Genomic DNA, 143,581 nt, shown 5'->3' with positions numbered 1-143,581 from the left:
TGGAATTCTTGATCAGAATGCTAGTTTTCCTGGTAATTTTGCAAGTTGGATCTCGTTTTAGTTTTTTGTATGTGGCAGGGTCCAGAAGTTCATCCCTGGTTTGTACTTGGATAGGAGACCCCCAAGGAAGCCCAGGGTCACAACACATGAACACATGAAGCTGCCTTATACTGAATCACACCCTTGGTCCATCAAAGTCAGTATTGTCTACTCAGACTGGCAGAGGTTCTCCAGGGTCTCAGACAGAGGTCTTTCACGTCACCTACTTGCCTAGTCCCTTTAACTGGAGATGCCGGGGATTGAACCTGGGACCCTTCTGCATGCCATGCAGATGCTCTACAAACTGAGCCACAGCCCTTTCCTTAAGAAGGGGCGCAGAGGCAGGCAATGGCAAACCACCTCTGTTAGTCTCTTGCCTTGAAAACTCTATGGGGTCATCATAAGTCATCTGCGACTTGACAGCACACAGTTATTATGCCCTGACCTGGATAGCCCAAGCTAGCCTGAACTCATCAGATCTCAGAACCTAAGCAGGGTCGGCCTTGGTTTGTACTTGGATGGGAGACCACCAAGGAAGTCCAGGGTCACAACGCAGAGGCAGGCAATGGCAAACCACCCCCGTTCATCTCTTGCCTTGAAAACTCTAAAGCAGGGGTGTCAAGCATAAGGCCCAAGGGCCTGATCCGGCCCTTGAGAGCTCTTATCCAGCCCACGAGCCAGCCACACACACCCCACTCTCGATCTGGGCTGGTGAGGCCTGGCCTGGCCCGACCAAGGGGGTTACCGCATCATGTATTCCCAGCAATGTATTAAGAGTTTTGAAAATGTTATAAAAAACATCGGGGGTTACCATACTTCGTATTCCCAGAGATGTATTCAGAGTTTGAAAACGTTATAAAAAATACTGTTCGCACTTTGTTTGGCCCCTTTAGATGTGAAGACGTCTTCCAACCATTTTTTAGCTGTGGTATCCAAAAACCCTTTTAAAGCGATGTTTTTTGTAACATTTTAAAACTCTTAATACATCGCTGGGAATACATAATGCGGTAACCCCCAGGGTTTTTGGATGCCACGGCTAAAAAATGGTTGGAAGACGTTGTCACAGCTAAAGGGGCCAGACAAAGTGCGAAAAGTATTTTTTATAACGTTTTCGAACTCTTAATACATCGGTGGGAATAGAAAGTACGAACAGTATTTTTTATAACATTTTCAAACTCTTAATACATCGCTAGGAATACATAATGCGGTAACCCCCCAAGTGATATTCATATCATATGCAGCCCTTGTAACAATTGAGTTCCCCACCCCTGCCTAAGGTTGCCAACCTCCAGGTACTAGCTGGAGATCTCCTGCTATTACTCCTGATCTCCAGCTGATAGAGATCAGTTCCCCTGGGAAAAAAAGGCCGCTTTGGCAACTGGACTCTATGGCATTGGTATCCCTCCCCAAATCCCGCAACCCTACCCCTTGCCATAAGTCAACTGTAATTTGATGGCAAAAGAGGTGGTGGTGGGGTTTGTTCTTAAACTGAAAATGTTTTCAACTCTTACTGTAAGCCGCCTTGAACTTCAAGGAAAGGGGGTATAAATGTTCAAATGTGGGGGATAAATGTTCAAGTAATGACAGTAATATAAATAAACGAGAGGGAAAAGGTAACCGTTTTCTGCAGAGGTGAAGGTCAAGAGAAACCCATGGAGAGTTGATCTAACTAGGGGGGTTGGGGTGGACGAAGGCCTGCCCAGGAATATCCCATAAGGCCAAGGCAAGGCTTCTATTAGCAGTTAATGAGGCACGACCAGCAACAGATAACCACTTTCCATGCACAAAAGCTTTCAGATTCCTCTGTTTACTTTAAACCATTTGGGTTCATTCGAGCCTTCGGTCCTCCGTCCCGAGATAAATCGCCTCCAGTCCCACAGTAGTATCGTTTACTGACTTTTGCGCTTAACATGTTTGAAGATCTGTGACAATGGAATAAAACCCTTTTCTTGGGTTGGGAGGGCCGGGGAGGGGGAAAGGGCCCAGAAAGATGTGGATGTAGCACACCACTGGAAGTTTAAAAAATATATATAACACCAAGGGGGGGGGAGCCCTGAGCCCGAGTGTCGAAAGATAAATGGGGGAGAGCGAAAGGGAGAAAGAGAGAGGGGAGAAATAACAGGAAAGGCTGCATTTTTGGGAGAGATTTAAAGTTATTTGTTCCTGATTAGGCGGTCCTTTTTTTATCCGCCGCTATTATTTTTTATTTTTTATTATTTTTTCGTTTTATCCGCCCGATGCCCAGAGAACTCTCTTTTGTGCGAATGTTCTCAGAAACGGATAAAACTAATTTGCTGGAATGTGAAATAATCCAGAGAGTGAGCTGGGCAGAGCCCAATTTTCACAGACGGAGAAGAGCAAATTAAGCGGCCGCATTTTCCAGTCCCTCGGGCCCGGGGCAGGAATTTAAAGCTTCCGAAGAAAAGCCCTGGAGTTAATGGATTTGCATGAAGTTTGGCATGCTAATGGAGATTGTCTCTTGTAATGAGCTTTTAATTAGGTCTCCTTGGTGCTTGACCTCCTGGTCAGAGGCAAGCCACTCTTCGGCATTCTCCCAGCCGGCCTCCCCACTTGGCTCCCCTTTTCCCTTATTCTTTTCCTCCCGCCCCCTCCCCGGTCATTTTTAATAACAGCCTGCCAGATTGTTTTTCCCACTGCCCAGGGCCACCCAAAAGACATTGCGGCAACCTGGGAGACTCACCCTGCCGATAGGGTTCCCAACCTCCAGGTAGTGGCTGGGGATCTCCTGCTGTTACCACTAGGGTTGCCAGCCTCCAGGGATTGAGCAAAATAATGCGTGCTGCTGAACGGACTGTCGTATGTTTCCAGTCTACGGCCAAGTTTAACATCTGCAGAATGGTCTACGCGACGGCTCCTATTTTGGTAGCTATATGGACTATTGGGGTTTATTCTTTATTGCAACTGTTCCTTCCCACTGTGCTCCTTTATTGTCTGTTTTGATATATTCTGTATCACATATGTATGTAGTTGTAATTATTTAGTTCCAAATATAGGAGACTGAATAGAGAAATTGTGGTCAGCAGTGCTGTTATATTGGTTTCTTTTGCTCAACTTCCAGGTATTAGCTGGAGGCCTCCTGCTAATGCAACTGATCTCCAGCCGATAGAGATCAGTTCACCTGGACAAAATGGCCGCTTTGGCCATTGGACTCTATGGCATTGAAGTCCCTCCCCTCCCCAAACCCCGCCCTCCTCAGGCTCCACCCCAAAAATCTCCTGCCGGTGGCGAAGAGGGACCTGGCAAACCTAATTACCACTGATCTCCAGCTGATAGAGATCAGTTCACCTGGAAAAAATGTCCTCTTTGGCAATTGGACTCTATGGCATTGAAGTCTCTCCCCTCCCCAAACTCCGCCCTCCTCAGGCTCTGCCCCAAAAACCTCCCGCCGGTGGCAAAGAGGGACCTGGAAACTCTAGTGTTGGTTCACCAGGAGTGCCGATGGAGCGACAGGAGACAGCAAGATGTCCATTTTCAAAAAGAGAGCTAGTCAGGGGGTGGAGAGCCTGTGTGGCGTAGTTGTTAGGGTGTTGGACTAGGATCTGGGAGATTCAGGTTCGAATCCCCACTCTGACAAGGAAGCTCTCTGGGTAGGGTTGCCAGCTCAGGCTTGGGAAATACCTGGAGATTTAGGGGGTGGAACCTGGGGAGGGCAGGGTTTGGGGAGAGGAGACCTCAGCGGGGTATAATGCCACAGAGTCCTCCATCCAAAGCTGCCATATTCTTCAGGGGAACACCCCCTTGAGGTTGACAATAGGGTTGCCAGTTCCCATTTGGGAAATACCTAGGGTTGCCAGGTCCCTCTTTGCCACCGGCGGGAGGTTTTTGGGGCAGAGCCTGAGGAGAGCGGGGTTTGGGGAGGGGAGGGACTTCAATGCCATAGAGTCCAATTGCCAAAGCGGCCATTTTCTCCAGGGGAACTGATCTCTATTGGTTGGAGATCAGTTGTGATAGCAGGAGATCTCCAGCTAGTACCTGGAAGTTGGGAACCCTAGAAATACCTGTAGATTTTGGGGTAGACCCTGGAGAGAGTGGGGCTTAAGAAGAGGATGGATCTTAGCGGGTATAATGCCTAAGGTTGTCAGCCTCAAGGAGGTGGCTGGAGATCTCCTGCTATTACAGCTGATCACGCGACAGAGATAAATTCACCTAGAGAAAATGGCTGCTTTGGCCATTGGACACTATGGCATTGGAGTCCTTCCCCCCTCCAAACTCTGCCCTCCTCAGGATACACCCTCAAAATCTCTAGGTATTTCCCAACCCAGAGCTGACAACCCTAATAATGCCACAGAATCTACCCTCCAAAGCAGCCATTTTCTCTAGGGGAAGTGATGTCTTTTTTCTGGAGCTCCATTGTTATTCTGGAAGATCCCCAGGTTGCCAACCGCCAGGTGGGGACTGGAGATCTCCTGCTAGTACAACTGATCTCCAGGCGTCAGAGATCTGTTCACCTTAGGGTTGCCAGGTCCCTCTTTGCAACCAGTGGGAGGTTTTGGGGGCAGAGCCTGAGGAGGGCGAGGTTTGGGGAGGGGAGGGATTTCAATGCCATAGAGTCCAATGGCCAAAGCAGTCATTTTCTCCCGGTGAACTGATCTCTATCGGCTGGAGATCAGTTGTAATAGCAGGAGATCTCCAGCTAGTACCTGGAGGTTGGCAACCCCAGTTCACCTGGAGAAAACGGCTGCTCTGGAAGGCGGCCTCTATGGCATTATACTCCATTGAAGTCCCTCCTCTCTGCAACCCCCACCCTCCTCAGGCTCCAACCCAAAAATCTCCAGGTATTTCCCAACCTGGAGGTTGGCAACCTTAACCCCTTCTTGCATCTCTAGACCTCTATTTCCAGCAATGGTGAACCAGGCTGTTATGTATGTATGGATGGATGGATGTGAATCAGTGTGGGTAAGCAGGGGAAACCTGGCTGAGCTTGGGGAGTTTCGCGTGCGCACCCAGGGCGCGGAAGGTATCCGCCGAGATAATGGAGAGAGCCGACCCAGAGTCGACCTCCATCACGCACAGGGCGCCCTCGATCAGGACGGTGATGGAGACTTTCCGGACGCCGTGGACCTTGTGAAGTTCCACACTCCGGACACTGTGGCGGCAGGGCAGCGCGGCGTCCTCGTCGGACAACTCGTGGACAGGCTGAACGGCACCATCTTTCTTCCCAGGGCAAGATCCTTTCTTGGATGTGCGGCAAGCCTTGGCGATGTGGCCCACCCGGCCGCAGGCCCTGCATTCAGCATTCGGGAAATGGCACGTGCGGTGGTCGTGTAGATCTCCACAGCTGGCGCACGGCCTGCCCGTCGGGCCCCGTGACCTGGGCACCTGGGAGGCCATCTTGTGGGACTTGTCCTCGACGTCCCCGTCGCTGGCGTCCTCGTAGTGGATGGGGGTGTGGCGTCCTCGTAGTGGATGGGGGTGTGGCCTCGTAGTGGATGGGAGCCCCAGTCCCCCAGGCGATCCGCCCTTGCCGACAACTCGGCTGCCGTGGCCTCCTTGACGGCTGCAGCCAGTGAGACGTCCTTCTTAGCGACAAGGTGGCGGCACACCTTGTCATTCCTCAGGCCGAAAATGAGCCGGTCCCATAGCGTGCCGTCAAGGTCCGGGAAGGAGCAGAACCTGGCGGTTTGGCAGAGCACTGCGAGGTAAGCGGTGACGGACTCCTCAGGTTCCTGGTCCCGCAAGTGGAAGTCCAGTTGGTGGGCGAGCTGCATGGGCTGGGGGGTGAAGTGGTTCCCCAGCGCCACCATGTTTGCATCGAACTGCGTCGCGCTCAGCTTCGCGGGGGGCAGCAGGGATTGCGCGAGCTGGAAGGTCCGAGGGCCACAAACGCCGAAGAACAGGGAGCGTTTCTTGCCCAGCGTCCGTGGCATCGTTCGCATCCAGGAAGAACGCGAGGCGGTCGGCGTAGCTTTCCCAGTCGCTGGGGCGGGCAGCATCGAACGCTTCCATTGAGCCTTTGGTGGCCATTTCGTGGCGCGTTGTGTCTCCCAAGTGTGCCGAAGTGAAATCAGCAAGGCAAACCGGGCTGCCTACCGGGCAGAGTGAGATCAGGCAAGAGTGAGATCAGCAGGACAGCCGGTCAGCCTACCAGCCTTTGTCGCCATTGTTAAGTCCGCGTGGGGGACGACACACGAGGTCAGAGACGGAGTTCCAACCACACCAGCTTTATTGAGAACGAGAACAGAACTGGAACTACAGTGGGCAGACCCTGCTTATATGCCCCCCTGGCCACCTGCGGCCACTCCCCCCCAGACCATGATGGGGGGGGGGAACAACCCCCAGTAACCAATGGGTACACATAGGTTTAGGAGCCTTGGAGAATCCCAAGCTCAGCCGGGTTTCCCCTGCTTGCCCACACTGATTCACATCCATACATCCATCCATACATAACACAGCCCTTGAAGAACCTCATGCGCTTTAAAGGCGAACCCTGGCAACAAGGGTTTCCCAGAGGCTGTGGGATTGCTCTGCCCTACTTTATGCCCTGTAAAAGGTTTTGAAAGTTTATACTTTTGTGTTATCTTTGCCGGGGCTCTGTTATCTTTCACCTTAATGGCCTACTTAAGCCTAATTAAGTCGGAATTTACTAGACAAGTTGTACGCTGTGAGTGTCGAGTTACAACTTTGAATCCCCCCACCAGCCCCCCCAAAAATTACTGCTTCCCTCGCATGTGCCTGCCTCCCTACACACGTTTACTCTGGAGTAAAGTCCAAATGGACTCAGCAGGGCTTGCTTCTGAGTTAAACATCCATAGAAACTGACTTCACATGCTGTGCTTTTTCTGTAGGGAATTCATGTTATATACCGTGCTATTCGCTTTCCCTGCTTTTCAGAATAGGGTTGCCAGCTCCAGGTTGAGAAATACTTGGAGATTTTTGGGGCGAAGCCTGAGGAGGGCAGGGTTTGGGGAGGGGAGGGGCTTCAATGCCATAGAGTCCAATGGCCAAAGCATCCATTTTCTCCAGGGGAACTGATCTCTATTGGCTGGAGATCAGTTGTAATAGCAGGAGATCTCCAGCTAGTACCTGGAAGTTGGCAACCCTACCTCAGAATGAGGTTTCCCAACCTCCAGGTGGGGCCTGGAGATCTTCCGGAATTATATCAAATCTTGGGTATCCCCTGAAATTACATTGGATCTCCAAACTACAGAGATCAGTTTCCCCTGGATAATATGGCTGCTTTGGAGGGCGGACTCTATGGCATTATACCCTGCTGAGGCCCCTTTCTGCACCAAATCCCACCCTCTCTAGGCTGTACCCCCCAAATATTCAGGAATTTCTCAACCCAGACTTGGCAACCCTAGCTCTAGTGCACAAAAGCTTATGCGGGAATAAAATGTCATTTGTCTCTTAAGGGGCCACAAGGCTTAGTTTTGCTGCTGCAGACTAAAACCTTCCCCATCCAGGTCCCTCTTTGCCACCAGTGGGAGGTTTTTGGGGCGGAGCCTGAGGAGGGCAGGGTTTGGGGAGGGGAGGGACGTCAGTGCCATAGAGTCCAATGGCCAAAGCATCCATTTTCTCCAGGTGAACTGATCTTTATCGGCTGGAGATGAGTTGTAATAGCAGGAGAACTCCAGCTATTACCTGGAGGTTGGCAACCCTACCCATCCCCCAACCCTGGAATTGTCAAAATGAATGATACTCTCTATATTATAGGGTTTCCAACTTCCTAGTAGAGCCTGGAGATCTCCTACTATTACGACTGAACACCAGATGACAGAGATCAGTTCCCCAGGAGCAAATGCCTCCTTTTGAGGGTGGACTCTATGGCATTATATCCCGCTGAGGTCTCTCCCATCCCCAAACCCCAACCTCTCCATGCTAAATCCCCAGATCTCGAGGAATTTCCCAATCCAGATTTGGCAACCCTAACTGATAACATAAATCACAATTAAAACCTACAGCATCTAAGGACAGCCAACATACTGTTAGGAAATTGTTAAACAATATGAGCTTCCAAACTAGGGTTGCCACTGGCGGGAGGCTTTTGGGGCAGAGCCTGAGGAGGGCGGGGTTTGGGGAGGGGAGGGACTTCAATGCCATAGAGCCCAATTGCCAAAGCAGCCATTTTCTCCAGGGGAACTGATCTCTATCAGCTGGAAATCAGTTGTAATAGTAGGAGATCTCCAGCTAGTACCTGGAGTTTACTCCAAATCTAACAGAGAACCATACAAAGTATAGCTAAACAACAGACTGTATTATACAATAACATTGACAAGCACATACAAAAAGTCTGATTTCTTAAGCATAAAGACACAAAGTCACAATATTCCAAGGTTTCCAAAATTCACTATCCTAAAGACAGACAAAAAGTCCAACAGGTACCAGTTCAAGGTTTTTCCTTCTTTCAGGTGTGGATTCCAGGTAAGTAACACTCAGTCCCAAAGCAGGGGATCAAAAGTGAAGATGGCAGTTTTAGTTCTTCATCAGTTCCACTTCACCAACCTTATATATCCCGTCTCTTATTTCATATTAAAGAATCCATTTCCAAGAATCCTTCATAAGGTTCCTTCCCAGGATACCAACAATTTTATTTCTTAACAGTCTTCCAATGGGTTCCTTCTCAGGATACCATTAAAACTGACGAAGAACTGAAAGGCCCGTCCTCCTCTTCACTTTTGACCCCCTGCTTTGGGACTGAGTGTTACTTACCTGGAATCCACACCTGAAAGAAGAAAAAACCCTTGAATTGGTACCTGTTGGACTTTTTGTCTGTCTTTAGAATAGTGAATTTTGGAAACCTTGGAATATTGTGACTTTGGGCCTTTAAACTTAATAGGACTTTTTGTATGTGCTTGTCAATGTTATTGTATAATACAGTCTGTTGTTTAGCTATACTTTGTATGGTTAATCTTTGTTAGATTTGGAGTAACTACATTTATACACAGAGGTGTCTATTTTGGCTTAGTACCTTAAGGTTGGCAACCCTATTCCTATGTCTTTTAAGCGACACGTTGAGATTCTCCTGGGATTCTGCGCCCGCTTCTGCATTCTGCATCCCCCCCTGCACTTCCTGCCAGCAAAGAACAAGCAACCCAGCTGGACAGTCTGCCAATCCAGCAACTTTTTATAAACCAGTGCATTCAATGCTCTGGCCCAGGGTAGCACAGTGAGCGTTGGCAGTTTAACCTTTATGGCAGAAACACGGACAGCTGCGTGGGAGAAAACAGCCAAGTTTCCCGTCCGGCTGCGATTTCCCGCTCGGCCTGTTGACCGCTTGCTCCGGAACGGGCATTTCCCAAGTTCTCATTCTCTCCTCTTTCCAACAAAGAAAAGGCAGCTGCGTCCCCATTCCACTGTTTACCGGAGGCCTGTAAAATGGAAAATGTATTAAACCAACCGTATCTGGACATTCAATCCAGGAGCAGAATCAACAAAATGGATCCATCTTTTTTTCCCCCACACCTGCAGTCAGGTGCAGACAGAACAAATGTGACTAAGTAGAAGGAGGCCTTATGTAGGATTGGCAGCCCCCAGGTACTAGCTGGAGATCTCCTGCTATTACAGCTGAACCCCGGCTGATAGAGATCAGTTCACCTGGGGAAAAATGGCAGCTTTGGCAATTGGACTGTATGGTATTGAAGTCCCTCCCCTCCCCAAACCCCGCCCTCCCCAGGCTCCACCCCAAACCCCTCCACCAGTGGCGAAGAGGGATCTGGCAATCCTAGCCGGGCCATGCCTTGCCAGCCCAGATTGGGCCTGGGGGGGGGGGGGTGCTACCTTGGCTGGCTTGAAGGCCAGATAAGAACTCTCATATGTTTGACATAGGGTTGCCAGGTCCCTCTTGGCCACCGGTGGAAGATTTTTAGGGCATAGCCTGAGGAGGGCAGGGTTTGGGGAGGGGAAGGACTTCAATGCCAACTGGCAAGTCCAATGGCCAAAGCGGCCATTTTCTCCAGGTGAACAGATCTCTATCGGCTGGAGATCAGTTGTAATAGCAGGAGATCTCCAGCTGTAACCTGGAGACCTTTGCAATTTTGTATCCACAAGGCAAGAGGTCTGTAAACTGCTATGACTGCATGATTTGTAAACATTACGCTGGAGAGTTTCCTTATGAGGAACTGAGGAAGAATATTGTATATTCAAAATGAGATTTCTCGAGAAAAGGCATCGTCTTCTTTGGTGACTGGCATACTCTCCTGTCAGGAAGAAAGGAACATCATCTATAAGGAAGAAAGAAATGTCATTTATACTGAGTACCTATTTGGACTCTTGGATGTGATTTTGAATGTACTGCATGTTTAGTTTTGCACACTCAGACCAGTGGTTGTTAAGTTGAATTTGTGTTTATTGTATTTATTTCATCTGCTGCATTGTGCCACTCTGTGTGTTATTGTATTGCATAACCTGGAGAACTGCAACCCTAGTTTGATACCCCTGCTCTGTAGTTTAACCAGTGCATTCCTGGTGTCTCAATCTGTGGGTCTAGACCCAAAAACCCATGCATGTATTTGCTTTTATTTATTTATGGGCAGGGGCTGTGGCTCAGTGGTAGAGCACCTGCTTGGCATGCAGAAGGTCCCAAGTACAATCCCCAGCACCTCCCATTAAAGGAACCAGGCAAGGAGGTGATGTGAAAGACCCCTGCCTGAGTTCCTGGAGAGCCGCTGCCGGTCAGATTAGACAATACTGACTTTGATGGACCAAGGGTCTGATTCAGTATAAGGCAGCTTCATGTATGTTCATGTGTATGTCCCACTGTTTTCCCTAGTCAGACTCAGAGCGAGGTCTCGAAAGTGCGTTGTCAAGCCTGTGAAAGTGGATCCAGTCTTTCAAAAAATTGTTTTCATCTGTTTGTTTGTTTATTTATTTATTTGCATATGTCACTACACCAAATAATTTGGGATTGGTGGGTCACAATCCCAAAAAGTTTGGGAAGCACGTGTTTACCTTAGACAGTCTGTTGAGTGCATTGGATTTTAAAAAATATTTTGTAATCCGTCTTGAGCCTCAGCAAGAAAAGCAGCTCTAGATAAGGTGAGTAAATAAAGATTACTGAGAAAGTGTACAGTAAAGGCCGTAACGCTAACATACATTTGAAGTGTTCTTCGTTACACAATACTCCAGAAGGAAACCATCTTTGCTAGCTGATTTCTGATCCTTTGGAAAGTTTCCTTCCTTGTGCCCCCCCCCTTTTGAACTTCCTACACAATGAAATTCATGGTAAACCCCCATGATTATAGTTCCCAAAGAGATTCGTTTACAACGACCAGGACAGGGAAAGGCTTTTATGGTCTCTCCAGATCCGTCTCATCCTCTGTTAATTCACAGCGCAATTGAGGCCGAATCTCCAGCTATACGTGCGTAATTATCTGCTCGGATACCTGAGACTCAATGCAACAATCCTCGACCCGCCAGTAATCCAAACTATCCCAAAGGCCTGGGGAAACACACCGATCGGCTAGGAGAGGGTGTGGAAGGGGACCGGCGGCGGGGTGTGTGTGTGTGTGTGATCTCTTTTGCCTCTGGCAACCAGTGGGTTGGGGCAAGAGTCATTACCTCGCCAGTGTGAGGAAATTTTTATACATTTATAGACGAGGCCAGGGGAGTATCCCCGCACATATACCATCTTAACATCCTAATACATTATACCAGTGGTCCCCAAACCTTTGGGGCCACTGCCCCCTTGGTTCCACAAACTCAACTCCAGCGCCCCCTACCCTACCCTATAAAATGCATTATTCAAAATAGGGGTTTGCGTGACGCACTAAAGAAGATAATAGCAATAAAATTTCAAAACAGTAATAATTAATGGCGCATCTATTCAAAATAAAATTAGGAATTTTTCGTTGAAATTGATTCAGCAAAACTGATGAACTTGATCCAGTGCTACCAGCTCTTCAAAGTCTGGAAAAAAAATTCTGATAGTTTCCACCAAATTTGCCAGCATGGTGCCATAGCTCGATCTATTGTAAATTAGTGAGCAACCCAGTTGAAGGGGCCCACCTCTAGCGCCCCCTGCTGCCCCCTTGCCTCTTAGTGACCCCCTAAGTAATCCCACTGCCCCCCCAGGGGATGGTAATGCCCACTTTGGGAACCACTGCATTATACCCTCCTCTGCAGAATCTCTAGGATTTAGGTCTGGATTTGGTAAGGAAAGCAATATCCTCATTTGCTCGGAAGCATTCGGCAGTGTGGTTCCAATTTAAGCTCGTTTTGAAGCTGGAGGGACCGATATGTCCCCCCCCCCCCAGTGCTGCACTTGGGCGTCAGAGGTCGAAATGTAATTTGTGGAGGGCGGCCCATTTCCCCCCCTCCGTCGTGCCCGCTCCTAAGCACTCCAGATACTGGACTGTCAGAAAGAAGGAGGTATATATCTTGTCTTTTGCCGAAAGGCTCTCCCGAGATCTTTTGATCTGGAGGACTTGAGGAGGAAATGGCATCACATTCGCCAGGCCTGAGAGATAAGAAAAGCAGCAGGACGGAGCTGGGTTTCATCATTCTTTCCTCCTCTGGGTCTTCTCCAGAAGAAGAGAGATGTCAGCTATCAAGGGGAGACTGTCCATCTCCGGCAACTCCAGGCGAATGGAATCTGATGCATCTCCTGTAGCCCTTGGTACATTGAAACCACACTGGATAATTGTACTCTTCCAACCATTTGCCTGCTGCATTTTCTGACAGGACACCCCAACAAGTGAATGCTTAGAATAGCAGGATGCCCAACCACGTGTCAATCCCTTGTGGAGGCTGCACGGAGAAGAAGAGTTGGTTTTTATATGCTGACTTTCTCTGCCACTCATGGGACGCTCAGACCGGCTTGCAATCCCTTTCCCTTCCCTTCCCCTCCCCACAACGGACACCCTGTGAGGTAGGTGGGGCGGAGAGAGCTGTGCCTAGGCCAAGGTCACCAGGCTGGCTTCGTGGGTAGGAGTGGGGAAGCACATCCAGTTCACCAGATTAGAGAATCCTCATGTGAAGGAGTGAGGAATCAAACCTGGTTCTCCAGATCAGAGTCCACCGCTTCAAGCCACTGCTCTTAACCACTACGCCACGCTGGGGATTGTAAGCATGTTGGTAGTGGTAGAAAAGGTCGGCATATAAAAACCAACTCTTCTCCTTCTCCTCCTCCTCCTCCTCCTCCTCCTCCTCCTCCTTCTTCTTCTTCTTCTTCTTCTTCTTCTTCTTCTTCTTCTTCTGCAACAGGCTGGCTCTATTTAGCGAGGCTCGTTCGAGGAGACCTGCCTGCCCTCCCCATCCCCTTTCCCCCCTCGCACCCCCCGCACAGCCCCCCAGCCGAACGCGGGTAATGAGCAAAGCCCTGCGGCTCCTCGGCCTTTATCTCGCGGGGCTCCGGGGCCCCTTTTGAACTGCCATCTGCGGATCCCCTTGATGCACTAACTTGTTAACTGGGCCGTACTGTGAAGGAAGTAGCGTGATTTAGATCAAGTGGTGGGGATGCCTGTTCATGAGAAACACTTGAGCTAAGCTGTTGCTGTTCAGGATGCGCCCTGGGGAGACGGGTCGCCTGGCAGGTCATGCTCGTGCCTTGTGCGAGGGCAGGCCCGAAGCAGGGGCTGGGGGGGAGCCGGGGGGAGCCAGGGGGCGGGGAAGGCCGAGAGCAACGTTATGAAACCGTAGAAGCGAATCTGCCAAATTAACTTCTCACCCTTTCAATCACACTCTGGAGGATTAAAACAGAAGAAGAAGAAGAAGGCCAAGCATTTTCTGCCTTAGAGGCCCGGTCGCTTCGCAGCGATCCACCTATTTCCTTCGTGGTGTAACGGTTAAGATAAGTGGTTTGGAGCGGTGGACTTTGATCTGGAGAAAAGGGTTCTGTTCCCCATCCCTCCACATGAGCGGCGGAGGCTAAGCTGGTGAACCGGGTTGGTTTCCCCACTCCTACACACGAAGCCAGCTGGGTGACCTTGGGCTAGTCACAGCTCTCTCAGCCCCACCTGTCTCACAGAATGTCTGTTGTGGGGAGGGGAAGGGAAGGTGATTGTAAGCCAGTTTGATTCTTCCTTAAGTGGTAGAGAAAGTCAGCATATAAAAACCAACTCCTCCTGCTCCTCCTCCTCCTCCTCCTCCTCTTCTTCTTCTTCTTCTTCTTCTTCTTCTTCTCCTTCTCCTCTTCCTCCTCCTCCTCTGAGCAACCCTCGACCCAAAACACCTAGAGGTGTGAAACCTAAAAACAGCACTTTGAATTGGCCCGGAAATATATAGGAAGCCAATGGTGTTGTCACAGTGTTGGTGCAATATGATCTTGTGTGATGATGCCAGTCCAGAAGACCAGCATTTTGTTCCCACTGAAGCTTCCAAATTATGTTCAAATTTTGACTGCAAGAGTTCCCGGCTTGTAGGGTTGCCAATTCTGGACTGGGAAATTCCTAAAGATTTGAAGCTGGAGCCTGGGGACGGTGGAGTTTGGAGAGAGGCGTGAGGTCAAGCAGTCATTTCCCTCCAGGAGAACTGATCTCTGTCAACTGGAGATAAGTCATAATTCCAGGAGTTTTCCAGGCACCACCTGGAGGCTGGCAACCCAAATGGCTCAAGAACTCCAGTGATTTACAGAATTACAGTTACTGGGCGGGGAGAGGCTCTTCTTCAGTTGTAATCGCAGGAGATCTCCAGCCACCACCTGGAGGTTGGCAACCCGATCTCCAGGCACACCTGGAGGCTGGCAACCCCAGAAGCTACTCTTGTGCATAATGCATGTGTGAACAGGAGACGGAAGCAAGGCACACCCTGGCCTGGACGTTCCCGCTAGAAAGCGCCAGTGCTGTTCTCCTTTGTCCGTGAGAACAAAGGCCAGGCCTGGTATTTAGTCTCTTATCCCGTTGCCAGAGTGAAATTTTGCTCGATAGGGGTCAGCGATCAGAGGGACACAGATCCAAATCGCCTCCCGGTAAATGGGATTCTCTCCCCTGATCCCGATAGGCTCGAATCCAGCCCGCCTCCTCCGCTGTTTACTTTAGCTGGCTTACATTACATTGGAAAATTCAATCCAGAAGTCCCCCTACCTATTCTTGGGGTGAAGAAACCTACCCGACCGATTCCAAAAGCGCTCCTCCTCTGTGCCTGGCGCACTTTCCCCTTAGAAAACAGTTAGAACCGTGCAAATTAATCCTGTCTCTTAAAAGAGATTGATTCTGAACCCCTCCAGAAGAAGAAGAAGAAGAAGAAGAAGAAGAAGAAGAAGAAGAAGAAGAAGAAGAAGAGGAGGAGGAGGAGGAGGAGGAGGAGGAGGAGGAGGAGGAGGAGGAGGAGGAGGAGGAGGAGTTTATTTTTATATGCCAACTTTCTCTGCCACTTAAGGAAGAATCAAACCAGTTTACAATCACCTCCTCGTAAAAGACACCCTGTGAGGTAGGTGGGGCTGAGAGAGTTTGGAGAGAACTGTGACTAGCCTAGGGTTGCCAACTGCCAGGCAGTAGCAGGAGATCTCCTGCTAATTCAATTGATGTCCAGCCGATAGAGATCAGTTCACCTGGAGAAAAATGGCCGCTTTGGCAATCGGACTCTATGGCATTGAAGCCCCTCCCCTCCCCAAACCCCGCCCTTCTCAGGCTCCACCCCAAAAATCTCCCGCCGGTGGCGAAGAGGGACCTGGCAACCCTAGACTAGCCCAAGGTCACCCAGCTGGCTTGATGTGCAGGAGAGGGGACTGAACCCCAGTTCTCCAGATTAGAGTCCATCACTGCAAACCACCACTCTTAACCCTCCACCTTCAGCAGATGACCCCACGTTCTGGTATTACGAGAGAGGGAGAAAAGCTTCCCCCTGTCCACTCTCTCCACACCATGCACAATTTTATAGACCTCTACCATGTCTCCCCTTTACCGCCTTCTTTCCAAGCTAAATAGCCCTAATAGTGCAGGGGTATGTCGGTTACTCCAGAAAAGAAATGATTAGGAATGACCAAAGAAGACCTTGAACCTTCCCTTTCCCAAATGCTTCTTTTATTTTCTAACTGTATGGAACAGGAAAATATTTTTTTTTTTAAAGGTCCGTCTCATCGGGCTCTTTAGTAACGTATTTGTGCATTTATCTTTTCATCGGCTGACAGGTGGAAGGTAGCGGACCGGCCTCCCTTTTTTAATTATAAGGGATTCCAGATGTAGAGAGGGGCATAAATTAAAAGCAGACTGACCCCTTGCGACTTTTCAAAGTAAGCCAAACTTCAAGGTATCTGCTTCTCATTTCGAAATGTTATTAAAGCTATTACCGAGGAACCCGGAGTCCCAGCGCAGCCCTGGTAATCGACACCTCGAAAGCGACCAGGCAGATTTACAGAGTGCTGAGAAGTAAATTTGTCTGCAAGGATGACCTTGATAGTTCCTTTTATTGGAAAAAAAAAAGCAAAAGAGGCAGAATCGGGGCCCGGAAAGACCGAGCAGACGGACTGTGTCTCGTAGGCCGTCTCTTCCTTTTGGGCACCGTGCTGGCATGGACCAATTTGACATTCTCATCCTCGGCATATGGCAATGCAGGATTTGAGGCCAGCAGGGTTGCTGTGCAGAGGAAGGCACTGGCAAACCACCTCTGTTAGTCTCTTGCCATGAAAACCCCAAAAGGGGTCGTCATAAGTCGGCTGCGACTTGACGGCACTTTGCACACACACACAGCACCTTAGATGCGCCTTCATTTAGATCACTGGTTCCCAACCAGGGTCCGTGGACCCCCAGGGGTCCGTGAGAACTAAATTAAGGTCCGCGAAACAAAGTTATAAACCCATAATAAATTAATATTTTCAATTAAAAGTTCTCTATTATAAAAATATATATTCAAATATTATTCTAAGCTTAAAGTTTAACTAACAGTTATGATTAAAGTTTATTTTCAAATTCTCTGAATTTATATTTTGAACCTTGGGGTCCCTGCACCGAACAAAAAAGTCCTAGTGGTCCCTGGTCAAAAAAAGGTTGGGAACCACTGATTTAGATGAAGGTGGAGTGAAAATTGGAGGGAGGAACATTAACAATTTGAGATATGCCGATGATGCTACATTACTGGCAGAAAATAGCGAAGACTTGAAACGACGACCACTGAATGTTAAAAGAGAAAATACCATAGCAGGACTACAGCTGAAATTCAAGGAGACAAAGGTAACGACTACAGGAGAATTACACAATCTTAAGGTTGACAATGAGGAAATTGAAATTGTTGAAGACTTTCTATTCCTTGGCTCCATCGTCAACCGCCGGTGGAGCTACAGGGCCTGGCAAGCCTATAGGTGGGGCTGAGAGAGCTCTAAGAGAACTGCGACTTGCCCAAGGTCACCCAGCTGGCTTCGTGTGTAGGAGCGGGGAAGCAAATCCAGTTCACCAGATTAGCCTCCAGCGCTCATGTGGAGGAGCGGGGAATCGAACCCGGTTCTCCAGATCCGACTCCACCGTTCCAAACCACTCCCTCTTAACCACTGCACCACGCTGGCCACCTCCCAAAAGCATGAAATTAAATCATGCGCACCCCCCCGAGACCTGCTCTCTGGGACGCCCCGTCAAAAGTCCCTTTTGAAATGTGCATCGGGGTCTTCCCGGCCGCCCTTTCAGCCCCACACCCAGGGCCTGCCCTTCTGATTCATAAATGATGTGTGTTAGTTTAATCTGTTTTGCACAGAGGGTGCCTGAGAGCAGGAAAATTAGAACCAGGTAGAGGGGACTATTATTACTGTCTCGTAGGGTGCTTCGGTTACATGAGGACCACATTAAGGTAACATCTGGTCCGTATTTCTCGAACTATTTTCCCTTTTATCACGAGAAAGGATCGGCAACCCATCCCGCGACTGCTCTTAATTTAGACCCAAATATTACTGATGAAACGTTGTACAACATGCTGTTATCTATTAAAACAATTTCCCCGAAGGAAAACTTGATACTTTTATATTTTCCAGCAGAGCCAATCGCGGGCCGCTCAGCGGAGCGGACGAAACGGCATTCCCTCGTAAACCCACGCCCGTGCAAAACGCTGCGGGGATGTGGCAGAAAGGACAGGGCGGACGTTTCCCCCCCCCCCCAGCAGCCATTTTCTCCTGGAGAACTGATCCCTGTCATCTGGAGATCAGTCGTAAATCCGGGAGATCTCTAAGCCCCACTCGGACGTTGGCAACCCTACCAGTCCTACACCTGGCCTCGATTGCCAAAATAGGTGGCGACTCCAGTGGGGCTCTTTTCAAACGGGGCACTCGATGGCCGTAGGGATGCCAGCCTCCAGGTGGGACCTGGGGCTCCCCCAGAATTAGCCCATCTCCGAACTACAGAGATCAGTTCCCCTGGAGAAAATGGATGCGCTGGAGGATGGATTCTATGGCATTGTACCCCACTGAAGTCCCTGGAGATACACAACCCCTGGGGAGGGGCCGTGGCTCAGTGGTAGAGCATCTGCTTGGCACGCAGAAGGTCCCAGGTTCAATCCCCGGCATCTCCAGTTAAAGGGACTAGGCAATTAGGTGATGTGAAAGACCCCTGCCTGAGACCCTGGCGAGCCGCTGCCGGTCTGAGTAGACAATCCTGACTTTGATGGACCAAAGGTCTGATTCAGTATAAAGCAGCTTCATGTGTTCATGTGTTCTGTCCTCTCCAGGCGCCACCCCCAAATCTCCATTGGGTTGCTAACCTCCAGGTGGTGGCTGGAGATCTCCTGCTATTACAAGTGATCTGCAACCAACAGAAGTCAGTTCACCTGGAGAAAATGGCCACTTTGGCAATTGGATTCTATGGCATTGAAGTCCCTCTCTTCCCCAAATCCTGTCCCCCTCAGGCTCCACCCCAAAAACTTCACGCCAGTGGCGAAGAGGGACCTGGCAACCCTACAAAGCAGGAAATCAAACCCGGCTCTCCAGATTAGAGTCTGCCACTCATGCAAAAAATTGAGGAATCAAACCCGGTTCGCCTGATTAGAGTCCACCAGTCCTAATCCCTACACCATGCTGACTGTCCAACGTAAGCTTGTGGTATTCATAGGGTTGCCAACCTCCAGGTAATAGAAGAAGATCTCCTGCTATTACAACTCCAGCCGATAGAGATCAGTTCACCTGGAGAAAATGGCCGCTTTGGCAACTGGACTCTATGGGACTGAAGTCCCTCCCCTCCCCAAACCCCACCCTCCTTAGCTCCGCCCCAAAAACCTCCCACCAATGGTGAAGAGGGACCTGGCTACCCTAGGTATTCAGCCCCAAATTACAGGACAAAGTCGCTTTGTGTGGACTGACTGATTGTTTGATTGACTGAATTTGCAAACGTATACTCCACCTTTCCAGAGATCTCTTTAAGACCTCACCACTAAGGCAGTATGGCCAAATCGTAAAACCACAGTGTGAAAACAGTTGCAAAGCTTTCCGGTGAACCCCTCTTGCAACCCTGAGGTTTTCACAGCGCATCAGTTTTTCCACTCCAGGTTTAGCATTCAGTTGGCGTGGCGTGGAATCACATAAGCATCTGGTCAAGCGAGCAAGAGTCCATTGTAACATTTGGGAAGATCATTTGCTTGTAGAGGAGGAAGGAACATAAAGTCATTTTTCACCTTGTAAAATGTGAACTCATCCAGCGACCACGGAAGGCAATGGTGCCTGTCCGACTTTATTGTTGTGGCGCTTCATATTATTCGTAACATTTATTGGATTCCTTTCCCAAAAGATCACGATGAGGCACAACAGTTCAATAGAACAATTCTGTTAAAGGCAACAGGTGGCGGGAATGGAAGGACCCTCCTGAACCCTTGGGGGATTCTTTTGGAAGAAGAAGAAGAAGAAGAAGAAGAAGAAGAAGAAGAAGAAGAAGAAGAAGAAGAAGAAGAAGAAGAAGAAGAAGAAGAAGAAGAAGAAGAAGAAGAAGAAGAAGTGGAGAAAGTTGGCATATAAAAACCAACATTATATTTATGACATTTATGACATTGTATTTATATATTTAAAACATTTATTAACTCCTGTGGAACTCAAGGTAGTTTATACAAATAAATATAAATAAAACAATTATTTAAAAGAAACAATATAAACAATACAAATAAAACAACAATTATAAAAAATACATACAAAGTCACAACATAAAAGCTCCAATTAGAAGAAGAGTTGGTTTTTATATGCCAACTTTCTCTACCATTTAAGGAAGAATCAAACCGGCTGACAATCACCTTCCCTTCCCCTCCCCACAACAGACACCCTGTGAGGTAGTTGGGGTGGAGAGAGTGTGACTTGCCCAAGGTCACCCCGCTGGCTTCATGTGTAGGAGTGGGGAAACCAATCCGATTCACCAGATTAGAGCCCGCCACTCAAGTGGAAGAGTGGGGAATCAAACCCAGTTCTCCAGATCAGGCTCCAAACCACCACTCTTAACCACTACACCACGCTGGCTCTGACAAGGAATAAAATACTAAATCAGTCAAATCCAGTCTTAAATGAAACTGTCTCCAGCCGCCTCCTGAAATTCGACAACGAGGGGGCCAGGCACATCTCCATGGGGATGTTGCCCCACAATTGTGGGGCTGCCACTGAAAAGGCCATCTCTCATGTTCCCACCAGACGAGCTTCTTTGATTGGTGGTTCAGAAGAACGGTTGGTTTTTATATTCCAGCTTTCTCTGCCACTTAAGGGAGACTCAAACCGGTTTACAATCACCTTCCCTTCCCCTCCCCACAACGGACACCCTGTGAGGTAGGTGGGGCTGAGAGAGCTCTAACAGAGCTGTAACTTGCCCAAGGTCACCCAGCTGGCTTCATGTGTAGGAGTGGGGAAACCAACCTGGTCCACCAGATTAGCCTCCGCTGCTCATGTGGAGGAGTGGGGAATCAAACCCAGTTATCCAGATCAGACTCTACCGCTCCAAACCACCGGTCTTAACCACTACACCATGCTGGCTCCTGACTTGTTCTGTCAAGAGGGCCTCTTCCTGCAGTCTTAATTCCCGTGCAGGAACGTATGGGAGAAGACGGTCCTTTAGATATCCCGGTCCCAAGCCATGTAGGGCTTTAAAGGACAAAAATCAACACCTTGAATTGAGCTTGGGAGCAGATCAGTAGCCAGTGAAATCGCTGTGGTATCGGGTCATATTCTCCTGGGAGCTGGCCCCGATCAGCAATCTAGCTGCAGCATTCTGTACTAGCAGCAGCTTCCAAACACTCTTCAAGGGAAGCCCCAAGTAGAGCGCATTGCCATGGTCCAGTCTAGATGTAACGAGGGCAAGGATCACCATGCCTAGATCTGACTGACCCAGGAATTTATTCAGACTTGATGACATCTTTATGACTGGGATACCTTGGTCAGTGAGCCATAGTAGGCAAGAAATCCAACATCTCCCCATTCAAGAGGGTTTTATAAAACAAAATAAATTTTCAGATTTATTGAAGCCTAAAATTGAAAAGGAAAACCTGACTGGTGTTCATACAAATAGAGTTTATATTTTATAAACACCACTTTTACTCAGTCATAAAGACTGTAACACTGACATATATTTGTATATTTGTATAATAGTATAATCGCATCCTGGATTTTAATGGATTTAGACTACTGAAGAAGGCCACATGGCCGAAATGCGTTTGGTCTTACTTTTGGTCTAATTGTCTGGCTGGATTGTTGCGTCTAATTGTGTTTCATGTTCATATTGATAATAGAACTATGGAAACTATCGTAGGGCTGTATACAAGTTGTCGATTTTTGTCTGTAACAAATTCATTATATATAATTACAGAAGGTCATTTGCACTTAGTTTTGGCCCTCAGGTCGGTTTGTTCTTGACCGTAGGGTACTTAATTCTGGAGTTTCTAGGGTTACCTTCCCCCCCTTTTGTTGTTGGCCGATTTTGGGGGTGGAACCTGTGGAGGAGTCTCTGTAGGGCATAAAGTCATAGAGTCCACTCTCCAATTAGCCGTGTTCTGCAGGAAAACCGTTCTCTGTCATCTGGAGAACCATTGGGATTCCAGGAGATCTCTGGGCCCCACCTGGAGGCTGGCAACCCTGTTCTCAGGTGACTGGTGTGTCGAGCATCACTCCCAAACTTCAGAGTTGGCTTTTCAAGGGGAGTCTAACCCCATCTGTCGCAGCAGCAATGATCTCATCCCTATAGGGTTGCCAATCTCCAGGTAGTATCTGGAGAGCTCCTGCTATTCCGACTGACCTCCAACCGATAGAGATCAGTTCACCTGGAGAAAATGGCTGCTTTGGCAATTGGACTCTATGGCACTGAAGTCCCTCCCCAAACCCCGCCCTCCTCAGGCTTCGCCCCCCAAAACACCACATTTCAAAGGAATCTACTTTCTTTCTACACTCTGTGCAGGCTCAGTTATTTCGGTTCTATATTGTACACTGTCTTGCTTAATAAAAAGAATCTCTTCCCTTTTCAATAAAAGATAGAAAGATTCAAACAGGTGTCTGATCAATTGCTGGTTACTTGGATAAGGAAAAGAAAGGATTCACGATCCTAGAGATTACACTATATTATCAAAAGTTGGAAGAGGTGATAAGCCTTTTCTGGCATGGTAAAGCAAAGAGTCACGTCATGAGACGACAAGAGTCACGGGAAAAGACAGTCATGCTAGGAAAAGCTGAGGGCAGCAGGAAAAGAGGAAGACCCAGCAAGAGATGGATGGACTCAATAAAGGAAGCCACAGCCTTCAATTTGCAAGACCTGAGCAAGGCTGTTAAAGATAGGACATGTTGGAGGACTTTCATTCATAGGGTCACCATGAGTCGGAAGCGACTTGACGGCACTTAACACACACAAAGCAAAGAGAGATATGAAGCTGTGGATTACATCCAAAGCTGAGATCTGGGGAATTTTCAGTTCATAATCTCTCTAAGGGTTGCCATCGGAAAAGCCGAACTCTACACATCCAAGATAGGAGTGAACTTCCATCCCTGCTCTGCTTTTCTACTAACCCAGAGAACATCTGTACCCTGCTGAGGTCCCACTCCAAACCTTATTCTCTCCAGGTTCCACCCCCAAATCTCCAGGAACTCCCCAGCCTGGAGTTGGCAACCCTGGAACGGTGGGCTTTTCTGGCTACGATTGATACTTTATTTTCCAGCTGTGGCTGCTGGGAAATCTTGGGAATGAGCACAAGCTTGCGTTGCCAGAAGCTTTCTCTCTGGTTACTCGGCCAAAGACTCGAGGAATCTATGGAATCGCAGATATTTGGAGCTCCAGAGGGGTGGAAAAGAAATAAAACATCTGCCGGAGCCTCCAGGAAGCTAAAGAGCAAGGAAGATCAGTGGGCCGACCTGCGGAATCAATCAGACCGTGTGAGCAGGTCCCTGCGATATGATCTCTTCCCCGCAACGCTCAACTCCAAATGGCTTTTGCTGAGGAGGGGAGAGGAAGAATAGAGGGTGTCCCCCCCGCCACTTCACTGGTTCTTTGCAGCTAATTTCTTCGGCAGAATGTGAGAGAAATCGAACCTGCTGATGTCCGAATGGGTAAAGCGCAGAGAGCTTCTTGGGCTCTCTTAAATCACCGCGGGATTTGGGTGGCCCGTGGCTTGCCTTCCGAACCTTCCCCGGCCCTTGTGTTTCCGATTAAAAATGTGGAATGTCGGCACATCGCTCCACATCTATACGCCTCGGGCCAAGCGAGATGGGTCCAGCATATATGAGAATATGAGTCCAGATGCCAAAAACATCTCTCTCTCTCTCCTCTCCTCCAGGTGGTGGGCTGAATCCTGTTTTGCGCTGGTTCCAGAAAAGGATGCCAAGCGCCGCTCGCTGAGTGTGGGAAAGTCGAGCGGGTGATTTCGCAAAGCACGTTCAGGGTTCCCCGCGCATCACGTAGGTTATAGCAGGGGTCCTCCCAACGGCCTTTGTGAGGTAGGCCAAAAGCATTATCCTTGAGTAGGGTTGCCAACCTCCAGGTGGTGGCTGAAGATCTCCTGCTATTACAACCGGTCTCCAGGCAATAGAAATCAGTTCCCCTGGAGAAAATGGCTGCTTTGGCAACTGGACTCTATGGCATTGAAGTCCCTCCCCGCCCTCCTCAGGCTCCACCCCCAAAATCTCCAGGTATTTCCCAATCTGGAGCTGGCAACCCTATCCTTGAGATTAGTGAAGAACGGGACCCACTTAGGTGGCTCTGACCCCCCCCCCATTTCTTCCCTGTTTTCTTTCCCCTGGTGACATGTTTCCATGGAGAAATCTGTTCCTTGACTTGAAAGTCAGCTGGATTCAAGTGAGCATTTACCATTCCTTGACCTGTGTCCAAGCTAGACTTGCCAGGTCCTTCTTTGCCACCGGCAGGATGTTTTTGGGGCGGAGCCTGAGGGTGGGGTTTGGGGAGGGGAGGGACTTCAATGCCATAGAGTCCAATCGCCAAAGTGGCTGTTTTCTCCAGGTGAACTGATCTCTATTGTCTGGAGATCAGTTGTAATAGCAGGAGATCTCCAGCTAGTACCTGGATGTTGGCTTCCCTAGGTAGGACCTCAGCAGGGTTTAAGGTCATAGAGACCACCCACCAAATCAGCCATTTCCCCTAGGGAAACTTATCTCTCTAGTTTGGAGATTAGTTGTAATTCCAGATCTCCAGGCCCCATCTGGAGGTTGGCAACCCTACCTGTAGCTTACTTTTTAGCAACATGTTGCATATGGGAAAGATTGTATATTTCATAGGAAATGACTTACAGGGAAGATTGTCTGCAACTGCTTTAAATTAATAAATGAACACATGAAGCTGCCTTCTATTGAATCAGTCCCTAGAATCATAGAATCATAGAGTTGGAAGGGACCACCAGGGTCATCAAGTCCAACCCCCTGCACAATGCAGAAAATTCACAACTACCTCCCCCCTCCACACCCCCAGTGACCAGAAGATGGCCAAGATGCCCTCCCTCTTATCACCTGCCCATGGCCGTAGAATCAGCATTGCTGACAGGTGGCCATCTAACCTCTTCTTAAAAACCTCCAGGGAAGGAGAGCTTATTACCTCCCGAGGAAGCCTGTTCCACTGAGGAACCACTATAACTGTTAGTAAATTCTTCCTAATGTCTAGACGGAAGCTCTTTTGATTTAATTTCAACCCGTTGGTTCTGGTCCAATCTTCTTGGGCAACAGAAAACAACTCGGCACCATCTTCTATATGACAGCCCCTCAAGTACTTGAAGATGGTTATCATATCCCCTCTCAGTCTTCTCTTCTTCAGGCTCAACATACCCAGCTCCTTCAACCTTTCCTCATAGGACTTGATTTCCAGACCCCTCACCATCTTTGTTGCTCTCCTCTGGACACGTTCCAGCTTGACTACATCTTTTTTAAATTGTGGTGCCCAAAACTGAACACAGTACTCTAGTTGAGGTCTAACCAGAGCGGAGTAAAGCGATACCATCACTTCGCGTGATCTGGACAATATACTTCTGTTGATGCAACCCAAGACTGCATTTGCCTTTTTAGCTATCACATCACACTGCTGACTCATGTTCAGTGTTCGGTCTACTAAGACCCCAAGATCCTTTTCACACACACTACTGTTCAAACAAGTCTCCCCCATCCTATTATTATGCATTTGATTTTTCCTACCTAAATGCAGAACTTTACATTTGTCTTTGTTGAAGTGCATTTTATTAGTTTTAGCCCACTTCTCCAGCCTGTCAAGATCATCCTGCATCTTGGCTCTGTCTTCTACCGTACTTGCTACCCCTCCCAATTTAGTATCATCTGCAAATTTAATAAGCATCCCCTCTATTCCTTCATCCAGATCATTTATAAAGATGTTGAACAACACAGGGCCCAGCACAGATCCCTGAGGAACTCCACTAGTCACTTCTCTCCAACTGGATGAGGAACCATTTACTAGCACTCTTTGGGTATGATCTGTCAACCAGTTGCAGATCCACCTAACAATAATAGGATCTAAACCACATTTTCCCAATTTGTCAACCAGAATACTATGTGGAACCTTATCAAAAGCCTTACTGAAATCTAGATAAACTATGTCTACAGCATTCCCCTGATCCAGCAAGGTAGTAACTTTCTCAAAAAAGGAGATAAGATTAGTCTGACATGACTTATTCTTGAGAAACCCGTGCTGGCTCTTTTAGTGATCAGATCCATCCTTTCTAAATGGTCAAGGACTGACTGTTTGATGATTTGTTAGAACACTTTTCCTGGTATAGAAGTCAAGCTGATGGGTCGGTAGTTACCCAGATCCTCCTTTTTCCCCTTCTTGAAGATGGGGACAACATTTGCCCGCCTCCAATCTTCTGGCACCTCACCTGTTTGCCAAGACTTTTCAAAAATAATGGACAGAGGTTCCAAAATTACGTCTGCAAGTTCTTTGAGTACCCTTGGGTGCAATTCATCGGGCCCAGAGGATTTTGTTTCATTTAAAGAAACCAGGTGTTTGTGCACTACCCCAATGCCAACTCTAGGCCTCAAATCCCTTATCATGTGTGCGGTTTATGCCATGTTGAGCACCACTTCCCTCATGAGAAAAGACTGAGGAAAAGTAGGAATTGAGGAGTTCTGCCCTCTCTTCATCTCCTGTTACAATTTCACTTTCCGGCCCACGCAATGGGCTTATCTTGTCCTTGTTCTTACTCTTACTCTGTACATAGGAAAAGAACCTTTTTTTGTTGTGTTTAGCATCTCTCGCTAGCCTAAGTTCATACTGAGCTTTAGCTTTCCTAACACTATCCCTACAAGCACTAGTTATTTGTTTATATTCCTCTTTGGTTATAAGGCCCTCCTTCCACTTCCTAAATGAGTCTTTTTTATTTCTCAACTCTTTAAAAAGCTGTTTATGGAGCCACCCTAGCCTCTTTAGGGTCCTCCCATTTTTCCTTCTCATAGGAATGGTTTGGGATTGTGCCTTCAGTATTTCATTTTTAAGAAATGCCCACCCTTCTTGAACTCCCTTCTCCTGTGTCCTTCCAAGTCAGTATTGTCTACTCAGACCAGCAGCGGCTCTCCAGGGTCTCAGGCAGGTGTCTTTCACATCACCTACTTGCCCAGTCCCTTTAACTGGAGATGCCGGGGATTGAACCTGGGACCTTCTGCATGCCAAGCAGAGGCTCTGCCACTGAGCCACGGCCCCTCCTCCTGCATGTCTTCTTAAGAGTACTGGAGAGCTGATCGTCTCATTCAGCTCTGTCTTCAGCCGTGACGCAAACTTCCTTCTGCTTTGAATGAAGCCCTCAATAAAGCTGGGCTGTTTCTCAGCATTTGCATTAGGATGGACCATTTGGGAAGAGTTGTTTGTCCCTAAATTCAGGAATGGCAGAAGAAATGTTAAAAAAAAAAAAATTCAGAAGGTGGCGAGACCTTGAAAACTAATTCATCTGGACAGAAGTTTTCATGGGCCAGTGCCCATTTTGTCAAAGGCATGAATTGGTCACCAGAGTGAGGAGGTGTATATATGTATGCATGGGTATAGTGCAGGGAGCGTGACCCGCAAAGGATGCTCTTATTCACACATGATTAAGCATGATAGCCAGCATGGTGTAGTGGTTAAGAACAGTGGTTTGGAGTGGTGGACTCTGATTTGGAGAACTGGGTTTGATTCCCCCCACTCCTACACATGAGCTGCGGAGGCTGATCTGGTGAACTGGATTTGTTTCCCCACTCCTACACATGAAGCCAGCTGGCTGACCTTGGGCTAGTCACAGCTCTCTCAGCCTCACCTACCTCATAGGGTGTCTGTTGGGGAGGGGGAGGGGGAGGTGATTGTAAGCCGGTTTGATCCTTAAGTGGCAGGAAAAGTTGGCATATAAAAACCAACTCTCCTCCTCCTCCTCCTCTTATGGTATTCACTGTCATAAAATTTGGTAGCCACTGTTTAAAAAAAAAAAGCTTCGACAAAATTCATAGTGGATGTGTCCATCATGGTCAATATGCCATGATAGCTAAATGAAGCTTCCATGTACAGAGGCTGTCTGCCTCACACTGGCAGATGATGTTGAAAAACTTTTGTTGTGCTTTTGGCCTTCCTAGAAATATCACACTGGCTGCTCTTAGAAAGGTTAGACGTTGGTCAGATCCAGCAAGCAATTTACATGATCTGATGAGTCACTGCTCTGACCTGGATGGCCCAGGCTAACCTGATGTCGGATCTTGAGAACTAAGCAGGGCCAGCCCTGGTTAGGACTTGGATGGGAGAACACCAAGGAAGTCCAGAGTTGCTCTGCAGAGGTAGACAATGGCAAATCACATCTGTTCATTGCCCTGACCTGGATGGCCTAGGCTAGCCCAATCTCATCAGATCTCAGAAACTAAGCAGGGTCATCCCTGGTTAGTATTTGGATGGGAGAACACCTAGGAAGAGTAGGGTTGCTATGCAGAGGAAGGCAATGGCAAAATCACCTCTATTCAGCTCTTGCCTTGACCAGGATGGCTCAGCCGAGGCTGATCCAATCAGATCTCCGAAGCTAAGCGGGGTCATCCCTGGTTAGTACTTGGATGGGAGACCACCAAGGAAGTCCAGGGTTGTCTTGAAAACCCTACTGGGTCACCATAAATTGGCTCTGTCTTGATGGCACTTCCTACTTCTTAAGGTTGGCTCCAGTTTCCTCACACCTGCTGAATTTCGAAATAGGGTTGCCAGGTCCTGCTTCGCCACCGGCGGGAGGTTTTTGGGGCGGAGCCTGAGGAGGGCGGGATTTGTGGAAGGGAGGGACTTCAGTGCCATAGAGTCCAATGACCCAAGCAGCCATTTTCTCCAGATGAACTGATCTCTATCGGCTGGAGATCAGTTGTAATAGCAGGAGATCTCCAGCTAGTACCTGGAATTTGGCAACCTTATTTCGAAATGATACTGGATTAGACTAAAACTTTACCGTTCATTCCCCTAGTGGATTGGTTGCCAACTCCAGGTTGGGAAAAATCCTAAAGGTTTGGCAATGAAATCTAGGGAGGGCAGGGTTTGGGGAGGGGAAGGGCCTCACCTGTCCACATTTAGTCTACAGTCCAAAGAAGCCATTTTCTCCATGGGAACTGATCTTTCTAGTCTGTAGATTATTTATAATTCTGGGAGAACCCCAGATGTTATCCCTCCCCAAAACCTGCCCTCCTAGGGTTGCCAAACTCCAGGGTATTAGCTGGAGATCTCCTGCTATTACAACTGATCTCCAGCTGATACAGATCAGTCCCCCTGGAGAAAATGGCCACTTTGGCAATTGGACGGCATTGATGTCCCTCCCCAAACCCCGCCCTCCTCAGGCTCTGCCCCCAAGAGGGACCTGGCAACCCTATGGCCTCTCCAGGCCCTTTATTATTTTATTTCGATTAAAAAGTTTAGAATTTAAGGCCCAGAGAGCAAAAGGTCAGAGAGCACGGAGTCAAGTGGCTCCCATAGTACCAACTGCAAGTCGGGTTGCCAGCCTCCAGGCGGTGGCTGGAGATCTCCTGCCATTACAACTGACCTTCAGGCAACAGAGATCAGTTCGCCTGGAGAAAATGGACACTTAGGCAATTGGACTCTACGACATTATCATAGAGTACACCTGCTTAGGATTTCCTGGTTGATCCCGTTTCTTTACTTCGCCTTCGTCTGGGCCATTCAGAGTTCCAGCTCGGAGTCAAAGGAAGTTCCCAGCACCGGCCCGACCTTCTCCTCTGGCCCCTATTAGCTCTCTGGGCATCAGCAGCGGGGGAGAATGGCGAATTATCACGGCTGGACAATTACGAAGGAATCTCCTGTCGTTAAGATAAGCTAGAAGGGGGGAGAGGAAAATCTTTAATTAGCAGAGCCCCGTTGCTGTTGCCTCCTCCTGCCTCCGGAAGCTCCTTGGCCCAGGAACGAGGTCGTGCTACCAAAGGCGAGCTCACACGGGGAGAAACGTTGTCAGTCTTCAAGGTGCCACTACCTTGCTTGTGTTTGATTAAACTCTTGAAGACACCTGGAGGTCAGAAGATCTCTCTGGCAGCAGCAGCCATTCATCTGGGACAGCCTGATAGGTTGCCAACCTCCAGGTGGGGCCGGATATCTCCCGGAATAACAGCTGATCTTCAGGTAGGGTTGCCAGGACCTTCTTCGCCACCGGCGGGAGGTTTTTGGGGTGGAGCCTGAGGAGGGCGGGGTTTGGGGAGGGGAGGGACTTCAACGCCATAGAGTCCAATGGCCAAAGCAGCCATTTTCTCCAGGGGAACTGATCTCTATCGGCTGGAGATCAGTTGTAATAGCGGGAGATCTCCAGCTAGTACCTGGAGGTTGATAATGTGTAATGACAATAGTATATTGAATGTAACAATGTGCTACCAAGCCAATTGCATGTATACAACAAAGTATTTCTCAGTCCTGGGTATATAACAAAGTGCTAACAAACCGATTGCATATATATAACAAAGTATTTCACAGTCCTGGTACAGAAACAATCAATCCAAGGTTGATGTCTTCAAGTGAAGAAGGGTAGAAAGGGATACGATCATTCCAATTCTTCCTCAGCCCCGTTTATATATTGGTGTCAAAATGTACTCATTTCAATATAAGCTTCTGTAGCTTCCAAAAAATTTTCTTTAGACTTTTAAGCACCACCCTTTTAGGGATAAAATTGCAACCATGTGTATTTTTTAGCTTATCTATTCCAGCATCAGGATATCCATTGAAACAAGGTTGCAGACAAATTTACAGTTTCCACGTCCCCAAATGGGATACCTGGAGTACTGTGTGCAGTTCTGGAGGCCCCACTTCAAAAAGGATGTAGACCTTTCGGGCTTTGGAATGTGTGGTTGGAGAAAGAGAGGTGGTCACCTATGACATCTACCCCCTAGGGTTGCCATGTCCCTCTACAAAGGATGTAGACCTTCAAGGATTGCCTCAAGTCGGATGTGACTTGACAGCAAAAAAAAAAAAAAGTCATCGAGTAAGGTTAGGAAGAATGAGGGGTCAGTTCATACAACCTACTAGGAAGGCAAGAAGATACGCATACAGAGAAAGCAATCTAAACCCAACCCATCATCAAGACACATAATTATGGTTGCCAGCTCCAGGTTGGAAAGGTCCTGGAGATTTGGGGAGAGTGGAGTGTGGGGAGGGCAGAGTCTGGGGAGAGGAGTAACCTTGTGGGGCGCAGTGCCCTAGAGTCCACCCTCCAAAGCTGCCATTTTCTCCAGGGGAACTGACCTTTGTAGTCTGGAGATGAAGAAGAAGAAGAAGAAGAAGAAGAGTTGGTCTTTTTTCGCCAACTTTCTCCACCACTTAAGGAAGAATCAAACCGGCTTACAATCGCCTTCCCTTCCCCTCCCCACAACAGACACCCTGTGAGGTAGGTGCGGCGGAGAGAGTTTGGAGAGAGCTATGACTAGCCCAACATCACACAGCTGGCTTCATTTGTAGGAGCGGGAAAACAAATCCAGTTCACCAGGTTAGCCTCCGCCGCTCCTGTGGAGGAGTGGGGAATCAATCCCACTTCTCCAGATCAGAGTCCACCGCTCCAAACCACCGCTCTCAACCACTACCTCCCCCCACCCCAGTGACCCCTACTCCATGCCAAGAAGGCCAAGATGCCATTCCTCTCATGATCTGCCTAAGGTCATAGAAGCAGCATTGCTGACCGATGGTCATCTAGCCTCTGCTTAAAAACCTCCAGGGAAGGAGAGCCCACCACCTCCCAAGGAAGCCTGTTCCACTGAGGAACCGCTCTAACTGTTAGAAGGAAACTCTTTTGATTTAATTTCAACCCGTTGGGTCTGGTCCGACCTTCTGGGGCAACAGAAAACAACTCTGCACCCTCCTCTATATGACAGCCCTTCAAGTACTTGAAGATGATTATCATGTCACCCCTCAGTCTTCTCTCCAGGCTAAACATACCCAGCTCCTTCAGCCTTTCCTCATAGGGCTTGGTCTCCAGACCCCTCACCAAATTTGTTATTATTCAGAAAATGGTTCCTCCCCCTCCTTTCCAAGGGTGCCCCCCTCCAAAGGGCAGGGGGATCAAGTGAACACCACCCCTCACTTCCGAGCAAAGGGTCACTCTCGGAAGAAATGCGCTAAGGACCTGGCCGCAAAAGGGCTGGCGGCTTTGGGGAGCAATTAGCTCTTCCCAAATCCCAAGACAAGCTGTCTACCAGGGGACCAAAAGGTCTCCCAAACAAGGACGGCCCCCCATGGCCCCGCAGACCTCTGTCATGCCCACGAATGTCACCAGCCATCGCCAAGGGAGTGTTGGCCTTTTGATGGCGGGGCACCTCGGGCTTCCACTCCCGGCAAGGAACGTCATCCCAGTTCGGGGCAAACCCGTCAGATCCCGCTGGGAGAGTCCCCCGCCCATCAACAAATATAGGGCCAGAGAGCAAAAGGGCTAGCCGGCCCTTCATTACCATCAGCTCCTGGGATTCTCTCCCCCCCCCCTTTCCTTTTGTTATGTGCATCGGGGATACTTGTCGGAATTAACATTCCTGGGATTTTATCGGGACATCCCTTTGTGAAGGGGATGGGGCTCCCAGGAGGTTTGTGTCTCCAACAGCAGATTAATTGTGGACGTTTGTTTACCGATCAGTAGTCAGTCGACAGGCTGCGGCGGCTAATCTGGGGATTAGCACATTGTCTCGTTTGCATTCGGTTCTCCCAGCGACGGAGACAAGATAAGGTTGTAACCATGTGCACAAACAAACAAACAAGCAAAAACCTTCATTTTTATCTGTATTTTCCTTCTATGTGAGTTTCTCTCTGGGTGACCACGTACACTGTGGGTTGGATCCTGCCACTTCTGCTCAGCGGATGGCAGCCCCTTGCTCCGGTTGACAAAGTCATCCCGGTTAGCTGAGGAGAGTGGGATGCTATCCTCTCTTCAGCACCACCCACGATGTCCAGAGCGGGGGTCCCCAGCGTGATGCCCGTGGGCGCCGTGATGCTCGCCAACTCTTTTCATGGCACCCACCAAGTATTTTTGGAAAGTGGGCAAGGATCTTGTCCAGCAGCAGCAGAAGAAGACGAGCTGGTTTTTATATCCTGCTTTTCTCTACCTTTAAGGACACTCAAACTGATTTACCATTGTCTTCCCTTCCTCTCCCCACAACAGGCACCTTGAGAGGTAGGTAGGACAGAGAGAGGTTGGAGAGATCTGGGGCTGGCCCAAGGTCACCCAGCAGGCTTCATGTGGAGGAGTGGGGAATCGAACTTGGTTCTCCAGATTAGAATCCGCTGCTCATGTGGAGGAATTAGGGTTGCCAACCTCCAGGTACTATCTGGAGATCTCCAGCTATTACAACTGATCTCCAGCCAATAGAGATCAGTTCTCCGGGAGTCCCTTTCCTCCTCAAACCCTGCTCTCCTCAGGTTCCGTCACCAAAACCTCCCACCGGTGGTGAATAGGGACCTGGCAACCCTAATTGTCAGTTATATCTCCAATGGCCAATTGGAAGGCCAGTGTGGTGTAGTGGATAAGAGCAGTGGTCTCTAATCTGGAGAACCGGGTTTGAGTCTCCACTCCTCCTAGGGTTGCCATCTCCAGGTTGGGAAATACCTGGAGATTTGGGGTGGAGTCTAAGGAGGGTGGGGCTTGGAGAGGGGAGGGTCTTCCATGCCATAGAGTCCAATTGCCCAAGCGGCCATTTTTCTCCAGGTGAACTGATCAGCTGGAGATCAGTTGTAATAGCGGGAGATCTCCAGCTGCCACCTGGAGGTTGGCAACCCAAACCTGGGGGTTAGCAACCCTATGAGATGATGAGTTCCATAAATGAATCATGCATTGTGTGAAGAAACTGGCTTTCTTTTGTCTGTCCTGAATCTATAAAAGGTGCTTTTCTGTTCCTAAAACATATCGCCTCCCACCCGATCAGTAGACAACCGTCTCGATGTGGAAGAGAATTGTGCCTGACTTAATGGAAGTCATCAGCCAGTTTCCCGCCAACCTGAAGCAACAGGCTCATGGCAGAAGAGATGTAATTCGCAAATATTAATAAAAGAGCCCTCTCCCCCCCCCACGAGGGCAATGCTATGCTGATCACATCAGCCCAGATGTTTGCAAAATGAAAAACAGGCCCATTCCGTGGCCTCTTTAAGATGTGATGGGGGTCATTACTGAAACGTCATGGAGAAAGATTTCGGCCCAGTGTGGGGGAAACAGGGCTTTGTTAACTCTTTCAAACGGAGCTGTCAAGTCCAGCCAGAACAATTCAGAGAGGAAACTTCCATTTCAAGGAAGCAGTACTGATAGTTGGGGCAGGTAAATATATGCAGACTCGGCAATGTAATTTGCATCATAATTTTCACTGCCGCTGAAGGAGGTTTTAAAAATGGATTTAATCCGCTTTGGTAAACCGCTTTGAGGATCATTTGATTGAAAGGTGGAGGATAAAGCCTTAAAATAAGTAAAGAAGGGGACAGTTGTTCATTTCAGGTTACACTAGGGTGGCCAGGTACCCCCTGGCTAGGGTTGCCAACCTCCAGGTACCAGCAGGAGATCTCCTGCTGTTACAACTGATCTCCAGCCAGTAGAGATCAGTTGACCTGGAGAAAATGGCCGCTTCGGCAATTGGACTCTATGGCATTGAAGTCCCTCCCCTCCCCAAATCCCACCCTCCTCAGGCTCTGCCCCCGAAACCTCATGCTAGTGGTCAAGAGGGACCTGGCAACCCTACCCCCTGGCAGATGGTGGGAAGGGACTTACCGGCAGCAAACCTAGGCCTCTGTCACTGGCATTGTGTCGATGTCACTTATGTAATGCCTGAAATCATTATATGCTATGGGAAATGTATTGGAAATGTATGCTTTTATGCTCAGTCCGCATACTCGCACTTATAAGGATGCTAAGCCCAGAATATAAGGGTTAGCATCTAGCACAATACCTTCTTCTGCACCCATACATAATGGCAATACCCCATGTATAAGGGGTCAAGTATTATTCTTTGGTTGTCACTTATGTAATGCCTGAAATCATTATATGCTATGGGAAATATATTGGAAATATATGCTTTTATGCTCAGTCCGCATACTCGCACTTATAAGGATGCTAAGCCCAGAATATAAGGGTTAGCATCTAGCACAATACCTTCTTCTGCACCCATACATAATGGCAATACCCCATGTATAAGGGGTCAAGTATTATTCTTTGGTTCAGATCCACTAGTGAGTGACCACTGGGTTAGCATAAGCTAGCAGCCATTGTGAATCAGGTGCCAGTGAGATCATCCTTGCAGGCCTGGTACCGCCAGCTGCCTTCACAAGGCCGAAAGCTTTGATTTAAGACACCAGGAGTGTCAGATAGTTAAGTTTCGTTTCTCCGTTGCAGATCATGTAGCCACCTAAATCCACGCCTCAAAACCACACTGATAGGCCTAGGCTAATCCAAACGTGTCCATTATCGGGTCTTTGTGTCTCCACACACTATATGACGTAATTGTGACACCCCTGACCAGAAGTTATAAACGTCGTTGCAAGCCTTTGTTCGTGTGTGTGAATTGTCCTGCGCATTTGGGGCAATTCTCACCCGGTGTGTCTGTTGGGCCTAATAAACAACTGCTTGAACTATCAACCTCCTACTGTGTTATTGTCGTTGGAATTTAATACAATAATGCAGACCATTTCACTTCCAGCATGCGCCAGAAGTGACATCATCACATCACCAGTGTCACAAGGACACTCTGGTATTTTGGCAAAAATTCTATGGTAGAAGCCATTTTTACCATAGAGTTTTTGCCCAAATACTAGAGCGTCCACGTGTCACTGGCGACGAAATGATGTCACTTCCGGTTAGGGTTGCCAGGTCTCTCTTTGCCACCGGCGGGAGGTTTTTGGGGCAGAGCCTGAGGAGGGCGGAGTTTGGGGAGGGGAGGGACTTCAATGCCATAGAGTCCAGTTGGCAAAGCGGCCATTTTTTCCAAGTGAACTGATTTCTATCAGCCGAAAAGGTGTATTTTGGGGACTGATTAAAGATTGGAATGAAAAAAGAATGGGGATCCAGGTAGGGTTATCAACCTCCTAGTGGGACCTGGAGTTCTGGAATTACAACTGACGTCCAGTCTACAGATATCAGTTGCCTTGGAGGAAAGAGAGAAGAAGAAGAAGAAGAAGAAGAAGAAGAAGAGTTGGTTTTTATATGCTGACTTTCTCAACCACTTAAGGAAGATTCAAACTGGCTTACAATCACCTTCCCTTCCCCTCCCCACAACAGACACCCTGTGAGGTCGGTGGGGCCGAGAGAGCTCCAAGATACCTGTGTCTAGCCCAAGGTCACCCAGCTGGCTTCACGTGGAGGAGTGGGGAAACCAACCCGGTTCACCAGATTAGCGTCCACCATGTGGAGGAGTGGGGAATCAGTTCTCCAGATTAGAGTCCACCGCTCCAAACCACCGCTCTTAACCACTACCCCACGCTGGCTCTCCACTAGGGTTGCCAACTGCCAGGTACTAGCTGGAGATCTGCTAATTCAACTGATCTCCAGCCGATAGAGATCGGATCACCTGGAGAAAAATGGCCGCTTTGGCAATTGAACTCTATGGCATTGAAGCCCCTCCCCTCCCCAAACCCCGCCCTCTTCAGGCTCCGCCCCCCAAAATCTCCCGCCGGTGGCAAAGAGGGACCTGCCAAACCTACTCTCAAGCCAGAGGGCAATGTCTATGGTATACCATTGAGTCTAGGAGAAACAGAAGCCCTAGAGTGGCATCATGTCCCTGCTGAGCTCCCTCCCTTCCCAAAACCTCCCCTTTCCCACGCACTGCCCCCAAATCTCCAGGAATTTCCAAAGCCAGAGCTTGGTTTGAGGCCCTTTTTGTACACTGGGTCAATTTCTTCACAGGCATATATACGGCATCAGGGTCTGCTTTCTATTTGCTTGTCAAATACCAACACCATTAAAAAAAAGTTTGAAAGCAGCAACGGTCCTAAATCCACAATTTTAACCTTACATCTCCTCACAATTACTGCTGAAATAAGTCAGCAATTCCGAGTTATACAGGCACAAAGGAGAACATCTGTAACCAATCTCTGTTTTTTTCTTCTCCCCCCTCCCCTCACCCTCCTTTTGGCCATTTTACATCATGAAGTGTTCTGCGCAGGTTTCGCAACCCTTTAAATATAATAATAATAATAATAAAGTTTTTTAAAAAATTGATTCAAGGCTGGGAAATCCTAGAGAAGTTTAGTTTGGATTCGAGCATGTTTACAGCTGATTTATAACCCCATGCAAAAGAGGGATTTCTAACGGAGATGTCAATAAACCCAAGAACTAGAACCACAGTTTGCTTGGAGGAATAAAATAGTTGCCAGCTCTAGATTGGGAAATACCTGAAAATTTTGGGAGTTGGAGCCTGAGGAGGGCGGGTTTTGGGGAGGGGAGGGGCTTCAATGCCATAGAGTCCAATTGCCAAATCAGCCATTTTCTGCAGGTGAACTGATCTCTATCGGCTGGAGATGAGTTGTAATAGTGGGAGATCTCCAGCCACCACCTGGAGGTGGGCAACCCTAATGTTCATGTGTCTTTGAAAGCTTTAAAAGCATCCTGGGGACATTCGCAGAGGCAATTTTGCCAGTGTGGGAGGAGTTAAGCAACTCTCCCCCACCCTCGGTGTTTCCCCTGCCTACTTGGTAGGGTTGCCAGGTTCCCCTTCGCCACCAGTGGGAGGTTTTGGGGAGGAGCCTGAGGAGGGCGGGGTTTGGGGAGGGGAAGGACTTCAATGCCATAGAGTCCAATAGCCAAAGCAGCCATTTTCTCCAGGGGAACTGATCTCTATCAGCTGGAGACCAGTTGTAATAGCGGGATATCTCCTGCCATGACCTGGAGGTTGTGCAAAAACAATAACAGCACAGTGGCCAAACCAAATTCTAGATAATATATAAATCCTCTATAGTACTAACATGAAGACTCTTAAGGACTCAAATATTAAACATAATGTAATTAAACACATATACATAGATACAGTCGCTCATAAGGTGTAACCAGATCTCAAAGGCATGAAATAACATAATACAATGAAGGCTACCAACATCTGGTGAATGATACACACAATAAACCAGTGAGTAAGTCAGTAATGATCAATTCTAGCACTTGTTGAAATTGGGAAAAGGGGAATCCGGTATCTGTCCCTTTTCAAAAAGGCTTTCTTCAGTCGCATGTCAGTCCGTGCTTTAATGAAATGGACCAATTTTGGTGACTCCGTCGGTATTCTAATCGAAGTTTGGCACTTAATGACCACCTGGAGGTTGGCAACTCTACTATCTGCCCCCACTTCCACCTCGGGGTGAGAAGGAAAATCTAGGCTTGGGAACCATATAGCTCCTCACTGGCTTTGGGTGGGGGGTTGACTTCCTGCTTCATGCAACTGCAGCAGCCAGCAGACAAGTGGGTGGCTTTGGAAGCTTCCGTAGGAGACGAATGGCGACAATGGTTTTCGCAGGCCCTGCAAATCGGGCAGAACAGAGTTGCGAATGCAAAAAGCAGGCAGCAGAGAAGGACTTGAGTATCTCAGGCGCCTGCTAAAAAGTCCAAGCCTACCAGAAGCAAGGATCAACTTCAGAACAAGAATTCAGTTGCTTCCCCCCACCCCCACCCCCACCCCGCCCAGGGTGAATGGCTTGGGTCATCCAAAATTAGATTCCCTGAGAACTAGGTTTGCCCGCTGTGGGTCGGGAAATACCTGGAGATTTGGGGGGGGGGGGCTGAGGAGGGCAGGGTTTGAGGAGGGGAGGGACTTCAATAGGGTATAACGTTTTACAGTTAGGGTTGCTAGGTACCTCTTCGCCACTGGTGGGAGGTTTTTGGAGCGGAGCCCGAAGAGGGTGGGGTTTGGCGAGGGGAGGGACTTCAATGCCATAGAGTCCAATACCCAAAGCGGCCATTTTCCCCAGGTGAACTGATCTATATCAGCTGGAGATCAGTTGTAATAGCAGGAGATCTCCAGCTAATCCCTGGTGTTTATTTTTGCCAATTTTGGCTTGCATAATTGAGCCCTCGTGCTGCCAATTTCTTAAAATCCCTGGAGGTTGGCAACCCTACACAGTCCATCTACAATAGTGGCTATTTTCTCCAGGGGAACTGATCTCTGTCACCTGGAGGCCAGTTGTAATTCCAGTTGTAATTCTCCAGCCACCACCTGGAGGTTGGCAACCCTACTGAGAATCCACCATTCATTCATGCATTCATTTATATCCCACCTTTCCCCCCAATGAGGACTCAATGGGGCTTTCATCCTTCTCCTCTCCTCTGTCTTATCTTCACAGCAACCCTGTGAGGTAGGTTTGGCTGTGACTGTGTGACTGGCCCAAGGTCACCAGCAATTTCATGGTAGAAATGTGGGCTCGAACCTGGCTCTCCCAGATCATAGCCCAACACTTTAACCACTACACCACACTGGCTGTCTTTGTTTATTTGGAACAGTGTTGTGTTGAGCATGGGACTAGGTCCCTGCAAGACTTAGGTTTGAATTCCCACGTCTACCATGGAAACCTGCTGGGTGACCTTGGAGCCTGTCACAAACTCTCAGCCTGGCCTACCTCACAGGACTGGTGTTGTGAGAATGAGAACATGAAGCCTTACACTGAATCAGACCCTCAGTCTATCAGAGTCAGTATTGCCTACTCAGACCGGCAGGGGCTCTCCAGGGTCTCAGGCAGAGGTCTTTCACATCACTTACTTGCCTAGTTTCTTTAACTGGAGATGCCGGGGGGGAGATTGAACCTGGGACCTTCTGCACGCCAATCAGATGCTCTACCACTGAGCCACAGCCCTCGAGGAGGAAGTGATGTCGGCACATTGCGCAGGTCACACGCATGTTGATCTCACCCTCCTGCGGGCCCTCTTCTGCTCGCCAGCCAGCTGAGGGTCGGCAGGCAGACTGGTGGATTGGTGGGCTTTTCCCCTTCCCTACCGGGCAGTTGGCAACCCACCCATCTGAAGATTGGGAACCCAAGGCACTGCATGGATCAAGCAGATGGTGTGCTTTTTTCTCCCATCAGAGTTGCGCTTGGAGCATTATGCGCTGCACTCCTGAGAGGTGATACGATAGCCATTTTCAAGTATTTGAAGGGCTGTTGTAGAGAGGACGGTGCTGAGTTATTTTATGTTGCCCCAGAAGGTAGGACCAGAACCAACAGGTTGAAATTAAATCAAAAGAGTTTCCATCTAGACATTAGGAAGAATTTCCTAACCAAGCGGTTCCTCAGTGGAACAGGCTTCCTCGGGAGGTGGTGAGCTCTCCTTCCCTGGAGGTTTTTAAGCAGAGGCTAGATGGCCATCTGTCAGCAATGCTGATTCTGTGACCTTAGGCAGATTGTGAGAGGGAGGGCATCTTGGCCATCTTCTGGGCATGGAGTAGGGGGTCACTGGGTGTGTCTGTGTGGGGAGGAAGTAGTTGTGAATTTCCTGCATTGTGCTGGAGGTGGATCACCCTGGTGGTCTTTTCCAACTCTACGATTCTATGATTCTAGATAGATAGATTGTTTATTTACGGCCCTTGGCCAGATAATACAAAATACATGGACTAAAATAGACAAAGGTTTACAGTCCAAGTCTTAAATCACTTTAAAAAAATAAAATAAATAACATCCAAGTTACATCTGCCATTTGGACTAAGAGACTACTCTACGGCAACGAATTTTCATTGCCGCCGCACAAAATTTTGCTACCTGAGAGGCGACTGAAGGAGCTTTTCGGTCTTTTCTCTTTCCCTGTCGGGTCCCATTCTCAGTATGAGGGGCTCAATAAAGTTAGAAGGAGGTATTGTGTAAAAGTTACAGATCATGAGAACATGTTCAGTGGTTTCTAAATCCCCGGATTTACAGGGGCATAGTCTCTCTGCCCTGGGTTATCTTCTTAAATTTCCCCTCTAACATAGCAGAGGGTAAGGCTGCACACCTAGCCTAGGTAAAAGCCCTCCTATATTTGTGGATCTCTTAGTAACGGAGACAGGCTGCTGGTGCAAGGACAAATTTGGAGTGGGGGGGAAATGCTATGATTCTATTTTTCGCCATCACCAAGCCAGTCACTCTTCCCGTAATTGTTCTATCGTTGGCTCCCTCTCTCTCTCTACTTTTCATGTGATCTGGAAAGAGAATAGGCCACGCTAGAAGATTACTTTCCTATCTTAATTTCTCCCACGGGGAAGAATTTTGTATGTTCAAAATGTGCCAGAGAATTAGCCGGGCCATAAATTATTTTCCGCACCTGGCGGTTCCCGCGTTTGTACAGCCCTCGGGACTGCCCGTTCTCCGCCTGCAGGCCCCGGGGAAGATTCACCACGCGCCCCCAGGTGTTTGGAGATGGGCGTCTCCCTCTCACACTGAACGCGCGCACCGCCGCAAACATATTTGCCGCTTGGAAGTGAGAACTGGCCTGCCGCAGCCTGGGAAAGGGAGTCGAATCACTTGGCCTGGGGTTTTAATTGCTGTGAGATTTTTGCATGCGACTTTGCGCAGGGGGAGGGAGACGCCCTCCCGAAACCGAGGCCTTTTTATAAAAGTTTGTAGCAAGTCAAAAGGTAAATAGGTTAGCTCCGTGCAGCCATAAATCACTGGAAATCTTTTTCCCCCTCTCTTTACAAGCTCTCCAGATGCTTATGCCAAAAAAATGTAACAGGAACGCACCAGGCCAGTTGCTAAGTCCCCGCACATTATTTTCGCTGAAATGAAACCTTTCCCATAACATGTTCTGTAATTGCCTTGCTTGTTGTGAAGAGGCAGTGTGGTATAGTGGTTAGGAGCGGCCGACTCCAATCTGGAGAACCCGGTTTGATTCCCCACTCCTCCACATGAAGCCAGCTGGGTGACCTTGGGCTAATCACAGCTCTCTCAGAACTCTATCAGACTCATCTATCTCACAAGGTGTCTGTTTTGGGGAGAGGAAGGGTAGGAGATTCTAAGAGGTTTGATTCTCCTTAAAAGGTAGTTTATTCAATTTTACGGTCCATAGACCAAACATAAAATGTTTGCAGGTGCATTGCCTTACCCAAACGGGCAGTATAAAATAATATCTTTTGGTTAAAACACTATACAAAATATTACTTTCTTTAAAAACTGGTCAGCAATATAAAATCAAACAGTCAATCCACTCTACAACTTTTAATTTCTATTTAGATTTCCTAATATTAAATACTAGTCTACAAAAATTGGCCACTAACTTTGTTACCTGAGAAAATTCATCCTTAAGAAGGATGTTAACTCTAACGAATTCAGAATAACTGGTGCTCTTTCTTAAAAGAGGGCCAAGAATCTTCTCCCTGTCCTGCTTTAAAAGGTAGAGAAAGTCAGCATATAAAAAACAACTCTTCTTCTTTTTCTTCTAGCTTACCCAGGAAAGGCAAATTTGACACTGGGCGGTAATTTGCTAGCTCAAATTGAAACATATAGCATTCATCTTTACAGTGGTGCATGATTCAGTGAGCCAGTTCCTCAGACGCACAAATTATTTATTTTCTTAATAAATGGGGGCCCAAAGAGACTTACGTCATTCTCCTCTCCTCCATTTTTTCTTCACAACAACCCCTGCGAGGTAGGTTAGGCTGAGTGTGACTGGCCCAAGGCCACCCAGCGAGTTTCCATGGCATGAGTGAGGATTCGACCTTGAGTCTCCCAGATGCCAGCCTGATGCTCTTAACCACTATGCCGCACTGGGGTGGTGTGGTAATTTCAGCAGACCAAAACAAGGGCAATTTCATTCATTAGAAGGAACAGACTCTGGCTCATGAACGTGGACGCCAAGACATAAACATGTTGGTATTTGAAGTGCCACATGTAAGGCCCTGCTGGATCAGGCCAAGACCCATCAAGTCCAGCAGTCTGTTCACACAGTGGTCAACCAGGTGCCTCCAAGAAGTCCACAAGCAAGATGACTGCAGCAGCATTTATCCTGCCTGTGTTCCACAGCACCTCATATAATAGGTCTGCTCCTCTGATCCTGGAGAGAATAGGTATGCATCATGACTAGTATCTATTTTGATTACAAGCCATGGATAGCCCTCTCCCCCATGAACATGTCCACTCCCCTCTTCAAGCCTTCCAAGTTGGCAGCTGTCACCACATCCTGGGGTGGGGAGTTCCACAATTTAACTGTGCATTGTGTGAAGAAACACTTCCTTTTATCTGTTTTGAATCACCCTCCAGCTTCAGCAGATGAACTAGCCGGCACAACTAGCATCAGGGAATCATTTTGTCCAGTCCTCCAGACTCTCAAGCCGTGGCAAAATGGTATATAAACTCAACTTAATGCCGCACTGGCGCGGTGTGCAGATCCAGGTGTTGTGAAGATCAGGAGCAGCCGTGGAAAAAGCAAGAGGTGTGAATGGGGCAGCGGGGCGTCGGGAAGATTCCTGGGCTGATTTCACGCCATCCGTTTCCACGGCGTTTACTGATGTTCCATCCTCACCTGGACAGCTGCGACGTGGAAGCAGATCTTAATTCACGGGTGAGCCGTTTCACCTGCCGACTGCAGTTCTCTGAGTCTGCACGGTTTATACTTCGGGGGATCATCGTCCCTCGGGTCGTAAAGCTGCGAACAGGTGTTGGGCAGCTGTTTGGAGCGTGCCCCGCTGAAGTCAGACACTGTGGTGTTGTTCGAGCTGCAGGTGTTCTTCGAAGGCTGAGTGGAAGGGAGGCTGCTTTCGGGGAGGGCGGTTTTCTTGGGGGCCGGTTTGCTTTTCCACTGAGTCGGCTGGGAGAAGCTGCGGTCAGACCTGCCAAGACTGGGAGGCTGTCTGTTTTCAACACATAAGCACACATGAAGCTGGCTTATACTGAATCAGACCCTCGGTCCATCAAAGTCAGAATTGTCTACTCAGACCGGCAGTGGCTCTCCAGGGTCTCAGGCAGAGGGTCTTTCACATCGCCTACTTGCCTAGTCCCTTTAAGTGGAGATGTTGGGAATTGAACCTGGGACCTTCTGCATGCTAAGCAGATGCTCTACCACTGAGCCATGGCCCCTTCCACTTGCTCTTTCGGGAAAAGAGCAAAAAGGTGAAAAGATTTTGCTCTAAAATAATCATCATCAACCTTTATTGCTCATTGACAGAGTCTTAAGCATTTGCATTGTACAAGGGAAACAGTTTTACGAAAACAGCCTGATCCCATTTAAGCTTAGCACAGAATAGAATGTAAGACTTGGGATTCACTCCGCTGGGGCATCTCCTTCGATAAAAACGTCTCCCAAGCTCAACATCTAATTATTACAAAACACAGAACTTGTCAATGGTGACATTCTCCCAGAGCATTGACAATGTTCTGGCTCGAATACCTCTTGGAAGGGGCATCACAAAGAAAGGCAAATGTCTTTCCCTCCAGTGTGATGATCCACACATCATGTTGGAACTGGACTGGGGAGGGGCCGTGGCTCAATGGTAGAGCCTATCCTTGGCATGCAGAAGGTCCCAGGTTCAATTCCCGGCATCTCCAGTTTAAGGGATTAGGTAAGTAGGTGATGTGAAAGACCTCAGCCTGAGACCCTGGAGAGCCGCTGCCGGTCGGAGTAGACAATCCTGACTTTGAAAGTCCCTCCCTTCCTGAAACCCCACCTTCCCCAGGTCCCACCCGAAAATCTCCAGGAATTTCTGAACTTCCTGTGCCTCCTATGAAAAACCATCTTCATCTTTTCCCGTCCTGGTCCAACAAAGGTACCCAGTACATTCCAACATCCCATCACTTTGCAGGTCTGTAAATCTTTTTGCCAGGGACCTCAATAAATATCCCCAAGATGTCCGCCTTCTTGCATGGCAAAACATTTCTCTTTTCATAACTGGACAAGCAGGGCAGACTCCCCCCCCCCCCATTACATCACCATTATCAAAGAGGAAAGGAAATTAATTTTGTTTTCCAAAGGCTTGGCCATGAGTCGGCTCTACACACGGGCCCGACATCTGCTGTTTTCCTAAGCGGGCCGTTCCGCGGAGCTTTTCCTTCTGACTTTCTTCTCGTAACAGTTTATCATCCTTTTGCTCTTTGCCAGCGAAATAAAAAACGTGCAGGGGAGATTTCTCCCCGGCCCTGTAAAAGAGCGTAAAGCTAACCCTAAAGCCAATCGCCGTCCTGTATATTTCACTTTCCAAATAGCTCGCTGCTTTCCAAAAGGAGAAGAAGAAAAAACAACCACCCCCAAAAAACGTCTCACCCAAAGACTGTCAGGCAAAAGAAAAATAATAAAATAGCCTCTCTCGGTCTTGGCCTGAAATTTATTACCCTCTCTGTAGCACTTTGTTTTAACAGATGGGGCTTTATCAGCAGGTTTTGTGGGCAGCCGACCAGCTTCTCTTAGGAAAGGGGGCCAGCCTCTATTTACTTGGCCTCTTATCTCCGCACTTAAAAGCTCTATTCGGACCACAACATTCTGGCGGCTTAATTTTCACTTATCGATACCAAAGATACAGCACAGAGAATCCTGTGTTCTGCGAAATTCACACAAGGCTACCTGTCATTAGCCTTCTGCGTGTATCACGGACAAAGAAAGGACGGCCGTCAGATATTTCACATCCGCCAAGGGTTTTTTCTCCCCCCCACCCCGGTCCAGTGCTCTTAGGAACACAGTTTCCTGCTTGCCAGGCTTTTCTGCTGCAGCGGCCACTGCTGCCCAGCCAGTTGGTATTCCACAAATAGTTTGTCGGGGTTTTCTCCAATCTCACAATGTCATTTTAGTGAGGAAGAAGGAGAAGGAGAGGAAGAGGAAGAGGAAGAATTGGTTTTTATGTGCTGGCTTTCTCTACCACTTAAGGAAGAGCCAAACTGGCTTACAATCACCTTCCCTTCCCCTCCCCACAACAGACATCCTGTGAGGTCGGTGGGGCTGAGATAGGGTTGCCAGGAGGTCCCTCTTCACCTTCGGCGGGAGCTTTTTGGGGCAGAGCCTGAGGAGGGCAGGGTTTGGGGATGGGAAGGACTTCAATGTCATAGAATCCAATTGCCAAAGTGGCCATTTTCTCCTGATCTATCGGCTGGAGATCAGTTGTAATATCAGGAGATCTCCTGCCGCCACCTGGCGGTTGGCAATCCTAGGCTGAGAGAGCTCTAAGAGAGCCGTGACTAGCCCAAGGTCACCCAGCTGGCGTTGTGTGTAGGAGTGGGGAAACAAATCCAGTTCACCAGATTAGCCTCCGCCGCTCATGTGGAAAAGTGGGGAATCAAACCCGGTTCTCTAGATTAGAGTCCACCAGTCCAAACCACCACTCTTAACCACTACACCACGCTGTCTCCAAACAGGAGAGTGAAGGAAATCTGGGGCCATTTACGCATGGCAGTTTCCTCATGGTCACCCCACCGACCACTTCAGGGCTTTGCTTTGATTATGCCTGCATTTTCTGCTCTCCCTGTATGTTTCCGTGCTTTTTTCCCGTGTTTTCTGGATGCTGGCTAAACACAAATCCAAAAAATGCGCAGAAACTCACGGGGAGAGCGAGGCGATTTCTGATGGCTGGAAAATGCAAGCATAATCAAAGCAAAGCCCTGAAGTAGTCAGCGGGGTGACTGAGAGAAGAAGAAGAAGAGGAAGAGGAGTTGGTTTTTATATGCCGACTTTCTCTACCACTTAAGGCAGAATCAAACCAGCTTACCATCACCTTCCCTTCCCCTCCCACACAACAGACACCCTGTGAGGTAGGTGGGGCTGAGAGAGCTGTGACTAGCCCAAGGTCACCCTGCTGGCTTCATGTGTAGGAGCGAGGAAACAAATCCAGTTCACCAGATAAGCCTCCGCTGTTCATGTGGAGGAGTGGGGAATCAAACCTGGTTCTCCAGATCAGAGGCCACCGCTCCAATGGCCCAACTGTGGCAACCGGCATGTAACAACTGTTCCTAAGCTGGGTTTTAAATCATAGCTAAAGCATATCCGCCATTTTGGGGGTGTCACCCAGCTGTGGAAAATTCTTCCTGCCAAGGCCCCTTGGAGGGGTCCCCAACCCTCTTTGTGTTACACTCCGCTAAGGACCACGTGCCCTTCTGAAGCGCGGCCATGCTTCAATTACTTCATCGGCGTATAAATTTTCATCGTGATTCGAAACACATGCAAAAGGCAGATACCAACGTACTCTAAAATTGATTAAATATCTGCCTCATTAAAGAATAAAACCTGCAGCGTAAGAGGCCCCGCCGGAGTCTTCGCTTTGCATTAGGGCTGCGAACCTTTGCCAACAAAATACTACTCTTGTTTGGCTCGCGCCGAAGGGTGCCACATCTGTACTGTAGCAGCTGGCCCGAGTCCATGAGCTGGAAAGCAGTTGCTGCGATCCCCTTTGAGAAGAGGAATGGGTCCTCCGAGGCCTCTTCTGACGCGAGGCAGGGTGGATTCAGAGAGGATCGGCTGACGTTGTGAAGCCGCGACAGACTTGCGTTTTGGCACGGCGACCCATTTCTGCCAATGCGCTGACGCAGCAGAAAAGGAAAAACGGTGAGGTCACAGCACATTGGTCTCCAAGACCAAAGGGCATGATTCAGACATGGCCAGAGAAACGAGAGCTCTGCTTTCCGGTAGTTTTGAACATAAGAACATAAGAAAAGCCATGCTGGATCAGCCCTCAATTTGCAAGATCTGAGCAAGGCTGTCAAAGACAGGACATTTTGGAAGACTTTGATTCATAGGGTCACCAAGGGTCGGAAGCGACTTGACGGCACTTAACACGCACAAAATATATCATAAAGAATCGTCGAGTAAGACACAAATAAACATAGCACAACCCTAAAATTTCCGCATCGTAATCGCAGCCTACTAAATGTAACTAAACAACTACAGCGTCCACACTGAGACTGTCATTTCCCACGGCGACTTCTCGTGGCGCCAGGCAGCAAGTGGAGTAAGTTGCTGGCTTGTAAGAGCATCCAGCAAAAATCAGGCAGCACATGGGACAAGTTGGCAATAGACTTGAAATTCTGCTGCGGTTCGTGAATCAAGTAACATGGCTAGTTGGAACGCCAGTAAGTTAAAGCCACGATGCGTGGAGTTGGCAGAAGCGACCACCAGAGAAATCAGAGCTGCCAAACAACAATAATGGAGCAACGAAAATGAGGCTGAGAGAGCTCTAAGGGAGCTGTGACTAGCCCAAGGTCACCTGGCTGGCTTCATGTGTAGGAGTGGGGAAACCAACCCGGTTCACCAGTTTAGCCTCTGCCGCTCATGGGGAGGAGTGGGGAGGGGCTGTGGCTCAGTGGTAGAGCATCTGCTTGGCATGCAGAAGGTCCCAGGTTCAATCCCCGGCAGCTCCAGTTAAAGGGACTAGGCAAGTAGGTGATGTGAAAGACCTCTGCCTGAGACCCTGGAGAGCTGCTGCCAGTCTGAGTAGACAATACTGACTTTGATGGACTGAAGGTCTGATTCAGCATGAGGCAGCTTCATGTGTTCATGTGTGTTCAATCAAACCCGGTTCTCCAGATTAGAGTCCACCGCTCCAAACCACCGCTCTTAACCACTACATCCCAGTGGCTCTCCTGCATCTAGACTAGGGCCAAGCAGGGTGTAGTGGTTAAGAGCGGTAGTTTTGAGCTAGGGTTGCCAGGTCTTCTCCACTGGTGGGAGGTTTTTAGGGTGGAGCCTGAGGAGGACGGGGTTTGGGAAGGGGAGGGACTTCAATGTAGGGTTGCCAGGTCCCCCCTCTCCTCTGGTGGGAGATTTTGGGGGCTGAGGTGAAGGAAAGATCGTGCACGTGTTTTTGGGGCTGAGATGAGGGAAAGATGGTGGCAGTTTGAGTGGTAAACAGACCCTTGCAGTGCTGCGCTTCCGGGTGTAAACCGGAAGTGACGTGGCTCGGTGGGCAGGTGCGTGTGCACGCATTGACCGCTGACCCTCAGCTGGTCAGCAAGCAGCCAGGTGGACTGGCGGGGGTTTGTCCGCCACCACCTGGCACTTGGCAACCCTACTTCAATGCCAAAGAGTCCAATTGCCAAGGCAGCCATTTTCTCCAGGTGAACTGATTGCCTGTTATTACAACTGATCTCCAGGTGATAGACACCTTGGAGATCAGTTGTAATAGCAGGAGATCTCCAACTAGTACCTGGAAGTTTATGCAAAAAGATAAACAGAGTTGCTTAAGGGAAAAGCTTATTTAGAAATTGCAACTACTAAGAAATGATATCACTTTGTATGCATAATATTGCAGATTAGTTTTACAACATATAACAAGCTGAAGAAGGAAGAAACAAGATCTTTTAATGGGGACTTGTCCCACCCTTTTGTGTCCTGGTTCATGCCTACCACGGGTTTTTTTTATATGTTGTAAAACAGATTTGTAACAAGATGCTCATTTATTTGCCCTATTGGCCCTCTGGTAAGAAGCATTACATTGGCCATACTCCTATATTTATCTGTAAAACTAATTGTATGAGTTTAATACAAATGAAATAGTTTGTTGTCAGAGTTTTATTAACAGTATTATAATTTGATATATTTTGCACCAATAGATCTAATCTGCAATAGTATGCATACAAAGTGTTATCATTTCTTATTTTGAGCCATAGTAGTTGCAGTACCTGGAAGTTGGCAACCCTACTCCTGGGGAGGGCAGGGTTTGAGAAGGCATAGGACCTGATCAGGGTATAATGCAAAAGAGATCACCTCCCAGAGCAGTTAACTGATCTCTGTAGTCTGGAGTTCATCTGGAATTCCAGGAGCTCTTCAGGTCCCACCTGGAAATCCACAACTATATGTCTGACTGACTGGTGACTTCTGAACTCCAATGTCTGCCTCCAAACCCATCTCAAATCTCCAGCTCAAGTTATTTGACTTCTTTGGGACTACCAGCTCCAGTCTGGGAAATTCCTGGAGATTTGGTGGTAGAGCCAGGGGGGCGTGGAATTTGGGGGAGAGGAGAGACCTCAGTGGGGTAAAATGCCAGAGGTCTATAAAATTATGCATGGTATGAAGAGAGTGGACAGGGTCCTCTCTCATGATACTAGAACACGGGGTCATCTGCTGAAGCTGGAGGGTGACAGATTCAAAACAGATAAAAGGAAGTATTTCTTCACACAACGCGTAGTTAAATGGTGGAACTCCCTGCCCCAGGATGTGGTGATGGCTGCCAACGTGGAAGGCTTGAAGAGGGGAGTGGACATGTTCATAGAGGAGAGGGCTATCCATGGCTACTAGTAAAAAGGGATACTAGTCATGATGCATACCTATTCTCTCCAGGATCAGAAGAGCATGCCCATTCTGTTAGGTGCTGTGGGACACAGGCAGGACAATGCTGCTGCAGTCGTCTTGCTTGTGGGCTTCCTAGAGGCACCTGGTTGGCCACTGTGTGAACAGACTGCTGGACTCGATGGGCTTCGTCTGATCCAGCATGGCCTTTCTCATGTTCTTATGTTCTTATGCCATAGAATCCACCTTCCAAAGTAGCCATGCTCTCTAGGGGAACTGATCTCTGCAGTCTGAAGATCAGTTGCCATCACAGGAGATGTCCAGGCCCCACCTGGAGGTTGGAAATCCTAGCTCCTACAGCAGATAACAGCACCTGGTAATTCCAGCCCACAGCTCCTACCGATCCCCAACATAAATTTGTTGATGTGATGGTTCATTGATGGGCATATTTATGGGGAAGGAACCCATCTTTTCCTTCCATGGTTCTTTTCACTAAAGAAGAAGAAGAGTTGGTTTTCATATGCTGACTTTCTCTACCACTTAAGGGAGACTCAACTCGGCTTACTATCACCTTCCCTTCCCCTCCCCACCACAGACACCCTGTGAGGGAGGTGGGGCTGAGAGAGCTCTATCAGAGCTGTGACTAGCCCAAGGTCACCCAGCTGGCTTCATGTGTAGGAGCTGGGCAAGCCAACCCGGTTCACCAGATTAGCCTCCACCGCTCATGTGGAGGAGTGGAGAATCAAACCCGGTTCTTCAGAACCACCAGTCCAAACCACCGCTTTTAACCACTACACCATGCTGGCTCTCAATCAGTGGTATTGGGACCGGTGCGAAATTTAGAGATGTCAGAATGGATGGAAACCATTTGAGATGCAAGACCCCAAAGGGCATTTTGAAAATGCAACCAACATTTACAAGTCCTTTTTAGCCCTGCCCCATACACAAGCAAGCAAATGTAAACTCTGGAAAACTTGAAATGAGTTCTAAATTAATTCCCTCCCCCCCCCCCATCAAATGCCAATTTTCCTGGAGCCTGACTCCCCCCCACCCATAAAGCAAAGCAAATCAAATAAGCCAGGAAGTAGGGATGGAAACTACTTGGAAGAAGGGGGGGGGCACAATTAAATGGCTATTTCTTTTTTGCATGTGAAATTCGGTATAAAATACTTCCCTATAAAGAGGGGTCCATAAACACAGCTCCAGCGAATGTATTTTGGTAAACGCCGGGTCAAAGGCCTGAAATGTTTATAGCCTTGTAAACTCAAAGGCAAGTAAATTTATGGCTCAGACGAGTTTTCTGAGTATTGGCCACCGTAAAAACCTTCTGTTCCAGGTACAAGGGCCCCCCCTCCACTCCACCGCAATTGGGGCCTCTGAGCCCCGGCATTTATTTCGTAATTCAAGCAGGTACCCAGTATGTCCTTTTGCCATGTTGAATCCATCTCGAAACAGATTAGTAGTTGACCTCATCTGTCATTACGGCTAGGACTGACTTCCTGGCTCACTCCCGGCTCGATCTAAGCATGGTGCCGGCGAGGGAAAAGAGCTTCCCAGAGAGACTTAGCACGGACTCAGCGCCATGCTTAAACTGTGCCTCGGCTTGTGCAAAGGAACTACACTTGTGTTGTTAGCACAACAGCGCACAGGGTTGCCAACCTCCAGGTGGGGCCCAGAGGCTTCCCAGAATCACAACTAATCTCCAGGCGACAGAGATCGGGTTCCCTGGAGGAAATGGCAGCTTCTGGCAGCAGAATCTATGGACATTTATGCATGGGAGGGTTTGCCTTGGGTTTGCCGCTCTCTAGATGCACCTTTCCCCCATCCAAATTCTCAAAACTCTGCATGGGGGCTTGCTTTTGAGTTTTGAGAATTCAGATGGGGAAAAGGTGCGTCTAGAGAGTGGCAAATCCAAGGCAAAACCTCCCATGCATAAATGGCCTCTGGCTTCCCCTATGGCACTATACCCCGCTAAGCTCCTACCCCAGGCGACATGCCCTGGAATCTCCAGGAATTTCCCGACCCTGAGCAGGCCACCCTAGCTGCCAGCTAGGGTGGGTCACTAGGGTGCCAACTGCGGTCCCCCCTCTGCTGGCCTTCTTCTGCCTGGTGACCAACTGAGGGTCAGCAGGCAGCCTGGTTGATTAGCGGGCTTTATCCCACCTAGGGTTGCCAACTTCCAGGTAATCAATCAAAATTAACACCTCTGTACCATTACCTGGGGTTAGATAATAAGTACAGAAACAAGCTAATGACTATGCATAATAACAATAATGTATTGAATGTAACAAAGTGCTACACAGCCAAACAATTGTACATAGAGAATTATATAGTTCTGGTACAGTAACACAGTAATACTACAGCTTGCACTCCGCCCGGGAACGTGGTAACTATGAACCTGTCTGTGCAACCGTGAGACACGGATATCCTACTGTGGGAATTATTAATATAAAGAAATACGTGGTTGCTGCTTTGATGCCTCAAGGGGAGTGATTAAGAATTCTATGAAAGATTATTGAAGCTACAGAAGCTTATACTAGAAGAGTACTTATTTTGACACCAATAATTAAATGGGACTGAGGAAGACTTGAAACGATCGTATCCCTTTTTATCCTTTTCAACTGAAGACATCGACCTTGGATTGATTGTTACTGTACCAGAACTATATAATTCTCTATGTTCAATTGTTTGGCTGTGTAGCACTTTGTTATATTCAATACATTATTGTTATCATGCATAGTCATTAGCTTGTTTCTGTACTTATTTTCTAACTTCCAGGTAATTGCGGGAGTTCTCCCGCTATTACAACTGATATCCTGCCGTTAGAGATCAGTTCCCCTGGAGAAAATGGCAGCTTTGGCAATTGGACTCTATGGCATTGAAGTCCCTCCCCTCCCCAAACCCCGCCTCCTTAGGCTCCGCCCCAAAAACCTCCAGGTATTTCCCAAGCCGGAGCTGGCAAACCAACTCTTCTTCTTCTTCATTGTATGGCTGCACCCACCATGGTATGTCAAAACACCAAACGTGCCCGTAGGGTTGCCAACCTCTAGGTACTAGCTGGAGATCTCACTCATTTTGGGGTAGACCCCACTCTCTCCAGGGTCTACCCCAAAATCTACAGGTATTTCTAGGGTTCCCAACTTCCAGGTACTAGCTGGAGATCTCCTGCTATCACAACTGATCTCCAGCCAATAGAGATCAGTTCCCCTGGAGGAAATGGCATCTATGGCATCGAAGTCCCTCCCCTCCCCCAACCCCGCCCTCCCCAGGCTCCGCCCCCAAAACCTCCCGCCGGTGGCGAAGAGGGACCTGGCAACCCTAGATGCCCGCAGGCTCAGAACGGTCGGGGACCCCTGATTTACGCCACTTTTAGATTGCCTCATTAGGTTTTGAGTTGGTTCACCCACTCGGCAGGTACAATCCACCCTCCCTAGGAAACGCAAGCAGAAGCAATAAACATATTTGTTTCATTACCACGTCTTTAAAAATGTAAAAATTCTTCTTCTTTTTTTTTTTAAAAGGCCCAACCAACTGTAAACTGACCTCCGGCCAAAGTACACATTAATTACCCCGCTTCAGTCAGGCGGATGCTCGAGGAGAAGGGAGATACTGTTACCCCCAGCTGGATACTTTGTAGTTAGCACAAATGTAATATAAAGCGTACCAGCGTTTGTCAAGTGTCTGTCTGGATTTTCAGTTTTCATTAGTGCTCTAATTAAAACCACATTTCTCGACTCTGTTGCCTATAACAAGAAAGGAATGAGGAATGGGCCTGTCAGGGTCAGCCGCTCCCTGCTCTTTCGGCTGAGGGTCTGCAGGCCGCGAGAGCCGGGCTTGGGCGTAACGCAGAGCGGCCGGGGTGGAATGCCGCCGCCACAACTAGACCTTTGTGGTCGGAGAGCGAGAGCGAGAGAAAAGGGCTCATGAAGTCACTTCCTTTTAATCACCAACAGAACATGTTTACTGGAACGGCCCGACGCAAGGCAGAGAGGCGGACAGGCAATGACAGGCGGAAATGACCGGCTTCCTGAACCCTTGCCTGTCGGCTCAACCCTTTAAGGCCAGGGGGCTCTCAAGCTGCCAGGTTGTGAACCCTAGACCACGCCAGCCACGGCACCCAGCACGTTATTTAGGGGTATGCCCGTGTTTTTTATGCATGCACAAAAGAATGCATGCACAATGGGCTCGCATTGACTAGGGTTGCCAGGTGCCCGGTGGTGGCGGGCAAACCCCCGCCAATCCAACCCCCTGCCCGCCGACCAGTTGAGGGACAAAAGTCACTGGGAAAGACCATAATGCTAGGAAAAGCTAAAGGCAGCAGGAAAAGAGGAAGACCCAACGAGATGGATTGACTCCAACAAGGAAGTCATGGCCCTCAGTTTGCGAGACCTGAGCAAGGATGTTAACAAGAAGACGTTTTGGAGGACATTAATTCATAGGGTCGCCATAAGTCGGAAACAACTTGACAGCACTCAACACATCCACACACAAAAATGAAAATAAAAACTGGTCTTTAGTGATATGGGATTCTTACATCTTATATTGGGTAAGATTGATTTCCCTTTCAAGCAGGCCCTGAAAAGGGGAGTGACTTCAGAAGCGGATCCCACTTCCTAGTTTGAGATCTGCTGCCTTAGGCTCTAGAATGAGGGACATTTCGGATAGGTCTCCAGAGAGGTTTGTTCTAGATTTTCAGCAACACATCAGCCTCACTCTGTAAAAAAATGCAATTGTTCTGGGTGCATGCTCATTGTCTTCTTCTCTGTTTTATCCTCACAACAACCCTGTGGGGTAGTTTAGGCTGAGCGTGGGTAACTTGCTCACAAACACCAGGCAAGCCTTCATGGCAACGTGGGAATTCGAACCTGGGCCCCCCGGATCCCAGTCCAGCCCTCAAACCACTACACCACACTAGCTAAGGGTTTCTTTTTTTAATTAATCTTATTTTTTAAGCATACCCAAGCCTTTGGAATAGAGCATGCAAATAAATGCCACAAAGAAATGAAAAGAGTGTTTTCCCCCGTCCATTGCAAACTGAATCTGTAGACTTCATTTTTTCCTGAAAGGCAAAGATAACTGGGAATATATAAATCTGGATTAGTAATATCTAGTTTCATGTCTCACCTTAATGATTCAAAGCCATTTGGTCCCAGGAAAGGTAAATAAGCTTATTCCTGCAGATGACTTTCTCTGATAAGCATCTTTGTGAATTCATCTGGCCCTCCGAGGGGCATTTTCTTCTCTCCCAGCCCCATGGTACTTCCCTATTGTTAAAGAAAAGCCATGTAATACCGTTTATTAAGAGCAGTAAAAGTAATGCGCCACAGTGGGCAACCTTCCGAGTTCTCCAGCACTCCACACCGGTCTGGTTTTTTTTTGTGTGTGTGTGTTTTTTTTAAGGAGAAGGAGGGTGGGGAAGCTCTCTCAGGAAATAATCTCAAGGCAATTCCAGCATCCTATGTGTAGAATGCTTTGCTGATTTTAGTAGCCACAGGGTTTGGTTTGTGTCACGGCGCACCCTTGACATGCTGGGGACAAGAAAGGGAAAACTATTTTCAACTGGATGGCTTCTGTTCCATTCATTCCCCTCTTGTTCCTAGTTATGCCAGTTATGCAATGTAATGAGGATTGCCAGGTCCCTCTTCGCAACCGGCGGGAGGTTTTTGGGGAGGAGCCAGAGGAGGGTGGGGTTTAGGGAGGAGAGGGACTTCAATGCCATAGAGTCCAACGGGGCCATTTTCTCTAGGGGAACTGATCTGGTGGTGTAGTGGTTAAGAGCGGTGGTTTGGAGCGGTGGGTTCTGATCTGGAGAACCAGGTTTGATTCCCTAAGAAGTCTAAGGAGGAGGGGGTTGGGGGAGGGGAGGGACTTCAGTGGGGTGTAGGTAGGGTTGCCAGCTCAAGATTGGGAAATACCTGAAGATTTTGCAAGTGGAGCCTAAGGACGGCAGGGTTTGGGGAGGGGAGGGGCTTCATTGGGGTATAGGTAGGGTTGCTAGCTCTGAATTGGGAAATACCTGGAGATTTTTGGGGTGGAGTAGAGTTGCCAGGTCCCCCCTTAGGGTTGCCAGGTCCCTCTCCACCACCGTCAGGAGGTTTTTGGGGTGGAGCCTAAGGAGGGCAGGGTTTGGGGAGGGGAGGGACTTCAATGCCATAGAGTCCAATGGCCAAAGCGGCCATTTTCTCCAGGTGAACTGATCTCTATCGGCTGGAGATCAGTTGTAATAGCAGGAGATCTCCAGCTAGTACCTGGAGATTGGCAACCCTATCCCCCCTGGCTACCGGCAGGGGACCAGAGAAGGTTGTGGGAATGAGAGATCACAACCCATGCACGAAAGATGCCTTTGTCAAGAAGGCCCAGAGAGGAGCTGCCAGTTCCCGCCTCTCCTGCCATAAATCAAAATCTTGTTCCCTCTGAGGTCAGCTTTGATTCTCAGGCCTCAAGTTCCATTATACAGGAGGCCGATTCTCAGGTTGGTGAGTTTGTGTCTTCATTCCCCCCAGGCTGGCTCAGCCCGTCTTTCTGTCACCACCGCCCCATTCTTATCTCAAACTTTTTTACTGCCTTTGATCGCTTCTTCCCCGGAGCCATACAATAGGGCAGGATAGTAGGTGGCCGCTACGGATTTCCCACAGCAAAATCCAGAAACAAATGCCATGGAGTATTTTTTATTGTGTGTTAAGTGCCATCAAGTCGCTTCCGACTCATGGCGACCCTATGAATCAATGTCCTCCAAAATGTCCTATCTTTGACAGCCTTGCTCAGATCTTGCAAACTGAAGGCTGTGGCTTCCTTTATTGAGTCAATCCATCTCTTGTTGGGTCTTCCTCTTTTCCTGCTGCCCTCAACTTTTCCTAGCATGACTGTCTTTTCCAGTGACTCTTGTCGTCTCATGACGTGACTTTCTATTAGAACCAACCAAAACAACGCAATACGGTACACAGGCTTTCATGTTCTCCAGGACTCTGCATTGGGTTGCTCATTAAAAAAGGAAGAACAAGAGAGGAAGAAAAAATAATCTCCTAGGCCAAGATCTTAAGGTGTGTTTGTGAGTATCTTGGCTACTATTTAGGGTTGCCAACCACCAGCTAGTGGATGGAGATCTCCTGGGATTACAACTGATCTGCAGGCAACAGAGATCAGTTCACTTGGAGAAAATGGCCACTTTGGAAGGTGGACTCTGTGGCATTAAATCCCATTGAAGTCCCTCCCCTCCCCAAACCCCACCCTCCTCAGGCTCCACCCCCAGGTATTACCCAACCTAGAGCTGGCAACCCTACTAAACCCTTCCCTCCTCAGGATCCACCCCCAACATCTCCAGGTATATACTAATACAGAACTGGTAACCCTACCTGGAGATCTCCAGGAATTCCAATTGATCTTCAGTCTACAGAGATTAGTTCCCTTGGACAATATGGCTGCATAGGAGGGTGAACTGTATGGCAATATACCCTGCCGAGCTCCCTCCCCAAACCTTGTGTGTGTGTGTGTAAAGTGTCTTCAAGTCGCAGCTGACTTATGGCGACCCCTTTTTGGGTTTTCATGGCAAGAGACTAACAGAGGTGGTTTGCCAGTGCCTTCCTCTTCACAGCAACCCTGGTCTTCCTTGGTGGTCTCCCATCCAAATACTAACCAGGGCCGACCCTGCTTAGCTTCTGAGATCTGATGAGATCAGGCTAGCCTTGCCCTCCCCAATCTCCACCCCCAAATCTCCAGGAATTTCCCAACCCGGAGTTGGCAACCCTAGCTTTTAGTGGCTTGTATGGACAGACCCTAAGAACCATTCCTGTGTTGTTATCAAGAGTGCATTGAGGAGGTGCATGGAAAGGTCAGAGCTCCCCCTACTGACCGATTTGAAATATGGCTAAGGTTTACAGTAGAAACGCTTGCAGGTCTCCAAAGGATTTATTTGGCACTCTTGAGTTCTTCCCCACCTAGGGTTGCCAAAATCCAGGTACTAGCTGGAGATCTCCTGCTATTACAACTGATCTCCAGCTGACAGAGATCAGTTCACCTGGAGAAAATGGCGGCTTTGGCCAATTGGACTTTATGTAGGGTTGCCAACCTCCATATAGTAGCTGGAGATCTCCTGCTATTACCATGGATCTCCAGCCAACAGAGATCAGTTCACCTGGAGAAAATGGTTGCTTTGGCCATTAGACTCTAGGGCATTGAAGTCCCTCCCCTCCCCAAACCCTGCCCTCCTCAGGCTCTGCCCACAAAACCTCCCAGCGGTGGAGAAGAGGGACCTGGCAACCCTATCCGCACCCTGTGCTGAATCAGGCTGCTTTCCTTAGGGTTGCTAACGTAGGCTGGAGACCCTCCGGAACTACAACTGGTCTCCAGGTGACAGGGATCAGTTCCCCTGGAGAGAAAAGGGCTGTTTTGGAGGGCGGGCTCTGTGGCTTTCGATTCCTCCCCTCCCAAACCCTGCCCTCCCCAAGCTCCATCCCCAAATCTTCAGGAATTTCCCAGCCCAGAGATGGCAACCCTAAGAGTCAGGGTGTTGGTTCATCTCAAGGACTTGGGAGTAAGCGCAGGTCCAATCTGGAAAGAGGCGAGCACCCGTGTATTTCTCTGCACATTGTACGTTTTATTTGTTTGATTGTTTGATTCATTTATACCGTGCCTTTCTCCCCAATAGGATCACATACTTTAAAATACAGGGGAGGCTTTGGTGGATAACGTGACAAGAAGGGAGACACAATGAGAGAGACTGCTAATAAAATGACCTCAAGTACTGTAACAAGACTTATAATTGACAAGCAAATACTTAGCTTAAATAGATTTTAAGTTTACTAATGTATTTATTTTTATAGAAGACAACATTATGAAGTCTATAAGGTATCTATAAAGTCTGTAAGATAAAACTTTATCTGATATGTATTTGATAAGGTAAAATAACCTCCAACTAATGTCCTTCTTTATAATAATTTTTTTACAATGTATATTAAGAATTCACTTAATGCATACATTTCTATTAGGATAAAAGAACATTAACTGAAGAAGCCATTTCATGAAACAAGCATATACCAGGGAACTTGTCTTATTATCTGTAGAACTGACAACCTGAACATGCTTATATAAGATTGAACACTACCGGTGGAATTTACAACCTGAATTTATTTTGAACGTTTATCTGTAGAACTGACATCCTGAATGTGCTGATATACGATTTGTTGAATTTGTTGATTTTTTTTCTAAGCATATGTTTTTCTGGAACTTGGCCTGGTGATTTTACAACCTGTACTATGCTGGTTTACTTTAAAGAGATTGATGATAGAAATCCACATTTGTATTTAATGGTATACGGTTGGCATAAGTCAGCAGTTACTTGATGGCAAAAAAAGAGAAGTAAGTAAATAAATAAAAGTCTCTTAAGAACATAAGAAAGGCCCTGCTGGATCAGACCCAGGCCCATCAAGTCCAGCAGTCCGTTCACACAGTGGCCAACCAGGTGCCTCTAGGAAGCCCCCAAACATGACGACTGCAGCAGAATTGTCCTGCCTGTGTTCCTTCCACAGCACCTAAGATAACAGGCATGCTCCTCTGATCCTGGAGAGAATAGGTATGCATCATGACTAGTATCCCTTTGGACTAGTAGCCATGGATAGCCCTCTCCTCCATGAACATGTCCACTCTAGGAGAGCCAATGTGGTGTAGTGGGTTAAGAGCTGGGGTTTGGAGTAGTGGACTCTGATCTGGACAACTGGAATTGATTCCCCACTCCTCCACATGAGCAGCGAAGGCTAATCTGGTGAACTGGATTTGTTTCCCCACTCCTCCACATGAAGCCAGCTGGGTGGCCTTGGGCTAGTCACACACTCTCAGCCCCACCTACCTCACAGGGTGTCTGTTGTGGGGAAGGGAAGGGAAGGTGATTGTAAGCTGGTTTGATTCTCCCTTAAGTGGTAGAGAAAGTCTGCATATAAAAACCAACTCTTCTTCTTCTTCTCCCCTCTTAAAGCCTTCCTAGTTGGCAGCCATCACCACATCCTGGGGTAGGGAGTTCCACAATTTCACTATGCGTGGTGTGAAGAAATACTTCCTTTTATCAGTTCCCAAATCTCTCACCCTCCAGCTTCAGCAGATGACCCCACGTTCTAGCATTATAAGAGAGGGAGAAAATTTTCTCCCTGTCCACTCTCTTCATACCATGCATAATTTTATAGACCTCTATCATTTAACCCCTTAACTGCCTCCTTTCCAAGCTAAACAGCTCTAAGCGTTTTAACCATTCCTCATAGGGCAAATGGGGTTGCTGTGCAGAGGAAGGCACTGGCAAACCACCTCTGTTAGTCTCTTGCCATGAAAACCCCCAAAGGGGTCGCTATAAGTCGGCTGCGACTTGAAGGCACTTTACACACATACATAGGGCAAAAACTCTTCCACTAGCTGAGTGGAGGGGCAGGATATAGCCCGAGGCTTTTCCACTTGAACCTACTGAGCAAATCTCGCCACAAAGCCCTTTTCTTTCAGCCACAGGGCTTCTTTCCCACATCCTCTCTCCTTGAGCACATGAGAAGGGAAGTAATGTACGGCCACAGTCTGCTTTTCTCCAGCGTCTAAGCCCCAAATGTTAAACCCTCACATCTGGAGAGCAGGTGTGCTGCGGGTTGCGGAAGATCCACATCAAAGAATCTCTCGGATGACAGTGCAAATGCTACCTCTCGGGGACCCTGGCCTTACACCTCGTGTGCCGGGGGATTCGTGATTTAAATGGAAGATGACACAGCCTTCGTCTGTCCGTGAGGTTGATGAGAGGGGCCTTTGGAGAGTATTAACGCAGAATTAACACCCGGAGTCAAAGACGAAGGGAAGGATTTGTCCCGACTATCGCAGGAGGCCCTTGAAATATCAGTGTGGGAAGTTGCAATCTGAGCAGGGCCGGGCTTCCAACTCTCTGAGCCTCTCTGAGCCCGACCTTCGGGTTGGGGAGGGTGGAGTAAAAATGCAATAAAAAACATAAAATATTTGGACGCAGAAAAGAATAGCAATGTTGACTCTAGTTTTCACGCAGAGTGGCCTGTGTGAATGTCTTCTGTTTTGTCACAGAGCCATCTAGAATCATAGAGTTGGAAGGGACCACCAGGGTCATCTAGTCCAACCCCCTGCACAATTCTGGAAATTCACAGCTACCTCCCCCCCACACACACACACACCCAGTGACTCCTACTCCATGCCCAAAAGATGGCCAAGATGCCCTCCCTCTCATCATCTGCCTAAGGTCATAGAATCAGCATTAGCTGACAGATGGCCACCTAGCCTCTGCTTAAAAACCTCCAGGGAAGAGAGCTCACCACCTCCCGAGGAAGCCTGTTCCACTGAGGAACCACTCTGTTAGAAAATTATTCCTAATGTCTAGACGCAAACTCTTTTGGTTTAATTTCAACCTGTTGAGTCTGGTCCGACCTTCTTGGGCAATAGAAAACAACTCGGCACCATCCTCTATATGACGACCCTTCAACTACTTGAAGATGGTTACCATATCACCATATTTCTAGGGTTGCCAGTCCCCAGGTGGGGCCTGGAGAGCTCCTAGATTTACAACTGATCTCCAGACGACAGAGATCAGTTCCCCTGGAGAAAACGGCTGATTTGAAGGGTGGACTCTACGGCATTATAAGCCGGTGTGGCCCCTACCCTACACAAACTACACCCTCCGCAAGCTCCAGGAATTTCTCAACCTGGAGTTGGCAACCCCTTGTTCTGTTTCAAAATATAGATCCACATCTCTTTGCAAATGTCGCTGCTAGTCATGCAGGAAGGGACACGTTCTCCTGCACACCACGACAGGTACAACATTCCAGCATCATCAGAAATGAAATAAAGATGACCAGAGTCACAGCGTATAAAATAGCAAACTGAAATCTCAAACAGCATTTCAAATATGGGCTATTAGATTTTAGATGATAAACTATTCAGCACTGCCAGTTGTCAAGCACTGTGTGTTAAAAGTGCCGTCAAGTCGCAGCCAACTTATGGCAACCCCAGCAAGGGGCTTTCAAGGCAAGTGGGAAGCAGAGGTGGTTGGCCATTGCCTTCCTCTGCAGAGCCTTCCTTGGTGGTCTCCCTTCCAAGAACAGACCCTGCTTAGCTTCCAACTTACGGTGACCCCAGCAAGGGGCTTTCAAGGCAAGTGATTGAGTAGAGGTGGTTTGCTATAGCATTCCTCTGCAGAGTCTTCCTTGGAGGTCTCCCTTCTAAGTACCAACCCTCCTTAGCTTCTGAGATCGAGCTATACCATGCTGCCTTCCCTCCCTGTCAAGCACTACAAATTGCAAAACCAGATATCCAAATATAAAATAGTGTCAAATATCGTCAAATATTTTGACAAGTAATTAACATCCAGATTTTCTATGGAAGCTATGGCTTCCACCTGATCGTCTGTGTTCCTACTGCCACGCTATGCAGCAGTGGGAGAAAGTGGTAGGGGCAAAACTTGGCTCTGGCAATGCTGTGATGTCACTTCCGGTTCCAACCATAGAGTTTTGGGAAATTCCTAGAGCGTCACAAACTATTTGGTGCCATCAGTTCCCTGGCTTGCTGCTCTCCCCTTCTTCCTGAATTGATCATTTGGATGATCCTGCAGTAGCAGGGATCTTGTAGAGAATAAGACAATGTTTTCTGACATGGCGGCATCTGTAGATATTGGCAAACAATACCTTATGGATCAACAATACCCATCTTATATGTGACTCCATCACCGAAGGCAAGTGAGGGCAAGTGCAAGAACATAAGAAGGGCCATGCTGGATCAGACCAAGGTCCATCAAGTCCAGCAGTCTGCTCACACAGTGGCCAACCAGATGCCTCTAGGAAGCCCACAAACAAGGCGACTGCCGCAGCACCATCCTGCCTGTGCTCCACAGCACCTAATATAATGGGCATGCTCCTCTGATCCTGGAGAGAATAGGTATGCACCATGACTAGTATCCATTTTAACTAGTAGCCATGGATAGCCCTATCCTCCATGAATGTGTCCAGTCCACTCCCCTCTTAAAGCCTTAACATATGAAACATAAGAAAGGCCCTGCTGGATCAGACCAAGGTCCTTGAAGTCCAGCAGTCTGTTCACACAGTGGCCAACCAGGTGTCTCTAGGAAGCCCCCAAACAAGACAACTGCAGCAGCACCATCCTGCCTGTGTTCCAAAGCGCCCAACATAAAAGGCATGCTCCTCTGATCCTGGAGAGAATAGGTATGCATCATGACTAGTATCTATTTTGACTAGTAGCCATGCATAGCCTTCTCCGCCATGAACATGTCCACTCCCCTCTTCAAGCCTTCCAAGTTGGCAACCATCGCCACATCCTGGGGCAGGGAGTTCCACAATTTAACTATGTGTTGTGTGAAGAAATACTTCCTTTTAACTGTTTTGAATCTCTCACTCTCCAGCTTCAGCAGATGACCATTTCAACCAGGAGCATAAATGTCACCAAAAGAGGACTTTCCCGCCCCCTGCTCTGCCAAACACGCTCACAAAAAAAGCACCAGTTTAGTTTCAGCTCACTCCTGGTATCAAATGCCTAATCAAACACATGCGTCCATTTTAAAAAAACAACCATGCCAAGGTGGCCTCGGTGTTTTATTTGCCTCGTCCCATCTGCTTTCTTTCTCTTTGTGTGGGAGCACACGTGTGCGAGCTCCCCAACCGTGCTCTCCGAAACGTGGCACCGAGCCAACGTCTTCCTTTTCGGATCTTGCTTCCAATTTCCATCCTATTAAAGAAACGTCCCGGCTTTAATGTGTGTAACATAAACAGTCTTGCAAACAGGAAGAATTAAAGCAACATGGGGCCGAGTGTAGCTGCGGAAAACGGAGGGGAGGGGACTGGGGGCGGGATTTCACCACGTTCTTGGGAGCCGGGGAGGGTTGATGATCGAGCCGAAGAGAAACCACACGGATCTTTCCCGAAGCCCTTTTGGGACCTCCGGCCGGAGCGGGTTGGGGGATTTGCCCTTTTGCTTTTTTCTCGCTGGATATTACATCCACCCCATAACCCGCCGTATCGAGCCTGTCTTTTCCGCCGAAAGAGAAAGTTGGAGCGGGCTCGCCGCGGACATCTGGAGAAGGTTCGTTGGCTTGAAACCGCGAGCCTGTCTCTCCTTAATGTACCCCTGAGAAAGGGCTGACGGACCGCATACTTCTGCAAACTGTTCCCAGAAAGAACCAATTTCCTGACTTCCATGTGGTGTCAATAAGGGGGCCCTGCGATGGAGGAGTACTTATGAAATATTAAATCTCCTCGCAGGACCTGGGTCTACACAAATGCTGACCACCTGTGAGCAAGTGCCTTGCTGTGGGTATTCATACTTTGGGAAACTCATGGCATATGTGGCTGATAAGTTCCAACCTACATCTTTCGGCTTGTTTGGCGCAAAAAAGTTCCTGACGGTAGTAGTGTGGACGTTGGGGGGAAGGGAGCGGGGGGGGGGGATTTGAGCAGATTGCTTTGTTTTTGAAGATTCATGTGGTATCAAATCACGGGCCTTATTGAATTTACCGTCCTTGGCTGCTAAAAGGTCTTCTTATTTATTCTTCAAGGAGGGGAGCAAATATGGCCGAAATTTCGTGGCGGGATTAGATCATGGCTGCTCCTGCCAATAAAAACAGCAACCCGATGTTTTAATGTCATGATTTAATTCTTCCACTGATATGGGGAGGCAGGCTCAGAGACACCCTCCGCTGTTTAAAAATTCTTCAGCCCAAAGGGGTAGGCCTTTAAATCTTTTCGCTGCCATGACCTCCTGTCAGGCTGCAGGCATGACGGGACGGCGACCTTCCAAACAGCGATTCTACATTATCAAATGCTGCTGGACTTTTATACATTTTTTAATTTTAATTTTGAGCATCTGCCTAAGTAAACTGCGGAAAACAATATCTGGGCTCTCTTCTGCTGGTGAACGTCGACCTCACAGCCGATTTGCGAACATTTAGATGTGTGAGAAGGGCAGATGGTTTGGAGAGGGTGGACAGGGAGAAGCTTTTCTCCCTCTCTCATAATACTAAAACGCGGGGTCATCTGCTGAAGCTGGAGGGTGAGAGATTCAAAACTGATAAAAGGAAGTACTTCTTCACACAACGCATAGTTAAATTGTGGAACTGCCTGCCCCAGGATGTGGTGATGGCTGCCAACTTGGAAAGCTTTAGGAGGAGAGTGGACATGTTCATGGAGGAGAGGGCTATCCATGGCTACTAGTAAAAATGGATGCTAGTCATGATGCCTACCTATTCTCTCCAGGATCAGAGGAGCATGCCTATTGCATTAGGTGCTGTGGAACACAGGCAGGATGGTGCTGCTGCGGTCGTCTTGCTTGTGGGCTTCCTGGAGGCCCCTGGTTGGCCGCTGTGTGAAGAGACTGCTGGACTTGATGGGCCTGGGTCTGATCCAGCAGGGCTTTTCTTACGTTCTTATGTTCAGATCCTAGAAGATGGGAGGACGGATACAACACACAGTGTGGCCCAGCAGAACATAAGAAATGTTAAGCTTGAACATGGCTTGGCTGTGACATATCAAGGGATGTAAATTCTGCAATGTAAGAAGTACCTTCCTTGGCCAGATGGTGGTCCATCTACTCCAGCACTATGACAGTGGTCAGACAGATGTTCCTTGGAACGCCACATGCTGGGTTCGTTCACACAGACACATAAAGCTGCCTCATACTGAATCAGACCCTCAGCCCATCAAGGTCAACAATGTCTACTCTTCTCAGACTGGCAGCGGCTCTCCAGGGTCTCAGGCTGAGGTCTTTCACATCACCTACTGCCTGGTCCACTTTAACTGGAGATGACAGGGATTGAACCTGGGACCTTCTGCACGCCAAGTTGAGCCGCAACCCCTCAGAGCCTCACAAGCAGTTCTAGGGCCCCACCACCCGCTGGCATTTCCAGCCGCCACTCAGAATGGCATCGGGACAAAACTAAAAATTTTAAAATGGCCGTATGCTGACAGCATGATGTCACTACCAGGTTTTCTTGGAAGTGATATCAGGTCTCTCTAAGAATCGGCCGAACTCTATGATAAAATGGTAGAGTTCTAGGAATTGCCTAAATTTTGGGCAGTTTTAAGAGAGGTGTGATGTCACTCCTGGGTTTTCTGGGGTTTTCTAGAAGTGGCATCATGCTGTTGGACGACAGCCCCAGTGCTGCAGCAATCTGTCTCCCACTGATTGCCAGGCTGGGTCTGGCTACACCAGCCCCAGGCAGCAGAGGGTATCTGCAGCAAGTCCCCTGTAGCAGGGGTTTCAGAGCAGGGGCTGCTGGCTGAAGTGTGATGGGGGTTCCTGGCACGCCCCCCCCCCACTGCATGGGATCCAGCGCAGCTGCCCCGAAAGCCCCACAGCTGAGACCATCCCTTATTTCCCCTTCAGATGCAGCAACACCAAAGGCGGCTTGCACCATATATAAAACACCATAGCTGAAAACAAAGGGAATCTCTGCACCATCAGTCTCCAAGCTCAAATCAAGTCCCCGCCCCTTGAAATGCTGCTTTGTAATTGGCTTACTTTGTAGTGCTTACCGTGAGAGAAAAGCCCCTCCACACAGAAAAAAACCCCTATTGCTGCATAAAAAAGCATTTTAAGAAGAAAAAAATGATCTGAAAGGAGTGGGGGAGAAATCCAAACCACATTTTTAAAAAGCCTTTCTTCTGCTCAGAAAGAGCTTCCAGGAAACAGGAAGCATTTGAATCCCAGCCTCTTTACACTTGGCTGCATGCTTTCTGTTATAGAAACCAAGCTTGGGTGTCCCACACTTTGCCTTATGCAAGGGAATTTCACCCGGGCTGAGCTCAGGGGAGAGGGAAGAATCGGGTTAACAGAGGAATAGGAGGTCCCAGGATTTGTGAGGGCTGGCAGCGAGGTCATCTCTAATGGACAGAAAACTCATGCATAACTCCAAGGAAGAACTGAGATAGAACAGGGCCAACCAAAGACTAAAGCAGGTCAAAACCAAGTGAAACAACAGCATTCAGCAACCAAAGCAGTGAGGGTAACTACATCGATGCTTACCCGTACAAGATGTAAGGTCCCAGCCTTGATTTCTGGCACTGATAGTTAAAATACTTTAGATGGCAGGCCTCAGTCAGAGATCCTGGAGATCCGCTGCCAAAGGAGACCACGCTTCTGATGTCATAGAAAACATGTCTGATATCCTAAGGTGCAGTGTTTCTTTTAAAATACAGACATTGTTAAGGCAGGAGCTTGTCAATGCAAGAGCATCACACTGCCTTGAAGCCTGCTCGCGCCAACTTGGGCCAGTCACACTCTGTCTCAGGCTAGCCTACCTCACAGGGTTATTGTGAGGAGGAAAGAGACAACAGTGTATGCTACCTGGAGTTTTTTTGGAGGAAGGGTGGGATAAAAATGGGGCAGGCAGGCAGGCAGGCAGACAGACAGACAGACAGACAGACAGACAGACAGACAGACAGACAGATAGATAGATAGATAGATAGATAGATAGATAGATAGATAGATAGATAGATAGAGGTGGGGCAGACAGACAGCTAGACTCCAAGTTGGAGACAGATCATGATGAGTAGCTGTGTTAGTCTGTCTGTAGCAGTAGAAAAGAGCAAGAGTCCAGTGGCACCTTGAAGACTAACAAAATTTCTGGCAAGGCTTTTGTGAGCCACAGCTCACTTCTTCAGAGACCTGAAGTCTTTAAGGTGCTTCTAGACTCTTGCTCTAGACTCCAAGTTGGCTTTACATTTGAACGACAGGTGTGGGACATGAACAAATGAAAATCATTAAAGATGGGGTCCCTTTTAAAACCCATCAGCCACAATCAACTGAGATGAGGAATAGTCGCACTGTTCTATTGCAGAACACCCCCCACACACTTTATCTTTAATGAAATGATTTATTTTTAATAACCCAGCCAGCCAACTTTTATAGCGCCACACAACACAATGTCCACTAGATGGCAGTCAAATTTCTGTTGCGGTCAACTAGATGGAGAAAATACATCAACTCAGTACCAGTCAGCTGCTGCATAAATGCATCTTTAAGCGACATATGGGCCGTGATTGTGCGGTGGGAACCAGTCAGGTGAAAGCTCATGACAGAGGTGCCGCCATTCTCAAACGCCTTTTTCGGATGGCCCAGCGACCCAGACCACGGCGAGCCCTCTTCTCCCGCGAATGCAGCAACTGTATAAGCATACCTCCGATATTTTGCAGGTTCCGCTAGAGACGCTGGACTGAGCGCCACGTTCTTCGGGGGCTCCCGAGGAACCCAAGAAACGTTGGGTGGTAAGGTTGGTAAGGCTGGAGTGGTAAGGTTGGAGTTACTGGGATTTCTCTTTATGAACTTGGAACTGAAGAAACAACAATGCAGATGTACTATGAGAACTCTATGCTTGCAGAGGGAATTTTACCAACCACATCCAAGGATGCTCTCTGGTGTTTGGGGTCAATGAAGAAAAGTGGAAATTCCGGACAAAGGGACTGGCCAAAAGAGTCTAGTTTTGTTTTTTGGAAATAGACAAGGGTTAAAAAGCTTGATTTTGGCAATAATGGTAGAATTTACTATATTAATACATTATAAAGACAATTTACAATGAACAGGTGTAGGGAGACACGGAGGGTTTATGGAGGTATTATTTTATGAAGATGATAATTTTTACTTATTGATCTAATCCATTTATTATTAGTATGATTTATTAACCTTCCTTTTTCTGAGATAATATTAACCACCTTTTAATGATTACATTCAATGTTATATTTTTAAAATTGTATGAGATTTAGTTCAATGAGTGAAATTAGAAATATTGGATTAGAATTGTAGATACCAAAGAGTATACAGATTTATTAATGGCTGGAGGAAGATGTAGGGGAAGTCTTGTTATATTTTTTCTTGTCGCTCTCTTTATCTTTATATGTTAACTTGTTTCAGAAAAATAATAAAAAATATTTTTTTAAAAAAAAGATATTTTGCAGGTTCCGTTCCAGACCACCGCAATAAAGTGAATATCGCCATAAAGCAAGTCACACACACTGTTTGGTTTCCCAGTGCATATAAATGGTATGCTGACACTATACTGTAGTCTGTTAAGTGCGCAGCAGCATTATGTCTTAAAACACAATGTACGAACCTTAATGAAAAACATTTTATTGCTAAATATGTGACACAGAGAAATGAAGTGAGCACATGCTGTTAGGAAAATGGGGCTGATATATATGCTGGACACAGGGTTGCCACAAACCTTCAATTTGTATTTTTTTTTAAAAAGCAATATCTGCGAAGCGCAATAAGGCGAAGCGCAATAAAATGAGGTATGTCTGGATATAGAACAGTGGTTCCCAACCTTTTTTTGACCAGGGACCACTAGGACTTTTTTGTTCGGTGCAGGGACCCCAAGGTTCAAAATAAAAATTCCAAGAATTTGAAAATAAACTTTAATCATAACTGTTAGTTAAACATTAAACTTAAAATAATATTTGAATATATATTTTTATAATAGAGAACTTTTAATTGAAAATATCAATTTATTATGGGTTTATAACTTTGTTTCGTGGACCTTAATTTAGTTCTTGCGGACCCCTGGGGGTCCACGGACCCCTGGTTGGGAACCAGTGATATAGAAGAAGAGTTGGTGTTTATATGCCGACTTTTTCTGCCACTTCAGGAAGAATCAAACCGACTTACAATCACCTGCCCTTCCCCTCCCCACAACAGACACCCTGTGAGGTGGGTGGGGCTGAGAGAGTTCAGAGAGAACTGTGACTAGCCCAAGGTCACCTAGCTGGCTTCATGTGTAGGAGTGGGGAAACCAACCCGGTTCACCAGATTAGAATCTGCTGCTCACGTGGAGGTAGGGTTGCCAGGTCCTTCTTTGGCACCGGCGGGAGGTTTTTGGGGTAGAGCCTGAGGAGAGCGGACTTTGGGGAGGGGAGTGTGACTAGCCCAAGGTCACCCAGCTGGCTTCAGGTGGAGGAGTGGGGAAACAAATCCAGTTCACCAGATTAGCCTCCACCGCTCACGAGGAGGAGAGGGGAATCAAGCCCGGTTCTCCAGATCAGAGTCCACCACTCCAAACCACCGCTCTTAACCACTACACTACGCTGGCTCTCCTGAGATGTACAGCCTGTGGATGGTGTGGTTTGGGGAGGGAAGGATCCTCTGCGGGATAGAAATGCCACACAGTCCACCCTCCAAAGCAACCATTTTCTCCAAGGGAACTGACCTCGATGGTCTGGAGATCAGATGTAATTCCTGGAGATCTCCAGGATCCACCTATGAAGACCTTTGCTTATTGGTTGGCAGCAGTTGCTTTATGAAGCGTGACACCATCATGTGGATCATAATAGAGCACTGGAGTTCTTGGTTAACTAAACGGCTGACCAGACAGGCCCACAGTGGCCTCGGGGGAGGCATTTGGGGCTGGGAGTTTGGGGAGGAATCGATCGACATCCTTTGCCATGGTGCAAAATGGATGGCCCTTCCGAGAAGAGAGGTACGTGGAGGCTGGAGGGTTTGGATCCTGTTTTTTACTAGCTTCATTGCGGTCAGCTTGACATGCTTTCAAACTCGGTCAAAATCGGTTTGAATTGTCCAGTTAGATTTTGTATTTGCGTGGTTGAAAAAGCAACACGGGAAACGTAGATACTGCGACATGCTTCCCGCTTTTCAAGTGGTGAGAATTGCTAGGGCAGCACTTTCCAGGGCTTAGGGCATTTTTGTAGTATTTTCTTTATTTTTGCAGTCAAGGCACAGCTGACTTATGGTAAGCGATGTTCACAGGGGTTTTGCCACTGCCTGCCTCTGCGTAGCAACCCTGGACTTCCTTGGTGGTCTCCCAACCAAATATTAACAAGAAGAAGAAGAAGAAGAAGAAGAAGAAGAAGAAGAAGAAGAAGAAGAAGAAGAAGAAGAAGAAGAAGAAGAAGAAGAAGAAGAGTTGGTTTTTATATGCTGACTTTCTCTACCACTTAAGGGAGAATCAAACCGTCTTACAATCACCTTCCCCTCTCCCCCCCTCCACCAAAAGACACCCTGTGAGGTAGGTGAGACTGAGAGAGTTCTAAGAGAGAGCTGTGACTAGCCCAAGGTCACCCAGCTAGCTTCATGTGGAGGAGTGGAGAATCAAACCCAGTTCTCCAGATCAGAGTCCTCTGCTCCAAACCATCCGTCTTAACCATTACACCATGCTGGCTCTCTCAGAACGGAAAATATTAGGCTATCCTGGTCAGGCCTTGCTTTATCTACAAACATATAAACATACTAACCAGAGTGCCGGTGTGGTATAGTGGTTAGAGCGTCGGACCAGGATCTGGGACGCCCACTGTGCCAATGGAAGCCTGCTGGGCGACCTTGGGCCAGTCACACATCCTCAGCGTAGCCTACCTCACAGCATTGTTGCGAGGATAAGCTGGAGGTGAGGGGAATGATGTTGTAAGCTGCTGTGGTGTCCAATGGAGAGAAAAGGGGAGTAAATAAAATCTGTAATTAATATCTAAATAAATCAATAAATAAAAGCAGGGCTGAAGCTGGAGGCTGAGAGATTCAAAACAGATAAAAGGAAGTATTTCTCCACACAATGGTCGGATTTTAAAAAGGAGCTTTGAGCGAGCATCAAAACCGACCCTCCATAAATGGCCTTTGAAAGAGTGAGGGGTCTAACCGGTTGAGATGAGACAAAAGAAACCTCAATTGATGGGCCTAGGTTCGAGTCCAGTAGCACCCTAGAAACCAACACGGTTTTTGGGAAATAAGCCTTTGAGAGTCAAAGCTCTCAAAAGCTCATAGCCCCAAAATCTTGTTGGTCTTTAAGGTGCTACTGGACTTTAAGTCTTGGTCTTTAAGGTGCTACTCGAGTCTAGCTCTTCTCCTGCGGTCCAAAATAGGTGTCCATTGATGGGTGTCCAGTACAGAAATGGTCGATCTCACATTCAGTGGTAGAAAGCTAGCTTTGCATTGTCACGTTTCAGATATCCAGGGCCAAGTCCTCTTCCACTTACGCTTGAAAAATGCAGACCATGCCGCTGGAGACATCATCCGGAAGGTCAAAGACTTGGACATCAAGCTGGCCGTCAGGATTTTAGCAGAGATTATGCTGAAAGAGGTGGGTGTGGTGCCTGCCCCAAAACCCACAGGATTGAGTGCCGTCTTCCGCATTCCAGTAAAAGAGGCCTGGCTGAACTTCCTGGCTGGCTAAGCTTACCCATGATACACAACGTTGCTTCCTAGGGTGGAACTACCCATGAAAAGAACACCAGGCTGCCCCAGAAATCAGTAGTCCTGTGTCTAACTCTCCCTTGCCCTCTGCACTGTCTCCCTCAACGATCTGACATCATGACGATGAGCATTTCTCTTCCTACACCACTGGTTGCCAGTAGGGTTGGCAGGTCCCTCTTCACCAAAGGCAGGAGGTGTTTGTGGCGGAGCTTGAGGAGGGCGGGGTTTGGGGAGGGAAGGGGACTTCAATGCCATAGAGTCCAATTGCCCAAGCGGCCATTTTCTCCAGGAGAACTGATCTCTAGCGGCTGGAGGTCAGTTGTAATAGCAGAAGATCTCCAGTTAGTACCTGGAGGTTGGCAACGTTACATGTTATGGGGGTGGGGAAGGGAAGTGTTGTGTGGTTAGAATGCTGAACTCTGCCCTGAGAGATCTAAGTTCAAGTTCCTACACTGGTTTGAAGCTCACTGGGTGACCTTTGGCTCACCATTCCCCCGTTGTGGGTGGAGGACCCACCATCCCTGGTGAGCATTTCACTGCCGCAGTTCAAGTTCCTACACTGGTTTGAAGCTCACTGGGTGACCTTTGGCTCACCATTCCCCCGTTGTGGGTGGAGGACCCACCATCCCTGGTGAGCATTTCACTGCCGCAGTTCAAGTTCCTACACTGGTTTGAAGCTCACTGGGTGACCTTTGGCTCACCATTCCCCCGTTGTGGGTGGAGGACCCACCATCCCTGGTGAGCATTTCACTGCCGCAGCTCAGCTGGGTGGGGGAATGGCAGGGACAGGGTGAGGGAACATCAGCAGTGTCCCAAGGTGCTGATGTCATTCCCCAGGCATCCAGAAGTGACATCCGCATGTAGCTTGGGTTGCTCTGGCATTTGGTAGAAATCATAGCACCTTCTCAAGGTCCCCCTGTATCTAGGGTTGCCAGTAGGGTTGCCAGGTCCCTCTTCTTTGGGGTGGAGCCTGAGGAGGGTTGGGTTTGGGGAGGTGAGGGTCCTCAATGCCATAGAGTCCAATGGCCATAGCAGCCCTTTTCTCCAGGTGAAGGGATCTCTATCTGCTGGAGATCAGTTGTAATAGCGGGAGATCTCCAGCTAGTACCTGGAGGTTGGCAAGCCTACACATATCAGAGTTGCCAACTCCAGGTGGGTAAATTCTTGGTGATTTGAGGGTGGAACCTACGGAGGGCAGGTTCTGGGGAGGGGAGAGACTTCAGTGGGGTATAATGCCATAGAGTCCATCCTCCACAGCCACCATTTTCTCTGTAGTCTAGCAGTTGTCATTCTGGGAGATAGCCAGGCAACCTAGATGTGTGAACAGGAAGGAAAAGCGTCGTGATTTGACCAACAATAATTTCCTTATTCCTCCTTAGGAGGTGACTGAGGAAATCAGGGCAGCGGCCAGCACCGTCCTCTTAGCGCTGGCCAACCATCATTTCAACGACGTGATGTATGAGCTTCAAAAAAACGTCAAGACAGCGCGGCTGCCTCACAGAATGGTGTTTCGAACCCTGGGCGGCCTGGCCTCTCGCTACGGTAAGGCGTTTTCCTCCCTTTGTGGTGGCGTGGTCATGTGGAGGAAGAGGGTTGTCCGGTCCTTCTTCGCCACCGGCGGGAGGTTTTTGGGGTGGAGCCTGACAAGGGCGGGGTTTGGGGAGGGGAGGGACTTCAATGCCGTAGAGACCGATTGCCTTCCAGCGCTGTCATTTTCTCCAGGGGAACTGATCGTTGTGTTCTGAAGACCAGTTGTAATTTTGGGAGAACTCCATACCCCTCCGGGAGGCTGGAAGCCCATATACTTAACGCATCCTTCTTGTTGTAGAACTGAAGAGCATCCCGTTTTTATCTCTGACCACCTTGTACATCTGGTTGATCCTGAAGCTGCCCATGATCAGTCCAATGAAAGAAGCCATCTGTTACGGTGAGGCAGATCCCCCCCCCCGCTTCATCTTCTCTTTAGTTCAGTTCACTCCCTGTAGTCTTCTGTGCTCCTAACTATACCTCAAAGGCCATTTCAACATGTGTGTGTGTGTGTTAAGTGCCGTCAAGTCGCTTCCGACTCATGGCAACCCTATGAATGAAAGTCCTCCAAAATGTCCTATCTTTGACAGCCTTGCTCAGATCTTGCAAATTGAAGGCTGTGGCTTCCTTTATTGAGTCAATTTCAACATAGGGTTGCCAAATCCCACTTGCAAAACACCTGGAGATTTGGGGGCGGAGCCTGAAGAGGACAGGGTTTTGGGAAGGGGAGGGACCTCAGCAGAGTAGAATCATAGAATCATGGTTGGAAGGGACCACCAGGGTCATCTGGTCCAACCCCCTGCATGATGCAGGAAATTCACAACTACCTTCTCCCCACACCCCCAGTGACCCCTACTCCATGCCCAGAAGATGGCAAAAAGCCCTCCAGGATCCCTGGCCAATCTGGCCTGGAGGAAAGTGGCTTCCTGACCCCTCCCCTCCCCAAACCCCGCCCTCCTCAGGCTCTGCCCCAAAAATCTCCCGCCAGTGGACAAGTGGGACCTGGCAACCCTAGGGGGGGCATGCCTTTGCCACCCTCCAAAGCAGCCATTTTCCTCCAGGGGAACTGATCTCTGTCGTGTGGAGATCCGCTGTGATTCCAAGAGATCTCCAGGCCCAGTTGGGGTTTGGCATCCCTATGAGAAAACCATCCCCGTGTGGAACCATCCAAGGAATATACTGCATTTTGGTATAAACATTCCGTAATGACAGCAATCATATACAGTTAAGGGTTTCGGAACCTCCCAGAGGCATAGGGAACCCATAGGGGTCATGTTCCTTTCTAATGTGAGGCAATTTGCCCACTTATAACTCAAGAAAATTAACTGAAGAAGCCAGAAGCTGCGAAACGGCCAAGTATCTAGAGGGGTCGTCTTTTTTCGTTCCGTTCGCCATTTTGTTTCCCTTGAATTGGACGGCGGCTGCCTACCTTTGAAATACAAGGGAATCTATTATTTGGATTACTTGCCACTTTCATTTGGATTATAATTGGACTTGCCGGAAGGGTGAAGAAACCCACAAGGACGCTAAGGGTGTAGTAACCCACAAGGAAGTGAAGGGTGACTTAACCCGCTGCAAGACGCATTATCCGGACTTGGGTGATGTTATAACCCTAACGGGCATTTTATGTTTATTTTCTAACAATATGTATATAGCTTATTATCTGCTTTCTATACTGTGAGATTACTCAGTTAAGTAAATTTGTTTCTTCATGAGCCTCGTGCTGTTGTTTATATAGTAGCCTCCAGGTACTAGCTGGAGATCTCCTGCTATTACAACTGATCTCCAGCTGATGCAGATCGGTTCCCCTGGAGAAAATTGCCGCTTTGGCCATTGGACTCTACGGCATTGAAGTCCCTCCCCTCCCCAAGCCCCGCCCTCCTCAGGCTCCATCCCAAAAAACCTCCCACCGGTGGAGAAGAGGGACCCGGCAACGGTAGTTTCGGTCCAGTTCAGCATTCTCCTGGCTTCCCGTTTCATCAGGACACAAACTCTTCGGTGACGCTCAAAAGCTGCGCACTGTTTCTCATCATCGGTTTTCCAGACCTGGCGTCTCTTTGCTTCCACAGTGATGGAGCAATTCTGTACAGCTATAAACTATTACTACAAAAACTGGAAGGTCTGTTCGTTCCCGAGAGAGGCGGAAACCCAGCTGTGCAGCCCTCTGGTCCCCATATACAAGCGTTTGGCCGGTGACTGGATGAATGATGAAGAACCCCAGGTAGGGTGGCCAGCTCCGGGTTGGGAAACACCTGGAGATTTTGGGGGTGGAGCCTGAGGAGGGCGGAGTTTGTGGAAGGGAGGGACTTCAATGGGTTATAATGCCATAGAGTCCACCTTCCAAAGCGGACATTTTCTCCAGGGGAACTGATCTCTTTTGCCTGGAGATCAGTTGCAATCCCATGAGATCTCCAACCACCACCTGGAGGTCGGCAGACCTAACCACAGGTGAGGACGTGTTTGTGGCTCCAAAGGAATTGCATGGGGGAGGGGAATAATCAGGTGGTTTTCCCTCCCCCATACAGGGTGAAAAAGCCAATCTCATGCATTTATTTACATTTGTTTATTTTTATCCCACATTTTTCACCACGGTTAGGACTCAAAGGGGCTTAGAACGTCATTCCTCCCCTCCATTCCCTTGCAACAACAACCTTGCAAGGTTGGCCAGGCTGAGAGCTCATGATGGGCCCGAGGTCACCCAACAAGCTTCCATGGTAAAAGCAGGGATTCGAACCTTGGTCTCCCCTGGTCTTAGTCTGCCTCTCTATCCACCACATCACACTGGCTCTCACACTGCTCCCCTAACCCTGAACCTGAGCAGTTCAGAGAAGAAGGTGGGTACTATTACCTCTCCCCTCCCTCTGGTAGGAAGTGGGGCTGGCTGAAGCGCAAGTGACCCTGTCCAAAAAGGATGTGAGGGAGAGAAGGAGCCAGCGTGGTGTAGTGGTTAAGAGCGGTGGTTTGGAGTGGTGGGCTCTGATCTGGAGAACCGGGTTTGATTCCCCACTCCTCCACATGAGCGGCGGAGGCTAGTCTGGTGAACCGGGTTGGTTTTGACGCGAAGGTCTTAGCTGGAAAACAGGAGTCCATCCGGCAGTGATTTCACTTCACGCCAGTTCAGCTATATACAGTTTATTTTACAACATTTACACAGTCCATATGCAGTTAGCTTTCATGATTCAGAATGTCAAACTGCTTCGCCAGACATCAGCTTTGCCCTAACAGACAACCCTGCATGCAATGTATGAACTTATATACATATATACACCCATGTCTGTCCAATTACATTACTGTTGCTGAGTCATGTAGTAACCTATCTCTGGCTGACCAAACTGGTTCATGCCAGCATAGTTATATGGCTCAGCTGTCAGTTGGATCAGAATGATCCATTTAACAAACTGCAGACTAGATGAGCATGTGTACATGCTGACAGGTTTCCCCACTCCTCCACAGGAAGCCAGCTGGGTGACCTTGGGCAGTTCTGTCTGAACTCTCTCAGCCCACCTATCGCAAAGGATGCCTGTTGAGGGGAAGGGAAGGGAAGGTGGTTATAAGCCGGTTTGATGCTCCCTTAAGTGGTAGAGAAAGTCGGCATATAAAAACCAACTCTTCTTCTTCTTCTAATCATAGAGTTGGAAGGGACCACCAGGGTCATCTAGTCCAACCCCCTGCACAATGCAGGGAATTCACAGCTACCTCCCCCCCATGCCCCCAGTGACCCCCTACTCCATGCCCAGAAGATGGCCAAGGTGCTCTCCCTCTCATCATCTGCCTAAGATCACAGAATCAGCATTGCTGACAGATGGCCATCTAGCCTCTTCTTAAAAACCTCCAGGGAAGGAGAGCTGATTACCTCCCGTGGAAGCCTGTTCACTGAGGAACCACTCTCACTGTCAGAAAATTCTTCCTAATGTCTAGATGGAGACTCTTCTTCTTCTTCTTCTTCTTCTTCTTCTTCTTCTTCTTCTTCTTCTTCTTCTTCTTCTTCTTCTTCTTCTTCTTCTGTCCAGCCCTGCCCTGCCCTGCCCATTCAGCCTGGCTGCTTCACCCACTTATTTGCTAAGCTGTAGCTTCTCACGACACTTGGGTGACTGCAGTGGGTGTTTGTCTTCTCCACAGGTTCGGGAGGCATCGATGAAGGCCTTGTGGCCCATGCTTGGGGTTTTGATACGGCGTCAAGAGCAGCAAGAGGAAATAGTCAAGAATGTTCCACAGCTGCTAGCAGTGAGCAAGAGTCTGGACTCTTTCCTTGTTGCCAAAGTAAATGCCCTCCCTTATTTCTTCATTAAATCGTTGCCCTTCCCACTTTTTTCTAGATTAATGGCATAGCATGTCCATGGTCTTTTTTATTTACTCCAACCTGCCTCTCTATGTTGCTTTCACCATATGGAGTTCAGAACATACACAGATAAAGTACAGTTTCAGCTGATAGCTGTGTTGGTCAGGAGCTGGGGATGATTAGCCTGAAGAGGAGAAGACTGAGAGGGGATATGACAACCATCTTCAAGTACTTGAAAAGCTGTCATATAGAGGAGGGTGCCCAGTTGTTGTCTCTTGCCCCGGAAGGTCGGACCAGAACCAACGGGTTGAAATTAAATCTAAAGAGTTTCCATCTAGACATTAGGAAGAATTTTCTAACAGTCAGAGCGGTTCCTCAGTGGAACTGGCTTCCTTAGGAGGTGGTGAGCTCTCCTTCCCTGGAGGTTTTTAAGAAGAGGCTAGATGGCCATCTGTCAGCAATGCTGATACTGTGACCTTAGGCAGATCATGAGAGGGAGGGCATCTTGGCCATCGTCTGGGCGTGGAGTAGGGGGTCACTGTGTGTGGGGGGGGGAGGTAGTTGTGAATTTCCTGCATTGTGCAGGGGGTTGGACTAGATGACCCTGGCGGTCCCTTCCAACTCTATGGGCGAAAACACATGGTCGCTTTAGCCTCCTTTATTCCCTGTTTCAGCCAGGTTTCAGCCAGGATCGAACGCATGTGTTTTCGCCAAACTGCCTTCGATCCTGGCTGAAACGGAATAAAGGAGGCTAAAGCGACCGTGCTTTTCGTGCCATGATTCTATGGTCTGTGGTAGAAGAGCTCGATTTCAGTCCAGTAGCACCTTCGAGACTAACAAGAGTTTTGGGGTATGTGTATAGATTGAGGTATATGTTACCAGACAAGTAAGCAATGGTATCTGTTGTTCGGATATATAGGTTTAAGAGGCTCAGCAAACAGTATTAGTACATTAACATAATACAATATTAATTAAGTTGCGCAAGGCAGATTGTATGTAGGCTTGAGTAAAAATGTATAGATTTGTGCTATGTTAAAGATTCATTTCCTTTCAATATTTAAAGATTAATATTAGATAGTACAGTGATATTAGTAATAGTAGAGTAATATTAGATAGTACAGAATGAATCAGTTGCGCTCCATGTGGTACTTGGTAAAGATCTTAATGCAGATATGGAGTGTGGATTTTGTATGAGGAGTGTATGTTTTATGTTGTATACATGTTTTATGTTGTTTTGAAAATAAAAAAAATAATTAAAAAAGATTTTTGGGGTCTGGTACGCCATAGAGACTAAAAGAAACTGATTAATCGTTGTCTGTAAAGACACTCAAGAGTTGGAGACTCGTCTTTCCAGGTTCCCTTCCCCTCCTCACAACAGACACCATGAGTTAGGTGGGGCTGAGAGAGCTTTAAGAGAGCTGTGACTAGCCCAAGGTCACCCATGTGGAGGAGTGGGGGAACAAATCCAGTTCATCAGATTAGCGTCCGCCACTCATGTGGAGGAGTGGGGGAATCAAACCCGCTTCTCCAGATCAGGCTCCAAACCACCACTCTTAACCACTATACCACGCTGGCTCTTATATGCTGCTTATATGTCCAAACATCATGCCTGATTTCAGAGGCTCTGCCTTTTTTTGGATGTCTGTGAGGAATGCAGACCCCCGATGCCGAAGAAGACGTTCCAGGCCATTTGTGACTTTGTGTTCAAGCAGGTAAGAGAACGGAGACCTCGTCTTTCTCTGTGACTCAGAGCGTCTTGGCAACACGAGCCTCTTCGATCTGCTTCGGATGTTAATATCAAAAAAGCAAGGGTGTCCCATGGCGGCAGCTGCCTGTGCTCTGTGTAGCGGTTCTCATTTTTTAACCATGTGGGCCGGGTGGATCCCTATGGGCCAAATCTTGCCCCTTAAGGTTGCCACTCCAGGTCCCTCTTTGCCACCGTTGGGAGGTTTTTGAGGTGGAGCCTGAGGAGAGCGGGGTTTCGGGAAGGGAGGGGCTTCAATGCCATAGAGTCCAATTGCCAAAGCGGCCATTTTCTCCCAGGAGAACTGATCTCTGTTGGCTGGAGATCAGTTGTAATCGCAGGAGATCTCCAGCTGGTACCAGGAGGTTGGCAACCCTACCCTGACTTGAATCTACAAAGTAGTTGATTGGAGGATCTGGCTCAGACAGGGATGTTGTGCTCTGGAAGGGGAGAATGACTCTTCCCCCTGTGCTAGGTAATTTATGCATGGCTGTTTCCTTGCAGTCACCCCCTTGACTGCTTTAGGGCTTTGCTTTGATTATGTTTTGGGGTTGGACTAGATGACCCTGGTGGTCCCTTCCAACTCTATGATTCTATGTATGCCTTTTCCGACCGTCAGAGGTCACCTCGCTCTCTCTGCACATTTCCACGCATTTTGCCTGCGTTTTCTGGACGATAGCATCTTTTCTAGGTTCTACCACTTGGTACTTCAGTCCAGCAGTTGAAGAAGTGGCCCAAGATCATGGACAGGTTTGTATCCCTGGGATGGAAGCCACAAGTACCAGCAATCCCACAGCAGAGACAGATGCAAGAAGGAGAACTAGCTACACGGGACCAGGTATCGCCCTAATGTGATGGTTTAGAATTGCAGCATGGTGTAGTGGTTAAGAGCCGTGGTTTGGAGCTGTGGGCTCTAATCTGGAGAACCGGGTTAGATTCCCCACTCCTCCACATGAGCGGTGGAGGCTAATCTGGTGAACTGGATTTGTTTCCCCATTCCTACACACGAAGCCAGCTGGGTGACCTTGCGCTAGTCACTTTCTCTTAGCCCCACCTACCTCACAGGGTGTGGGGAGGTGAAGGGAAGGTGATTGTAAGCCAGTTTGATTCTCCATTAAGTGGCAGAGAAAGTTGGCATATAAAAACCAACTCTTCTTCTTCTTCTTCTTCTTCCTGCCTATTGTGGTAGTCATAGTTTTCTTAGAGCTCTCTCAGCCCCACCTACCTCACAGGGTATCTGTTGTGGGGAGGGGAATGGAAGGCAATTGTAAGCCAGTTTGATTCTCCTTAAAAAGGTAGAAAAAGTAGGCATATCAAAACCAAGGGCGAAAATGCATGGTCGCTTTAGCCTCCTTTATTCCCTGTTTCAGCCAGGATTCAGCCAGGATCGAATGCATGCGTTTTCGTGCGTTCGATCTTGGCTGAATCCTGGCTGAAACAGGGAATAAAGCGACCATGCATTTTTTACCCAACTCTTCTTCTTCTTCTTCTCCTCCTCCTCCTCCTGAAGAAGGGCATGGAGCCTCTCAAACCAGTTCAGGGGGCTCTCTTCTGTGTTTCCCCACTCCTACACATGAAGCCAGCTGGGTGAGCTTGGGCTAGTCACAGCTCTCTCAGTCCCACCTACCTCACAGGGTGTCTGTTGTGAGGAGGGGAAGGGAGGGTGATTGTAAGCCGGTTTGAGTCTCCCTTAAGTGATAGAGAAAGTCGACATATAAAAACCAACCCTTCTTCTTCTCCTGCTCCTGCTCCTCCTCCTGGCTCATTTGCCTGATATCAACAATTGGGGATCTGCCCTGTGTCCCACCTCCCAGCCTTCGCTGTTGGTTCCTGGGTTTGAGGGACCCACGTGGATGAACAGCTGTGCAGGTTGAGGACCTACTGAAAAGAAGGGGAAGGGGGGCAAAATCCTCCTCCCTCACACAAGTGCCAACTTTCCTGCCCCGAAAGGCGGGGGGGGGGGATTGCATTTCCTTCTCCTTCCAGAACAGCGGGTCCTACAACCCCCCAGGAATCAGCTTTCCCTGACAGGAAGGTACCCCTGATGGACGGGGAAAGCGGAACAGATGCACACCCATCAGCATCTTCCGCTGACAGATCAAAGATTCCAACCCCGCGTGAACGTGGGAGCCGAAAAACTCTTTTGCTGGCTGGTTTCCAAAGTCGGCTCCTTTACCTGAGTGGCTTCTTTCCTCTTTTTCTGGCTTCTTCGGGACCTCGTGTGGACATCAGCCGTTCACCCGAGAGCATCGTGACGTTCTGATGGAGGCTTTCAGCCACTTGGGTAAGAAGCAAGGACCGCATTGCTGGTCTGTATGGAGATGAATGAGAGCATGGGAGCTCATTCCTTAGACTCCCCTCACCCCAACTGGGGTAAGAAGCAAGGACCGCATTGCTGGTCTGTGGTGCTCAGTTCAGGCAAAACATAAAAAACACAATTTGCTTTATTGATGCAGTAGAAAAGAGAAAGAGTCCAGTAGCACCTTACAGGCTAACAAAAATTCTGGCAGGGTAGGAGCTTTCATGAGTCACAGCTCCCTGCCAGAAATGTTGTTAGTCTTTAAGGTGCTACTGGACTCTTGCTCTTTTCTACGGTTCCAGACAGACCAACAGGGCTACCCGTGGTTATGACCCTAAACCACAGCTAAGACTCTGTTGTTAATAAGACCCCTTCAAATTATGGTTTCGGGTCCTGATTTGACAGAGCCTGAAGTAACCAAAGGTCAATTTATTCATGGGAGTTTTACCTGAGGTTCGTTGCTGGCTGGACCCACACTTTCCTGTTGGGAGTCTACGCACCAGCAGCCTCCAAGCTCAAATCAGGAAGTATTTGAATCCCCGCCCCTTGAAATGCTGCTTCATAATTGGCTGTAGTGAGAGGAAAGTGTCCCCAACCCAATTGCCACATAAAAAAGCATTTTAAGAACATAAAACAAAAAAACGGAGCAATCTGAAAAGAAGGGGGGGGGAGAAATCCAAGCCTCGGTTTTAAAAAGCCTTTCTTCTGCTCAGAAAGAGCTCCAAGGAAGCAGGAAGTATTTGAATCCCCACTTCTGGACATGCTGCTTTGTAATTGGCTGTGAGCAAAAACTAAGCTTGCATGCCCCCGCTCTGCCTTATGCATGGGGATTTCACCTGGGCTGAGCTCAGGGGTGAGAGAAGAATCAGGTTAACAGAGGAATGGGAAGTCCCGAGATTTGTGGCAGCGAGGTCATCTCTAATGGAGAGAAAACTCATGGGTAACTCCAAGGAACAACCGAAACAGCCGGGGCGGGGGGGTGGGTGAACGTGAGTGAAAGTACCCATGCATAAATTACCACAGTTAGTGGAATGGGTCATGTTCAGATGCTTACCTTGACTATTGTTAGTTTAATTAAATTGCAGTTTTTCATGGGACTGGTACAAAATACCAGTCAGAAACTGCCTGAAGTGACCCCCTCCCCCAACTTGTGATTCAAACCCCTAAGAGAGAGATCGTACCAGTAAAGGCATGTCCAAAATCATAAAACATAGGAAGAAAAATTAGGAAGACTTTCTAATAGAGTGGTTCCTCAGTGGAAGAGGCTTCCTCGGAAAGTGATGAGTTCTCCTTCCCTGGAGGTTTTTAAGCAGAGGCTAGATGGCCATCTTTCAGCAATGCTGATTCTATGACCTTAGGCAGATGATGAGGGGGGGCACCGTGGCCATCTTCTGGGCATGGAGTAGGGGGTCACTGGGGGTGTGGGGGGGAGGTAGTTGTGAATTTCCTTCATTGTGCAGGGGGTTGGACTAGATGACCCTGGTGGTCCCTTCCAACCCTATGATTCTATGATTCTGACGCCAGCAGAGATTACCACTGCAGATACGCCAGTGCATCTGCTATTACAACTGATCTCCAGCTGATAGATAGGGTTGCCAAGTTCCTCTTTGCCACTGGTGGGAGGTTTTTGGGGTGGAGCCTAAGGAGGGTGTGGTTTGGGGATGGACTTCAATGCCATAGAGTCCAATAGCCAAAGCGGCCATTTTCTCCAGGGGAACTGATCTCTATCGGCTGGAGATCAGTTGTAAGAGCAGGAGATCTCCAGCTAGTACCTGAGGTTGGCAACCCTAATAAAAGGGCCTTGGAGCATTGCAGTGTTTAGTGAGCCCCCTGAAGTTGTGGCTTCTCTCCCCCGCAGTCTGCTGTTCCCCCACGGATGCCCTGGACTTCTTGCAGACTCAAATGAAGGATGACACCGAACATGTCCGGGTGGTCTTGCTCAAACACCTCAGATTCGTCATTGTTAGTGATGATGGTGAGTGACAATAAGAACCGCCCCCCAAAAGCAATACTCCAAAGAGCTCTCAAAAAGGAACAGCTCTTGGCACTGATGGAATCCTTTCAACCAGGGGTTCCCAGCATGGTGCCCATGGGTACCAGGGCATCTGTTGACACCTTTCCCAGCACCTGTCAGGTGTTTTTAGAAAAATAGGTGGGGCCAGGTGGGGCTTTGTACAGCAAGGCTTCTCAATGGCTGTTGAAGAATTGATTGGCTGTGCAGATTTTTTTTTAATGTTGCTTTGATATCGGCTGCCAACACAGCAGAAGGATCTTCACTGTGTGGCTGAAGGTAAGCTACTGTTTTATTTATAAAATTAGGCTCCAACCTCTCAGCTCGTGATTTCCTCCTTTTGCCAGCGTGGTGTAGAGGAGCCAGCATGGTGTAGTGGTTAAGAGTGGTGGTTTGGAGCAGTGGCATCTGATCTGGAGAACCCGAGTTGATTCCCCTCTCCTCCACATGAGCGGCGGAGGCTAATCTGGTGAACTGGATTTGTTTCCCCACTCCTAAAAATGAAGCCAGCTGGGTGACCTTGGGCTAATCACAGCTCTCTCACCCCCACCTAGGAAAGGGAAGGGATTGTAAGCCGGTTTGATTCTCCCTTAAGTGGCAGAGAAAGTCAGCATATAAAAACCAGCTCTTCTTCTTGCCTCTTCCAGTGTGCGAGAACAGAAGCAGGAAGCGGCCGATCGTGGATGCCGTGAAATGCATTCTGGATGATCGGCGTGAAGCAGTAAGACGTGGGAGGGGCGGTGTGTGTACACGTGTGCATGTTTGCCTGCCGACCCTCAGGTGGTCGGCGGACAGAGGGGCGAATTTCCAGGGGTTTGCCCACCACCACTGGGCACCTGGCAACCCTAGTTAACCCTATTCTTCCATCTACCCTGACCAAAAGCCCGGGTGAAATCCCCGTGCATAAGGCAAAGAGCAGGACACAGAAGCTTGGTTTCTCTCACAGCCAATCACAAAGCAGCATGTCTAGAGGCGGGGATTCAAATGCTTCCTGCTTCTGGGCTTCCTAGAGGTACCTGATTGGCCACTGTGTGAACAGACTGCTGGACTCGATGGTCCTTGGTCTGATCCAGCAGAGCTTTTCTGATGTTCTTATCTCCTGTCTTATGGGAGGAGCTATGGCTCAGTTTGCAGAGCATCTGCTTGGCATGCAGAAGGCCCCAGGTTCAATCCCCAGCATCTCCAGATAAAGGGACTAGGCAAGTAGGTGATGTGAAAGACCTCAGCCTGAGACACTGGAGAGCCGCTGCCGGCCTGAGTAGGCAATACTGACTTTGATGGACCAGGGGTCTGATTCAGTATAAGGCAACTTCATGATTCAGCATAAACCAGTTTCGTGCCCTTTTTTTGTGGGTTTAAAATATACCTGATTTTTATATGTGGGAGAAATGGACTGTTAACAGTCTGTGCATAAACAGAGGACGATGTCATTTGAAAAGATGAAAAGAAATGTCGAGTGGCTGAATGGTGGGAAATGCATGGCCTAAGGAGCTGTCCAGGTTGTCTGAATCCACCCTCAAACTAGATATTTTCGGCATCTGGGAAAAGCTGAAAAAAGCAGCTCTGTAAAGGGTTATTGATCAAACCAAGCCTGAACTGACCCTAGAAGCTAAAATGACTAAACTATTTGATTTTGATCACATCATGAGAAGACAAGAGTCACTGGGAAAGGCAGTCATGCTAGGAAGAGCTGAGGGCAGCAGGAAAAGAGGAAGACCCAACAAGAGAGGGATTGACTCAATAAAGGAAGCCACGGCCCTCAGTAAAGATAGGACCTTTTGGAGGACTTTGATTCATAGGGTCGCCATGAGTCGGAAACGACTTGATGGCACTTAACACGCACACAAAGGGCTTCTCTGTTTCCCCCACACCAGGTCACCAAGGCGACCTTGGGCTTCATTAAAGAGCTGGTCCGCTCCCAGAACGTCGAGGGCTGTGCCGTGTGGGACATGGTGACCTACGTCCTCCAGCAGTTCAACCGCCCTCCTGGCCAGCCAGTAAGTAAAAAATGGGGCAGTAGGGTTGCCAGGTCCCTCTTCGCCACCGGCAGGAGGTTTTTTGGGGTGGAGCCTGAGGAGGGCGTGGTTTGGGGAGGGGAGGGACTTCAATGCCATAGAGTCCAATGGCCAAAGCAGCCATTTTCTCCAGGGTAACTGATCTCTATCGGCTGGAGATCAGTTGTAATTGCAGGAGATCTCCAGCTATTACCTGGAGGTTAACAAACAAACAAGAAAACCTATGCTGAAACAAAGCTAAGTTAATGTAAATAGCAGCACAAAAGCTCATGAAAATCAACTATTCAATATGCAAATGCAAACAACCATATATTTACTACTCAGCTACTAATTTTGCAGCTGCAAACAACCATATGTTTACTATAAAGCTACTGAACAACTCTATACATATATTTCATTAGCAAGCCATAGACATTACATATATTTTTCATACAAATAACTCCATCAACATTTCTTGCTGCAATTTACATTACCTGGAGGTTGGCAACCCTACGGGGCAGCCAAAGACGATGCTGTCTTTGCGCTATGACTCCTCGCCTGGCCTTTCTCTCCACAGCCCCCCCTTCTACCCCACAGCTCTTTCTTACCCTGTGTTTTCTTTTTAATATGTTTTACAAAAGGGGGTGAAAGCCTCTCCCCCTAGCCAGAAAGAGAAAGAAGACGGCATTCAAGAAATGTGCATTGACATTTTGGAGCATCTAAACACCTCCGCAGAAGGGATGAGTAAAGTGAGTGGCTGGTCAGATCCTGCTTGATGTGAAAATCCTCTTCTTTGTAGTTTTAAAAATCCCAGCATTTGAGCTTTTCTAGGTCATCCACTCAGAAAATATTGTTAAGATGTATAATGCCTCTGGATATGGAGGTTTCATTTAGCCACCATGGCTATAGATCACTGGTTCCCAACCAGGGGTCCGTGGACCCCCAGGGGTCCGTGAGAACTAAATTAAGGTCCATGAAACAAAGTTATAAACCCATAATAAATTAATATTTTCAATTAAAAGTTCTCTATTATAAAAATATATACGGTATTCAAATATTATTCTAAGTTTAATGTTTAACTAACAGTTATGATTAAAGTTTATTTTCAAATTCTCGGAATTTTTATTTTGAACCTTGGGGTCCCTGCACCGAACAAAAAAGTCCTAGTGGTCCCTGATCAAAAAAAGGTTGGGAACCACTGCTATAGATGGACCTATTTCTTCAAGAATTTGTCTAATCCCCTTGTAAAGCCAACAAAACTAGTGTCCGTGCCTATATCTTGAGGCAGTGAATTCTGCCAGTGAGTTTTTCTTTTGGGGGAGGGGGCATGGCTCAATGGAAGAGCTTCTGCTTGGAATGCAGGGGGAAGGTCCCAGGTTCAATTCCCGGCATCTCCAGTTAAAAGGACCAGGTAGGAGGTGATGTGAAAGACCTCAGTGGCTCAGTGGCAGAGCATCTGCTTGGCATGTGGAAGGTCCTAGCTTCAATCCCCAGCATCTCCAGTTAAAAGGACCAGGTAGGAGGTGATGTGAAAGACCTCTGCCTGAGACCCTGGAGAGCCACTGCCAGTCTGAGCAGACAATGCTAACTTTGTTGCACACTGGTCTGATTCAGTATAAGGCAGCTTCATGGATTCAAGACTGTCAGGGAAGATGCCTTGGCCCAGTGGTAGCGGCATCAGGAGGGCATGAATGAACCACATCAGTGGCTCAGTGGTAGAGCCTCTGCTCGGCATGCAGAAGGTCCCAGGTTCAATCCCTGGCATTTCCAGTTAAAAGGACCAGGCAGCAGGTAATGAAAAAGACCTCTGCCTCAGACCCTGGAGAGCTGCTACCAGTCAGAGTAGGCAATACTGACCTTGATGGACCAAGGATCTGACTCAGTAGAAGGCAGCTTCGTGTGTGTCCAAGCACTGACTGACAGCTTCCTTCCACCTCTTTGCAGATTCTGTGGCCGAAGCTGCTGCACTTTGTGGTCCCGGCTGTGTACAGCCCCGCCTTGAGACCCCTCTGCAGATGCCTGAAAGAACTGGCGGCCGTCGAGCAGGGAGAATCGGCTCTTTTCCTTGGCTCTTGCAAAGGAGGTTTGTTGAACACACGGACACATGAAGCCGCCTTATACTGAATTGGACCCTTGGTCCATCAAAGTCAGGATTGTCTACTCAGACAGGCAGCGGCTCTCCAGGTTCTCAGGCAGAGGTCTTTCACATCACCTACTTGCCCAGTCCCTTTAACTGGAGATGCCGGGGATTGAACCTGGGACCGTCCGCATGCCAAGTAGATGCTCTATCACTGAGCCACGGCCCCTCCCCACTTTATAATCTACCTTATACTGATTCGGACCCTCGGTCCATCAAAGTCAGTATTGTCTACTCAGACCGGCAGTGGCTCTCCAGGGTGTCAGGCGGAGGTCTTTCCCATCACCTACTTGCCTGGTAGGTGATCTGGAGAACCAGGTTTGATTGCCCACTCCTCCACATGAGCGGTGGAGGCTAATCTGGTGAACTGGATTTGTTTCCCCACTCCTCCACTTGAAGACAGATGGGTGACCTTGGGCTAGTCATACTCTCTCAGCCCCATCTCCCTCACAGGGTGTCTGTTGTGGGGAGGGGAAGGGAAGGAGATTGTAAGCCGGTTTGATTCTCCGTTAAGTGGTAGAGAAAGTCGGCATATAAAAACCAATTCTTCTTCTATCTCAGAGGGCTGTTGTGAGGTTAAATGGGGAAGGGAGAACAAGGAGTGCCGTCCTAAGCTCCTTGGAGGAAGGACGAGATAAAACTGCACTGGGCAGATTTTAGAAAGTGCTTTCAGAACAAGGCCTGGCAGGAACGGGACCATGGGAGGGCCCAGAGGTACCAGGTGGAGGACAGACCCGTTGACACAAGTCAGCAGTGACCATTTCTTTATTATCTCTTTGCAGTAAAACTCCCAAGTGCCCAAGGACTGTTTGCAAGGCTTCTGGTGAGAAACGCTTAGAAAAGAGATACCTTTTAATACGGAGATGTATGCAAATGTTCAAAATTATTCTAAGCTTTTTTTAGCCACTCTGTCCACACATACCAAAATGATTAGGGGGCTAGAGCAACTGTCCTATGAGGAGCAGTTAAAACGCTGAGGGCAGTTTAGCATGGAAAGAAGGAGGTTAAGGGGAGACATGATAGAGGTCTATAAAATTTTGACAGGTCTATAAAATTATGCACGGTTTTGAAGAAAGTGGACAGGGAGACGCTTTTCCCTTTTACATAATACTAGAACGCGGGGTCACCTGCTGAAGCTGGAGGGTGAGAGATTTGAAACTGATAAAAGGAAGCATTTCTTCATACAATGCATAGTTAAATTGTGGAACTCCCTGCCCCAGGATGTGGTGACGGTTGCCAACTTGGAAGGCTTGAAGAGGGGAGTGGACATGTTCATGGAAGAGATAGGGATTCACGGCTACTAGTGAAAATGGATGCTAGTCAAGATGCATACCTATTCTCTCCAGGAGCAGAGGAGCAGGCCTATTAGAGTAGGTGCTGTGGAACACAAGCAGGATGGTGCTGCTACAGTCGTCTTGTTTGTGGGCTTCCTAGAGGCACCTGGTTGGCCACTGTGTGAACAGACTGCTGGACTTGATGGGCCTGGGTCTGATCCAGCAGGGCTTTTTTATGTTCTTATACCCAGAGGCTGGCAACGGCAAGTATCATGAGCACACATCCCTCAATACACGCAGATACCATGTTGTCTGAGCAGGCGAACCACACATCTTTCGCACTTTTGTACAAACGGACCCCTGAGTTTTCCAGAGTGCTGGTTTGCATGTCCCAAAGCTGTACACACATGCAAAATATGTCGTGTGCCCCTGTTCAGACAACGTTGTGACCTCGCATATTGGGAAGAGCATGCTCATTATACATATGGCTGCCAGCCTCCCAGTAAACCTGGAGATTTTGGGGGTGGAGGGCAGAGGTTGGGGAGGGGAGGGACTTCAATGAGGTATAATGCCAGAGAGTCCACCTCCCAAAGCAGCCATTTTAGTTTAGTCTGGAGAAGAAGAGGGGGGACATGATTGCTCTCTAAGTATTTGAAGGGCTGCCACTTAGAGGAGGGCAGGGAGCTGTTCCTATCGGCAGCAGAGGACACGACTCGCAAGAATGGGTTTAAATTGAGGGTGGAGAGGTACTGGCTGGATATTAGGGGGGAAATTTTTACAGTAAGAGTTGTTCGACAGTGGAATGGGCTCCCTAGGGAGGTGGTGAGCTCCCCCTCACTGGCCGTCTTGAAGCAGAGGCTGGACAAGCACTTGTCAGGGATGCTCTCTAGGCTGATCCTGCATTAAGCAGGGGGTTGGACTAGATGGCCTCTATGGCCCCTTCCAACTCTATGATTTTCTCCTGGGGTAGTTATCTCTATCACCTGGAGCTTGGCCGTAATAGCGGGAGATATCCAGCTACCACGTGGAGGTTGGCAACCGTAGGTGTAATGCCATAGAGTCAACCCTCCAAAGCAGCCATTTTTTCCAGGGGAACTGATTTCCGTAGTCAGTTGTAATTCTGGGAGACTCCAGGCACTACCACCTGGAGGTTGGCGCCCAACCTCCAGTCCTGTCTAGCTAGAGCTTTCTGCCTCCTGTAAGATCTTCTTTCCTCTTCTTCTTCGTACCCAAGGCATTGCTGTATTCCGACAGCACGGCTCCTGGTTCCAGAGCCCTTCCTTCTGCTTCCTCTCCTCCTTGCAGGTCCTGGCCTCCAACCCAAACCAGACAGGAAGATGGGCGTTACAGCTCTTACATGCCATGCGCTGCAACATCCATGCCGCTGTCAACAAGCTGTGGGGGACACAAATTCCCTTTCTTTGGGAATCCACCCCAGGTAAGGGTGCATGACCTGGCTGCCCTCTGAAGTGGGAAATTCCTGGACTGAATCTGCCATGAAAGCACCCGGGGCAAGCCTGTCTCTCAGCTCCCTCATTTCCATATTCCTGTCCCCAGAGCACCACACTGAGTCCCAACTTCTGCCAGGTTGCCCGGGTCTCCAGAATTTGTGGTAGGGGTTCACTTGGCAGCAGTTTCAGCCTCAAGGGGCCCCAGAAGATAGAAGCTTGACGCCCTCTATCGTATGCTTATGTGCCTGAAGGATGCCTGCGTGTGATGCTTAGAATCATAGAAGCACAGAATCATAGAGTTGGAAGGGGCCACCAGGGTCATCTAGTCCAACCCCCTGCACAATGCAGGAAATTCACAACTACCTTCCCCCAACACACACCCAGTGACCCCTACTCCATGCCCAGAAGATGGCCAAAATGCCCTCCCTCTCATGAACTGTCTACGGTCATAGGATCAGCGTTTTGATTTAATTTCACTGCTTTGGACCCTGTGAAGAGTAACTCTAAATGTTCCCATCTATTATTTATCTCTGACAATCTCTCCATGCAGGTATGCTTAAGACAGATTCTGTTAGAGCACCAATGCACATAAAGAACAGTTGAAACCAGCGTCATAAAAACTAGGTGTGCGGAAACCCTGCAAAGCAGCCTCAGAAAAGGCTGTAAAGGGCCAAAGCTTAGCCTAAGTGCGCAGGCTTAAAAGCCGAGGGGGAGGGAATTGCCCAAGGCCACCCAGCAAGCTTCATAACAGGCCAGAGATTTTAATGTGGGGTCCCTTCCTGGCAAACAACTTTGCTGATGCATTTTGTGTCGGCAGAACCTTCCAGACAGTAGGCTTTTCCGCATGCTCATTTTCCTTGCTTGTAAGTTCCTGTTTCTTTAAGGGGGGGGAGTCTGTTCCACATGTGTTTGTCTCCCTCTAGTGGTCGATTCGATATTACATCGGTTTATGTCCAGCATAAAATCCTGCAGTTTAAATATGCAGGGAGATATGCCGGGCTCACGCTCCGGACCACCAGCAGTGGTTTGACTCTTTCGCCTCTTCCCTGCAGGAAACACAGAGACCAGCAGTCAGGAGTGGGAGCAGAAACTGCTGCAGGTAAGGGACAAGCGTTCATCCGGGACAGCCTGGAATACCTTTGGGAGGACAAACCGGCAGCAAGAGGAGGCAAGAGATCCCATAATGCTTCACTGCCCCTTTGGCAGCCGTTGAGGGAGGCTCGGCATCGTGGGTAGGCATGCCGGGCGCATCGGAGGGGCCCACCCTAGCTGGGGGTATTAGGCTGGTTTCCTATTTTCCAGAATTGCCCGGCTTTGGTACATAGAGTTGCCAGCTCTGGGTTGGGAAATACCTGGAGATACTGGGGGCGGAGTCTGAGGAGGGCATGGTTTGGAGAGGGGAGGGACTTGCCATAGAGTCCAGTTGCCAAAGCGGCTGTTTTGTCCAGGTAGGGATGCCAGGTCCCTCTTCACCACTGGCAGGAGGTTTTTGGGGTGGAGCCTGAGGAGGGCGGGGTTTGGAGAGGGGAGGGACTTCAACGCCATAGAGTCCAATTGCCAAAGCGGCCGTTTTCTCCAGGGTAACTGATCTCCGTCGTATTATGTATTTGTTTGTTTCCCCACATTCTATTTTTTTAGGTTTTAAATCTTGTTATGCATATATGTCTGTCTTTCTGTATTTATTTCCCCCTGTTCTCCCAAGAGCAGGTGAGGCTATGGCTCAGGGGTAGAGCATCTGCTCGGTGTGCAGAAGGTCCCAGGTTCAATCCCCAGCATCTCCAGGTTAAAAATATGATGTGGTAGGAGACGGCAGCAATTCTTCTTTTTCCCCTAGTTCCTGAGAAGATCCCTGGAGACCGTTGCTGACAGCAACTGGACGCGGAATCTGAGCCGGGAATTTGAAAACCAGATGTCCAGCTATACCGATCAGTCACCTGAAAAGGTCTGCTTTGCTCCCCAGGCTCCGTACACACCTCTCTTTTCCTCTGTTTTTTTTTTCTTCCTCACAACAACCCTGCCGGGTAGGTTAGGTTGAGTGAAAGAGAGTGACGGGCCCAGGTTCACCCGCTGAACCACATGGTCGAGGGGTGATTTGAATTTGGGTCTCCCAAATCCTAATCAAACATTTGTTCCTGTCAGGTCTTTGCTTCCTTTGGAAGAGGAGTTTGGCAGTTGCAGGCCAGAGGCTGGCTTCCGGTCAAGGCCAGGTCCTGGCTGCTAGTCAAGGTTTTGTTCACATGCTGCAAATCCTGTGTACGGTTTATCACTGATGTTATGTCTGTGATTCTCTGGGAACTGCACTTTGGTTTCACTTTGTTTTACTTTCTTGCCTAGACTGCTTTTATACTGTAACCTACCTGCATAGCCCCCATTAGCAACCTCTCCTGCGTGAGAGGCAGTCAACTTCTGTAAATCTGTCTTTTTGCTCCTAATAAATTAGCATTGCTTAGGTTCACCTGCCTGAGCGTGTCTGTTTATGGGACGCTAGGGATAGACACCTGAGCTGACAGTGCCTCTACAGCAGGGGTCCACTGGTATTTTTGAGCCAGCGGGCAACTTTGGAGAATTCTGACAAGGGGTGGTGGGCACAACCAAAAAATGGCTGCCATAAGAGGCGGAACCCCCATACACATGCACAAAGAGGAAACTCAAGCACAGGGGACAGAGGAATAACTTTTTAAAAATACACTGGGTAAAAGGAGTGTGAGAGAGAATAAAGAAGAAGATGAGTTGGTTTTTATACCCCGCATTTCTCTACCTTTAAGGAGTTATCAAAGCGAATTACAATTGCCTTTCCTGCCCCTCACACCTTGTGAGGTAGGTGGGGCTGAGAGAGTTCGGAGAGAACTGTGACTGGCGCAAGGTCACCCAGGAGGTTTCAGGTGGAGGAGTGGGGAATCGAACCCGGCTCTCCAGATTAGAGTCTGCCGCTCATGTGGAGGAGTGGGGAATCGAACCTGGCTCTCCTGATTAGGGTCCGCCGCTCATGCAGAGGAGTGGCGAAACCAACCCAGTTTTCCAGATTTCAGCCTGCCGCTCTTAACCGCTACACCAACACTTTAGTGACAGATGCCACCGCAACAAAAGTTATTTTAATCTGCACAGCCATCAGATCTCCAGTGGCCAATCAGAAGCCCCACCTGGCCCACCCATGATCTAAAAACTCTTGGCAAGTGCCAGGAAAAGGGTTGGCGAGCAACATGGTGACTCTGTGCCACACCATGAATTCCCCCCCCCCACGTGAGCCCCGTGGCGCAGAGTGGTAAGCTGCAGTACTGCAGTCCAAGCTCTGCTCACTACCTGAGTTCGATCCCGACGGAAGTTGGTTTCAGGTAGCCGGCTCAAGGTTGACTCAGCCTTCCATCCTTCCGAGGTCGGTGAAATGAGTACCCAGCTTGCTGGGGGTAAAGTGTAGACGACTGGGGAAGGCACTGGCAAACCACCCCATAAACAAAGTCTTCCTAGGAAACGTCGGGACGTGATGTCACCCCATGGGTCAGGAATGACCCGGTGCTTGCACAGGGAACTACCTTTACCTTTACCTTTTTTACTGAGACCCAAAGTGGATGTCATTGGCTGCTCCTTTTTCTTTCAGGGTTTCCTCTATAAGTCTTTGGGTACTTCGCTGACAAGTTGTGAGGACTTGCCCTTCGTTAAGAGCCAGATTCAGCACATCATAGAAAATGCCAACTTTCTGGACGCATCTGATAGAGAGGTGAGCGGCTTGAGTCTCGCCCCTTCTGTACGCTCCAAATCATTTCTGTTTAACAGCCCAAAATGTTTGCTGAATTATGAATTCTACCTCCCCGTCTTCCCCCAAATCCACGGAAGCTGCCCAGCCCATCCTCACCACAACTTTGTGAGATAAGTTGGGCCGAGAGAGAGTATGACTGACCCAAATTCTCCTCTGACCCAAATTCTCCTCTGGAGCAGTAACTAGTCCAAGGTCACCCAGCTGGCTTCGTGTGGAGGGGTGGGGGAACCGACCCAGTTCACCAGATTAGCCTCCGCCGCTCGTGCGGAGGAGTGGGAGAATCAAACCCGGTTCTCCAGATCAGAGTCCGCTGCTCCAAACCACCGCTCTTAACTACACCACCACGCTGGATCTCAAGAACATGGCTCTTCAAGACTTCCCTCAATGATGGGCTGATCAAGAATCCAGAGCGTTGACGTTTTGAACTCAGGTTGGTTTCCGTCTGTGGGATTTCAGTGTATCTCTGAGAGCCAGCAAAGCCAATGTATATTTTTTATCCAGAAGGTGATCCATGTCCTTTCGTTCTCTGCTATGGGGCATTTGGACCTGACGCTGGGTGCACTGCACAAGTTTGGAGATGGACTAGAGAGGAAAACAAAGGTGTCCGAAGTCATCAGTCACTATAAGGTAAAGGAGTGGAACCTCCCTGTGTGTGGGCGCATCTGTCTGGCATAAGATGCTCAGGGCAGCGTCTGTGGCTCTCCCTTCCCTGTTTTATCCTCACAGCAATCCTGTACGGAGGAGGAGGCTCTGGGAGTGTGTGGGTGTGGTTGGCCCAAGGTCACCCCAATGAGCATCACTGCCGCGTAGGGATTTGAACCCAGGTGTCTCTGGTCCATGCTCTAACCACTACCCCACACTGTCTTCTTGGGTTAAATTTAGGGACAAGAGTAGGGATTTGAACCCAGGTATCTCTGGCCCATGCTTTAACCACTACCCCACACTGTCTTCTTGGGTTAAATTTGGGGACAAGCTTCTTCTATCTGCCTCCTAGCGCAAGCAGGGTTCTCAACTGTGGGTTGGGATACTCCTGCCGATTTTGGGGGTGTAGCTCAGCGAGGGCAGAGTTTGGAGGGAGGGGCCTCAGCCACATACAAGGCCATAGAGCCCGTCCTCAAAAGCAGCCATTTCCTTCAGGAGAACTGACCACTGTTGTCTGGAGATCAGTTGAAATTCCAGATCTCCAGGCCCCACCTGCAAACTGGCAACCCTTAGTCGTATGAGCCAGCGAGGTGTAGTGGTTAAAAGCAGTGGTTTGGAGTGGCGGAGGCTAATCTGGTGAACCGGGTTGGTTTCCCCACTCCTACACATGAAGCCAGCTGGGTGACCTTGGGCTAGTCACAGCTCTCTTTGAGCTCTCTCAGCCCTACCTACCTCACAGGGTGTCTGTTGTGGGGAGGGGAAGGGAAGGGGATTGTAAGCCGGTTTGATTCTTCCTTAAGTGGTAAAGAAAGTCGGCATATAAAAACCAACTCTTCTTCTTCTTCTTCATTGGAGATCTGCAGATGTGTATCTGTATGAGCTCTATGAGGATGAAGACGAAGAAGAGTTGGTTTCTAAATACCCCACTTTTCTCTACCCGTTAAAGAGAATCAAACCGGCTTACAATCTCCTTCTCTTCCTCTCCCCACAATAGACACTTTGTGAGGTAGGTGGGGCTGAGAGAGTTCTCAGAGAACTGTGACTAGCCCAAGGTCACCCTGCAGACTGCATGTGGAGGAGTGCGGAATCAAACCCAGTTCTCCAGATTAGAGTCTGCCACTCTTAACCACCACACCAGGCTGGCTCTCCAGGGAGATTTTCCATACCTTTTCATCGTGGACCGTTGCAAAGATTGTTCTAATTTTTTATTTTTATTTTTTTGGTCTTTTACAAGATGTTTGCCTCACCTTTTCATGGGAAACACACAAAGTAGATTACATTAAGCAGGTCTTTTGCTTCGCCTCAGATTATCCAGTTTATTAAAAGGAGAACGCAAGGCAGTTGAGGGGAGACATGATAGAGGTATATAAAAGTATGCATGGTGTGGAGAGAGTGGACAGGGAGAAGCTTTTCTCCCTCTCTCATAATACTAGAATGCGGGGTATTCTGCTGAAGCTGGGGGGTGAGAAATTCAGAACAGGTAAAAGGAAGTATTTCTTCACACAACGCATAGTTAAATTGTGGAACTCCCTGCCCCAGGATATGGTGATGGCTGCCAGCTTGGAAGGCTTGAAGAGGGGAGTGGACATGTTCCTGGAGGAGAGGGCTATCCATGGCTACTAGTCAAAATGCATATTAGTCATGATGCATACCTATTCTCTCCAGGATCAGAGGAGCATGCCTGTTATATTAGGTGCTGTGGAACCCAGGCAGGATAATGCTGCTGCAGTCGTCTTGTTTGTGGGCTTCCTAGAGGCACCTGGTTGGCCTCTGTGTGGACAGACTGCTGGACTTGATGAGCCTTGGTCTGATCCATCGTGGCCTTTCTTATGTCCTTATGTTAAGGGCCATTCCTTTTTTTAAAAAAAAAATGACTTTAGTCCGCTTTTAAACTGTGCTCTCTGGCCTCACTCATCTCATCTCAGGAATCCGGGCCGACGGAGCTCACTTTCTCTTGGCTCCCTGCCCCCTCACTCGTCAGAAATGTGTAGTTTTTGCGATAAATCTTTCTAACAACTGGACGTAACACTTCATACATCTGCCAAAATAGGCTCCGGCTCACAAAAATCTATGCTGCAATAAATTTGCCAGATCCCCTTTAAGGGCACTTACAAGCTCGTCTTGCATCTATCAGGATAAGTTGAGGGAGGGGATGCACCCATCAGAAAAGCAACATACAAAAAGAATCTTTTTGCCATCGGGTGTGGGCTCGCGCCAAGATTTGTGTGCATTGGTAACATAGAGGGGGACCAGACGCATATAAATTGAAGGACCTGAAAGCAGGGGTGAATGGCAAAAGTGGCCAGTCTGGGACTGAGGTTAGACATGCTCCTTGTCAAACTGGAATTAAGGAGGAGTGAAGCATGGTACAGAGCGAGCTTCCCGCAAAAAATACAGGAATACTACAGGAAATCTGCCAATGCCCTGCCAGTAAATCGTTGCCAGAGTGGCGTAGTGGTTAAGAGTGGCGGACTCTAATCTGCAGAACCGGAGTCAATCCCCCTCTCCTCCTCGTGAGCGGCGGACTCTAATCTGGAGAAGTGGGTTTGTTTCCCCACTCCTCCACATTAGCGGTGGATTCCAATCTGGAGAACCGGGTTCGATTCCCCACTCCTCTACGTGAAGCCTGCTGGGTGACCTTGGGCCAGTCACAGTTCTCTCCGAACGCTCTCAGCCCCACCCACCTCACAAGGTGTCTGTTGTGGGGAGAGGAAGGGGATTGTAAACTGCTTTGAGACTCCTTAAAGGTAGAGAAAAGCGGGGTATAAAAATTAACTTCTTAATCAAGCATACCGTAGAAATTAGGTGCTGTGAAAGAAGAAGAAGAACAAGAAGAACAAGAAGAAGAAGAGTTGGTTTTTATATGCTGACTTTCTCTGCCACTTAAGGGAGAATCAAACCTGCTTACAATCATCTTTCCTCCCCCTCCCCTCAACAGACACCCTGTGAGGTAGGTGGGGCTGAAAGAGTTCAGAAAGAACTGTGACTAGCCCAAGGTCACCCAGCTGGCTTCATGTGTAGGAGTGGGGAAACCAACCTGGTTCACCAGATTAGAGTCCGCCGCTCATGTGGAGGAGAGGGGAATCTAACCCAGTTCTCCAGATTAGAGTCCACCGCTTCCAAACCACCGCTCTTAACCATTATACTACGCTGGTTCTCACACACAGGTAGGATGGTGCTGCTGCAGTCGTCTTGTTTGTGGGCTTCCTAGAGGCACCTGGGGCGAAAACGCATGGTCGCTTTATCCTGCTTTAATCCCTGTTTCAGCCAGGATTCAGCCTGGATCGAATGCATGCGTTTCGCCTAATGTGAGTTCGATCCTGGCTAAAACAGGGATTAAAGGCGGATAAAGCGACCATGCGTTTTTGCCCCTGGTTGGCCACTGTGTGAACAGACTGCTGGACTTGATGGGCCTGGGTCTGATCCAGCATGGCTTTTCTTATGTTCTTATGTTCTCTCTGGACAGCCAGGTTTGGGGGGGGGGGGGACGACACACAGGAAGCTGCCTTATACTAAATCAGCCCCTGGGTCCATCAATGTCGGTATTGGCCGCAGCTCCCCAGGGTCTCAGGCTGAGATCTCTCACATCACCTACCGCCTGGTCCTTTTAACTGGAGATGCCGGGGATTGAACCTGGGACCTTCCGCTTGCCAAGCTGAGGCTCTTCCACTGAGCCACGGCCCCACTGAGCCCCAACCCCTAGCCAGCAGTTGAGTTGCAAACGAGTTGCAAACTCCTCTCTTTCTGTTGCTCAGGACTACTACCAGGGCCGGAAGGGCCACGTCCACCAAACGCTGATGCTCGCCTACAGCAGAGTGGCGCTCTGCGCCCCCAAGGAACTCCTCGTCTCCCGAGTGGAAAACGACATCATGAAGAGGGTTCTGCAGCATTACTACAGCAGCGGGCAGGTGAGAGACTTTAATGGTATGGGCTTCAGTTAGGGTTGCCAGCCTCCCTATTGCTGCATGATGGGAAGTACCTTTTGGACGTCTTATAGTAACCTGATTTATACTTACCCTGTGTGGGATATGAAAATGATTGTGTATGACTATACACTCTTTAGAGCAGTGGTTCCCAACCTTTTTTTGACCAGGGACCACTAGGACTTTTTTGTTCGGTGCAGGGACCCCAAGGTTCAAAATTAAAATTCCGAGAATTTGAAAATAAACTTTAATCATAACTGTTAGTTAAACATTAAACTTAGAATCATATTTGAATATATTTTTTATAATAGAGAACTTTTAATTGAAAATATTAATTTATTATGGGTTTTTAACTTTGTTTCGCGGACCTTAATTTAGTTCTCGCGGACCCCTGGGGGTCCGTGGACCCCCGGTTGGGAACCAGTGCTTTAGAAGCAATTCTCTGAAGGACTGAAGAAGGATTCTGCATTATTGTGAATTTGAAACGGCCGTATCCTATTGAAGATTGTGGCTTCTCATTCATCTTGAATATTGAACTTGAACTCATTACTTACTTGGTACTCTGCTGAGACCTTTGAAAGACTTTTTGCCCTTTGATTGTATATTTTGTACATACTGTGTGTTGGTTATAGTGTGGTTACTTGTGTTTGTACATTGTATGTATATAGGTATCTCAGTAGCTTATATAAATTGCACCTTGTTAATGCTCTTCGCTCCTATACTATTTTCCTAACCTTTGGTATTAGTATTGAGGTGCCTGTTTCTCCCCCCCCCCCCAACCTCCAGGTAGTAGCTGGAGATCTCCTGCTATTACCACTGATCTCCAGCCAACAGAGATCAGTCCACCTGGAGAAAAATGGCCGCTTTGGCGATTGGACTCTATGGCATTGAAGTCCCTCCCCTCCCCAAACCCCTCCCTCCGGTGGCGAAGAGGGATCTGGCAACCCTAGCTGCAAGGGCATCGTAATGTGAACACTGCAAGTCGGCTTCTCAAATGCTGCCCGGGGCTTTCATTTTATTTTTTCCAGGTGCTGGGTGTTAGCATCGCAAACAAGGTAAGCTGTGAAAGCCAGCGTGGTGTAGTGGTTAAGAGCAGTGGTTTGGAGTGGTGGACTCTGATCTGGAGAACCGGGTTCGATTCCCCCCTCCTCCACCTGAGCGGCGGACGCTGATCTGGTGAACCAGGTTGGTTTCCCCACTCCTCCGCATGAAGCCCGCTGGGTGACCTTGGGCTAGTCACACTCTCTCAGCCTCACCTAGCTCACAGGGTGTCTGTTGTGGGGAGGGGAAGGGAAGGTGATTGCAAACCGGTTTGATTTTTCCTTAAGGGGTAAAGAAAGTCAGCATATAAAAACTAACTCTTCTTCCTCTTCTTCTTCATGTGTATTATTTGCATGCTTTGTCCCAGGGCTGGCGTCAGCAAACCCCAGGGCCGGGCATTTGCCTACCAGCCTACCAACAAGTCCACCTCTCTCCCAGCGTGGTGTAGTGGTTAAGAGTGGTGGACTCTAATCTGAAGGACCGGGTTGGTTTCCCCACTCCTCCACACGAAGCCAGCTGGGTCACCTTGGGCTAGTCCCATTTCTCTCAGGACTCTCTCCGCCCCACCTACCTCACTGGGTGTCTGTTGTGGGGAGGGGAAGGGAAGGGAGATTGTAAGCCGGTTTGATTCTCCTTAAAAGATAGAGAAAACCGGCATATAAAAAACAACTCTTCTTCTTCTTCTTCTTCCCCACATTCATGTCATCTTGGGAAATGCAGGGCTGCTGCCACGTGATGTTTGCATTTGCCTTGTAAAAGGGTTCTTTTGGAAATGCAGGACATAAACCTCAAGCTGGCCTTCATCCAGAGCATGACAGATATTAGCCACGCCCTCCACGAGACCCGGGACTACCAGGGACTCCAGTTAACCTGCAAAAAGGAGCTCCTGGGTGTCATGCTGGTGAGTGAGGTGCCCCAGGACCCTGGGTCTTCTGCCAGCCGCTGCTGTAGATCTGCAGAACCCCATTGCCTTCCTGAGCACGGGCCTTCGTGTCCTAAAAATATGAAGCATTTCTTCACCTGGGGGTAGGCCAGCATCGCATGAGACAATCTAGCACATTCCTCCCAAAAATGTACGGAAACCATTGAGTTTGGGGGGAGTGCTAGAGCGTCCCCGTCACATCCGGGATAAACCTGGACGTTAGGGTTGCCGGGTTCCTCTTCGCCACCGGTGGGAGGTTTTCGGGGCGGCGCCTGAGGAGGGTGGGGTTTGGGGAGGGGAGGGACTTCAATGCCATAGAGTCCAATTGCCAAAGCTGCCATTTTCTCCAGATTTTCTCTATCAGCTGGAAATCAGTTGGAATAGCAGGAGATCTCCAGCTACTACCTGGAGGTTGGCAACCCTACCGGAAGTGCCGGTGCAAATCACACACACCCTTCAGCTGGCCTGCTTCCACTCGCCAGCCAGCTGAGGGGCGGTGTGCAGCCCTGTTAATTGGTGGACAATTACCCACCAGAACCGGGCATTTGGCAGTCCTGTCTCCCATCCAAGTACTAATCAGGGCTGATTCTGGAGGTCCCTTCCAACTCTATGTGGGTTAGGAGACTGAACTAGGACTGGAGAAATCTGAGTTCAGACCCCCTCTCTGACATGAAATCTTGCTGTGTGACCTTGGGCAAATCGTCCCCGCTCAGTCTAAACTACCTCACAGGGTTGTTGTGAGGATAATGTGGGGGAGAGTCGAACGCTGAAAGCTGCCCTGAACACCTCGGCGGACAGGTGGGATGAAAATACAATTGCAGCCATAGTGTTCTTTTCAGCAGTTTTCAGTAGTTTGAAATCCCCCTGCATTGTGCAAGGGGTTGGACTAGATGACCTTGGTGGTCCCTTCCAACTCTGTGATTCTACGATTTTATGACTTTGCGGAGTAAACTTAAACTCCCTTCTCCTTGTCTGCTTTACTGACCTGGTGGATTAAGCCTGTATAGTCTCTCATCAGTAGGGCTACCAACTCTGTCTTGGAAAATTCCTGGAGATTTGGGGGTGGATCTGTAGAGGGCGGTTGTAATGTCAGATCTCCAGGACCCACCTGGGGGCTGGCAACACTTTCAGTGACTCTTTCATCCCTTTGGTCATCCCCCCCCCCAAAAAAAAAACCCCTCTTCTCTCTCTTTCAGGATTTCATCAGGGAAGAGCCCTTGGATTCTCTAGCTACTCCAGTTCGCCCCAAGGCCATCCTTGCCCTGGGATACCTAAGGTAGGCTTAATGAAAAGGAAGCCCCGAAGCAGTCGGTGGGGTGACCACGTGGAAATGTCCCTGCATAAAAGGCCTTTATCTCCTGTTACAACTTCACTTTCCAGTCCCCGCCACGGGCTTATCACGTCCTTGTTTTTATTCTTACTTTGAACATAGGAAAAGATCCCTTTTTTTGTTCTGTTTAACATCTCTCGCTAGCCTAAGCTCATACTGAGCTTTAGCTTTCCTAACACTCTCCCTACAAGCACTAGTTATTTGTTTATATTCCTCTTTGGTTATAAGGCCGTCCTTCCACTTCCTAAATGAGTCTTTTTTTATTTCTCAGTTCTTTAATAAGCTGTTTATGCAGCCACCCAGGCCTCTTTAGGCTCCTCCCATTTTTCCTTCTCATAGGAATTGTTTGTGATTGTACCTTCAATATTTCTTTTTTAAGAAACTCCCACCCCTCTTGCACTCTCTTCTCCTTAAGTATTTCTGACCATGGGATTCTTCCCAGCATAAGTTTAAGTTTGTTAAAATTTGCTTTCCTAAAGTCCAACCTATATGTCTGACTACGTACAGCTTTTCCTTTCCCCAAGACTGTAAATTACATGGTCACTACTACCCAGAGTGCCTACTACTTTGACCTCATCAACCAGTTCTTCCCTGTTGGTGAGAATCAAGTCTAAGATAGCAGATCCCCTTGTTTCCCTGTCCACTTTCTGGAGAATGAAGTTGTCAGCAAGACAAGTCAGGAATTTATTGAATCTTGCATTTTTAGCAGAGTTGGACTTGAAAATGCGGTCCCTTCAGCCAGCATTGTGTAGTGGTTAGGAGAAGTGGATTCGAATCTGGAGAATCGGGTTTGATTCCCCGCTCCTCCACATGAGCAGCAGACTGTAATCTAGTGAAGCGGGTTCGATTCCCCACTCCTCTACATGCAGCCTGCTGGGTGACCTTGGGCCAGTCACGGTTCTCTCCAAACTCTCTCAGCCCCACCTACCTCTCAAGGTGTCTGTTGTTGGGAGGGGGAGGGAGGGGGATTGTAAGCCGGTTTGAGACTCCTTTCGGCAGAGAAAAGCGAGCTACAAAAACCAACCTTTCTCCTGCCAGCAAACTGAAGCCGTGTTTGACCCTGGAGGACAATCGGGATCTCCTCGATCAAAGCATCAAAAGTCTGTTCCCTCTTCCTCCCTTGGAGCAACTGAAAGGGGAGGCGGGAAAGGACTCCTTATACATAGAGGTATGTGGGTTAGCCATCAATAATGATGTTTAAAAAATTAGATTACTCCACTTCTATAATGCATGCTCAGAGAGTATGCGCTACCCAATTTTGGGGTATCCTTCCATCTTTGTGAACCCCAGCATATTTTGGCAACTGAACAGTCCCTTGTTACCGCACAGCTTTTATGATCACTCGCCTGAACGCCGCTTCTTTTGGCGGTGCTAAATGGAAGATACGCTAACTTACCTTATTCAGATAGACTTTGTCCATGTGACCTGAAGAGAGTTGACACACTATCTCATATGATGTAGGAATGTCCCCTATACAATACTGACCGAGATCAATGGATTGCCACTATTGTAATTAAATTATCTGCCCCCGTACCAAAAGACAAAGTAGACCCCTTTTTGTTGGTGGATGGAGATCCAAGAACAACACCACCGGTGGCCAAGTATCTCTCTACCATATTTTCCTTAAAGAAATAAAGGCTCCCCATTTACTGCTCAAGACTTTTGGGTCACGGGAGCTTGAAAGGAAAGCGAAAGAGGTACGTGGGTTCTTTGGGGTCATCAATCATGACCTGCTTCTGGACTTCCCAGAGGCATTTGTCCAATGGAATACCAAACCAGGTGGACCTTTGGCCTCATGATCCAACCCGGCAATTTTGACAGGCTCTTTTAATTCAGTCTTACTTTTTTTTTTTTTTTTTAAAGAAAAGGGTACATAAAAAGAAAAAGAGGGATGGGGAACAGGGGTAAAGCATATTTCATCGTCTGGGCCCCGACTTGATCCAAACTTAACAGAAGAGAAAAAACTAATATCAAAGCTTGTAACTTTCATCTAAAACATTAAAGCTTCTTAAAACTCACTAAAACGTAATATATCCCCCAGACCTCAACGAGATTTAATCTTGAGAAACTAATACTCTAATATCTATTGTTTAAGCTAAACATTTTAAGACATTTAAAACATCCTGAATCTCACTAGACATGTTCTTATAAGTCGTTAGTGTCTTAATGTATAGAATAATTAGTTTGTCAAGTGAATAATAATCATAAAAGAGTTGCCATTTCATCCCAAATTCATCTATTGTTTTCTTGTTAATCAGGTGGGTTAGCCTAGCCATCAGAGCAAAATCCGAAAGTTTAATATTCCGCTCTGTAATGTCAGGAATTATGTTGGTCTTCCAACATATTGCTTAAACAATTCTGGCAGCCGAGGCTGCATATTAATAAAGCTCTTTATGAATCGAGTTAAGTTTGGAGGCATTATACCCAACAACATATATTTGGATTTTTTTAGGTCCCATGTTTATGCAGATAAGTCATCTTTTCACGCCTGATCTCATGCTCTGTCTTGGACTGACTAATCCTATCTCTCTCTGCCGATCTCTGGAATGTCTTACTGTTATCTCAAAACAAGGACAGAGGCAGGCAGAATTTACTTGAGGGCAAGATCAGCACTTTTCTAGCATTGTACAGAGGACAGAAATAATTATTCCGGCCCTGGCCTGGTGCTCAGTTACCACATAAGTTACCCAGACAGGGTTGTTGTGAGACCAGGCTAGGACCGGGATTGAAAAATAGGAGATCAAGAGAGGGGAAGCTGGACTCTCCTCTGCTGTTCTGTCAAAGCCCGAGAGATTGTGGTCTCAGAGACAAACTAAAATAATGCAACCGATCCCTCAAATGTCTTCTGACTTAAAAAAAACCCCACACAATTAACCATGCCTAGATAACAAAATTGAATGTAGAGATATAAACGTAGAGAAATAACTTAGATGATAGAGATATAATAGGGATATTTGATATATCTAATAATTTTATTAGGTGATCATTTTTAGATTACATACTAGCACAAATATTCTTTCATTACTTTATAATTAGAATAAATATTTGATTACAATGTAGAAAAGCAGGGCAATGTAGTCTGACTGACCTATATTTGTATGTCTAACATTCCTATTTTTCACCTTATCCCTCTTTCCTTCTGTACCCTTTCTTAAAAAACAATAAAAAAATTTTTTTGAGAAATAAAAAAAACAATTAATTACGGGGTGCTAAAGATTTGATCCAAGCTGGGGAGAAGGGAGGATGCTGATCTCTTTCCTAGTGGCCGTATTCTAATCACTATAGGGTAGAGCAGGGGTCCCCAGTAGGGTTGCCAACTGCCCGGTTGTGGCGGGCAATTGCCCGCCAATCAACTGGGCTGCCCGTCGACCAGCCGATGGCCGGCAGGAGGAGCAGAAAGGGGGGAACCATCCCCCACACGCTCCCAAGAAGGCTCCAGCCTCCTGTTCCACGCTGCAAGCCCGATCGAGCTTGTAGCATGGAAAGGGAGGCTGCAGCATTCCCCCCAGCCCTGCTGTGCGCGCGCTCCGAGCGACCTAGGGCTAGTCACACACTCTTCGCTTAACCTACCTCCCAGGGTTGTTGTAAGAATAAAATGGAGGAGAGGAGAGCTATGGAAGCGGCTTTGACCCTGGACCACTGAAGATACAAGAGTAGTCACTAGGGTTGCCAGTCTCCAGGTGGGCCTTGGAGATCTCTTGGAACCCCAGCTGATTTCTAGACTACAGGGATCAGTTCCCCTGCAGAAAATGAAGGCTTCGGAGGGTGGACCTCTATGTCTTCACCCTCCCCTGCTTCACCTACTTAACTTGCCAGGTTGTGGTTTTCAGGGACTGTACAATTGCTCCGTGGAGGCCCTCGGGAAACTCATGAAGAGCATCCTGGAAGAACATCCAACGTCTGAGCTGGTGGACGAAATCTTCCAGGTGAGTTGTTGGGGCAGCTCAGAGGAAATAATTTTCTTTTCTTTTTAAGTAGATTGGAAGAGTGAGAAACGTCTAAGTGGACCAGAGAGCCAGCGTGGTATAGTGGTTAAGAGCTGCGGACTCTGATCTGGAGAACTGGGTTCAATTCCCCACTCCTCCACATGAGTGGCGGACGCTAATCTGGAGAACCGAGTTGGTTTCCCCACTCCTCCACATGAAGCCAGCTGGGTGACCTTGGGCTAGTCACAGTTCTCTCTGAACTCTCTCAACCCCACCTACCTCACAGGGTGTTTGTTGCGGGGAGGGGATTGGAGGGGAGGGGAAGGTGATTGTAAGCTGATTTGAGTCTCGCTTAAGTGGTAGAGAAAGTCGGCATATAAAAACCAATTCTTCTTCTTGTTGTATCCTCAACAGCTCATAGATCCCTGGTTTACCGAAAACGAATGCAGCCGAGAGAGAGCTCTTCATGCCAGCTTGCAGCTGCTCACTGCTTTTCAAGAAAGTGTCGGGGTCAGCATCCGGGTGAGCGGGCCGCTGTCCTGCTTTTTGTTGTGTGTGTTTTTCCCCCCGCCCCCCATCTTTCATGCTGAGAAGTGCTAAAAGTCCTCTGGAACATGTGAAGATAGTTTCATAGGGTCTCCGTGTTGGTCGGTAGTAGAAAAGCAAGATTCGAGTCCAAGTGCATCTTAGAGACCAACAAGATTTTCAGTGTATGAGGTTTTGAGATACGAAGCCCCCTTCGTCAGATATCTGACAAAGAAATCTTTGACACTTGAAAGCTCAAACCCTGAAAATCTTGTTCGTCTCTAAGGGGCTACTGGATTTGAATCTATCTGGAACATTTATTATTTATCTAAAAAATTGCCAAGTTCCAAATTCCTTGGACTTGTTTCCAGAGTGGGATTGTTTTTTGCCACTGTTCCATTTTTTATTCCCAGATCCCCCCCTGATCTTGTGAGTACAAGTGCTGTTTCTTACCACTGCCTATTCCTTCTTTCATTTTGCTACGAACATTCACACTGATTTTAGGAAGCTAAGCAGTTAGTACTTGGAAGGGAGACCACCAAAGAAGTCCAGAATTGCTATGCAGAGGAAGGCAATGGCAAACCACCTCTGCTCATCTGTTGCCTTGAAAACTCCATGGTTCTGGTGTCATTGTGAGTTGGTTGTCACTTGGCTGCATACATCTATTATTATTAAATAAATAAATTTTGGAAAAAGGAGATGTCAAAGATTGTAGCAACCACTGGACCATTGTATTAATTTCTCATGCAAGTAAAGCGATGTTCAAAATCTTACAACAAATACTGTTACCATATATGGAATGAGAAATGCCTGACATTCAAGCTGGATTCAGAAAAGGAAGAGGCACTAGAGATCATATTGCACATTTATGTTGTTAGCAGACCATATAAGAGAATTTCAGAAGAAAATCAGATTGGGTTTCATGGATTACAGCAAGGCTTTTGACTGGGTGGGTCATGAAAAGCTATGGTTGGTTTAAAAAAAATAGGTGTGCCACAGAATCTGATTGTTTTGATGACCAATCTGTACTCTGGACAAGAGGTTACAGTTGGGACAGAATTTGGAGAAACAGAATGGTTTCCAGATGGCAAAGGTGTCAGACAAGGATGTATTTTATATCTCTATATCTTTAATCTCTATGCAGAACATATCATAATGAAAGATGGATTAGGTTAAGATGAAAGTGGAGTGAAAATGGGTGGAAGAAACATGAACAATTTGAGATATGCAGATGATACCACATTACTGGCAGAAAATGGTTTTGGAAATACCAAATGGCAAAGTGTGCATTCCCATCATGAGATGGAGAACTAGATTCAGATCCAGTAGCACCTTAAAGACCAACTTGATTTTTGAGGTATGAGCTTTAAAGAGGCAAAGCTCCCTTCATCAGATACAGGTCATTTATGCATGGATACTTTCACTCACGTTAGCCCCAGGTCTATCTCGGTTGTTCCTTGGAATTATGCATGAGTTTTCCGTCCATTAGTGATGACCTCGCTGCCAGCCCTCACAAATCCTGGGACTTCCCGTTCCTCTGTTAACCCGATTCTTCCCTCCCCCCCAGCTCAGCCCGTGCATCCCCATGCATAAGACAAAGCATGGGACATGCAAGCTTGGTTTCTCTCACAGCCAATTACAAAGCAGTGTGTAAAGAGGCGGGGATTCAAATGCTTCCTGCTTCCTTGGAACTCTTTCTGATCAGAAGAAAGGCTTTTTAAAAGCGAGGTTTGGGTTTCTCCATCCCCCTTTCAGATTGCTCCATTTTTTGTTTTTTCTTCTTAAAATGCTTTTTTTTTTTGGCAGTCGGGTTGGGGGGGATTTTCTCTCACAGTAAGCACTACAAAGTAAGCCAAATACAAAGCAGCATTTAAAAGGGGCGGGGACTTGCTTTGAGCTTGGAGATTTCTGGTGCGAGGATTCCCATCAGGAAGGTGTGGGTCCAGTGAGCAACAAACCTCCGTTAAAACTCCCATGCATAAATGACCACAAGCAGGAATGGAGATCCTATCATAAGGTGGGAGGGATGTTGCAAAGAAGGAACTCAGGATGCAAAGGCACAATGCAAAATGTAATCAGCTTCAGTTGATCTGGAGAGAAATGCTTCGGGGCAGAAAATTAGCATCTGTAGTGAGATAAAAATCATATATTCCTATTCAGCCCTGGGGGACATCCAGTGTTGTGAATTTATGAATGAAAAGAGCCATATTTCAGAGTAACGAAGGTATGATACCGAGGAATTTATTTGTTCCAAAGGGAAAATTGAGGAGGGTTTTTAAAAAGTCCCTTGGATGAGGGGAACACAGAGACTTTGGAGTGTGTCTTTATTTAAATCAACACTGAAAGCTAAAAATAATATAATGTGACCAAAATTTCAGGCAACACAAAATTGCCAAAACGGTTACGTCCCGAGTGCCCAAATTTTTTTGCAATAAATAAAGATTTCTATTTTGTTGTTCTTGTTTAGAGCAGGGAAGATTTTCAACAGTTTGGGTCTCTGGTTGCCCTGCTTGCCCCGTTCACCTGCGATTTTTCCACCCAATGTCGGCAGTGGGCGAGTGAATGCATCACCTGCCTTGTGCACATACAAGGTGAGGAAAGAGCAGAAGCGTGGTGACCTTTGTCCCTTTTTCCGAGGGCGGATGATCCAGAATCAAAGGAATTCCCTTTCCTCTTTAACCCGATTCTTCCCTCTCCCCTGAGCTCAGCCCGGGTGAAATCCTAGTGCATAAGGCAAAGGCAGGCTTTTCCGGATTCTAATTTTCCTTGGTTGTAACTTCTTCTTTCTTCCAGGGGGGAGTTCATTCTGCACGTGTTTTGCTCCCTCTAGTGGTCAATTCAATTTTACACTGGTTTACGTGCAGCATAAAAACTTGCAGTTTAAATCTGCAGGGAGATATGCTGGACGTTAACCAGTGTAATATCGAATCAGCCACTAGAGAAAATAAAACACATGCGGAATGGACCCCCCCCCCAAAAAAAAAAGAAACAGGAACTTACAAATGAGGAAAATGAGAATGCAGAAAAGCTGTTGAATAGCCACTGAACCCTAATTTGATTTGTTTTATTCCATCTTGTTTGAGGGCTGTTATTGGAAAGAGTGGGACTGCCAAATGGGACCAAGCTGGGGTGGGGGGCTCAGGTGTTGTTTGCTAGGATCTTTAAGCCACCTCAAGCCCTGGTTCAGGAGAGAGGCAGTATAAAAGTATCTATTTATCCGTCCTCTTTCCTGAACCAGGACTTGGGGCCTAGATCCAGGTCTAGAAAACACATTCCCCATTCTTTTCTTTATCTTTAATCCCCATTTCAGCTCACTCAGGAGTCACGCCAGAGGAAGAAGAAGTGATGCTGGGTGCCTGCCATGATTTACAGTCTCAGATTCCCGAGGATCTGTTCTGGGCATCATCCAAAATGGCCAAGGTAATGGGTCCCCACTAGGGATGTGGGGGGGAAATCAGTAAATTTTGGGTTTATTGGGCCCAATTTTTAAAGTACATCTGAAATAAGCCAAATACCCATACTGGTAAATATGGGAATTCAGCTTATTTTCGGGTTTCCCAAAAATAATTCGACCCCATAGACTCTATGGGGATTTTTTGAAGCTCCAGGGGGGCATTTTTGGAGGTAGAGCACCCAAATTCACAGCATAGCATGAAGAGACTGTCCTTGCACAAACACCAAAATTTGGTGAAGATTGGGTCAGGGGGTCCGATTTTATGGGGTCTGGAAGGGATCGCCCCTCCATAGAGAATCATTGCAAATACGGGAATACGATCCTGCCATGCCTAGCCAGCCTCAGTCAGACCATCAGTGCTGCCGGTCCTGCCTGTGAGCCACCATGGCCAGGGTCTGGTAGGTCCCTTCAGAGAGCCAGGGTTGCCAAGTCCCTCTTCACCACCAGCAGGAAGTTTTTGGGGTGGAGCCTGAGGAGGGCGGGGTTCAGGGAGGGCCTTCAATGCTATAGAGTCCAATTGCCAAAGCGGCCATTTTCTCCAGGTGAACTGATCTCTATCGGTTGGAGATCAGTTGTAATATAGGGAGATCTCCAGCTACTACCTGGAGGTTGGCAACCCTACCTGGACTTCCTTGGTGGTCTCCCATCCAAATACTAACCAGAGCTAACCCTGCTGAGCTTTCCCAAATGCAACAAGATTAGGCTAGCCTGGGCCATCTAGGTCAGGGTAAAATAGACGTTAATGGGATATTACTGACCAGGTGATGTTATTAGGAACAATGAATAAATAGAAGGTTAGAGAACAATTTAAGAAAGAACAGATACCTATATTCATAGATCGATATAGGGTTACCTAAGTCCAGGGTTGCTGCGCAGAGGCAGGCAATGGCAAACCACCTCTGTTTGTCTGATAGTTGGCCTAGGCTAGTCCAATCGCATCAGAGCTCGGAAGCTAAGCAGGGTTAGCCCTGGTTAGTACTTGGATGGAAGACCACCAAAGAAGTCCAGGGTTGCTGTGCAGAGGCCGGCAATGGCAAACCACCTCTGAACATCTCTTGCCTTGAAAATCCTTTGTAATCGGCAGAAGTTGGCTATGACTTGATGGTGCATCACCTACCTCACAGGGTGTCTGTTGTGGGGAGAGGAAGGGAAGGAAGATTGTAAGCCACTTTGATTCTCCTTAAAAGGGAGAGAAAGTCGGCGTCTAAAAACCAACTTTTCTTCTTCCTCTTTGATGGGGGATCGTAAGAGTTTTGGGGCCCTCATTGCTGGCTTCTTTACAGGTGGTCAGTGCCTATTTTCCACCGGGTCAAGCGCTGGACTTCGTTGAGGACATCCTGGGGGAGCTGGTGTCCGGAAATGAAAGGTGTGCCACCGCAGCAGGCTCTTGGCTGCTCACAATCCTGCAAGACTGCGGCGGTGCTATGGAAGCCCAGGTAGGATCTGTGGGCTTTGAACAAAGTGTTCAGAAGGCACGGAGAGATACAGACCATTGAAGAAATTGACATCGTTGTTAAGTACTGGTGGTAGTAGTAGCAGTTGTAGTCATATACTGGAAACTTATTGTTTTAACGGTTATTGTAATAATTGTATCATTTTAATTGTAATTCTACTACTATTATTACTAGTAAAAGGTAAAGGTAGTCCCCTGTGCAAACACCAGGTGATTCCTGACCCATGTGTTGATGTCACATCCTGACATTTACTAGGTAGACTATGTTTACGGGGTGGTGTGCCATTGCCTTCCCCAGTCGTCTACACTTGACCCCCAGCAAGCTAGCCAAAAAAAAAACAAATCAATGGGTTATAGATCATATCAAGGGTCAACTGACCCTAGAAGCTAAATTGACTAAACTGAGGCTATCGTACTTTGGTCACATTATGAGAAGACAAGAGTTACTGGAAAAGACAATCATGCTAGGAAAAGTTGAGGGCAGCAGGAAAAGAGGAAGACCCAACAAGAGATGGATTGATTCAATAAAGGAAGCCACAGCCTTCAATTTGCAAGATCTGAGCAAGGCTTTCAAAGATAGGACATTTTGGAGGACTTTGATTCATAGGGTCGCCATGGGTGGGAAGCGACTTGAGACGGCACTTAACACATACACTCACAAGCTGGGTACTCATTTTACCAACCACAGAAGGATGGAAGGCTGAGTCAACCTTGAGCCAGCCACCTGAAACCGACTTCTGTCAGGATCGAACTCAGGTCGTGAGCAGAGCTTTTGACTGCAGTACTGCAACTTACCACTCTGCATCACAGGGCTCTTTCTGTGCTAGTACTCTTTACTAACAGTAGAATAATAAAATCATAGAGTTGGAAGAGGCCATACAGGGTATCTAGCCCAACCCCAAGTAGTAGCAGTGGTATATTGAAAACTTATTATTTTAATTGTTATTAATTGAGCCAGCCTGGTGTAGTGGTTAAGAGTGGTGGTTTGGAGTGGTGGAGTCTGAGCTGGAGAACCAGGTTTGATTCCCCCACTCCTCCACAATGAGCAATGGATGCTAATCTGGTGAACCGGATTTGTTTCCCCACTCCTACGCATGAAGCCAGCTGGGTGACCTTGGGCTAGTCACAGTTCCCTTAGAGCTCTCTCAGCCCCACCTACCGCACAAGGTGTCTGTTGTGGGGAGGGGAGGGGAGGGGAAGGTGATTGTAAGCCAGTTTGATTCTTCCTTAAATGGTAGAGAAAGTCAGCATATAAAAACCGACCCTTCTTCTTCTATTGTAATTAGTTTAATTGTAATTGTAAGCCACTACTACTATTATATGAGGTGCTGTGGAACACAGGTAGGATAATGCTGCTGCAGTCATCTTGTTTGGGGGCTTCCTGGAGGCACCTGGTTGGCCACTGTGTGAACAGACTGCTGGACTTGATGGGCCTCGGTCTGATCCACCAGGGCTTTTCTTACATTCTTACGTTCTTATTTTCTTATGTAGAAATAGCAGTAGTAATTGTAATTACATTTATAAGTAATTGTAAGAAATACTAGTACTTGTACTACTAGTAATAATAGCAGCAGCAGAATCAGTAGTAGCTGATCTCAGTTCAGGGACAGTCAGTAAATAGTACTCTCAGGGCTGTTTTTCTAAGCCGTGTCCATGTACAGAGTCAGCTGCCTACCCAGTGTTTATCATAGCTTTCCAAACTATGCCTGGATCTTTTTTTTTCTCTTGGCACAAACATTAAATACATATTCATGCACAGCAGGGACCTCTCTGTGAAGTGGTATAAATGTTTCCAGACTTCTCCTTTTATGTCCAAGGGACAAATCTGCAAATTTTATTTCTTTAATCTGCTTATTATCTATAATTATATATTGACTCTTTCCCTATGGGAGGGGATATGTATTTTTAGGCTTAGTCCATCCCGAAGGCATAATGTAATTTACACAGTATGGCAAAAAGCTGGTTTGGGAGGCCAGATTACATGTGACGTTTTTGTCCCTTTTTTATTTGCTTTTGCGAATGCAACTGGGGTGCTTCCTTTGGAAGAGAGCAGAATGGGAAAAGAGGAAGGGACCTTCAGAAAATCTTTGAGCTACTTGCTGTTTTCAGTTTCCTTTTGATTCAGTTAGGGGCAAAAATGACCTCCTCTCCATTAAAAACAATAACAACAGTAGGGCTGCCAACCTCCAGGTGGTGGCTGGAGTTCTGCCAGGATTACAACTGATCTCCAGCCGATAGAGGTCAGTTCACCTGGAGAAAATGGCCATTTTGGCAATTGGTCTTTATGGCATTGAAGTCCCTCCCCACAACAAACCTCACCCTCCTCAGGCTCTGCCCCCAAAATTTCCAGGTATTTCCCAACCTGGATCTGGAAACCCTAAACAACAGCAACATTTGTGGTGGTACTATGTCACTTCTGGGGGAAACCCAGAAATGGCATAGGGTAGTTCTAGGAATTGCCAGAAACTCTATGGTAAAACCATAAAATGACCAGTGATTCCTAGAGCTACTCTTCCAGGTTTTCTCTGAAAGTGATGTAGAGATGCTTCTGTTGTAGCCTCCCTTCATATCTCTGCCCCCAACAAAGCTTTGTCCATTTAGTCCCACATTTCTCCTGTCAATGTGACCCCAGTTTCTCCCTAGTTAGGTTTAACGTTATGCCATCTGTGTTACTCGATGGAAGATTTAGCAAAATCCCCCAGTCAGACAGACTTTGTACCTGTGGCAGTAACTGTGTTGAAACAGTTCTCCATGTTTTATTTTATTGTAGTTTCTACACAGAAATTCGTAATGAACTACTAAGCCCCTTGCAGATAAATAGACTGAATGCTTCTGATTCTGGTAATGCTTCCTTTCTATTGAACAGCTGTTCGCCCCGTGTTTTGGAGAAGGCAGCGCAATTTTTAAAGATTGCTATGGAACGCCGCAAATCAATTAAACAGAGGGATGTATTAACTCATAAAACTATCTTATGTGTCTTTTAACCGTTTTGTAAGGTTATATCTCAAGTATTTATATTTTTACATGCTACCATATGCATAGTGATTTTATGTCAATAAAGGACAATTGCCTTCGACCCCAGTTTCAGACAAGGGTTTTGATTGCATTTAAAAATTAAGACTGTTCATTGTCACAGAAAACAACTGGTCCTTCCATCCTTAGGGGGGTATTTGTTAGCAGTTTTTACAAGGCTTGGGTTGCTGCTGAGCTCTCTGTGGCCGTGCTCCTCCCAGGTTTCGAAGATCCTCGACGTCTTCTACAGCCGCCTGCCTACCATCAAGGAAGAGTCCCTGCGGCAGGTCCTGGTAGATGCAATTTCCGTTGTGGCGCAATATCACTTGGACGCCGTCTTCAGCAGCCTTCTGGGACGGCGCCTCCCCATGGACAGGTGGGGGCCATAATCTAGCTGAGGATCTGAGCTGTTTGGGGGTGGATCCGTCCTCAAGGTTGGCGTCGCAAACCCATTCAGTAGAGTACTGGGATTTAACAGAGCCAGCATGGTGTAGTGGTTAAGAGCGGTGGTGTGGAGTGGTGGACTCTCATCTGGAGAACTGGGTTTGATTCCCCGGGCCAGTCTGAAATGTAACTACGTCGGGATCAGGGTGTTTAAGAGAGAGTGCCTGGTTTATTGTGTTTGTCTGAAGTCACAGACCTTAATGCTGTGATGTTAAGCAGACACCCTGGTATATGGTTACCAACCTCCAGGTGGGATCTGGAGATCTCCCAGAATTACAACTAATCTCCAGGCAGCAGAGATCAGTTCCCGTGGAAGAAATGGCTGCTTTGGAGGCTGGCCTCTAAGTTGTAGTTTCAGGCGATCTCCAGGCCTTGCCTGGAGGTTGTCTAGTTTAGTCTGGGGTATTCCCCTTCTGCCTGCTACTAGTGGAGCGGAAGAGGTATGGAAGGGCAGGAGAAGATGGGACTGGAAGGCTTGTGGCGCCCCATCAGCGGTCTCTCCCTAGAGTGGCCTGCTTCCCATCTTGTCGCGGAGCACCAGCAATGCAAAGGAGAATCCAAGGTGCAGCCTGGACCATCTGCGTTTTTCCATTGCAGTGAGACGGGGGAACTCTGGAGGTCCTTAAGCAGGGACCTGTTCCTGGCCGTGCTGATTCTTCACCGGTTAACTGCCACGGTCATGCAGCCACCCAGCTCAGAGACAGCATCGTCCACGGGCAGTGAGGATGGAACCTCAGCTTTCGCCAATGAAGAACCTCTCAAAGTAAGTTGGTGCTGTCAAAAGTTCAAAATGGTGATGGGTTGGAAAAGAGCAAGTCATGAGTCTTCCTGCCTCAGACTAACTAGCCATCACCAGTCCCACAAGAACACATGAAGCTGCCTTATACTGAACCAGACCTTTTGTCCATCCAAGTCAGTATTGTCTACTCAGACCAGCAGCGGCTCTCCAGGGTCTCAGGCAGAGGTCTTTTTGCATCACCTACTTGCCTAGTCCCTTTAACTGGAGATATTGGGGAATTGAACCTGGGACCTTTTGCATGCCAAGCAGATGCTCTACCACATAGCCACAGCCCCTCTGATCCCTGCTGGATCACAGCAGAAGTCCCTTGGGTTGCCAGTTCTCGTTTGGGAAATACCTGGAGATTTGGGGGTGGAGCCTGAAGAGAGCAGGGTTTTGAAAGGGGAGAAACTTGAATTGGGAGACCCCAATTCAAATCCCCGCTTGCCATGAAGCTCGATGGGTGGCCATGGGCCAGTTATTCTCTTCCAACATAACCTAGCTCAATGGGTTGTCGTGAAACTTAAAGGGAGGAGGAAGCCCTGAGCTCCTTCAAGGAAGGGAGGGGAAAATGTATGTAAACAAATTTTATTTGAGAGGAAGCACTAGGTCAGACTGCAAGCTAGGGCTCCATTTCCCCATGAGGCTGACAATAAGAATGTAAGAAGAGCCCCGCTGGATCAGACCAGTGGGTCCATCTAGTCCACAATCCTCTCTCACAGAGAGACCGACCAGTTCCTCTGGAGAGCCAACAGCAGGGCACAGAGGCCAAGGCCTGCATAAGAACATCAGAAGAACCCTGCTGGATCAGAGCAGAGGTCCATCTAGGCCAGCATCTTGTCTCATACAGTGGCTGATCCATTTCCTCTGGAGGGCCAACAACCGGCCGTAGAGGCCGAGGCCTCCATAAGAACATCAGAAGAGCCCTGCTGGATCAGACCAGTGGTCCATCTAGTCCACCATCCTCTCTCACACAGAGGCCAACCAGTTCCTCTGGAGGGCCAACAACAGGGTATAGAGGCCGATGCTTTCATTAGAAGATCAGAAGAGCCCTGCTGGATCAGAGCAGAGGTCAATCCAGTCTACCATCCTCTCTCACACAGAGGCCAACCAGTTCCTCTGGAGGGCCAACAACAGGACACAGAGGCTGATGCATTCATTAGAAGATCAGAAGAGCCCTGCTGGATCAGACCAGTGGTCCATCTAGGCCAGCATCTTGTCTTACACAGTGGCTGACCAGTTCCTCTGGAGAGCCAACCACAGGACATACAGGCCGAGGCCTTCATAAGAATATGAAGAAGAGCCCTCCTGGATCAGACCAGTGGTCCACCTATTCCAGCATCCTTCCTCACACAGTGGCCAACCAGTTCCTCTGGAGGAATAATATCAGGGCCAGAAGGCTGAGGCCTTTCCTCAGTGTTTTCTCCTAGAACTGCCTCTGAACATGGAGGTTCTCCCATACCACTTTGATCCCTAGAGATTTGGAAGCTCTGCTCTCAGCGGGAGACCCCAAAGTTCCAGTTCTTCCACATCTCTGTCCCAAGCCAGAGTTGGCAAGCCTAGAGAGGAGCCTTGGGTGATAGCGAAACCTTCCCCAAACCTCTCCTCTCTCTTTCTCTCCACAGGCCACCTGCGCCATCTATGAAGTCCTGTCTGTGCTGCCAACCGGGGAGGTCATCCAGGAGCTCTTCCCGGCACTCTTCTGTGCTCTCCTGCAGCAGGTCAGCAAGACGCTGGGGCAGAGGATGCCTTTTTACGAAGGACGCCGGAGGCTGTTCCGGAGGGAGCAGCACTTGAGCGAAGGCAACCCTTGCAGGTAACACCTGGGGAGAGGGCATAGAATCATAGAGTTGGAAGGGACCACCAGGGTCATCTAGTCCAACCCCCTGCACAATGCAGGAAATTCCAAATTACCTCCCCCCCCCCCACACCCACAGTGACCCCTACTACATGCCCAGAAGATGGCCAAGATGCTCTCCCTCTCATCATCTGCCTAAGGTCATAGAATCAGCATTGCTGACAGATGGCCATCCAGCCTCTTCTTAAAAACTTCCAGGGAAGGAGAGCTTACCACCTCCAGAGGAAGCCTGTTCCACTGAGGAACCGCTGTAAGTTGGTTCTTGTAGGTTATCCAGGCTGTGTAACCGTGGTCTTGGTATTTTCTTTCCTGACGTTTCGCCAGCAGCTGTGGCAGGCATCTTCAGAGGAGTAACACTGAAGGACAGTGTCTCTCAGTGTCAAGTGTGTAGGAAGAGTAGTATATAGTCAGAAAGAGGTTGGGTTAAGCTGAGTCATTGTCCTGCAAAAAGTATCAAAGGTAATGTGCTAATCATTGTCCTGTAAGTCTTTTAGTTATGAGAAAAGATGGAATGGTTCGTGTGTCTCTGCATCGCAGTAGAAAAGTTAAAGAACAAAGTAGATGTGCTTTCTTGTTCCGAAGTGTTTCCAGTCTCCGGGTCCGTTGAAATATTTCCTCCCCGTAGAGGTGTTCAAAATATTGTCAAAGGCTTTCACGGTCAGAGTTCATTGGCTCTTGTGGGTTATCCGGGCTGTGTAACCGTGGTCTTCGTATTTTCTTTCCTGACGTTTCGCCAGCAGCTGTGGCAGGCATCTTCAGAGGAGTGACACTGAAGGACAGTGTCTCTCAGTGTCAAGTGTGTAGGAAGAGTAATATATAGTCAGAAAGGGGTTGGGTTGAGCTGAATCATTGTCCTGCAAAAAGTATCAAAGGTAATGTGCTAATCATTGTCCTGTAAGTATAAATGTGGTTACCTCGTGAAGTTTTAAAGATTCTAAGTGTTAGAAAGTTCTTCCTAATGTCTAGACGGAAACTCTTTTGATTTAATTTCAACCTATTGGTTCTGGTCCGACCTTCTGGGGCAACAGAAAACAACTTGGCACCATCCTCTATATGACAGCCCTTCAAGTACTCGAAGATGGTTATCATAGTCTTCTCCTCTTCAGGCTAAACATACCCAGCTCCTTCAGCCTTTCCTCATAGGACTTGGTCTCCAGACCCCTCACCATCTTGGTTGCCCTCCTCTGGACCTGTTCCAGCTTGTCTACATCTTTCTTAAATTGCGGTGCCCAAAACTGAACACAATACTCTAGGTGAGGTCTAACCAGAGCAGAGTAAAGCGATACCATCACTTCGCGTGATCTGGACACTATACTTCTGTTGATACAACGCAAGATCGCATTTGCCTTTTTAGCTACCGCATCACACTGCTGACTCATGTTCAGTGTTTGGTCTACTAAGACCTCTAAGACTTGGCATGACCAAGGCCATTTACGCAGGGCTGTTTCCCTCGCGGTCACCCCGTTGCCTGCTCCGGTGCTTCGTTTTGATCATGCCTGCCTTTCCCGACTGTCAGTGGTTACCTCACTCCTCCCACGTTTTCTGGATGCTGTTTTAGAGAAAATCCAAAAACTGGGGCAAAACGCACGGGGAGAGCGAGGCGACCTCTGACAGTCAGGAAAGGTATGCATGATCAAAACGAAGCACTGGAGCTGTCGGTGGGGGGTGACCACAAGGGAAACAGCCCTTCATAAATGGCCCAAAATGATAGTGGCAGATGCTCTTTTCTGTCATTGGCTTTCAGGGTTTCAATGACTTTTGTCCGCGTAGACTTCCAATGCTGTGTTTGCCTCCTCTTCCTTCGCAGACTTTCTGTAGCCAGCCTGAAGACTCTGCTGCTAAAGCTGACCTCTGAGCCGTCCCTAACAGAAACCGGGGGAGTGAATATCTGGGTTTTACTGAGGGATCCCAGCACCCACCATGAGGGGGTTTGTCTGCTGACCAGGTAAGGAATTTGAGGTTTCAGTGAAACTCTTCCCTGGACATTCTCTTCCCATTGCATTCTAGCCCTTTTCAGATATTCGGAAGGAGGAAGGAGGGAGGGAAGCTGGCCTGATACAGCCCAGTCTTGTCAAAAGCTAAGCATGGTCAGTAATCGGATGGGAGGCCACCAAGGAAGGCCATGGCAAACCACCTCTGCTTCTTGCTTGCCTTGAAAGACCCTTGCTGGGGTCACCATAAGTCGGTTGAGAGCCAGCATGGTGTAGTGGTTAAGAGCGGTGGACTTCAATCTGGAGAACCAAGTTTGATTCCCCGCTCCTCCACATGAAGCCTGCTGGGTGACCCTGGGCCAGTCACAGTTCTCTCCGAACTCTCTCAACCCCACCTACCTCACAAGGTGTCTGTTCTGGGGAAAGGAAGGGAAGGTGATTGTAAGCCACTCTGAGACTCCTTTCAGTAGAGAAAAGTGGGGTATAAAAACCAACTCTTCTTCTTCTTCTTCTTCTTCTTCTTCTTCTTCTTCTTCTTGCAATTTGATAGCACTTACGTACGAAGGGAAGGGGTAATGAATGCCCAGTAGGGGGCAGTGAAATCACAGGAGCAAGCTCCACCCCTGATCTAAGCATGTTCATAAAGTCTTTGTATGTACAAGTATGTACAAGTCTACACACGTTGACTCTGTAGGGGGGGAAATGGAAGTTAATCCGGTTCCTTATGTGGGGCAATATCCCGACACTCACTTGTTGCAGGATATACCACCTTTGTAAATCAGCAGAGTTAAAAACAGCCAAAAGCTATGTGGAGGAACATTAACAGCACGCGTCTTTAGAATAAAGAAAACTGTATTTAACAAAAGATTATAAGATTCTGTAAACAAAAAAACTTTTTCTCCTTAAGAGGTTTGTACTACTTTTCATATATTCACTGAAACATTGTTACCGTATTTTTCGCTCGATAGCACGCACCTGACCATAACACGCCCCCCCCCCCCCAGCTGGCCATCGGGGCGGGGAAAGCCGGCTTGCGCTGGAACGACGCGAGCCGGCTCTGTGCGACCCGCCCGCCTCCCAGCTGGCCGTTGGGGCGGGGAAAGCCGGCTCACGCTGGAACGCCGCGAGCCGGCTCTGTGCACCCCGCCCAGGTCAGCACTCATAAGAACATAAGAAAGGCCATGCTGGATCAGGCCAAGACCCATCAGGTCCAGCAGTCTGTTCACATAGTGGCCAACCAGGTTCCTCTTGGGGGTCACGACCCACAGGTTGAGAACCACTGCTCTAGGAAGCCCACAAGCAAGACAACTGCAGCAGCAACATCCTGCCTGTGTTCCTCAGCACCTAATATAATAAGCATGCTCCTCTGATCCTGAGAAAAAAAGGTATGAATCATGACTAGTATTCATTTCGACTAGTAGCCATGGATAGCCCTCTCCTCCATGAACATGTCCACTCCCCTCTTCAAGCCTTCCAAGTTGGCAGCCATCACCACATCCTGGGGCACGGAGTTCCACAATTTAACTATGCGTGCTGGGTGCTTGTGAGACCTCTCAATGGGATGGAGGTGCTTAAGAGCAATTAACCACTCCCCTAGCATGATGTAGTGGTTAAGCAGGGGAGGAGAGCCAGTATGGTGTAGTGGTCAAGAACGGTGGACTCCTTAAAGTTTGGGGGAGGGGCCGTGGCTCAGTGTAAGAGCATCTGCTTGGCATGCAGAAGGTCCCAGGTTCAATCCCCGGCATCTCCAGTTAAAGGATCATGCAGTAGGTGATGTGAAAGACCTCTGCCTGAGACGCTGGAGAGCTGCTGCCAGTCTGAGTAGACAATGCTGACTTTGATGGACCGAGGGTCTGGTTCCGTATAAACAGTTTCATGTGTTCATGTGTTCAAAGGTAGAGAAAATTGGGATATAAAAACCTCCTCTTCTTCATCTATTCTGTGCATTTACTAACAAAGAAACTTCTTGGAATGAATGTTGAGGGTAGTTGAAGGCCAAAAATTCCCCATAGGCTGATGTAGGCCAAAGTGGAAGACGTTTTTACAAACACACACACCAGACTGTCTGAAAAAGCCTTCATAGCTTGCTTGCAGGTTGTCTGACAAGATTATTTCTGACTCTCTACAGCACCAGTAAAACAGCATTGATGTTGCTACCTAGGCAGGCAGGTGCGGATGTCAAGATCTGCCGTTGTTCTCCCACCATCATTCCTTTTCTGTTTCAGTCATTTGGTGCAGAGAGGCCTTCTAGATAAGGAGATCATTGAACACGTCCTGTCCTGGATGAATTCAGGGTCTGAAAAACTGCGTCTCACCAGCACTGCCTTTTTTGTGGAGGTAAGAGGCTGGGCTGTGGTGACTGGATGTTCCATTGCTGTCTGAAAAAGATAGGTTCAGTTCCCCACTCCTCCACATGAGCAGTGGACTTTAATCTGGAGAACTGAGTTCAATTCTCCACTCCTCCACATGAGTGGCGGATGCTAATCTGGAGAACTGGGTTTGATTCCCCACTCCTCCATATGAGCGGCAGACTCCAATCTGGAGAACCGGGTTTGATTCCCAACTCCTCCACATGAGCGGCAGACTCTAATCTGGTGAACCGGGTTGGTTTCCCCACTCCTACACATGACGCCAGCTGGGTGATCTTGGGCCAGTCACGGTTCTCTCTGAACTCTCACAGCCCCACCTACCTCACAAGGTGTCTGTTGCGGAGGGGGAAGGGAAGGCTATTGTGAGCCATTTTGGGACTCCTTAAAAGTAGAGGGAAAATGGGGTATAAAAAGCAACTCTTCTTCCTGAAAGAGAGAAAGAATTCCCTCCCACTAGGATTATCACAGGTTCCCGCTTACATATATAGAATGAATAAAAATAACGCTGCTGCCATAGCAGATAGAGGAACAGTTAACTAAGGGTTGGGGAGAAAATATGCCAGCCCCTCTGAAAGCCCTACTTTTGCCCACGAACTCCCAAAAGGTGCATGCTTGGTGCATCCCTGGACTGTTACAGGAGCTGTTGTGGATGGCACAAACCAGACCACATCCTTGATATTTGATCAAGGGTTGTCGCTCATCAGGCATAATTCGACCAGAGCTATTGGAAGATTCCGTCTCACCACCTCCTCTTTGTCAGATGCCCCCGATTGTACACTTTGTTCGTATTGCTTCATCTGGTGCGATACATGTACGAAACCTATATTGTCATCCTGCAGGCAATCAGGGATCCCAGGCTATCAGAAAAAGAGCTACTGCAGACCCTCTTCCCCGTCTTAGTAGAGAGGGCGGGGGACCAGCATCCCGGCATCCGCCAGATGGCAGTCAGAGGCCTGGGCAACATCCTTCTTGTGGCTCCCGACAAGGTCAGCTCCTGCTCCTTAAAGTTCATACGACTGCGATGAATGCTTTGGGTGCAGGTTAAGTGGGAGGCACCTGCATGCCGTACAGTTGACTAGGAATCTGCCAAATATTGTCCTGGAGGCGCTGGTTATGACTGTTAAAGCCTTACCCGGTCTGGGACTTTCGTATCTGCGGGACCGTTTCTCCTGGTATGTCCCCCAGAGGACTTTACGAACATCGAATGCCAACCTTCTGGTGATCCCCGGCCCGAAGAGTGTCCGGCTGGCCTCAACCAGGGCCAGGGCCTTTTCTGCACTGGCCCCTGCCTGGTGGAATAGCCTCTCCAATGAGACCAGGGCCCTTCGGGACCTTGGAGAGTTCCGCAGGGTGTGCGAGGGCTTATGGTTGAGACCAGCTATGGTTCTTCCTTCCATAAATGCTGGCCTCCCCAATCCTCCAACCTTTTACTGCTGATTCCCCCCTCTTAACATCTATGGGGGCCTATCCATCTGTTGGCCCCACTGTAGCTCTACATTATGATGTGTGGGGGGCGCCATTTGGTTGTTCTGTTAATTGGATATTTTATACTAGTTAGGATTTTATGTGGCTGCTTTAATTGTGTTTTAGATGTTTTATACTTTTTAATTGTATGTTGGAATATTGTGTGAGCCGCTCTGAGCCCGGCCTTTGACGGGGTATAAATTGACTAATATAAATAATTTTTATTAGTCAGCGTGGTGTAGTGGTAAGAGCAGTGGTTTGGAGCAGTGGACTCTGATTTGGAGAACCGGGTTTGATTCCCCACTCCTCCACATGAAGCCTGCTGGGTGGCCTTGGGCTAGTCACAGCTCTCTTGGAGCTCTCTCAGCCCCGCCTATCTCACAGGGTGTCTGTTGTGGGGAGGGGAAGGGAAGGAGTTTGTAAGCTGGTTTGATTCTCCTTAAAAAGGAAATAAAGTTGGCATATAAAAACCAACTCTTCTTCCTCTAGTGGTTAAGAGTGGTGGACTCTATTCTGGAGAACTGGGTTGGTTTCCCCACTCCTCTACATGAAGCCAGCTGGGTGACCTTGGGCTAGTTACAGCTCTATTTAGAGCTCTCTCCCCCCCACCTGCCTCACAGGGTGTCAGTTGTGGGGAGGGGAAGGGAAGGTGATTGTAAGCCAGTTTGATTCTGCCTTAAGTGGTAGAGAAAGTCGGCATATAAAAACCAACTCTTCTTCTTCTAAATAAATAAATAAACCCAAGCAGGGCCACTCATTGCAAGAGGGAAGAGAAGGAAGGGAGTGAAGGATGGGAAACCGGACATTGGCAGCAAACCCACTTTGGCCCTGCCCTCCCTCCACTGATTGTGCTACTGCCTGAAATGAGGGGGTGTCTCAGGTTGCCAAGCTTATTTCAGAAAACGGCTCCATGGGCTGGGGGGAAGTTAGCATAGTTGATTCGGAAGGCCCAACCCCTTGTCTGCCTACCGCAGTCCCAGCAATCCTTCTGATGTGTCCTCCAGGTGAAGGGAGAGAAGAGGAATACTGTGGCGATCCTCCTGGGTGCTTTGTCTGATGCCCATGTGGTGCAAGAGAGCCTCCAGGTGCTGGCTGTGGTTCTTCCTCACCTGAAGGAGAAGGACATGGGCTCCCTCTTTAAGAACATCACCATGCAGACCGTTAGCTACCTGGATGACGTAAGTGATACGTCGAGTTGAGCCTCTGTATCATATATCATCTACAATCTCACTGGTTCTCAGAAGGGAATATTCTGCAGTATGTCTGTTTTTTCTTCCTTCCTTCCTTCCTTCCTTCCTTCCTTCCTTCCTTCCTTCCTTCCTTCCTTCCTTCCTTCCTTCCTTCCTTCCTTCCTTCCTTTATTTATTTAAAATACATTCATGCAGCCTTTCCATGCAACTAAGGGTCCCCAAGGTAGTGAACAATCACAAAAACATTAGAAACAACTGTCAGAGAGAAGCATAAGATCGAACCTTTCTCCTTGCTGCACTGTTTTCTACTTGCAAGGATTTCTTTCGCATGGTGGAACATTGACTCATCCCTGCGCTGTGCCTCATTCCTGCGCTGCGCACTTCCACATGTGGCCCGAAAGGTACGACCAGACCCAGTTTTACCACTTCATTTGCTCAGAACAAGTTTCAATGAGAACTGAGAGAATTGGTCGTTCAGCCCAAAATTAAACTCTGTATCTCTGTGCAATGATCAATATGAGATTGATAATTGCACAAAGATTGAGTGGACAGGGAGAAGCTTTTCTCCCTCTCTCATAATACTAGAATGTGGGGTCATCTGCTGAAGCTGGAAGATGAGAGATTCATAACAGATAAAAGGAAGTATTTCTTCGCACAATGCGTAGTTAACTTGTGGAACTTTCTTCCCCAGGATGTGATGATGGCTGCCAACTTTGAAGGCTTTAAGACGGGAGTGGACATGTTCCTGTAGGAGAGGGCTATCCATGGCTACTAGCCAAAATGGACACTGGTCATGATGCATACCTATTATCTCCAGGGTCAGAGGAGCAGGCCTGTTCTATATGTTTCTGTGAAACACAGGCAGGACAGTGCTGCTGCAGTCATCTTGTTTGTGGGCTTCCTAGAGGCACCTGGTTGGCCACTGTGTGAACAGACTGCTGGACTCGATGGACCTTGGTCCGATCCAGCAGGGCCTTTCTTAAGTTCTTAGATTTGTGACTGGTGGCATTCAAATTTCACATCCCACTTAAAAGCTAAGGCTCAGCAGTGTGACCCTGTGTCTAAACTGGGATTGGGAATCTGTGGTTAATGCATAGGAGTTGTCTGTGCTTCACCAACATTTTCCAAAAAACAACCAACACTGTGTGCGGTTTTTTCCCCATTGGCTATAGGACAATGCTGATCTTCGCCGTGCTGCTCTGTGCCTCTTTGGCATCCTGGCTGCGTCGACAAAATCCAGATTCCAAGCGTTTTTTGCTGAGCAAGTGCGGAAGAGCCTGATGCCACTCCTAATTCATCAGCAAGACCCCAGTCCCCAGGCGTCGGAGGTAGGATGACCGGGAGGGCATGTTCTCCACTGCATCCATCTAGACCAGGGGTGTCGAACTCATTTGTGAGGAGGGCCGGATATAACATAAATGTCTCTTGGTCAGGCAGCAGATGCGTAACAAACAAATAAATAAATAAAATGTAATGCCAGGTACTGGAGATTCAAACTTTATAGAAGACACAGGCAAAATCAATTAATAATATTGTTTTTTTACTTAAAACTCAAGTTTACAACAATAAAATTCTTACAGCATTTTCTTTTATTTAACAGTCTTATTGTTATTGTTTTAAGAATGTTTGTATTTTAAGTAAAAAATTAAGTAAAAATAATATCATTAATTGGCTTTGCCCATGTCCTCTATAAAGTTAATATTTCTAATCCCTTGCATTCATTTTAAAACTGCGGTGGGGTGGGGGCGACTGCCTTGGTTGGCGAGCTCGCAGCGGACTCGCCAGCCCAGATCTGGATGGGGTGGTGGTGTCCAGAAAGGCAGGGAGAAAGAGAGAGACAGAAAGAGTGAAACAGATAAGAGAGAAAGGGTGAGAGAAAGAAGGAGAGAAAGAGAGAAAGAAACAGAATGGGTAGACTTGGCCTCCTGACGGAGACAGTCGTTTTCACCCACAGGCTACCCATTGGCTTGCATGGCAGTAGACCTGGCCTCCCGACAGATTTCCTTCCCCCCCATGATGGCCAGGTCTGCCCATTGGTTTCTATGGGCCTCCTGAGACCCATAGAAACCAATGGGTAGACCTGGCCTCCATGGGGGGGTGGGAAGAAGGGGGGGGAAAGTCCCCATTGGGAGGCTGGGTCTACTGCCATACAAGCCAACAGGTTGACCTGGCCTCCAGACGGAGACAGTTTCCACACACACCCAGAGGCCAGGACTACCCATAGGCTTGAATGGCAGTAGACCTGACCTCCCAATGGGGACTTCGCTTCCCCCCACCCCCCATGGAGGCCAGGTCTACCCATTGGTTTCTATGGGCCTCCAATGGGTAGACCTGGACTCCGCAGGGAAGGTGGGGGGAAGTCCCCTTTGGGGAAAGGGCGGGGGGGGACAGGGAGGGCGCACCCGGCCCTCACGGGGCTGGGCTGTGCCCGGCAATGGATGGGAGCGGAGGCAGGGACAGGGAGGGTGCGCCTGGCCCTCGTGGGCCCAGGCTGCGCCCAGCAATGGATGGGAACAGTGGGGAGGACGGGGGCGGCAACAGGGACGGGGGCAGCAGGGAGGGCGGCCTGGCTCCCATGGGGGCCTGAGTGTGCCCGGGAAAAGGCAGGGGCAGGGAGGTCAGGGGCCTCGACTCGTGGGCTGGACACCAGCCCCCCGGGGGCCGGATCCGGCCCCTGGGCCACATGTTTGACAACCCTGATCTAGACATTAGGAAGAATCCATCTAGACATTAGGAAGAATTTTCTAACAGAGCGGTTCCTCAGTGGAAGAGGCTTCCTCGGGAGGTGGTGGGCTCTCCTTCCCTGGAGGTTTTGAAGCAGAGGCTAGATGGCCATCTGTCAGCAATGCTGATTTGGGATCTCCCAGCTCCCATTTGGGAACTCTTGATTGTGCATGTTCATTTTGTTGGCCGTGAGTATTTTGTTGTGCTGCTTCTTGTGCATTGCTCTGGAAGAGCCTCCCTGAATCCTTGAGAAACGTCTTGTTTTGCAGGCCTGCAGAGCTGCCTTTCTGCAGTCGGTGCAGTTTTTACCCAAGAGGAAACTGAGAGCTTGCTTGGAAGAGCTTCGCCCCGCCAACCCCATGACCCTCCCATATCTGCATGTGTACATCTGCAGGCAGCTGGTGAGAGAGACTGTTGATTCAAGGGCAGTGGAAAACTGGGGGGCAGTGGACTTCAGCTGACCCTAGGTTGCCATGTCCCCCCTCTTTTCTGGTGGGAGATTTTTGGGGCCATGATGCCATGCTCGTGGCTCTGCGCAATGCAATTATGTCACTTCCAGATTTACCCCCAGAAGTGCCGCATCACTACGGGGACGCTTTAACACTCAAACCCCCAAAATGCTAGCATAAACCTGGAAAGAGAACAACACTGGCCATAAAACAAGATAGCTTCATCTACTCATGATGTAGGTTTAAACCAGTCATGCCCTTTGTTTTTAGGGGAGGGGCTATGGCAGAGTCTCTGCTTAGTATGCAGAAGGCCCCAGGTTCAATCCCCGGCATCTCCAGTTGAAAGGACCAGGTAGTAGGTGATGTGAAAGACCTCTGCCCAAAACTCCGGAGAGCCGCTTCCAAGTCTGAGTAGAAAATACTGACCTTGGTGAGACCATGGTCTGACACCATATAAGGGAGCTTCATGTGTTTCCTTTCGGGTCAATCTTTGGCCTGATACAGGGCATGCAGCTATTTTATTTGTGGCCTCCTCCAGGTCAAGACTAACCCAGAGATGAGGGGGGAGCTCTTGCAAAAGACAACGGCGTATTTCCAAAGCATCTCGGAAGAGACCCGAACAGCAGCTCTGGACTTGTCAGGTGAGAGGTCAAGCGGGTGGAGTTCCACTGGGAGAGAGCACAATAATGTCCCTTCCAGGGTAAACCCAGAAGCTATGGGTCACTCTAGCATGTCCCTCTAAAAACTCTATGGAAACCATACAGTTTTTTGGAGGAATATGCTAGAGTTTCCCCATCACTTCTGGGTAGGCTTGTGCGAATCGTTAAACCCGAACTGAAAATAAACCCAAAATTAGCCATTTCGGTAAATTTCCAGGTTTACCGAATGCACAAACCCGGGGACAAAGCTCAAGCCAATTGGCAATTCCCGAAAAAGCCGAATAATTATTCAGCTTTTTCGGGTCCTTTGGGGGGATGTCATTTTTTGAGGTAGAGCCCCCAAATCGATCATGGGAAATTGAGTTTTCCCACGTTTGTAACAGCTGCTTCCTTCCTTTCTTAAGAGTCGTGGGAAAAGTCAGTTTCCCATGATCTACTGTAACCCTGCAATTAACCCTGCAATGAACCATGGGAAAATTAGTGTCTTGAAGGAGGAAGCAGACGGCGGCCATTACTTACAAGTCTAAAATGTAAGTATTTTTAAAATTCTCCCGGGGGGCATTTTTCAAGGTAGAGCCCCCAAATTCACAGCATAGCTTGAAGGGACTCTCCTTGCATGACCCCCGAAGTTTGGTGAAGATTGGGTCAGGGGGTCTGATTTTATGGGGTCCAGAAGGGGTTGCCCCCCTCCTCCAAAGAGAATCATTGCAAGCTTCTCTATGGAGGAGGGGGGCGACCTCTTCCGAACCCCATAAAATCAGACCAAACTTTGGGGTCCGTGCAAGGAGAGTCCCTTCAAGCTACACTGCAAATTTGGGAGCTCTACCTCGAAAAATGACCCCCCCCCCCCCAGGGCTGAATTTCTGGGAGCTCTCCAGGCTCCACCTGGAGGTTATAAGCAAAATAAGGCGTACTGATAGTAATTATAGTAACAAAAAAGAAAAACGTATCAGCAACGCAGACCACAATATTATGCCAATTTTTTTATAGAATGTAGACTATAATTGCACCAATCATATCTTATCACTATATACTACAGACTAAACATGCTATCACTATATACTAAATGTGTGTGTGTTAAGTGCCGTCAAGTCGCTTCCGACTCATGGCGACCCTATGAATGAAAGTCCTCCAAAATGTCCTGTCTTTGACAGTATTTATATACTAAACACTAAACATACACCATATATACACCATGCTGCTGAGCACATCCCTCTGACCCAGCACTATCTGAAACAGCGACAACCACAAGGCCCAAGGAAGCTCCTACAAGCAGAATAAGGTAGACGTAGCCACAGGGCTGGTTCTCTGGCCAAGTTGCTCATGCAACTGCTAGGAGTGGCACAATTGGGGAGGGCGGTCATTGATGCCGCATAGGGTCATTGACAGCCCAGGAGACAATGGGCTTCCTAAGAACATCTGAGGAGCCCTGCTGGGTCAGACCAGCGGTCCATCTAGTCCAACATCCTGTCTCACGCAGTGGCCAAACTGTTCCCCTAGAGCAGTGATGGCGAACCTTTTAGAGACCCAGTGCCCAAACTGCAACCAAAAACACACTTATTTATCGCCGAGTGCCAATGCGGCAATTTAACCTGAATACCACCCCCAGAAAGGGCCCAGAGGGAGAGGCCAAGTTCCTCTTCGCCATGAGTGGGAGGTTTTTGGGGTGGCGCCTGAGGAGGGCAGGGTTTGGGGAAGGACTTCAGTACCATAGAGTCCAATTGCCAAAGTGGCAATTTTTTTCAGGGGAACTGATCTCTATTGGTTGGAGATCACCCGGGGCGAGGCAGAGCCGGAAAGGCCAGCGGCTTGGAGGAACCACGCGTGCCGGCAGAGAGGGCTACGCGTGCCGGAAGTGGCACGTGTGCCATAGGTTCGCCAACACGGCCCTAGAGGGCCAACCACAGGGCATAGAGCCCGAGGCCTTCATAAGAACATCAGACCAGTGCTGGATCAGACCAGTGAGGGTCCATCTAGACCAGCATCCCTCCTCACACAATGGCCAACCAGTTCCTCTGGAGGGCCAAGCAAAAAGAGCATAGAGGCTGAGACACATGTACACAAGCTACCTCACACTAAATCGGTTCGTCAAGGTCACTATTGCCTACTCAGACTGGCAGCAGCTCTCCAGGGTCTTATGCAGAGGTCTTTCACATCAAGTACTGCCGTAGTTTTTAACTGGATATGTGGAGGATTGAACCATGGACCTTCTGCATGCCAAGCAGAGGATCTACCACTGAGCCATGGCCCCTCCCCTCATGTCACCTGGCACTTCCTCTGAATATGAAGAAGCCCCTTCTCCCAGAACTGTGCTACCACCAGCCAACTCCAAGTCCGGCCCCTGCTGAAACACTGCCGGGCTCAACCCGGACTCAGCCAGCCACCTGGGAAGAAGCGCTTCAGGACGGCTCCTTCCTTGAGGGTTTTTCCCCCCCCAAAAAATCAAACAATTCCCCAACGGCCCGAACATCCATTTCACAATTTCACTTTTTGCCAGGGGTTGTTCTGGAAAGCATGGCGATCCCAGACCTCGATGAGACATTTCGGCTGCAGCTGCTGGCCTGTAAGTAATCAACAAGGTACTGTGATACACTTACTGAGAAGAGCCAGCGTGGCGTAGTGGTTAAGAGCAGTGGACTCTAATCTGGAGACCCGGGTTTGATTCCCCACTTCTCCACATGAAGCCTGCTGGGTGACCTTGGGCTAGTCACAGTTCTCTCAGAACTGTCTCTGCCCCACCTACCTCACAAGGTGCCTGTTGTGGGGAGGGGAAGGGAAGGAGATTGTATGTCGGTTTGATTCCCCTTAAAAGGTAGAGAAAGTCGGCATATAAAAACCAACTCTTCTTCTACTTCAGTTCTCCTCAGCCCTCTTCCGCCTTCTCAGTGTGGTGAAGTGGTTAAGAGTGGTGGGCTCTAATCTGGAGAACCGGGTTCGATTCCACATGAAGCCTGCTGGGTGACCTTGGGCCAGTCACAGTTCTCTCAAAACTCTCTCAGCCCCACCTACCTCACAGGGTGTCTGTTAATGGGAGAGGCAGGGGAAAAGATTGTAAGTCGGTTTGATTCCCCTTAAAAGGTGGAGAAAGTCGGTAGGTAAAAACCAGATCTTCTTCTTTATTGTCCCAAGACCAAGTAAACTGGAGAACATTTCCACTTTCCCCCTCTCTGTGGTCTAAATACCAGAGTGGCCCAGGAAACGGTCACAGATTTGCGTCTTATTGAAATTTTCCCCACCAGAAGTTTAAAGTGACTTTTGCTTCAGCCGGGGCATCAGTCCAAACCCTCCTTGAAGCAGCCCTGTGATGGGGAGAGGCTGGCAGATTTACTGCCCCAAATATCCACCCCGCTTGGCTGAAACGGCTCAGTGCTGCCACCAAGGCTCAGTGGGTTGCATACTTAGGGACGCCAAAATCTCCCCAAGTTTTTTCTTCCTCTGGCCTATAAATTCAGGACAGAGAAAAGGAAATACTTGTTTGAGAGCCAGCGTGGTGTAGTGGTTAAGAGCGGTGGTTTGGAGCAGTGGACTCTGATCTGGAGAACCGGGTTTGATTCCCCCACTCCTCCACATAAGCGGCGGAGGCTAATCTGGTGAACTGGATTTGTTGCCCCACACCTACACATGAAGCCAGCTGGGTGACCTTGGGCTAGTCACAGCTCTCTCAGCCCCACCTACCTCACAGGGTGTCTGTTGTGGGGAGGGGAAGAGAAGGTGATTGTGAGCCGGTTTGAGTCTCCCTTAGGTGGTAGAGAAAGTCAGCATATAAAAACCAACTCTTCTTCTTCTCAAATTAATTAAACAGTGGAATTTGCTACCAGTGGAATTAGCCATGGCTGTGAGCATAGATGGAGGGGACTGGATAGATCTCTTGGAGGAGAGGACCCTCAGTGGCTAAAGGGAACCTCCACATTCAGGGGCAGTCAACCTCTGAATCCCAGTGCCAGGACGAAACATCAGGGGAAGGCCTCGGCCCCTCTGCCCTGTTGTTGGACGTCCGGAGGAACTGGTTGGTGTCTGCGTGAGACAGGATGCTGGACTAGATGGACCACTGGTTTGATCCAGCAGGGCTCTTCTGATGTTCTCATGAAGGCCTTGCCCTGTTTCTGGCCCTTTGGAGGAACTGGTTCACCGCTGAGTGAGGCAGGATACTGGACTAGATGGACCCCGGATCTGATCCAGCAGATGGGCACAAAACCATCTTTTCATCTGATGCCCCGTCGGTTCCATTTGCCCATTTCTGACTATCTTGAGATTAAAACCCCACTGGGGGGGGGGGGTGTCACGGGGTGTGGCTCATGGAAGCACCCTCACTCTGCAATTACAGCTCTCGAAGTGCTGCAGGAGGACCTGAACCCCAGAGTTCAACAGGCAGCAGCGGACGTGGCCACCTACATCAAGAAGAAGTGGGGAGAGAAAGCACTGCATGAAAGAAAAGAGGAAGATGCAACGCAAGAACTTGCCCCAACATGCAATCCTCAACTTGGGATGACATCAGAGGCTCCCTCAGTCCAACAAGACAAGCGTGAGTTACTTTTCTCCTGTATCGTCGTCCCATCTAAGATGGAAAGTTTGCCTGTAAGTTTGGATGCAGCAGCATTCCTAAAGCTGCTGTCATCCTTATGCTGGGGCTACAAACTCTACCTGACATTGTTTTACCAGGTTCATAATTGCACACATTTTATATGGGAGACATATACAGCCCAGCATAACAACTTGAGACAATCTTACCAGATGTTTGTGTAATTGGTAATATATTATACAACCTACATACATACCTGGTCTGATATATATTGTCTGTATATGTATGTGTGTGTGTGTGTGTGTTAAGTGCCGACAAGTCGCTTCCGACTCATGGCAACCCTATGAATGAAAGTCCTCCAAAATGTCCTATCTTTAACAGCCTTGCTCAGATCTTGCAAATTGAAGGCTGTGGCTTCCTTTATTGAGTCAATCCATCTCTTGTTGGGTCTGCCTCTTTTCCTGCTGCTCTCAACTTTTCCTAGCATGTATATATATATCTGTAAATGTGTGTATGTTTTACATGGGAAGGCCAAACAGGCCGGAACGCGTCTGGCATGTGGTTATAGATATCAACCTTAGGAAATGCCATTGTACTGTTTTAACATTTTTAAAAATAATTTTTATCTTGACATAGTGCTTTAAATAAATTATATTTTCATTATCTATATATTTTGTTTATCATGCCCAACCTTGGGTACCCAGCAGCAGGGGATACAAACTCTCCAGATCCCTCCTGTGAGCTAGGGTTGCCAACCTCCTGGCAAGGCCTAGAAATGTCACCAAACTGAAACTGATCTCCAGACTACAGAGATCAGTTCCTCGGGAGAAAGGGGCTGCTTCGGACCATGAACTCTATGGCACTACCCCCTGCTGAGATCCCCCCCTTCCCAAACCCAGCCCCCCCCCCAGGCTTTACCTCGGAAGCTCCAGGGATATATTGTTTGTTTGTTCATTTATTTATTTAATTCGTTCATTTATCCCCCACCTTTCTCCCCAGTGGAGATTCAAAATGGCTTACCTCATTCCCCTTACCTCCATTTTATCCTCACAACAACCCTGTGAGGTGGGTTAGGCTGAGATAGGCCATCCAGCGAGCTTCCAAGGCATGAGTAGGGATTTGAACCTGGGTCTCCAACGTCTCAATTTTACAATCATAACCGCTACACCACCCTGGCTCTCCACATTTCCCAACCCGGACTTGGTAACCCTACTCCTGTCTGATTCTAGCTGGTTTTCTTTTCCATCAGGAACAATTCTCGGCATCTAGATGCAAATATATGCAGGGCCAGTTCTAGGCGTTTTGTCACCCAAAGTAAAGAACGCCCGTGGTTTTCTGCCATGCCACTGTGACGCTGCCATAGCCACACGGGTCCACGCATACACGTGAAACTGCCTTATACTGATTCAGACCCTTGGTGCATCAAAGTCAGTTTTGTCTGCTCAGAATGGTAGCAGCTCTCCAGGGTCTCAGGCAGAGGTCTTTCCCCTCACCCATTACCTGAACTGGAGATGCCGAGGATTGAACCTGGGACCTTCTGCATGCCAAGAAGATGCTCTGCCACTGAGTCACTGCCCCATTCCCTGATAGTCTTGAACACATGAAGCTGCCTTATACTGCATCAGACCTTTGGTCTATCACAGTCTGTATTGTCTGCTTAGACTGGCAGCGACTCTTCAGGGTCTCAGGCAGAGGTCTTTCACATCACTTCCTGCCTGGTCCTTTCAATAGGAGACGCCAGGGATTGAACCTGGCACCTTCTGCATGCCAAGCAGATGCTCTACCACAGCCCATCCCCAGGAGATGCTCCCTGGGAATAGCAGCCAATTGACCAAAGAGATCCAAGTGTTGTTTGTCAAGGTTGCCTTTTGGGCCCTTTTCTTTTACATTTGTAGATAAATGACATTGGCGGACACCTATAGGGCAAACATTTTCATCCTCCTCACTTGTCCCAGACACCTGTTTCGAACTTGTTCTATGCAGACGATGCCATGCTGATTTCAAGATCCCGTGTGGGTTTAAGACGCTGACATCGGTCTGCGGGTCCAGAAAGCCGGGTGTCTGCTGACTCCACTGAGTTTCCACAGATAAAAGACTCCTCAGCAATCTGGGCACTGTTTTCATACATCCCTAACTACCCCTATACTTTACTGGCTTCTTGCCCAGGGAGGCATCCATTATGGGCAACGGGAAAGGCATGTGAGCCTGCCTGGGTGGCCGATGACTGCCTCTTTCTTCCTCTGGCTCCTTCCTCGCCGGTTGCTCTCTCCGGCCTCCCGCTACATGCAATTTTCCTGACTCTTCAGGCTCTGGGGCCTGTTCCAACCTGTCCTGCATCTCATGTGTTGTTTCTCTGGCACCAGTTTCCATGGGCAAAAAAATTACTCAACCCAAGAGGAGATTTCTTTTTCTTGTCTTCTAATCACCATGAACCCTGACCTGGCTGGCCCAGGCTGGCTCAATCTCATCGGATCTCAGAAGCTAAGCAGGGTCGGCCCTGGTTAGTATTTGGATGGGAAGTCCACCACCAAGGAAGTCCAGGGTTGCTATGCAGAGGTAGGCACCTCTGTATGACTGACCTGATCTGGATGGCCAAGGCTAGCTCGATCTCCTCAGATCTTGGAAACTAAGCAGGGTCCACCTTGGTTAGATGGGAGACCACCAAGGAAATCAGGGGATATTCCTCAGAGGCAGGCAACGGCGAACCACCTCTGTTTGTCTGACCTCACCTGGATGGCCTGGCAAGTTTGATCTCCTCGGATCTTGGAAACTAAACGGCAGGATTTAATGTCGTAGGGTCCGCCTTCCAAAGCAGCCATTTTCTCCAGGGGAACTGCTCTTGGTCATCTGGAGACCAACTGTAATAGCGGGAGATCTCCAGGTGCAACCTGGAGGCTGGCAACCCTATCTAGAGACGAGCTACACTTCTGGGGGATCCCCAGGTTCCACCCGGAGGCTGGCATCCCTACCTGGTTCCTATTGGCAGATATTTACAGCTGTGCTTCTCCCCCTTTTCCCAGACCCTCCAGCATGACGGGCCTGTCTTCACTACCTAGAAGAGGCAGCAGAGCTCACCAGCTGTGCAGGAGGAAGCAAAAAGACCCAGATATCCCCGGAGGGAAAAGACTTTGCTGTTCTCCAGGCTGAGGATGCCAGACTATCCTGGCTCCATCACCATCACAATCCATCTGATCTTCTTAGAAATTGTGCTCTTTATCCTGGGCTTTTATTTTAAATTTTTTTTAAAAAAAACCCAAAACCTTCAATTTCTCCGTTTTAAGTGTGGTCTTTTCAGACAGCTCCAAGCTCAATTCTGCTGATCTTCAAAGTGGAGGAAACTTCAAAGTTTGAGCTAGAAACTATATACTATAACAAAATAATTATATTTATTTCAAGGTGTGCACTGTAAAATTGTTAAAAACACAGGGCCTGTATTACAGGCTACATATAAAATTATCCGTTACAAAACTCTTATACGCAGTTGATATACATTCAATATAAATGGCCAATACTAGACCATACAAGTTTTGGCCTCAATAGGCCTTCCTCAATAGTCATAAATACAGAAAGTAATTAAAAACACATCGGGAAATGCACCTTATGAGGTATGTTTTATCTAATATCTCGTGGGGCTTGATATAAACTCTTAATCCAAATCCAAATCGTGGGTCTCACCACTTGGACAGTTGTTCACACAATCTGGTACAGAATTAACAATGTTTCTGGATGTGTGTACATCAAGCTGTAATAAATCATATTTTCCCCATTTACTGTTGTTCTTCAAAGTGATTCATGTGGAAATTGTAAGTGGGCGCCATAGCACCCGCCGACACCTTTCCTGGCGTCCTCCAAATGTTTTGAGAAAGTGGGCAAAGCTAGCTGGGGATTTTGCCCTGCAGCAGTCGGGAAGATGCAATATTAAAAATAGTCATAAATCCTACCAATGGAAAACAGTAGGAATTAAGGAACTTTACAAACTGTAAGAACAAAAGAAAGGCCCTGCAGGATCAGACCAAGGCCCATCTAGTCCAGCAGTCTGTTCACACAGGGGCGAATCAGGGGCCTCCAGGAAGCCCCCAAAAGGACGACTGCAGCAGCATTATCCTGCCTGTGTTCCCCAGCACCTAATATAATAGGCATGTCCCTCTGATCCTGTAATTCCAAAGGAGAGATATAGGGCATTACGTGCCCATGTGCTAAGCTATAGATAGACAAAATTTCAAGGTACTTAAAAACATGTATCTCTGAACATAACAGTAACATCTCTCTCAGAAAAACAAGAGCACCTTTGGTTTCCCATCATCATACTTTCACAGATATTGTCTTTTGGGCCATCCCAAAAATATTGGGCCATAATGTTAAAGTCTTAATGGGAAAAGATGCAGAATGGATTTTCAGGTTTTTAGCCCCTTATGGGTTGAATGAGAGCCTGGACTTTTTACGTTTTACCTGACCACATATTATAAAATTTATTTATAATTATATCTTATTTATTTATTTAACAATTTATTTAATAAAATAATAGATAAGTAATGGTTCTATTTGGTTCTTGTAGGTTATCCGGGCTGTGTAACTGTGGTCTTGTTATTTTCTTTCCTGACGTTTCGCCAGCAGCTATGGCAGGCATCTTCAGAGGAGTAACACTGAAGGACAGTGTCTGGTGAGACACTGTCCTTCAGTGTTACTCCTCTGAAGATGCCTGCCACAGCTGCTGGCGAAACGTCAGGAAAGAAAATAACCAGACCACGGTTACACAGCCCGGATAACCTACAAGAACCAATGAACTCTGACCGTGAAAGCCTTCGACAATATAATGGTTCTATTTATTACTGTTATTTCAGTTTCATTTGTATTTTAAATGTAGGCTGCTCAGAGTTCCCTGCGGAGAAAAGGTGTGGTATATAAACTAACTAAATAAAAAAAATATTATATTGATCTCTACTAGGGGTGTGCAAAAAAAAAAATCGGTAAATTTCGGGTTCAGTTTTTCCCGGTAAACTCGAAATAAGCCGAATACCCATACTGGTAAATATGGGAATTCGGCTTATTTTCAGGTTTCCCCCCAAAATTCAGCCCCACAGACTCTATGGGGATTAGTTCCCCTGGAGAAAATGGCCGCTTTGGCCATTGGACTCTCTGGCATTGAAGTCCCTCCCCTCCCCAAACCCTGCCCTCCACAGGCTCCGCCCCAAAAATCTCCTGCCGGTGGCGAAGAGGGACCTGGCCACCCTAAACCCTGCCCTCCTCAGTCTCTACCCCCAAAATCTCCAGGTCTTTCCCAAACTGGAGCTGGCAACGCTAGGAACTCATTTCTGTAGTCTGGAGATTAGATGCAATTCCAAAAGATCTCCAGGCCCCACCTGGAGGTTGGAAAGGAAGGAAGAATAAGAAGGGGTGGGTCAAATCAGCTCGGCAGCAGGAAATCCACCTGTTTTATGGTCTGCTGCTAGTCCGGGGTCTCTTTTATGCTGTTTTTATGTCCCCTGGGTTTGTCTGTCTGTTTCTATTCTGCTAATTTATGGTTTTGATTGTAAACCACCTTGGGCAGGTCTCTGGAATGGCAGCATGAAAATCTCCTGAATAAATCGATTTAATTAATACCATCCAGTGACCAGGAGATGGCACTAAAGCACTTTTCTAAGGATAGAACCAGTACAATGTTTTGGTTGTTCACTTTAAAGGGGGGGCATAGCCATGCCAATTAATGTTTACACCACATCTGTCACTCTGAATTATGCCTTGCCAATCGTGAATGGTTTCTGCAGTGAATATCAGACCCGTTGCATGTCCCATGCCGATTAATTCCTTCCTTCTGCAGTTTTGTTTTTTCTTTTTTCACAGGAAAATGGATCCTTTGTCAAAATACAAGTTCTCGTCTTCATCGCTTAGTGCTAGCGAAGGTCAGTTTCAGACCTTTGCCACAAGGTAATACTGGCCCAGCAAATGTGAGAAAGCCATACGTTTTCAAATGCATACAGTTTCATCCATATGATTTCAAATGCATACGATTTCAAATGCACACGGTTTCATCTTTCTGTGACCTGGTAGGAAATGAGGACGGTACCCTGATGGACATATTTAATAAATGGAAATAAAGGCAGAGGGGAGAATGAGGAAGCATTGCATTATGCCCGTTGTTCTCTTGTTTGAACGAGTATTCTGCAAACAAATGCAAGATGTTTTAGTTCAACTCAGCTGTGTCACAAAGCAGGCAAAATTATCACTCTCTTAATAGAAAGCGCTAGCTTTTCTTTTCATTAGTTACATGTTTAATGTGTGAACAGGCATCGGTTTGCTTTCCTTCTAACTACCCTGAAGACATTTTCTGAACTCAAAACACTAAATAAAAGAAGCTTTCCCCCCTTAAAACTGAATTTCTGTCCAGAACTCTCGGGTAATGGCCAAGGTACCCAGACTGGGTTTTATAACCAAACATATGGAACTCACAAGTGTTGGTTTAGATTAGGGTTGCAAGCTCCAGATTAGGAAATACCTGGAGATTTTGAGGGTGGGGTTTGGGGAGGGGAGGGACTTCAAGGGGGGTATAATGCCATACAGTCCCTCTTCCAAAGCAGCCGTTTTCTCTAGGTGAACTGATCTCTGTTGCCTGGAGATCAATTGTAATAGTGTGAGATCTCCAGCCACCACCTGGAAGTGACAAGAAGTAATATTTGGTAGCTCTAGGAATTGTTGGGAACGCCATGGTTTTACCATGGCGTTTCCAGAGATTCCTAGAGCTCCCCTATGTCACTTCTGGTAAAAACAGGATGTGACACCACACCTGGTGTCACGGCCCCCTCCATATCGCCACCCACACTACTCACTCTGCTTGCCAGGAAACCCAATGCAAAGAACAACCTCAGCCATAGTCTAGATCTGGAGGGGCTAATTGTTTTCTTTAGCCTCCCCTACAGCCATATCCCAAAGTCCCCTCAAGTTCACATTTGGCTTGCCACGTGGTGTGGAGGGTGGCAGTTCAAGAAACACCCACTGAAAGGGGAAGCTGGGAAGTACGTAGCTTACTACATCCTGGCTGTACTTGAAAAATTTGCTACACAAGCGTTGGGGGGGGGGGAGAGAAAGAAATCAGATGCTGTAGAGAATAAGTCTGCTGCAAAAAACTAAAGAGAACCAGAGCAGAAAATTCCCTCCGTGAGCAGGAAACTCACCGCAGAATGCCAGGTTTCAGATTTCCAGAAGAACTTTCCAGCTCCTTCGCTCTGGGGCCTGAGGAGGGGAAGAAGGTGGGACCGCTTTAAGTCCACTGCAAGGACGGTTTCCCACCCTGATTCATAGACGTAAATGTTGGTCAGGATTCCATGGAAACCCTGGAGAATCAAATGTGAACCAGAAATGGACATGGACATTTTTCTAATATGAATGTGAATTGAATATTATATCGGACCACAAGCTGAAGAAGGCTCTTCCGAAACACAACTGGATCGACCTTGCGTCCTTGTCGGGTCTACCCCGCTTTCCTTGTTTGATTCACCTTTATACTTGTACTCAAAAGTTTGGCTTCTATAGTTCTGTACATACCGGCTGTGTCCGGTTTTCTATGGTTTGCACATATGCTCTATTTCGTTTCTAGAGCCAGTGTGGATGCTGGTTCTTCATGGTACCAGAACCTTATTTTCTGGCTCATTTTTTCAACTTTTTTCAACTGATTTCTGTTTAGATGATTAGTCTGCCTTTTTGTTTGGACGATTTGTCTGCTAAGCATATTGTGTGCTAAGGCATGAAGTTAATGCCTTTTTTGTTAATTTCCTTTTCCCGTTGGGAGTGTATGTATATCTTTCTTTAATTTATTCTTGACGATCAGTAAATTTAGAACGATTTTTCTGGTGTTTAACTTGAGCCTTCGTGCTGTATATTTATTACCTGATGGTTGGCAACCCTAACCTGAGGACGACGGGATTTGGGGAGGGGAGGGACTTCAATGGGGTATAAGGTCATTTAGTCCAACCATTTTCTCCAGGTGAACTGATCTCTGTAGTCTGGAGAACAGTTGTAATCCCAAGAGGTCTCCCGTCACCACCTGGAAGATATGGCCAACGCGCAAGCAAGTTACTAACAGCAAGCGTTGGTCCCTGAGGAAGGCTTTGATATAAGCCGAAACAGATGGTACACCTGTTGAAAGAACCTGCAACACTCCTCTTGGACTAAGTGATGAGCTACACATGCTACTATGCACAGTGTATTCTTTGAACAATTATAACTGTATTAATTTTTGTATCAATATTTTTGTAATGGGCAAGTTTGCCTTTCCACAGAATTAACTACTTTCTCATGCAACAGTGGATATGATAAATTAATACCACTTGTACCTTTCGCATATCGTTGCTGTTTTTTGTTTGCTAAACCACCTGGAAGATGGCAGCCCTAGAACCATGCTCCGGTTTGAATTTGTGCTTTTGGCTCTGAGCAATCCCCCCCCCCCAATATGTGGGAACTACCCCCAAGATTGAACTCATGGTTCATCTCTTTCAGTAATGAATACTGTTCATGCAAATACGATGCGAGAGAGAGAGAGAGAGAGAGCTCTTTCCCAAATGTTTGCCTTGATGAACTGACATAGTAAGTTGCCCAGCACAGCAGAAAACTCTCCGTGGGGGCCCTTCCCTCACCTTTTACGACTTGCGCATCCTCAGAGGATGATTTCAAGGTCAGGTGTGCAGTAGCAAAGTGCGGGGCAGCTCCGGAGCAAAAGAAGCACTGTGATGAAATTTGCTGGGAGACTGTTAAAGTTTGTCCTACTGATCTTTCATACTGAAAATGAACAAGGCGATGCATTTAAGAAAAGAACATGAGACGCACATCGTCTTCAGAATGCAAGACAGGAGTGTTGGAGTGACATGAAACTATCTGTTGGGTTGAAGTTTCAAAGGCAAAAATTAAAAGAGAAGGAGGAAGGAGACGTAATCTGAGCCGGCTGGAGATAATCTGCTCAAGTCGCTTGGAATCATAGAATCACAGAGTTGGAAGGGACCACCAGGGTCATCTAGTCCAACCCCGTGCACAGTGCAGCTTCTTTAAGACAAAGGGACCAAAGGAAAAATGAACAAGGTAATATGTTTCACTCAATAAAGGAAGCCACAGCCCTCAATTTGCAAGATCTGAACAAGGCTGTCAAAGATAGGACGTTTTGGAGGACTTTCATTCATAGGGTCGCAGTGAGTCAGAAGTGACTTAATGGCACTTAACACACACACAATATATTTCACACAATTCATATCCTGAGCTCATCAGCTTTGCTCCCAAGATAGCTACCAATTGATAATTAGAACAGTTAAACCAGTCAATTAATTATAATTTGTAAACATATAAAAGTATAAGCAGTAATTTATGCAATGCTGATTCTATGACCTTAGGCAGATGATGAGAGGGAGGGCATCTGGGCCATCTTCTGGGCATGGAGTAGGGGTCACTGGGGGGGGAATGGGGAGGTAGTTGTGAATTTCCTGCATTGTGCAGGGGGTTGGACTAGATGACCCTGGTGGTCCCTTCCAACTCTATGATTCTACGATTCTAATTCAATATAAAGGTTTAGTTCAAACAATGTACAAAACTGGGATTTAATTAAACTGACTCTGGTTAGTGAATGCCTGAATGCAGGCCAATCCATTAATTACGGCTCCCCAAACCACACTTCAAAGCCAGGAGTTGCTGTGTTAACCACAGTTAGTCTTAACTATGGTTTTCTGTGATGTGTGAGTGCAGACATCTTCACTTAATCCTGGTTGAATCCTAGCTTCTTCCTCAGTTATTTCCTACCAAGCTACAGGGAGAAGGCTATGAAAACTGAAACTTGAGGCCAACTAGGGTTTGAAAGTTCATCTGTGAGCTAAATCCTAGCTGCACAAATATACTGATTTTTTTAACTACCCTGGTTTCCCATGATGTTTGGACTGAGCCACAGAATAGACAAATAAGTCATAAAAGAACCACAAAACCAGTAAAAACAACAACAAAACAACATCTAATAATTATGGCAATTTAAAATCAACAACAACAGCACTCCTGAAACAAAGTTAGCAACACAATAAGGGATCCAACCCCTCCACCCCCCAAGTCAAAATGTCAACCCAAAGCCTAGGAAAGCAGAATTCACCTAACACTGGGTGTAGGGTTGCTAACCTCCAGGTACTAGCTGGATATCTCCTGCTATTACAACTGATCTCCAGCCGATAGAGATCAGTTCACCTGGAAAAATTGCCACTTTGGCAATTGGACTTTGGCCATTGTACTCTATGGCATTGAAGTCCTTCCCCTCCCCAAACCCTGCCCTCCTCAGGCTCTGCCCCAAAAACCTCCCGCCAGAGGCGAAGAGGGACCTGGCAATCCTAACTGGGTGACTTTGGGCCAATCCTACACACTCTCCCTAACCTACTTTAGGGTTGCCAACTGCCAGGTAGTAGCAGGAGATCTCCTGCTAATTCAACTGATC

The 143,581-nt window shown here is 48.0% G+C and overlaps 1 protein-coding gene and 1 non-coding gene across 2 annotated transcripts; both read left to right on the top strand.

Annotated features, from left to right (window-relative positions):
* The first annotated feature begins 47,936 nt into the window (after positions 1–47,936).
* Positions 47,937–48,008, top strand: TRNAA-GGC (transfer RNA alanine (anticodon GGC)). The gene has a single exon. It is a non-coding gene; the product is annotated as a tRNA-Ala (tRNA).
* Positions 48,009–77,730: 29,722 nt separating this feature from the next.
* Positions 77,731–136,190, top strand: LOC130478905 (maestro heat-like repeat-containing protein family member 2B). Its single transcript, XM_056851150.1, has 38 exons — positions 77,731–77,838; positions 79,477–79,569; positions 80,293–80,441; positions 81,818–81,885; positions 83,759–83,875; positions 84,559–84,632; positions 85,786–85,908; positions 86,547–86,654; positions 87,850–87,988; positions 88,825–88,865; positions 90,622–90,754; positions 91,829–91,866; positions 92,602–92,709; positions 94,363–94,482; positions 95,023–95,148; positions 98,919–99,071; positions 100,115–100,141; positions 100,906–101,028; positions 102,246–102,325; positions 103,418–103,547; positions 106,210–106,305; positions 106,720–106,827; positions 109,298–109,421; positions 110,141–110,250; positions 111,568–111,720; positions 114,971–115,125; positions 115,791–115,956; positions 117,597–117,787; positions 119,637–119,774; positions 121,986–122,097; positions 122,969–123,115; positions 124,598–124,771; positions 125,956–126,111; positions 127,777–127,908; positions 128,495–128,597; positions 131,113–131,178; positions 132,940–133,190; positions 136,155–136,190. The coding sequence occupies exons 1-38, from the start codon at positions 77,731–77,733 to the stop codon at positions 136,188–136,190; spliced, it is 4,476 nt and encodes a 1,491-aa protein (XP_056707128.1).
* Positions 136,191–143,581: the final 7,391 nt, after the last annotated feature.

Source organism: Euleptes europaea, chromosome 6, assembly GCF_029931775.1.
Source record: "Euleptes europaea isolate rEulEur1 chromosome 6, rEulEur1.hap1, whole genome shotgun sequence".
Taxonomy (NCBI): domain Eukaryota; kingdom Metazoa; phylum Chordata; class Lepidosauria; order Squamata; family Sphaerodactylidae; genus Euleptes; species Euleptes europaea.
This window is presented reverse-complemented; position numbering and strand designations above follow the sequence as displayed.

Excerpts from the sequence above, each read along its gene's own strand:
- LOC130478905 (XM_056851150.1), top strand. The coding sequence starts at position 77,731 with ATGCTTGGGGTTTTGATACGGCGTCAAGAGCAGCAAGAGGAAATAGTC. Across the intron at positions 77,839-79,476 it reads ACTCTTTCCTTGTTGCCAAA|AGGCTCTGCCTTTTTTTGGA; the intron begins GTAAATGCCCTC and ends GCCTGATTTCAG. Across the intron at positions 124,772-125,955 it reads CCGTTAGCTACCTGGATGAC|GACAATGCTGATCTTCGCCG; the intron begins GTAAGTGATACG and ends CATTGGCTATAG.